Raw genomic sequence first — 125,718 nt, 5'->3', positions numbered from 1 at the left:
TGTCTGCCTCTCCTTCTGCCCCCCTACACCCCTTGACCCCAGGGGGAAGGCACTCGGGCAGCACAAAGGGAGCAGATGCCCAGTCTCCGTAGCAACGGGAGAATGCGCACCATGGCAACCGCCCACTCAGCCTGATTTATCCGTCCCCGTCGCCCTGGCGACCGTGGTGACGTCATCACTTCTGCTGCTCCACACACCCGGAGAAGGAGTGGGGAGGGGGTGGGAACTGGGTATGCTGGGGTGGAGGAGTTGGTGGGGGCTGGGAGGTGGGGGAAGGGCCCCGGAAAGCTCCCTGATTCTGGAGGGAGGTGAGCAGAGCAGGCCTTGCATGGCCCACACTGTCGTTCTCCCTCCTCCCTCCTCCAGAGCAAGTCCTTGGTGTCCAGAGGGGGCCGAGCCCACCGCAAGGAGCAGAGGCCACCCCATGCTCTTCCGCCATCCTCCCTGCAAAGCGCTGCCCTGTCCCGAGCCCTGCCGTGTCTCCCTTTGTTCAGCCTTCAGTGGGAAGGCAGGAGTTCCAAGTTCCACTCTCCATGTGCTTGTCTGGTGAGAGGACTTGGGAATGACTCCCACAGGTTGATTTCTCTAAGCAGGGTGGGCAGCCCTGTGGGCACTGGAGCGGGGGGACGAGGCCTGAGAACTGAGTGTCTGAGCACATTTTGCTGTGAGTATCCAGGATTTTGCCTGCTGGGGCCACATCTGGTCGCCCCACTCATAGGATGATGGGACAGTCCCGGGTCCACAGACCAAAAAAATTCAAATACAGTAAACCGTTCATTCAGAGGGTGGGGCTGGAGGTACTCTAGAGAGAGAGGCCCTGTCTTGGGAGTCGAGAGAGCTGGTTTTGAGGACTGCTCATGAGGGGTGACCTCAGACAAACCACTTCTCTCTGGACCCAACTCATCTCCAAAACGAGGGGGCAGATCAGGCCGCCTGTAGTCAGGTGCTCTTCCACTCCAGTGTTCTAGCGTCTGGACACCTCGCTTAGCACACAGGTGTGAAATAATTGTTGCCCCTGTCCCTGTGTCACTCCTGACCCTTGTCCCAGCTATCAGAGCCTGCCAGTTAGCAGGGATCAAGTCTAAGCCCCACCCCAAAGGATGCTCATCCCCGAGGCCCCGCCCCCACCTCGCGGGCCCTGAGCGCAGCTGGTGGGGGAGGGTCACAGTCACACAAATCCTCTGGCCACTCTGTCCCCTCCCCTCCCCCCAGGACTTTATCTCCCAGCAATCCAGGATTATCCCATCCAAGGTTCAATCTCCTCAGGGATGTGTGTGTGGGTGGAGGCGAGGCACGGGGTCAGCTGCTCGGGTTTGTGCTCCCGCTCTCCCGCACTCTGGCTGGAGCGACCAGGAGATTCCCGCACAGGAAGCCCCACGCCACAAGATCAGAATCAGAACCAGGGTCACAAGGTGGGGGCATCCTCGCGCCTGGCACTAACCCACTCCACGGCCCCCTGGGGTTCTGCAGCGAGAGCGAGAGAGAGAGAGAGAGAGAGAGAGAGAGGATGCTGTTCCCTCCCAGCGCAGAAATAGCCTGTCCCTAAACACGGAGACACGCACAGGTACACAGACTAAGGCAAGGATCACGCTGACGCGGGGGCCCCCCAGCCAGCCCCACGCCCCAGCCTCCTCCCTGGCCCGGTGCTTCCTGTGGGAAGCTCAGCTTTGTTAGCTCTGCTCGGGCACACCTGCCCCCTCCCCTGAGTGCAGCTGTGCCCTGTTTACCTGGCAACCTGCTCAAGGTGGCGCCTCGCCTTCCTAGCTACCACCCACCAGGTGACGGCGCCTCCCCAGGGCTTCCCAGAGAAGCAGGGACTATTTCGAACCCACCAAGCATCGCTGTGCACCCAGCTTTCTCACCAACAGCACAGCCCTCACTTCCAGCAAGAGTTCATCATCCTCACAAAATCTAATTCTCTTATGGGCACAGGCCTGGAGCCCTATCACTCCTGGCTCCAGTGTCCCAGGTCACAGACAGGTCCGCTCCGTGGGCCCAGGAGCCACCTCCCCTGCTGCAAGCTGATGGGGATGGCCCATGTCAGGATTTTTTGTCCTGAGTGGCAGGGCAAAGATAGGCCAGACAGGTGGCCCTCTCGTCACGGCCTCCAGGAGGCCACACCCTGCTCACGGGACAGATCCAGGCATCTGTGGCAGAGCTGCTCCAGGGAGCTCTCAGATGAGGGAAGAGGGAATGAGACTCAACAGCCACAGGCCCAGCCCCTTTTCTCTCTCTCTCATCCCAACATGGTGGCATCTTCCAGATTCTGGGGTGACAGCGCTGGGGAGAAAGGAGAGAGGCGGAACAGCCCTACTAAAACAGACCCTGAAGATTGGACATAAGAAGGACTTCCTGACAGCAGTGTGCGGGAGCTGACACACTACGCGCGCGCACACACATAAACACGCACACACATAAACACACACACACACAGACTAGGGGTGAGGCAGGGGTAACGAGTGCGGGGACACAAGGGATCAGGTGGGACATTTGCTCCCCTCCACTGCCCTGGGTTTGCTCCTCCAGGCCATTACTCTGGGGGTCCCCCTTGAAGGAGGGAACCCCTCGTTTCCTGCTGGAAGCTTCCGGGTGCCTCTGGATTCTGTCCCTTTGGGCAAGGGCAAAATCAAGGGTCAGCGCCATCTGGGAGCCCGGGAGCAGGGCTAGGAAATCATTAACCTGGGCGCCCTTCTCCCTCACCCCAAGCTGCGCACAGGACGGAGCTCTGCCTGAGCCACGCAGGCAGCTGCAAGCTGGACAGTGCAGACGCCCCGGCTGCCGCACACAGACCAGAGCCAGGCCCCTCACTCCAGTCCCCACTCCCGGCTTTCTTTTTCTGCCTCAACCTCTTCCCCCTGACCCCTTCTGGGTTCTGGGGGGGCCTCCCCCCTCCTCAAGATAGGGAGACACAGAAAACCAAACGTTGATTTGGGAGGAGAAGGCAAAGTTGGGACCAGATGGGGACCAGGCTTCCCAGGGAGGTAGTGCCCACACCCCCACACATCTGGCCTGCTGGGTGCTCACATGCGTGCGTGCAGGAGCACACGCCTGCCCTGGATCCCGAGCCTGCTCACACACGTGCACGGGCCATGCTGTTCTTGCCACTGACTGGGATGAGACAGTTGGGGGCGAGGTCTGGCTTTGCTTTCCTAGCCCTACTCCAGGGTTGAGGCCATGGAGGGCGGGGTCCTGGCCCTATGAAGGGATTGAAGCTGGGGGCGCTTTGAAGCGGTTCTCGTTTTCCTTGATGGTCTCCTTTCCCCATCTACGTTGTCTGTTTCTCTCCTGGGAGGAGAGACCCCACAGGCATGCTGCGCCACTTCCCACATACGGGGAGGAGTCGAGGCCTGGAGAGCTGTGTGCCCAGCCCTCAAGCCAGGCTGAGCAAATGTTTGCTGAAGGCAAGGGTAGAGTTGGGTCTCAGGAAGTACCTCCTGGGATGCCAGGTCTGGGAGAAAGCAGATACAGGGAGGGAGGAGGCCAGCCTTCCTGCCCAAGGTCCATGACCAGGGGGCAGTCTGAGAGCCTTGACTCCTGCCCTCGGTCGCCCACCCAGGTTCAGGACAACCGGCAAGGCCAGCTAAGAGCAAGAGACAGGGAGAGCTGTGGTCTCGCAGGCGGGAGGCTGCAGCAGCGTCGCCTCTGCCTCCCTAAAATCACACTGGGCAGGCTCAGGCCTCAAAGTCCACCTTGACATCGGCCACTCCCCGGCCCCGGGTCTTGGTCTGCTCTACTGCCCTGGGGCTCCTCCTGGGCGATCCGAGGGGGAGCTGTCTGAGCTCAGAAACTAGCTCCGAGATGCCAGTCCAGCAGGCACCAGCTGCCTGTTCTCAGGCCGTGGGCACCCCTCCCCCGCCTCCCCGTCACCCAGGCTGCCTCTCCAGAGCCACAAAAGAGTGCCTGGGGGCCTCCTGCTCACCCTGACCCACACCTGGCACCCACAGTCTTCTCCTGACACCTCCATTTCAGTGAAGCCCCCCACCCCGTGTTGCCCCCTAGGCAGGCTGGGTAGTGGGGAAGGCGCTTGCCTGCTCCTGGTGAATGTCACGTTTACTCTGCTGGGTAAGAAATGCATGCATTCAGGGCCAGAACAAGGGATGCAGGACAGACAGAGGGACTTCCTGGTCAGAGGGGGTGGGAAATGTGCTCAGGGTCTTGGGCGGGTGGCGGTCAGCCTGCTGGCCCTGCGGAGGGCGAGACTCACCCCTGGCAGTGTCTTCTGTTCGTGCAGGGCGCTCTGGGCCTTCAGGGCTGAATCGCGGGCACAGTATGTCAGGAAGGCACATCCTGGGGAGGGCCACAGGCAGACAGACAGGGTGCGGGTGAGTCCCCGGTCTCCCCTCCCCCAGGAACCTGAGGACCAGGAAGCTTTTCCCTCTCTGCTGTCTTCCATGTGCTGGGGCCAGCAGGTGTCTGGCCAGGGGTCGACACCTGCCCAGACGTGGGGCAGAGACCAGAGGCCTCCGTGCTCGTGGTGATGGGAGAGGGAGGATGCTCGGGGCCCTCCAGAGATGGGGCTCTATGGGGCGCTGGGGGAGAAGGGAGGAGCATGTGAGTGTGAGGTGTTCTGTCTGCCTCCCTCCATCTTGGTCACCGTCGCCCCTCTCCTCCCTTCAGCGCTCCTCAACTCCACAGGAGGCAGGTGGAGGGTGGAGAGAGGAGCAGTGAGCCGGAAGTGCCTCTTCCCTGGAAGTGCCTCTTCCCTGGGCCCGGTGGAGGGAGGGAGGGCGGGAGGGAGGGGAGGAGGGAATGAGCCCCTGGGATCCCAGTGCTTGGAGCTCTCCCAGTCTGGGCCCTTGGCCGGCTGTGCTGAGCCAGACATGGGACAGGCCCAAGGAGCATCCTTCCTCTCTGAACTTCACCAACCTCTGCCTCCATGCCCTGTTCCTCAGGTCCCTCCCTCCAGCCCTGGCTGTCCTGCCCAGGCATCGCCACTCCTCCAGGTTGAGCACCTGACCCTGTGTCCCAACCCCCATCCCAACATTTATCTGAGGCTTCTTGGAGTCTGGGTCTTACACACACACACACACACACACACACACACACACACACAAACACACATACCTGCCCAGCTCCTTATCTTCCAAACCATCTCTCTCATTTCTCAGTCATTTCTTGAGTTCAACCCGACCCCCCACTCCCTGGGACCCACATCTCTGCAGCCCTCTTGACAAGTCTTCACTCCAAAGAGGCCCTCGGCAGTCCTTGGTCCTGGAGCCCCCTGGTTGGTCACTCTAGCTGAGCTCTCTTCAAGCCAGCCTCTCTAACCCCTGAGCTCGGCTCCTTCCGATGCTCCAGCCACTCTTCCCCCGCCCAGCCCCCCATCCCACCCCCTGAAGCCTCTCCAGCCTGGCTGGACCCCTCACCCTTGTGCAGCCCGGTGTACTTGTCCTTGATGACAGTCAGTTCGAAGATCCGGCCAAACTGCTCGAAGATGGGCTTCAGGTCCTTTTCCTCCAGATGCCTCGGGATCTGCCCCACAAACAGCTTGATGGCATCCGGCTCCTTCATCGGGGCGGCCCAGGAGGAGGGGCCGAGGGGAGCAGGGAGAGGCCCACAGGCCAGGGGGAGCTGCCCAGCAAGGAGGCGAGGGATGGGGGCCGGGGGCCCAGCCGGGGCTGGCTTTCTCAGTGGCCCCTAAACGAGCTGCCAAGCAGAGAGGGTGCTCTTCACACAAAGGAGGCCCCGAAGTTGAGGGCCAGGGTCAGGGGTCTAGGCAGATGGTGTCAAGCCGCCAGGGGGCATAGCCCAAACAAATGATCCCCCTCCCAGAGACCTGGGCAAATGTCCCAGGGAGGGGTCAGTGTGGCCGAGACCTGGAGGGCTAGGGTGGTAGCAGGGGCGCTGGGCTTGGAGTGGGATTGGGGGGTGGGGTGGGGGCTTGAGGGTACAGAGAGGAGTGGGGGTGGGGGAAAGGGCCTGAGGGGCGTGAGGGGGTGGAGACTGAGGGGTTAGGGGCCTGGTGTGGTTGTCAGCAGCGTCAGTGAGGGGCCCACTCCTGATGTGGGGCAGGTGGAGCTCTCGTTGGCTTCCCTGGGGAAGACACCTCCCCTGAGGCTGATCCTTCTGCTGGGTCCGAAGATCCCTGATGCCAGAAGCTTGATCTCTGATGGCGGCAGGGCTCCAGGGGTCCCTCCTGCCCTGCCGCCCCCCTTCAGGTCCTCCCCTCAGCCCCCCTCCCACCCCACCCCTGTCCCAGGTCCCTGGGCCTGGGCTGCTGCCGGCTGCTCCCGCCGCTGGGGCTGCCTGCCTTCCCGGTCACCTGGGTCCCGGAGCTCTGCTCTCCGGCCGCGCTCTCCTCAACAAAAACCTCCCCCCTCCACACCCCCCTCCCCACTCCCACCTCCTTTCCCCTGACATCAGTGATGTCAGTCTCAGGGGTAGAATACAAATTCTCTACCCTGGAGAGGGACGCACAATCCAGGCAAGAGCCACGCCCTCTGCCTATCTCCATCCTCCGTGACTCCCTTCCCGCCCCCAGAAGAGCAGCTGGTCCTGTTGATAATGGCCCTTCCCCCAGCTTACTCCCCAGTCGGGAGCTGGGCAAGGCACTAAGATGGAGAATTTATAGAGGAGCCCTAAGGTGGGGTCCATTGTTCCGGGGGCTGGAGCTGTCCCCGGTGCTGGAAGAGAAGACCCAGGAGCTGGGAGCTGGGGGGTGGGGGTGGGGGTGAGGGAGAGGGGAGCCTGACATCTGGGGAGCCAAGAAAAGAAATCAGGGGAAAGAAAATAGAACAGAGGAGTCGGACAGCTTGAAGAGGAAGGAGGAAGCTACAGACGGGGGAGGGGGCAGCGCGGGGGGGGGGAGGCAGGTTGCAGAGTTGGGGGGGAGGGAAGAGGGATAGAGAGGAAACCAGGAAGGGAGGTGGGGAAGGGGAGGGCAGGGGTGAGGTGAGTGTAGGTAGAACTGTCTATTTTCCAGAAAAGGAACCAAGGGAAACTCTAGCTCCGCGTCGGTTTGCCGGCACCCCCTGCTCCCCCTCTGGGGGGGTTGTGTGTACAAGTGCGTGGGCAGGAGCTCGCGCTCACTTGTAAGCTCCTTGAAGACCGGGGCTGGGCAGAATTCAGCATCTGACTGTTCACAGTGTCTAGCACCGGGCACGGTGGCTGCTTTGACAAACACTTCATTCGAGGAACTCCAGAGGGCCGACGGTTCCTGGTCCTGCGGGAAGAGCCACAGCCATGAAGCTGGGGGCGGAGAACCCCACTGGCTCCTTCACTTGCTTCTGCTTTTGATAGGTTTCTTGAGTGGAACTCTAATGGAGGCAGGCAGCAAAGAGGAGCTGGGGAGGGGGAGCCCATGGGGGCGCCATGATGCCCCTAAACAGCTATCCTGTGGATGACCCCCACAGTCCATAATCTGAAGGGAATCTGACCCCTGCCCGCACTGGGCCCACTCACCTGGCTGCAGGAGGCACCTGCTGGCATGCAGCCTCCTGGGGCCACAGGGAACCACCCTGGCTCTCCCACAGGTGCTTACTGACTGGGGTCCATGCACCCTTCCTCTGTCTTTCCCTTCTTCACCCCAGCATGAGGCTGATGTCTCCATGGTGGTATTGGGGTCTCCAGGATGTGTCCTTGTGGAATCCCTGAGCACTCAAGGCAGGCAGGTCCCTCTTCTAGAGGTGAAATAATAACGCACTTTTATGGCACTTACAGGGTCCCAGGCACTGTCCCAAGTGCTTCAGACTTGCTCCTTCCACTTTCGCCACCACCCTATGATACAGGTTCTGGCCTTATCTCCAACCACAGATGGAGAAACTAAGGTTCAGGGAAATTAAATAACCCGCCTGAGCCCATGCAGCAGAAAGGAGGCAGAGCTGAGGTCGGAGACAGGCAGCCTGGCTCCTGAGTCATGCATTTAATTAGAAATTTTATTTGAGAGGCAGTGGGGGGGCCGCAGGGGTGGGGAGACTCAAGGCAAGCCCCCCCACTGGTTCACTGTCCAAATGCTCACGTCAGCCATTACTCTTGGGTATGGGGCAGTGTCGAGCCTGGTCTTTCCTCCCCTTCAGTCTTTGGGGGAGCTGTTGCTGGTGAGAAATACTCCTTCCTTCTATTCCTGGGGTCCCTCTTGACCACCAGCCATCCTCCTTAGCCTCGGTTTCTGTGGCCTGGAGCTACTTTCTGCTCTGTGCCTGTGTTCGAGTGAACATGTGTGTGCACTTTGTTACACTTCATCCTGCGAATTCTCAGGTCGGCCCGGTAGGGTGCCCTGAGACGGGGTGGGATGGGGGAGGTGGAAGATGTGATGGCGGTGGTGGTGGTGGGGGGCAGGGTGTCAAAAAGTAAGAACACTTCTCCAAGTTAACTTTTCCCTCATCTGCCCCACCCCCACTCTTCCTTCTTGGCTTCTAATCTGATCTCGGTATTTATGGAGATGCTAAACAGATCACGCCCTCTGAGGAAGAAGGGGAAGACCCCACAGCCCCGCTGATCTCATTACTCTGTGTCTTCTCAGCAGATCTGCCGCCTTGCTGCTTGTTCAGGCTTGGGGCTAATCATATTAATTGAACTATTAAACAGTCACAAAAATGAATTACAATGAGTTCCCTTCATTCCTCCCTGTCAGTAATTGGGGAGACAGCAGGGGATAGTGAAGTGCCTCCTTCTCTTGGCCTGAGATCCCAAGAGCGGAGGTGTCGGGGAGCAGAGAGGCAGGGTTGGGGGTAGAAGACCCTCCTCGCTGAGCGACTGTGGACTCATCTCTGAAGCTCTTCTGGGCCATAGGTGATGGGAGCCCGGTCCGGTAGTGATGAGGAAAAGCTCTGTGGCCCAGAGGCCCATCCTGGGCCCTTTCTCTCCAGGAAGAAACTTGAGAAACGAGGGCCTGGAAATGAAGCTGCCAACCCTAGTTCCTGCAAGAGCCTTTCTCTGCCCACCCTCCCCAAGCCCGCCCTCTGTCTTACTTCTCCGCAGTCAGGTTTTATGGAGCTGCCCTCCACACACACAGTGACTGGGAGTGGGTGGGCCACCTGCACCCAAATCAGAGCGCCTAGTTCCAGGCCTGGCTAGTTCCTGCTACAACGCCTGGGACATGGTGGATAACGGCTCGAGTATTTGGGTTCCCGCCACCCGCACAGGAGACCAGGATGGAGTTTCTGGTCTAGCCTTTGTTGTTGTGGGCATTTGGGGAGTGAAACAGCAATGGAACATCTCTCTCTTTCTCTCCTACCGTAACTCTGACTTTCAAATAAATAAATAACTTAAAAATAACAAAAAGCAAGAGAGAGAGAGAGAGAGTACTGGCTCGACAAAGGGAGAGCTGCATTCCTGGTTTCAGATTCCTAGGAAATGAAAAATGTTGGATAATGGGGATATTTGCGAGAAAGGGCAAAATATGGTGGTATAGGTAGGCAGAGTGTTTAGTTACCAAACTCCTGCTCGCTTCACTAAGGGAAGACTTTCATGGCAGACTTAGTGAGGGTGCAGAGACTTGGTTGTGTGACTTTCCTGCTCTCAAGTGGCTTCTACTTCAAGTGGGACGGTGACAACGGCCAGCACGGTATGTACTAGCAAGTACTGAGAGGCCGTCAGGAAGGAACACGGGCCTCTCTAATACATGGGCCTTTGGGCCATCCGGTGTACCCCAGCAACAAATGGATTCTGGAAACACGGAGCATCATACACTAGCCACAGAAGGACACCAGCTGCTTCTACATGGGAGTGGGAACTGAGAGCCGTGAGTGCATGCGAGGGCAGAGGTCAGCCAGTCCAGATTCCTGCACTGATACAATGCAAACCACATACGTAATTTTTGGATTTCTAGTAGCCACATTAAAAAAGTAAACAGAAACAAGTGAAATGGCTTTTAACAATACATTTCCCTCTCTCTTTTTTAAGATTTATTTATTTTGAAAGTCAGAGTTACAGAGAGAGAAGAGACAAAGAGAGATCTTTCATCTGTGAGTTCACTCCCCAGACAGCCAGGGCTGGGCCAGGCTGAAGCCAGGAGCCAGGAATTTCATCCAAATCTTCCACGTGGGTGGCATGGGCCCAAACACTTGGGCCATCTTCTGCTGTTTTTCCTAGGTCATCAGCAGGGAGCTGGATCTGAAGTGGAGCAGCCAGGACATGAACGGGCACCCATATGGGATGCCGGTGTTGCAGGCAGTGGCTCCACAATGTCAGCCTCCAATGATACATTTTATTTAACTTGATATATTCAAAATACTATTTCTTTTCTTTTTTAAAAGATTTATTTATTTGAAGGACAGAGATACACAGAGAGAGAGAGACAAAGAGAGAGAGAAAGAGAGATCAAGATCTTCCATCTGCTGGTTCACTCTCCAAATGGCCGCAACAGCTGGGGCTGGGCCAGGCAGAAGCTAGGAGCCAGGAGCTTCTTCCGGATCTCCCACATGAGTGCAGGCACTTGGGCCATCTTCCACTCCTTTTCCCAGGCACATTAGCAGAGAGCTGGATCAGAAGAGGAGCAGCCAGGAACAAACCAGCTCCCCTATAGGATGCCAGTGCTGCGGGTGGAGGCTTAACCCAAGCCACAGCGCTGGCCCCCAAAACACTGTTTCAACGTGCAATCAATATATAGATGATTGAAACAGTTTACATAATTGTTTTCATACCAGCTCTGCCAAGTCCAGAGTGTGTTTTACATCCCTAGCATATGTAACACTCACAGCCACATTTCAAGTGAAGAGCCACAGGTGGCTTGTGGCCACCCTGCTCTGAGGGTTCCACCACTGTCACCTGGGGCAAGGGCAGGATGTGGCAGGGGAGCAGGAAATGTGTGTCTGGCTAACCTCTGCTCCTGCAGGAAAAACATCACCGGTGACAGATGGCAGCTTATCTCCCTCTCACTCTATTACCTCTCTCTTTTAAAAAAACAACCAACCCAGATGGGGTTGTTGGCAGGAGGCTTGTAGCCCACTCCTTAATTTATCTGTTGGTTCCTCCCTGGCTTGGGAACTGCCTGCATTTTCACTTCTCTTCCGAATGCAGAGTGGGATTCTCAGGCAGTTTTCTTGCTGCCTGGGACAGCTGTTCACACATCTGAGAAGGCAGCCTCCCTTTCGGCTCCATTCCCGCAGCCTCTGGGCAGGGAAGCTGGGCGCTGCCTCTGCGGGGGCACGCAGCACACAGCCCGGCGCCTGAGCGCCCGCAGGCTCCTGCCCTTTCCAGCCGGCTATTTTCAGCTCTCTGGCTTTCTGTTTCGCTGGCCCTTCTTAATTGGACACTAGGAGAACAAATCTTGAAGATCAATTGCCTTTTCCCTCCCCAGTTCAGTCGGGAGTGTGAGAATGTATGAGGTGCCCAGGGTAAGGAGAAAATTAACCCACACCAAAACTCAGTCCACGAGGGCAAACTCTGGGAGATGTCCCCCAGGCCGTGGCCAGCATCCTCAGGGCCAGACAGCTCTTCCTTTGCAGAACTAAGTTCCCGCCGAGTCCTGGCTGGGGACAACCCAAGGGCCGACTTCTGGGCCCGTGGGAAGGCGGAAGCCTTGCTTCCTCCAGCTTCTGCCCAGGTGAGAGTCGGGAACCAGGTTCTGGGAGACCCTGCCTTGGGACCCCCATTCCCTGTTTTGCTCTAGACCTGGGGGGGGCAACTCTTTGGGGTAGGGTGGAGTCCCTCCACACTCGGTGAAGCCCAGCCACCAGCCTTCACACGCGGGGACCGGGCTTTCTCCAGCGCTGCCCCAGGGTCCCTCCTCCCGGGGGGCTCCCCGACGACGCCCCCCACACCCTGCCCAGGACGGCCGGACTGGGGGAGGGGGTGGGGGCGGCGGGGCGGGGGCGGGGCCGCGGCCGGTCGCCCGGACAACCGCGACAAGATGGCGACGCTGCCGAGCGGGCTGCTGGGGCCCGAGCCCGGGCTGCTGAGCCCGGAGCAGCTGGAGAAGTTGCGAGTCTTCAAGGTGGGTACGCCCGCACCCCCGCAAACCTCCGTCAAAGTGCGGCTCCGCTAGGACCGGGGTCCCCCCGGACGGGTAGGAGGGCCCCCGAGAGCAGGCGAGCAGGAGCCTGTGCCTGGGGGCCGGAGGGGGGTGCTAGGGAGGCCCCCGGGACCCTGCACCGCGGGCGGCCATGTGGACGCGCAGGAGGAGCTGAAGCAGGGGTCCGGCCCGAGAAGCGGGTAGGAACTACCGCCGGACACATCAAGTTAGAAACAAGCCAGGACCGTGGGGGTCCGACTCGGCTCAGGCCCCTGACCCCCAAGCAAGAGGCGGCCGGCGGCGCTGAATCCCCTAGACCCCGGCTGTAGCTTCCGAGCATCTGGGCTCAGAGCTGGGCCCCCTTCACACCTCCAGGCTTGGGAACTGGGTGTCTCGGGGAACGGGACCCTTTGCTCTTGTCCCCCCAGATTGAGACTCGGATTGCCAACGAGAAGTACCTGAGGGCCCACAAAGAAGTGGAGTTTCTCATCAGTGGTTTCTTAAGGTGGGTGGTTTTCCAGCCTGGCTTTGGGCATCTTGGGAGAAACTGGACCGGATCTTGTTGGGGTTAGAGGAATATAAATGCCCCCTTCGTGGTTGGTTTGCCCCCAAATGCCTGAAAGGGCTGGGGACTGGGCCAGGAGCCAGGAATGCAATCCGGGGTTGCCCCTTGGGGTGGTAGGAACCCAGTTACTTGAGCCATCACAGCTGCTTTCCTGGGTCTGCATTAGCAGGAAGCTGGATGGGATGGGGAACCTCTCTTGGCGTAACTGCTAGCCTATATATATATATATATATATATATATATATACACGCATATATATATATTTCCTTAAACACTCCCTATTGCTTCCAACTTCCTTAAAGTTGGAAAATATCGTAAGATTGAACTTTTTATTTTAATTATTATTTTTTATTTGAGAAGCAGAGTTATATATAGAGAGAGATCTTCCACCCACCAGTTCACTCCCCAAGTGGCTTCAACAGCCAGAGCTGGGCCAGTCTGTAGCCAGAAGTCAGGAGCTTCGTCCAGGTTTCCCACACAGGTCCAGGGGCCCAAGGACTTGGACCGTCTTCCACTGCTTTCCCAGGCCATTAGCAGGGAGCTGGATTGGAAGAGGAGCAGCCGGGACTCAAACCGGTGCCCATATGGATGCTGGTGTCACAGGCAGTAGCTTTATGCGCTATGCCACAGTGCTGGCCCCTTACCATTTTTCCAAGTGTAGGAGACTCAGAGGGCAGATAGGAGAAGGAAATGGGAAACTAAAAGGTACCCAGTTCTCTGTGAAGGTCAGGTATATTTAGGCCAGGGGTAAGGCCTGGGCGAAAGGCAGGGTGGTCTGTCCGTTTCAGACCTGGGGATGATGCCATCACTTGTTGCAACTTTTCTTCTACAGGAAAATAAAGAATCTTTATATTCCTATCCTGGGGAGTTTGCAGTCCAAGTTAGGAGTGGTTCCAGCGGAGAAATTGAGGATGGACGTTAAAAGCCTGAATTAAATCACCATTTGCATTATTCACAAACACCTGGGGTGGTGAATGAGGAGGGTGTTGTTGCTTTTTCAGGAGGAGACCGGTGTCTGGGCCTGGCTGCTGCTGGACACCCTCTGACCCCTTCCCCTTCCTTCCTTGCCCCCCCCAGGCCAGGCAGGCCTCCATGCTTTCCCTTCTGGAGTCCCTGAAGTACCCCACTTGGAGCCCTCCTGGCCCCTTTGGGCCTTTCTTTTCCGGGGTGGAGCTGGGGAGACAGGTAGCATTTGAAGTTTGAGGGTTTCCCTGTGTGTGTTTGCTGCTGGTGGTGTTTCCTGTGCCTGTTCCAGAATGAGCCAGGGTCAGCCACACATCTGAACCCGATGCTTCACGTGATCCTTCCTGTGAGAAAGGAGGCAGGGGCAAAGAGGACCGAGTCCCAAGCACTGTGCCTGTGCTTTGGTTTTTGATTTTATAAGATTCATTCATTTTTTGAAAAGCAGAATTACAGAGAGAGACAGAGACAGAGAGAGAATCTTGCTTCTACTGGTTCACTCTCCAGATGGCCTCAAGGACCAGGGCTTGAAGCCAGGAGCCTGGAACTCCATTTGGATCTCCTTCAAGGATGACAGGGGCCCAAGCACTTGGGCCATCTTCTACTGCTTTCCCAGTTAGCAGGGAGCTGGATGGGAAGTGGAGCAGCTGGGACTTGAACTGGCGCCCATATGGGATGCTGGCGTTGCAGGCAGGGGCTTAACCTGCTGCACCACGGCGAGAGTGGTTTTCAGTTCTGCAGGGCTCTGCTCATGACTCACACGGAGCCCAGAGACACACTCAGCTTTGCTTCAGGAAGTGAACTTCCCACGTGGGTTTTCTGGATCCTAATGGTTTGTGACCGTTCAGCTATAGCTGTCCAGCCTGTATTCATAAACAATGCACAGAGCTCCTACTACCTTGAATTTTGGACCTGAAGAATGGGAAAAGTCACAATCCATTTTAGGCACCTAGAAACGTTTCGGGGTGCAGATGTGGTAGCTGGGTGTGAGCCTGTGGAAAGACTCGATTAGATGTTTCCGCAGGTTCCCAGGCGCACGAACCTTCCCCAGACCCAGCACCGATCACATGAGTCCTTGGCCAGAGTCTTCGGTGGCTGCACAGCCACCACCTCTCTTGGTTTGTTTTTAGCATCTCTTGAGACATAATGTACAGAAAAGTGACATATCCCAAGCTGGGTGGACTTCCACGCCTGACTTGTGGGTGGTCCCTTCCGGTGGGGCCCCCCAAAACCAACCCTAGGTCTCCTGACTTCTCCACTGCAGGCTCGTCTTGCCTTTTAACGTAACTGGCAGTCTACAGTATGCACTCGTTTGTGCTTGGCTTCCGCTCAGTATCCGGAAGACCTTACTCCTGTACAGTGTCCCACTGTGTGACTGCAGCACATTCACATACGCATTCCTGCCGTCTTTGGAGCTGAGGACAAGCGTCTGTCCCGGCATTCAAGGCCCTGCCTAACACAGCTTCCTTTGCTCCCTGTTCCTTCCTGCACACGCCCTTGACTCCTGCCAGGCTGCACTTGGATCATCCCACCGACCATTCCTTGAGCGCTCTCATGGATGCTGTGGGTACAAGGGTGGCTACAAGCCCGTTCTAACCCTCAAGCAAGGCGCAGTTTGTAGAGCCTGCGTGGCTTCCTTCCTGCGGGGCCCCTCAGCCCTTGTCTTGCCTGTGGAAGCCCCTGTGCCTCTGCGTGCCTTGCTGACGCCAGCCGTGCTCTTCTCCTTGGCTGTACCTTCTTTGAGATCAGCCTATATTTTATCTTAAAAAAAAATCAATCCCTCATATGTAATGCAGTTTCTTTTTTAAAGATTTTATTTATTTGAGAGGCAGAGTTAACAGAGAGAGGGGGAAGCAGAGAAAGAGAGAGGTCTTCCATCCGATGGTTCACTTCCCAAATGGCTGCAACAGCTGGAGCTGAGCCAATCTGAAGCCAGGAGCCAGGAGCTTCTGGGTCTCCCATGTGGATGCAAGGACTCAAGCACTTGGGCTATCCTCTACTGCTTTTCCAAGGCCATAGCAGAGAGCTGGATCGGAAGCGGGGCAGCTGGGACACAAACCAGCACCCATATGGGATGCTGGTACCACAGGTGGAGGCTTAGCCCACTACCCCACAGAGCTGGCCCCATAAATTATTTATACATAACTTGTGCTTGATAATTATCAGCTTGAATCAAAGGAGAAGGGGAGCAAAACTTTTTTTTTTAAGATGTATTTATTTATTTGAAAGAGTTACAGAGAGAAGGAGAGGCAGGAAGAGAGAGAGAGGTCTTCCATCCGCTGCTTCACTCCCCAATTGGCTGCAATGGCCAGATCTGTGCCAATTCGAAGCCAGGGGTCAGGAGCTTCTTCTAGGTCTCCCACACGGCTGCAGGGACCCAAGGACTTGGGCCATCTTCTACTGCTTTCCCAGGCCATAGCCAGGATCTGGATTGGAAGTGGAGCAGCTGGGACTTGAACGGGTGCCTATATGGGATGCCTTACCTGCTATGCCACAGCGCCAGCCCCAGCAAAAGTTTTATTTTAAAAGATTTTATTTGAGAGGCAAAGTTACAGAGAAAGAGAGAGAGACAGGTCTTCCATTTGCTGGTTCACTCCCCAGATGGTTGCAATGGCTAGAGCTGAGCTGATCCGAAGCCAAGAGCCAGGAGCTTCTTCTGGGTCTCCTATGTGGGTGCAGGGGCCCAAGGACTTGGACCATCTTCTACTGCTTTCCCAGGCCGTAGCAGAGAGCTGGATCAGAAATGGAGCAGCTGGGATATGAACCGGCGCCCATATGGGATGCTGGTGCCGCTGGTAGAAGCTTAGCCCACTATGCCACAGTGCTGGACCCAAGCAAAATTCTTAAAGGCTGGGGGTAGGGGCTTCCTGGAGGGTCAGCCTTGGCCAAGAGCACAAGAAAGTGGGGCCGTTGGGGTGGGGCAGCCCATAGCCAAGGGACAGAGAGCAGAGACCGCCGCCTTTGCAGGCCCGAGTTCTGGGCCCGCTCTCTGTTTACTGTCTTTATGAACTTGGGCAAATGATTAACCTTCGAAGGTTAGGTTTCTTCATTTGTGAAATGGGGACATTACCTGGACAGCGTTTATGAACATAGTTTATGAACCATAAAGTTCTATGCGGTATAAGAGCATAGTTCGGTTCCCAGGGCTTTGGGACTGCAGGTGTTACCAAGGTGTCCATCCTCTGTGCCCTTGGAAGCCATCTTTTCTGTCGGCCCAGCCGCCCTCGCGTGGGAATTCCTGCCTGCGCCTCCTCAGGACACCACAGGGTTGTGGGGTCTGTCCCGCTGCGTGTGAGCACCGTGCCCAGGCACGTGCCTCTTCATCTGTGCTTCCCACCCTGGACGTGGTTCTGTGAAAACGCTGCCCCCAGCCTGTTAGTGATGAGGCCAGTGTCCTAGCTTGATTGCCACTTAGGGCGTTTTGCGCCTTGCCTGACATCCCAAGTTGGAGGAACATGGCCGTTGAAAGGGGCTGGGCCATCAGATGTGGGCTGTGTGTTGGCTCCCAAGGTGGCTGTGGCTCGGGCTGATCAGCCACGGGCCTTAACGCCCACTCTCCCTCCCGCCCTGTCCCTGAATGTGTTCCAGGGAAATGTTTTTGAAGAGACCAGACAACATCCGAGAATTTGCGGCAGGTGAGTAAGGTGGCGGCAGTGCCGGGTGGCAGAGAGCTGGCAGTAATATTGGGAATTCAGCCTGGGTGCTGCTTCCCCAGAGGCGTCCCCTGGCGTCTCCTCGGGATGAGACAGGACCTGGGTGGAGCTCCCTCCCGGTGAGGGCTAGGAGTTCAGTGTCTGAGGGAGCGTGCTGGCCGTTCTCGTCCCGCGCACCTCGAAGTGCGTTCTATGCCCTGGTTGTGCACTAGCGGCACCTGGGAGCTTTTTAAAAATGCTGGTGTTCAGGCTCCACCCCCAGAGGTTTCTATTTAATTAGCCTGGGGTGGGACCCAGCATCCACAGTTTTAAAGGCTCCCCAGCTGATTCTAATGGACTCTGGCTGCCCGAGATGGCTTAAGGTCAATGGTATTTAGCAGGAACGGCTGGGCTGGCAGACGTCTTGGGGCCCGCTGTGTCCCCACAGCGCATCCAACTGCATCTCGGTACACGTGTGCTGCCACAGCAGATGCTGCCTCTGATGCACATCCCGCTGGGTGCACAAAGCCCCTCCTGCCAGCATCCTGCGGGAGCCTGGCCCCCTCAGAGAGCGTGTACGCAGAGAAGGCGTGATCGCTCGGAGACGGGAGCTGGCAGGCTGAGGAGACGAGAATAATACTTGGCATTTACTTGGGCCCCAAGAAGGGCTGGAAGCAGAAAGCCCAGAGAATCCCTGAACTGTGTGACGGCTCCCCATGCGTCAAGCAAGCAGACCGGCCAGCGCCCAGGGTGCAGGGTGCAGGGTGCAGCGGGTGGGCAGTGGGCGCCAGCCGATTGAGCTCTTCTGGAAGGCTCAGAACTGCTCGGCTGGGCCAGTGACCACAGGGATTTGCCGTGACTGCTCATGTTCTGTCGTCGGGGGCCACCGGCGACCTTGCTGCTAGGACCAAGCCAGCAGCACTTTTAGCAGAGTAGGCTGCCTTCCTCCCAGTCCCCTCCCCTGAGTGAAGATGATTTCTTCTCTTTGATTTCCATCCCAGATTATTTCACGGATCCAAGACTTCCCAACAAGATTCACAGGCAGCTAATTAAAGACAAGAAAGCAGCTTAATTAGCAGAATCGCGATGCTCAGCTGCTGGGCGAGGCCAGCCAGGACCCAGCCTCTGGGTGGGTGTTAACCTCGCTTACAGCCAGAGGCTGCTTTATCCGTCGTCGGCGTAGGAAAGCAAGCGAGTGGCGCAAGTGCGACGCGCGATTTAGTTTTCTTGACTCTATTTTGGGGGATTGGGAGCTGGAGCGAGGCCCAGGGTTGGTCTCGCAGGAATCCTGATGCAGCGATGTGGTGACGAGAGTGGGAACGGGAGCGGTTCAGGGGTAGAGGGGACCAGGATGGGAAAGGGCCCTTTCTCTGTTGGCCCCGTGGGGGGGGGGGCAATTTCCCCAGTGGCCTCTTGGATTGGGTGCCATCCTACACCCCTCACCATCAACCCAGCCTGGGCCAGGATTTTCGGGCGGGATGACCCCTGGAAGCATTTTGAAGGCTGGGGTGGTTTGTTTATTCTTTCTTTCCTGCGTTCACTTACCCGTGTGAGCGTGAGGGAAAGGCCACACGGGTTCAGTGGAGCCATTTCTGTTTTACAGGGTCTTCGGGGAGCATGAGAGCCTGTTGCCATCCGCGTGGGTTTCCAAGCTGCCTTGGGCTCTGTCTGCTGTCTGGGAGGCTGTTAAAGATCCTCCTTAAAACCGCCCTTCCTGCGCTCTGTTTTATTCACTGGAAGGAGGAGGACATCGGGCGGGCGTGGGCGGGCGGGCGTGGGCGGGCTCTCGCCTCACTCTGGCTCCTTAGATGTTTTGTTGGCCGCCAAGGGCCTCCTGCTGTTCCCACACTGGCCCCTCACTCCCGGGGCCAGCAGGGTGCAAAGAACCAGGGTGGGGCTCGGAGAGGAACAGGAGCCAGGGGACCACTCCCTTTGCCTTCTCCAGGGCTACTGCAGGGTGTGAGGTGCTGATTCACTGTCTTCCTTCCTTCCTTCCTTCCTTCCTTCCTTCCTTCCTTCCTTCCTTCCTTCCTTCCTTTCTTTCTTTTTTAAGATTTATTTATTTATTTGAAAGGCAGAGTTACAGAGAGCAGGGGGTTGGGGGGGGGAGAAAGAGGTTAGTCTTCATCCGCTGGTTCACTCCCCAAATGACCACAATGGCCGGAGCTGCACCAATTCAAAGCCAGGAGCCAAGAGCTTCTTCCGGTCGTCTCCCATGTGGGTGCAAGGGCCCAAGGACTAGGGCCATCTTCTACTGCTTTCCCAGGCCATAGCAGAGAGCTGGATTGGAAGAGGAGCAGCCAGTACTTGAACCGTCACCCACTTGGAATGCTGGCACTGCAGGCGGTGGCTTTTCCTGTTACGCCACCGCGCCGACCCCCACTGTGCTTCCACAGGGGCAGTGATGAGAGACTGGGCTGGAAGGACATCGAAAGATGAGACTTGGAAACCCATTGAGGGTCATGAGTCTGCAAAGCTGAAACGTGACCCGTGCACGACTTGGAGGTGGTAGATTGTGTTCTTGAGGGTGGCAGCCACAAACTGTCCATTTGACTTTTCAGCTGGAAGGCAGGGGCATGGACCAGACCACCCCATGAAGTCCTTCCCAGGCTTGGGAGGCTGAGGGGCGTCGGTGTTTCTGCCCCGGACTCTGGCCTCCACAGTTCACTGGCTCTCCCGAATAAAGCACCTCTCACCTGGGTGTCGGTATCACCATGGCAACAGAAGCACAGAAAAGCAGGGGTTGTATTATTTTTCTTTCCTGTCTGCCTGCCTGGCTCCCAGTAGTGGAGAGGGCAGCAGAACAGGGTATTGGAAGAACTGCTGTACCTACGCCGAATCGGCGAGGGGATAGGGGTGGATGCTTCCGGAATCACTTGCAGCGATGGCACCGACGCCGAGATGCCCGTGTGCAGAAACCAGACAGCGCCTTCAGCAGAAAACACGCATCCTGAGCACCTGGGCTGCGAAGGGTCGGCTGAGGCGCGCGGAGCCTTTCCTGGGAAGAGGCCTGCCACAGTGCAGGGACAGTCATCAGGTACCGCAGAGGACCAGGTGCACTGGCAAGAGCCGGGCTCAGAAGCAGAGCAGGAGGTTTTATTTTTTTAAGATTTATTTATTTGAAAGTTAGAGAGAGGAGGAGACACAGATCTTCCATCCTCTGGTTCACTCTCCACATGGCTGCAACGGCCAGTGCTGGGCCAGGTGGAAGCCAAGAGTCAGGAGCTGCTTCGGGAGCTCCCTTGTGGGTGACCCAGGTGGAGCTCCAGCCTCCTAGCTTTGGCCTGGCCCAGCCAGGGCTGTTGAGGCCTCTGAGGAGTGAATCACTGAATGGAGAATTCTGTGTGTGTCACTCTGCCTTTCTAGGAGATGAAAATAGATACAGTTGGGGTGGGTGCACTCTGTGGTTAAGGTGCCACTCGGGATGCCTGTATCCCACGTGGGAAGGCTGGGGTTCGATGCCTGCTTCTGCTTCCAGTCCAGCTTCCTGCTAGTGCACTTCCTGGGAGGCAGCCAGTGCTCAAATGCGTGAGCCCCTGCCACCCACAGGGAGACCCGATGGAGCCAGACTCCTGGCTTTGGCCTGGCCCAGCCCCAGCCATTGTGGCCATCGAGGGAGTGAACGAGTGGATGGAAGATCTGTCTCTCTGTAGCTCTTTCAAATGTATATATATTTTTTTAAAAATGAAGCCCATTTCAAAGGCTTCCTGAGTGGAGGAGGGGTGGTGCTTGTACTCTGTGCGAGATCCGCCCTAGTGCGGGTGGGCCGGGAGGGCAGGCCTGCCGTGCGGCGGCGTGTGGCCTGGAGAGGTGCGCTCCTTTCCTCCTGTGACCGTGCCTTGCTGAATTTCTCACTAGACTGACAGCTCCATGAAGACAACAGCCAAACAGCAACTTAATTTGTTCACTCTTGAAGCCCTGGCTCCTGATTGTGTCTGGCAAACAGCAAGTGCTCCGTGGGCATTTGTGGGGAGAGCACATGCATGCATAATTGAATGCTGTCATATTCCTGTCCTGGAAGTAGGCGCGTCGGAAGGCAGGGGAAGTGCACCAAGACTGCCTGGCTGTGAGAAGGAAGTGCGTGGGAGCTGCTACGTGATGCTTGAGAGCGGGTTTCCCCGGCAGGCCCGGGGAGGGGCTGGGTGGGCAGAGCCCTCCGCTGGCCAGGATGGTGGGGGCAGGCCTGTGTGCCGCCCCACATCCTCACGACCCCCTTCTTCCTTGCTAGCAGAACTCGACGTTTATTGAGGGCAGCAGTGAGTTCCGCCCCAATTAGTGAATTGCATTTGATCTAGGCCAACTGTTAATAATGACATTCCCTGAATTCCCAGCCTGCCTTGCAGTTAGTGTGGAGGGGGACAGATGGAGTCCACCCTTTTCTGATTTGGAGCTCTATGTGATGTCCGGAGCTGAGCAGCCATCTTAAGATGACGAGGTAATGAGGGTGAGGTGAAAGTGACAGAGGGAAAGATGGGAAGAGCCTGGGCTGAACAGCACAGCAGGTGCTAACCTTCCGACTTCGTGGAAGTTGAGCGTGGTGACTCTCACCTGTCTTGATGTCAAGCCACAGTTTAAAGCCTGCTCCACCACTTACTAGACTTGGCCTTGACCAAGTCGGTGTTGTTGAACATTAGGTTTTCCATCTATAAAACAAGACCTGCCAGTGCTCACCCTCAAGGGTGGTTTGGATCAGAGAGGAACATCGGACAGGACCTGGCACATGGGAGGTGTGAAGAGTGCTGGGGTGGGGCAGTGAGATGAGCAAGCAGGAGAGGAGGTGGGGCACCCACCCAGGGCTTCCACCTCCATGGCGTAGGCCCGGGAGAGCCAGGGAAGACGTGTAGGCCGCGAGGGCTTCATGAAGAGCGAGACGGTGGGGAGGACGAGTCGAGGAGGCAGTCGGGATGTGGCACAGCCTGCGGGGGACGATCACGGTCCAACGGCCACCCCCAGCTGCACTTGTCACTTCTTTTTTAAAGATTTATTTATTTGAAAGACGGAGTTACAGAGAGGCAGAGAGAGAGAGAGAGAGGTCTTCCATCTGTTGGCTCACTCCCCAAATGGCTGTAACAGCCAGAGCTGGGCGGATCTGAAGCCAGGAGCTTCTTCTGGGTCTCCCATGCAGGTGCAGGGGCCCAAGGGCTTGCGTCATCCTCTGCTGCTTTCCCAGGCACATTAGTAGGGAGCTGGGTCAGAGGTGGAACAGCCAGGATTTGAACGAGCACCCACATGAAATGCCGGCACCACGGGCAGCTTTACCTGCTGCGCCAAGCACCTGTTCCACCTGTCACTCCTTAGCCTTTTTGCTGACTCTCCTGTCTGCTCATTAGTTAAGTATGGATTCAGCTACAAGTAACAGAAAACCCAGCTTGTAGCAGCTTCAGCCAGCGGGGTCACCATGCTCGCCTAATTAGAAGCATGGTGGGGGGCCGGTGCTATGGCGCAGCAGGTTAAGGCCTTGGCCTGAAGCACCGGCATCCCATATGGATACCGGTTCTAGTCCTGCCTGCTCCTCTTCAAATCCAGCTCCCTGCTATGGCCTGGGAAGGCAATGGAAGATGGCCCAAGTCCTTGGGCCCCTGCACCCATGTGGGAGACTCAGAAGAAGCTCCTGGCTCCTGGCTTCGGATTGGGGCAACTCTAGCCATTGCGGCCATCTAGGGAGTGAACCAGCAGATGAAGACCTCTCTCTCTGTCTCTGTCTTTCTCCCCTCTGCCTCTCCTTCTCTGTGTAACTCTGACTTTCAAGTAAAATAAAATCTTTTTTTTTTCAGTATTTTTTTTTTGATAGGCAGAGTTAAACAGTGAGAGAGACAGAGAGAAAGGTCTTCCTTTTCTGTTGGTTCACCCCCCAATGGCTGCTGCAGCCAGCACGCTGCGCTGATCCGAAGCCAGGAGCCAGGTGCTTCTCCTGGTCTCCCATGGGGTGCAGGGCCCAAGCACCTGGCCATCCTCCACTGCACTCCCTGGCCACAGCAGAGAGCTGGCCTGGAAGAGGAGCAACCGGGACAGAATCCGGCGCCCCAACCGGGACTAGAACCAGGTGTGCCAGCTCCGCAGGCGGAGGATTAGCCTAGTGAGCCGCAGTGCCAGCCCAAAATAAAATCTTAAAAAAAAAAAAAGGCATGTTGGCCAGTAGGACTGAAAGGCTCCGATGTAGCCAGCACCCATGCCGGGCCTCTTCTGCCTCCCCACGCTGCAGGCCTCCGTGGCTAAGAGGGCTCTGGCGCTCCCAGGGGCATTTCCCTATTCTGCACAGGGACGAGGGCTGAGCGCCACACTAGCTGACTCTTGATCGTTTTTATCTGTAGAGAAAAGCTTTCTTGGAAGGCCAGACCAGGGCCACCTGGCCCATCCCAAGCTCAGCAGAGACCTTGAAGGGAGCAAGGACAGCCGTGGGGCCGGCTCCAGGGCAGCACCTGCAGCACCTGCACTCCCCGATTCTTCCTGACTCACAATGTTTCCAGAAACCTCGATCAGAGATGCCTAAAACCCTTCCACGGTCTCCCAGGGGGTGCAGGTCCTCACAAGAGCCCCCTCCCCATCCACTTTACGCCTTTGAACTGTGCCTGATTTCCTCGTGTCTGCAGGCTGAATGGGCCCGGCGGGCATGGTCTGTGCCCCCGGGAGTGGTCTGACCACACAGGCCTTGCTCTTCTCCTGCAGCAAGTGCAGAGGTGGCGGCCGCAGGCCCTGAACCTGGGCTGGCAGAGGAGAGGCAGGAGGACAGGAAGGGACTGCCGGTGATGCTCAGCTGTCTTCTTAGCGAATGCGACTTCCTAGGACACCTGCCTCCCCAGCATCTCCTCGGGTGGGCGGGGCTGCGCCTCTCTGAGGGAGGCTGGGAACCCGGCATGGAGGCTTCCCACTGCCTTCCCAGCGATCTGGGCTGGTCTTCTCGTGGCCAGTGTTGTGGCACAGTAGGCTAAGCCACTGCCAATGATGCCGGCATCCCATATGACCACTAGTTCTAGTTCAAGTCCCAGCTGCTCCACTTCCAATCCAGCTCCATTAATGCTCCTGGAAAGCAATGGAGGGGCACCTCCACCTAGATGGGAGACCCAGAAGAAATTCCTGGCTCTTGGCTTCAGCCTGACCCAGCTCCAGTCAGAGAGAGAGAGAGGGAGATGAGGGAGATGAGGGAGGAGGGAGAGGGAGAGGGAGGAGGGAGGAGGGAGAGGGAGGAGGGGGGAGGGAGAGGGAGGAGGGAGGAGGGGAGAGGGGAGAGGGGAAAGGGGAGAGGGAATCTTCTATCTGCTGGTTCACTCCCCAAATGGCTGCAACAGCCAGAGCTGGGCCAGGCCAAAGCCAGGAGCCAGGAGCCTCACCCGGGTCTCCCACAGGGGTGCAGGGGCCACACAGCTGGGCCATCTTTTGTTGATTTCCCAAGGGCATTAGCAGGGAGCTGGACCAGAAGCAGCCAGGACTCTCCATGGGCACTCAGGTGCTCTGATGTGGGCTGGCAGGTGGCGGTTTAACCCACTGTGCCACAATGCTGCCCCTGGGACAGAGACAGTGTGTGAATTCAAACCAGAAGATGTCCACTAAATGTGCCACTGGGTCCCAGGTGATAGTAATATGAATCGCTTCTGTAGGCTAGGTGGGCGTGGTGCACACTGCCCATGGACCCGGCTTTCCAGGAGGAGGACTGAAAGGAGGGCGGAGGAAGAGCAGTGGTTGGGAGGAGAATCAGGGCCAGGGTGGGCCCTTGTGATCTGACACCTTCCTCTCTTCTGTTTTATTTTTAGGCTAGAAAACTTGGAAGCCTCTTGGAATTGTTGCCCAGATGGGATCTGACATTCTGAGGGCACAGCCATAGGAATCAGGGGGCCACGAGCAAGCCTAACTCTGCCACCGAGGGGCCCAGAACCACAGCTCTGTGTCCCTGTCCTAGCCCAAACTGAAGCCGGAGTTCTCACCCTAGCAGGACTGCCTAAGCCTGGGGCGGGGAGCCGGGGCGGCGCCTTTGGAAAGCAGGGCGCTTGGTCTGGCCAGGCCGGCCTCTACTGCCCTCTGCTGGGCGTGGCTGCGCAGCACAGGCAGCGCGTGGCTGCTCTGGCCCTGCGTGGGAGGTGTGCAGGTGGGAAGAATGGCCTTCCTGCTAATGCATGTCCAGGGAGGCAGCCAGTGCTCCAATGCTTGGGAGACCCACATGGAATTCAGGCTCCCGGCTTCAGCCTGCTCCAACACCAGCCGTTGTGGCCATTTGGGGAGTGAACCAGCAGATGGAAGATGCCTCTTGGACTCTGCTTTTCAGATACATTTTGGAACACACACACACACACACACACACATTTAAAATCCATTTCTGGATCTGGCTTTCTGGCGTAGCTGGTAACACCACAGCCTGCGACGCTGGCATTCTAGCTGAGTGCTGGTTTGTGTCCCAGCTGTTCCGCTTTGGGTCCAGCTACCTGCTAATGTCCTGAGAAGGTGGCAGAAGATGGTCCAGTGTCTGGGCCTCTGCCACCCACGTGAGAAAACTTCTCAAATTTACAGATGCCTGTACTAGAAAGTTTCTGGGGACAGGACCCCGGTGGGAGGGAGTGCAGCAGTGGGGGACAGTGCCAGCTTTGATAAGGACGACGGAATTGGACGGCAGGCAGTGCCTTGGAGAAAGACAATGAAAGCCTGGGAGAGGTGATCACCAACTCCCGGCTAAGCAGGAAAGCTCAGGGCCCTCCTTAGCGACTTACAGACACTTGATTTCCTGCGTCTAGAGGACCACAAAGCTGGGAGCAAGGGCCAGGACTTGATTACAGCAAAGAGTAGCAGGGTTCCAGAGAAACTATTCGCAACTCTGGCAGGTCTGTTGGGAGGGAGGGCGACCCTGGAACATGGGATAAGACACTAGGGTTGATGCTTTTAAAATGTTTTAAAAGATCTATTTATTTATTTGGAAGAGTTACAGAGAGAGAGAGAGAGAGAGATCTTCCATCCAACAGTGGACTGGGCCAGGCTTCATCAGGGTCTCCCACGTGGGTGTCAGAGGCCCAAGCACTTGGGCTACCCTCTGCTACCCTCCCAGGTGCATTAGCAGGAGCTGGATGGGAAGTGGAGCAGCTGGGACTCGAACTGGTGCCCGTATGGGATGCCAGCATTGCAGGCTTAACCAGCTGCTCCACAATGCTGGCCCTCGTGCTTTAAAATTTTTTTTGAATCCCCTAATTCTCCTTCACTCTGGGCCCTGAGAAAGTGCTTGTGTCTTCCCATTAGACTGTCACCATTTCCTTGCCTGCTTCCTTGGAGACCTGGCCTGCCTCCTCTCCTGACCTCCATGCCAATAACCAGGATTAAGTCCCATCAGAACCTAGCCCACACCCCCAAGGAGGAGCTGAGCACTAGAAGACCCAGCCAGCTTGCACGGGCTAGAGAGGGAGTAGCCAAGCAGGCATGCTAGGAGTATGTTCTAGTGAATCAGAAAACCCAGCAACCACTGTGTTCCATCAGGGAGCCCAAAGGATACCCCATTTACCGCAGCGATCCGGAAGCTGCCCTAAGATGGCTGCCCGCTTCACCGGGCAGCTCAGCGCCGCCCTTCACTGCAGGCCAGGCCTGACACAGAGCATGCTGTCCTAGAACCAGGCCCACAGGTGGAGGGGGCGGGGCAGAGTCACTGCACTGTACACTATCCTGAGAGGCAGCCAGGGTCTCACCGGCAGACAGCTCTGGGATCATCTATATGGAGCATGGCTTCCTTGGGACAGCATAAAGGCATCGGACAAGGACCCTGTTCAATCTGTACACTACAAAGAAACCAGGGATGGCTGACAGCAAGTGTGAGGGCAGCTGCCCTGATCAAAAGTTACAGTTCCTTGCTCTTCCTGCCCCTGAGCCGGGTTTAAAAAGCTATCATGTACCTTCATTGAAACCCACCAACTTGGAATAAATAATCTGGTGAGCTTCCCAGCTGTTTGTCACCACACGATCTGCAACGTTTCCATTCCACTCACAAATGCCCTGTGCCTAGGGGGCCAGCCTACACCACCTGGTAACCTGGTGAGATCCAGCATTAGCCTCTCTCTACTAAGAGCTCAGTGATGTCCCAGTCGCAACTTGAAATCAGCTACAGAGCGGCTGTGTGCACCATGGAAACTGGCAGATGCTGCAGGCCACGCTCCCTCCCTGCCCAGAGCTGCCGCTTAGCTCCCCAGCACATCTCTGCTCATTTTCATTTGCAGTCTCTGACCACAGCGCTGGTCCCTTGCAATCACTGATATTTTGTCTCTATAGTTTTAAGAATATCACATACAGAGGCCGGCGCTGTGGTGTAGCAGGTAAAGCTGCCACCTGCAGTGCTGGTATCCCATATGGGTGCTGGCTCGAATCCCGGCTGCTCCACTTCCAGTCCAGCCCCCACTAACATGCCTGGGAAAGCAGCAGATCATCCAAGTCCTTGGGCCCCTGCACCCATGTGGGAGACCCAGAGGACGCTCTAGGCTCCTGGCTTCAGAATGGCCCAGCTCTAGCCATTGTGGCCATTTGGGGAGTGAACCAGCAGATGGAAGAGACTCACTCTCTCTCTCTGCCTCTGCCTCTCTCTAACTCTGCCTTTCAAATAAATAAATAAATATTCAAAAAAAGAAAAAGAATGTTACATACAGGGGCCAGGGCTGTGGCGTGGCGGATTAAGCAGTCATTTGCAGCACTGGCACCCCATATGAGTGCTGGTTTGAGTCTCAGCTGCTCCACTTCCAATGCAGCTCTCTGCTGATGTGCCTGGGAAAGCAGCAGAGGATGGCCCACCCAATCCTTGGGCCCCTGCACCCATGTGGGAGACCAGGAAGAAGCTCCTGGCTCCTGGCTTCAGCCTGGCCCAGTCCTGGCCATTGTGGCCATTTGGGGAGCGAACTAGCAGATGAAAGATCTGTCTCTCCCTGTTAACTTTTTTTTTTTTTTTTTTTTTTTTTACAGGCAGAGTGGCAGAGTGGACAGTGAGAGAAAGAGACAGACAGAAAGGTCTTCCTTTACCATTGGTTCACCCTCCAATGGCCGCCATGGCTGGCGCGCTGCAGCTGGCGCACCGCGCTGATCCGAAGGCAGGAACCAGGTACTTATCCTGGTCTCCCGTGGGGTGCAGGGCCCAAGCACTTGAGCCATCCTCCACTGCACTCCCTGGCCACAGCAGAGAGCTGGCCTGAAAAAGGGGCAACCGGGACAGAATCCAGTGCTCCGACCGGGACTAGAACCTGGTGTGCCGGAGCCACAAGGCGGAGGATTAGCCTAGTGAGCCACGGCGCCGGCCTCTGTTAACTCTTTCAAATAAAAAAAATATTTTCTGGGGCCGGTGCTGTGGCGTAGTGGGCAAAGCTGCTGCCTGCAGTGCTAGCATCCCATATGGGCACCGGTTCGAGTCCCAGCTGCTCCACTTCCAATCCAGGTCTCTGCTGTGCCCTGGGAAAGCAATGGAGGGTGGTCCAAGTCCTTGGGCCCCTGCACCGGTGTGGGAGACCCAGAAGAAGCTTCTGGCTTCAGATTGGCACAGCTCTGGCCATTGTGGCCAGTTGAGGAGTGAACAGCGGATAGAAGACATCTGTCTCTCTGTCCTCTCTCTGTGTAATTCTTTCAAATGAATAAATCTTTAAAAAGATGTTGTGGGGAGCAACTCGGACTAGACTAAGTTACTGGAATTAAGACTTATTCTGTGCATCTGCTCTCCCACAATATGGCGCTGGGAGAGAAGAAAACAGCTTCTACACAGCTGCCTCCAGTTCAACCAATAAACTGTAGGACTTGCTCCTGATTGGAGGAGAGCAGCGTACTCGGCGTGTGGGCAGCCGAGTTAGGATTGGCAGAGGAGGACTATAAAGGAGGAGAGAGACGGCATGCACCAGGAACATCTAAGGGGAACATCTAAGGGGAACATCTAAGGGAACACCTGTGCAGCCCCCGAGAGAGCCGGCCTGTGGTGTGCCGCTCCCCTGCGGAAGTGGGGAATGTGGCAGGGGGAACCGCCCTTCCACGGAGGTGGAAGGGACAGTAGCCAACCCGGGAAGAACTAGCAGCAAACCCGGGGAGGGCCGAGCAGACGAAAGAACAGCGCAGGGTCCTGTGTCGTTCCTCCACGAAGACGGGGAGCGACAAAATGTGTTTTTTTTTTTTAAATGTTTATTCGAAAGGTACTGTACAGCATTAATGAATGTGGCTCTATAGGTTTTGAAATCTGGTAGGCTTGTGCCTCATACTTTATTCTTTTTCAAAAATGTTCTAGCGTTTCTAGTTCCTTTGCCTTTTCATATAGCTTTTAGAAAAATCTGGGGGGCTGGCACTGTGGCACAGCAGGTTAAAGCCCTGGCCTGCAGTGCCGCCACCCCACATGGGCACCACTTTGAGTCCCAGCTGCTCCACTTCCAATCCAGCTCCTTGCTAATGTGCCTGGAAAAGCAGCAGAGGATGGTCCAAATGCTTGGGCCCCTGCATCCACTTGGGAGACCCGGAAGAAGCTCCTAATCGGCTCAGCTCCAGCTGTTGTGGCCATTTGAGGAATGAACCAGCAGATGGAAGACCTCTCTCACTGTTTCTACCCCTCTCTCTTTTTTTTTTTTTTAATTTTTTGACAGGCAGAGTGGACATTGAGAGAGATCTACCCCTCTCTTAACTGCCTTTCAAAAAAAAGTATATATCTACCAAAACTTTTAAATAACTTTAAAAATATATTTCTAAAAGCACAGTGACAGAAAGGAAGAAAGAGAGAAGATAAATATCTTCTACCTGCTGGTTCACTCCCCAAATGACCAAATGACTCACAGCCAGGCTGGGGCAGCCCAATGCCCACACAGAAATTCCATTCAGGACACAGAAATTCCATTCAGGTCTCCCATGTGCATAGCAGGGACCCAAATACTTGGGTCATCTGTTGCTTCCCAAGTGCAGAAGCAAACAATAGGAGTGGAGTTGCGATTCTGGACTGTTTTTGCAACTATGAATGTTACTGCATTTAAACTTTTGGTGTCCACATGGTATACAGGTGTGTGTGTATGTTTTTCTAGGAGTTTTATGTAGATTCTTGAAATTTTCCACATAATGCAATCATGTGATTTGCAGATAGAGACAGTTCTATTTCTTTTCTTTTCATTGTTTTGAAAATAATTGTCTTAATTATTTGAAAGACAAGAGTTAGTGAGGTAAAGCCAGAGAGAGAGATGTCTTTTATTCCGCTGGTTCACTCCCCAAATGGCCACAATGGCCAAAGCTGAGCTGATCTGAAGCCAGGAGCTTCTTCCAGGTCTCCCACGTGGGTGCAGGGACCCAAGGACTTGGGCCATCTTCTACTGCTTTCTCAGGCCACAGCAGAGAGCTGGATCAGAAGAGGAACAGCCGGGACTCGCACTGGTTCGAGGACAGTTCTATTTCTTACTTTAATGTTAACTGTGGGCTTTTTGTAGATATTGTTAGGAAAATGGCATAGTCTTATCTGTGGTGTGATCTACACCCTGATTTACATCCTATGCCCTGGCTCCTGCAGCCATTGCTGAAAGCCAGGTTGCCACATGGCCCAACCACTGGTGCCAAGCTCCACCCCCAACCTAATGGGATTGGCAATTCCTGCTTCCCTGCCCACCCCCTGGAAAAGGTACATTAGACTCCCTCCCAGACACGCAGCCCTTTTTGCCTTCTTTGCCCCACCTCTCCAGTCTGCTGGGTTTCCCCCAATAAACCCTTTCCATTACTCCAGTGTTTGGTGTGTTTTGTGACAGCATAACAGATATTGTCACGATGAGTCAGTTTCTCTGTATTCCTACTTTTCTCAGAGTTGTTAAAATCAAGAACAGGTGCTGATTTTGTCAACTGATTCTTTTACATTAGTTGATGTCAACTTGTAATTTTTCTTTAGTTATCAATACAGCCGATGGCATTGATTTTTGAATATGGAACCAACCTTGCATCCGTGGAATAAACTGCATTTGGGCATGATGGATAATGCTTTTTAGACATTGCTGAAACTTTGTTAAGGATTTCTGTGTCTATGTTCATGAGATATTGACGTGTAAGTTTTCTGGCTACTGTTTTGTTCTTCAGAGTAATACTGGCTTCATAAAATGAATTGGGACATGTTCTTTCCTGTTCCACTTTCTGGAAGAGATTATGTAGAACTGGTGTTAATCTTTAAATATTTGATAGAATTTGCCAGTGAAACTGTTTGGGCCTGCAGATTTCTTTTGGGTGTGTGGGAAGTTTTAAATTACAGGTTCAATTTCCACAGTAGTTACAGAGCTATTCAAATGACATTTCATATTGGATTAGCTGTGTTTTTTTCTTCTTCAAGGATTCTGTCCACTTGTCTAAATTGTCACTTTATATGTATATGGTTCATAGTATTCCTTTTGATGTTTGCAAGGTCTCTAGTGATATGTTGTTGTGTATTATTTCTGATATTGGGAATTTTTTCCCTCTTTGTCAGTTTTCTAGAGGTTTGTCGATTTTATTGATTTTTTCAAAGAACCAGCTCTTTAATTCACTTTACATACTCTTTTTTTAAAAGATTCATTGATTCTTTTTATTATTTCCTTGCTTGCTTTGAGTTTAGTTTTGCTCTTTTTCTAGATACTTGAGGTCAGAAGTTAGATGACTGATTTCAAAATTCCTTTTTTCTTTTTTTAAAGATTTACTTATTGGCCGGCGCCGCAGCTCACTAGGCTAATCCTCCACCTTGCGGCACTGGCACACCGGGTTCTAGTCCTGGTCAGGGCGCTGGATTCTGTCCTGGTTGCCCCTCTTCCAGGCCAGCTCTCTGCTGTGGCCAGGGAGGGCAGTGGAGGATGGCCCAAGTGCTTGGGCCCTGCACCCCATGGGAGACCAGGAGAAGCACCTGGCTCCTGCCTTCGGATCAGCGCGGTGCGCCAGCCGTGGCGGCCATTGGAGGGTGAACCAATGGCAAAGGAAGACCTTTCTGTCTGTCTCTCTCTCTCACTGTCCACTCTGCCTGTCAAAAATATATATATATATATATATTTATTTATTTGAAAGGCAGAGTTAGAAACAGAGAGAAATCTTCCATCCACTGACTTACTACCCAAATGGCCACAACAGCTGGAGTTTGGCCAGTCCAAAGCCAGGAGCCAGGAACTTCTTGGTTTCTCAAGGGGTGCAGGGGTCCAAGCACTTGGGCTATCTTCTGCTTTAGCAGGGAGCTGTATTGGAAGTGGAACAGCTGGGACTCAAACCAGCACCCATATGGGATATTGGTGCTGCAGGTGGAGGCTTTACCCACTACGCCACAGCACCCGCCCTAAAGTTCCTTTTTTTCTAATGCCTATATTTAATGCTGTAATTTTCCCTCAGTAACTGCTTTAGTCATATGGCAGGAATTCTAATGTTGTACTTTCACTTTTATTCAGTTCAGTGTTTTAAAATTTTTCATTCAGACATCCTTTTTGATTCATGCATTATTTAGAAGTGTGTGCAAGTATTTGGAGACATTCCTATTTTTTCTATTATTAATTTCTGGTTTGAGTCTATGGCTGTTGAACACACTGTTATTTTCTTAAAGACATTTTAAGAGCCATGTGTTAGTTTTGTGGGGCTTTCATATAGCACAGACCAGGTGTCTTTTTTTTTTTTATGTTTATTTATTTATTTGAAAGTCAGTTATAGAGGCAGAGGTAGAGCGAGGTCTTCCATCTACTGGTTCACTCCCCAAAAGGCCACAAAGGTCGGAGCTGGGCTGATCAGAAGCCAGGAACCAGGAGCTTCTTCCAGGCCTCCCACATGGGTGCAGGGGATCAAGGACTTGGGCCATCTTCTACTGCTTTCCCAGGCCATAGTAAAGAACTGGATCAGAATGGAGCAGTGGGGACTCGAACAAGTGCCCATGTGGGATGTCAGCACTATAGGCAGTGGCTTTTTTTTTTTTTCCAAGATTTATTTATTTGAAAGGTAGTTATAGAGGCAGAGACAGAGAGAGATCTTCCATCTGCTGGCTCACTCCCCAGGTGGGCGCAATGGCCAGAGCTGGGCTGATCTGAAGCCAGGATCCAGGAGCTTCTTCCAGGTCCCCCATGTGAATGCAGGGGCCCAAGGACTTGGGCCATCTTCTACTGCTTTCCCAGACTATATCAGAGAGCTGGATTGGAAGTGGAGCAGCTGGGACTTGAACAGGTGCCCATATGAGATGCCAGCACTGCAGGCAGCGGCTTTACCTGCTATGCCACAGCACCAACCCTTACACTGTGTATTATTTAATATTTTTTTAATCTGTTGAGATTTTGTTATTTATTTTATAAGAGATGCTTAGTATTTTATTCTTTTATTTGAGAGGCAGAGACAGATTTTTTTAAAAAATAAAGATTTATTTATTTGAATAGCAAAGTTAAAGAGGAGGGAGGGCAGGAAAAAGATCAATCTTCCATCCACTGTTCACTCCCCAAAGGACAAAAGCCAGCCGTGGGCCATCTGCTGCTGCTTCCACAGATGCAGTAGCAGAGAGCTGGACAAGAACTAGTGCGACTGCAGGTGGTGGCAGGTTAACCCACTGTGCCACAACACAGCCCTATCTGTGCTCTAGCCATTCTTTCAGAGCAGGTCTACTGGTAACACATTCTCTTAGTTCTCTGCTGTCTGAGGAGGTTTGATTTCCCATTCATTCCTGAGGGATATTTTTTCTGGGTATAGAATCCGGAATTGACAGCACTTGAAACATACTACACCACTTTCTTCTGGCCTCTGGTCTCTAATGAGAAACCCACTATCATTTGAATTGTTTTTGCCTCCATATAGGCAAATTGTCACTTTCAATATTTTTAAATTTCAAAAGTTTAATATATAACAATATAATTTTCGTAGGGCTTTCCTTAGCTCCTTACATCACTGTAATTTATGTCTTTTGACAAACTTGGGGAGCTTCAGACATTATTCCTGTGTGCTTTTTCAGCCCTGCCTCCCCTCCCCTCCCCACCCCACCCCACCCCTGATTTTCTGGGATTCCAATAAGAATGTTAGACTTTTGTGAGTTTCACAAGTCCCTGAAATGTCCATTTTTTGGTCTGTTTTCCCCATATTGTTTAGACAGAGTAACTTCTGTTGTTTATCTTCCAAATCACTGACTCTGTCCTCTTCATTCTGCTATGGAGTCCACCCCTGGGGCTTTCAATGTGGTTACTGTAGTTTACGTGCTAAGGTGCTAACGTCAGTCTCTAGTTCTTTACATCTCCTTTCTTTGCAGAGGTTTTACATTTTATGCTTGTTTCAAGTGTGTTCATAATTGCTTGTTGAAGCATTCTTATCATGGCTGCTTTGAAATCTTTATCAGAAAATTTCCATATCTGTGTCATCCTGGGGTTGACATTTATTATCTATTTCTCATGCAGTCTGAGATCTTTCTAGGTGTTTTTTTTTTTTTTTTTTTTTTTTTTTTTTTTTTTTTAGATTTATTTTATTTGAAAGGCAGAGTAAGAGAGAGAGGGGGAGAGAAACAGAGACAGAAAAAGATCTTTCTGGTCCAGTTCCTTGGGCCCCTGCACCTGTGTGGGAGACCCAGACGAGGCTCCTGGATCCTGGCTTCGGATTGGCACAGCTCCGGCCATTGTGGCCAGTTGTGGAATGGACCAGCAGATGGAAGCCCTCTACTCCTCTTTGTGTAACTCTTTCAAATAAAGAAACAAATCTTTTTTTTTTTTTTTTTTTTTTAAGATATCATCCTCTGCTGGCTCACTCCCCAGTGCCTGCAACAGCTGAGGCTAGGTCAGGCTGAAGCCAGGAGCTAAGAATTCAATCCACATCTCTCACATGGGTGGCAGGAACCCAAGTACTCGAGCCACCACTTGCTGCCTCTCAGGATACATTAACAGGATCTGGAATTAGAACTGGAGCTGGGACTGGAACCTACTCTGATATGGAATGTGGATGACCCAAGTGGTTTTAAAAAAATGTGTATAAAAGGTATAGTTACAGAGACAGGGAAAGAGAGATCTTCCCCCAAATGGCCACAACAGTGAGGGCTGGGCCAGGCTAAGTCAGGAGGAACTTCATCCTGGTCTCCCACATGGGTGCAGGGGTCCAAGGACTTGGGTCATCCATCCTCCACTGCTTTCTCAGGTGCATTAATGGAGCTGGATCAGAAGTGGAGCAGCCAGGACTTGAACCAGTGCCCATATGAGACACTGGTGTTTCAGGTGGTGACATAACTGTTATGCCCCCAAGTTCTGTCTTAACCACTGCACCAAATTCCAGGTCCCTATTCTAATATTTAATTGGATGTCAGACATTAGGAATTTGATTTTATTCACTGTAGGATTTTGTTGCTTTTCTTTAATGAGCACTGGACTTGGTTCTAGCATGCTTGGTATAAGCTTGATCCCTCCAAGGCTTGCTCTCAAAAAACTGCAAGGTGAATCCAACCTAGCCTTTATTGTAGTGTCCACAAGTGAGTTCTTTAGTCTCTACCTGATGCCTTATATTGTAAGTTCTACTTATACGGTTGGCAGAACGCACAATCTTGTATGAGCTGAGAATTGATGGGCTTAGCACTTTTCCTATCTCTTTTACCCACAGCTTTGTGGAATTTCACCCCATGCACACGCACGTGCACGTCAGTATTCAGCCAGATATGAGGTCCCCCTACAGACCTACACTGTTCTGTCATTCACTCATCGTAAGTGCTCTGCCTTCTGCTTCCAGCCTGTCCACGCTCCGCCCGCTGTAGTCTCTGTCTGCTCACCCAGTGGAGAAGCGACAGCCGGCTCAGCGCTCCCCTCTCCGCACTGCTCCATAACAGGCCAGGCCAGGGCGGAAATGACCTCCGGGCAGTAAGCGGAGCCAGTCACAGGGCTTTTGCTTCCTTTTTCTCAAAGTTCTACACTACCTGCTCTTCATTATCTATAAACACTCCTTTCATAATTCTGTCTGGTTTATGGTTCATAGTGAGACCCAAATTTCTGTAGTTATGTTCTTCCTGGGTGGAAGTGAAGTGTTTCAGCTGGAAACAATTGTTTCAATACCCTTTGGGAGTAAGGACCCTGAAACACTGTACCATTTAAGGCAACAATTCCCCCAATCACATAAAGATGGACAGCACACAATGGAGAAAGGCTATTTAAACATTTCATTAACTGGCAGATACAGAGGCCTACTTGACATGGTTACTCCAGGATCTGAACAATCACCATGGGCCTGTTAGAACCACAGTGTAAGGGGGCCAGGTCTGGCCCTCAGTGGATCTGCGGGGTCCACAGACCGACCTCGTGCTTCTTTTACTGTTTCTCACTGGATAAGTGGAATGGACATATCTGAGGGTAGAACTAGCACACTGCTTTTTGGTTTGAGAGGCAGGAGCTACGTGTGGAAGGCTGACATGAAGCCCCTAAAACTGCCTCTATCATTCCAGGCCAATAACAACAACAACAACAATAACAAGAGTATTCCTTTTATAGACTTGAATGCAGGGATGTGGTCCCCATCACATGGCTATTTAATTCACCTTTGTCCCCTAGACAATCCTGGAGAATGACAGTGGATTAGTGTTATATCCATCAAAAAAAAAAAAACAAAAAAACAAACAAAAAAAAACAAACAAAAAAAACTGCACTACTGATTAACACGGGCTCAGAAACATGGTATGTATTGATCTGGGCAATGTATGCTTTCCCACCCCTTCAAAAAAGAAGGTAAGCTTTCACCATTGAGATGAGCAATAATATACATTTATGGCTGCCTGGGGGCCATGTAAACTCTCCCGCTGTCATGATGTAGTCTGAGGAGACCTAGACCATCTGGACATTCTGTAGGACATCATATTACTACACTGATGACATCATGGTCATGGGATGAGCAAGAAATGGCAGGTACACTAGAGGCCTCGGCAGGACAAATATTCTCCAAATGGTAGCACACAAATCCTACAGGTATTTAGAATCCTTCCGTATCAGGGAAGTTTTTAGAATGCCAGTGGTCTGGAGCCCTGCCAGGACAGACTGCAAACTAAAGAAATTCTGCATCTCCCATCTCTCACTGCTAGGGAGGGAGCACACTGCCTGATAAACCTTGGTGGGTGTACAGATAGCATATTCCACACTTGCAAATGTCTCTGACCCAACCACCTGGTGGCTTTTCCCAGAGCAGGAAAAGGGTCTGTGGCAGAAGTGACCCTGCTGTTGGGTCCACAAGACACCATATTAGAAGCATCAGTGGTGGGAGAGGACCACACGCCCCAATAGGAAGTCACAAACTACAGTTCTGGAGCAAGGCCAAGCCATCTGAAACAGTATTGCACACTTTTCAAAAGATACTCCAAGTGTGCTACTGAGTCCTGGTTGAGATATGGTGCTTTTCCATGGGTCATCAAGCGATCATGTAGCAAGAAACACCTATTTCAACCTGGGTTCTATCAGACCCAAGTGGTAACACTGAGTACCTTTCATCAGTCAAGATGGAAGTGGCTATATATATAGAATTGGACAGGTTATATACAGCATTGGACACAAACAGAGCTGGAAAGAAAAAGCAAGCCGCGTAAAGTGACCAGACCCTGTCCCCACCCTGTTGCACTTGTGTTTCTCTCTCCATTAACATCTACAGCCACGTGGATCAGGGGGCCTTCGAGACCAGACAGCAGCAGTAAACAGCTGAGGCTGCCTAATGTATGGGTTCTCTCACTAGGTGGAAACAGCTGAAAACAGACTGGCTGTTCTGTGGTACCAACTGAAGATGCCTTGAAAAACAACAGTGAAGGTCAGAGCTTCAGGCAATGCATCTGTCTTCCTGAGCAACAGTGAATGACTTGGTCAGGAATCTGGAAAAATCTCTAAGACTAAAGACAAAGTCTGGGGGAAAAGGTATGTAGGGTACCAGAGGATGAGTACAACGTGTGATGGTCTTTTTGCCTTACGTCAGCGAACATCTACCATAGGAAAGGTACCAAACAACGAAGCTAACTGAGGGGCTGCCGCTGTGGCATAGTGAGGAAAGCTGCTGCCTGCAGTGCTGCCATCCCATATAGGCGCTGGTTCGAGTCTCGGCTGCTCCTGGCTCTTCTTTGATGGGCACTAACACGTAAGGCAAAAAGGCCATCACATTTTATACTTATTCTCAGGTATCCCACGTGCCTTTTCCCCCAGACTTTTTTGTTTTTAGTCTTAGTTTTTTTCCAGGTTCCTGACCAAGTCACTCACTGCTGCCCATGCAGACAGATGTGCTGCCTTGAAGCTCTGACCATTAGGAAGATCCAGCTCTCTGCTGTGGCCTGGGAAAGCAGTGGAAGATGGCCCAAGTCCTTGGGCCCCTGCACCTGCATGGGAGACCTGGAAGAAGCTCCTGGTTTTGAATGGGCTCAGCTCCAGCTGCTGTGGCTATTTGGGGAGTGAACCAGCAGATGGAAGACCTCTCTCTCTGCCTTTCTGTAACTCTTTCAAATAAGTAAATAAATCCTAAAATAAATAAATAAATACATAAATAAAAAGTGGACCGACTGCCTCACCCAATAGCTAGCCTTTGCTGTTGGCACCTAACGCTGTAAAACGAGCACACGAGTGCAGCGGCCATGACAGAGCAAAGGGCACCACCCAGTCACCCGGTAGTGAGATGAATGAATACACTGTATCCGTGCTCACCCTGACTGGGAACTCATGGTTATTATGGGTATGGATTTGCCGTTCCTGCCTGTAGAGCCTCAGGCAGTGCCACCAATGGCTCACCCAATTTTGATCCACTGCAATGAAATCCTGCTTAACACTGTAAGGGCCAAAGAGATCCAGAGGCAATCCTGACCAAATTCAGCCTTTTTCCTCTTCTGTCACCTGATCATGACCCATGTGGCTGTAGATGTAAACTAGGAGAACACCAGAGCCAACAATGCTTACCTGCTCAGAGTAGCAGAATGAGGAGCCAACCTCTGAGCTCCTGGAAGGGCAGGAAAGGAGTCCACGGTTCCATCTCTACCTCTCTAAATTCCAGGACCTCACCCTGAGAGACCTGGCACAATTCACCTGCCAATGGATGTTCTTTTTTCTGCCAATGGACCCTAAACACACACAGAATTATGTCCTTCCCTCAGTTCCCAGACATCCACTCCAGAACGACCTAATGACTTCCCTTATCTTAACCTTGGTCTGGAAATCAAAGTATCTTTTCCAGAATTTCTGGAGTTGATTCAAGAAATGATGCAGTGTCTCCTTCTTAAGCTTTTCCATCCAGCTTCATTGTCCCATCAATTACCCTCAGCCTTTGCTTCGTTCTCTTCAGAGAGGATGAATCCCTGTACTTACTGAAGCTGATGACTGTATCAGCATCTAGTGAGAATAAGTTTAAGAGCAGTGATGTATTAGCTTAGTCACAGTAATTTGCTCATAGCAACTATGGGATGTAGTCTGCTAATGTCTTTTTCCTTTTTAACAGCAAACCTCAGTGGTTCAAGAGGATATCCCTGTAAATCCTGTCCCTCGTCTACTAAAGCCCAGTAATCAACAACTAAAAAGAACACAACTCTTTATTTCTGCCTGAGGTACAAATCCTCATTTGGATGACGATAACTGAGCCAAGTAGCAGTTACAACGGCTAACTCTTCCATTTGTTCCAGTAAGCTCCAAAGGAGGAAGAACAGGATCTGCGCTGCTCCATGCAGCGGACTAACACCCACCTCCAGCAACGGCAAGTACGGAGCACTCACTCTGTGCACGTGGTTGAGTCTGCTGTCTCGTATTTTCCCTTGAATTCCACATCTGGTCAGAGTGAGATCAGGGTGCTCGCCCATTTTTGTTGCACTGCTCCTCAGATTTGGCCTTGTTGCCTTGGAGGAAGAACAGGTTCACATCTGGTTGCTGGTGGGGGCCAGGCTCTTGGCAGCTTGCTGGGCTAACCAGTACTTGTATCTTTTGGTCTTGGGCTTCTCAAAGTTCACCACAGACATAGGCACTCTCACAGTGTCAAGCCCATTTACCTAAACACACACACCAATAGGAATTCTCAGAGATCAGTCAGGCAGTTAAAAGCCAATAGCACCCAAATCCAGTTTTTCAACCTCTTTTTTCTCCTGGTTAGAAAAAAGGAGAAAGTAATGAAATACTCACCGTCACCTCACACCAGTACTCGCCCCACCGTGTGATAGGTTCTTCGGGTAACTTTACTGCATGTGGGGCGACCACAACACCAAGCTATTCAAAACAAAAATGACAAAGAACTCTGTCTTCCAGGCTGCCACTCCAGCGCTCACTCCTGGTCTCTGCCACGCGCCAGGTGCGCAGTGCTGAGGGACACTCACGTTCTTCAGGAAGTGGCGGGCAACTATTTCCGAGTTCAGCTCCCATTTGACGTTGTTCTTCATCCCCACCTCCAGGTGACAGCTCCTCAGGAACTTCACTGTCTGAAAGGAGTTATAAATAGTGGCTGGGTGAGCACTGGAGTCCAAAGAGAGGAAACGCAGGAGCAAGAGTCACAAGACCTGAGTTCAGGCAACAGGCGTAGCTTCTGCTTCACAGATAAGACAGGCAGGAAAAGGAACCGAAGACAGAACAACTCGTATGGCCCCACGCCCAGGAAGAGGGTACTTCACAAAGGTCATGGGAAAATGGAATTAAAAGAGTTCATTTTGGTACAAGAGAATTTTCAAATCCATGCATACTTCTTTGTATTTTTTCATGAATTTTCTGAAGACTCCTCATATACATGGATTTCAGCATATTATCATATTGTAGGAAGACATTTTACCAATACTTTGTAGGGGGATTCCCCTATACATTCCTGTGCCTAAGCTAGGAGAAACAAGCCACATCAACGTCACAATATACCAACAGAGGCCACTAGCACCATCTCAGGATGGAATAGCTTCCACAGACTGCTTTATTTAACGCAATACTTTTTGCCCTTCAATCTCACCTATACCCCATTAATAGTTCTTCCCAGTTTCCACAGTAAAACAGAAATTCACTAGTTAGATTCAAGATGTTTTACAAATCTTGTCCCAATCTCCTTTCCAGCCAAAAGCATCCTAATATACTATACAAAATTCTCTGCTTTAGCGGGACTCCTCCATTTTCTACATTGAAGTATGCTTAAAATTTCTACTTATCCTTTTACTTCCCCAAGGACATGCCTTCTACTCTCCTGGCTTACCCAGAGCCTACTAATCTCAAAGGGTCCAATTCAATTCACCTGCAAACACAATCTCCCCAGTCACCCCCAAACCCATTATGGGTCCATGGCATTTATAATTTACTGCCTTGGGTTTACTGATTACCTTCTCATGGGCCTGTGGTCTCTCCAACTTATCTGTACATATTCCTAAAACAGAACCCTCATCCTATACTTTCCCATAGCTCCCCGATGCCCATACTGGGGTCTCTGCCCGTAAGTTGGGCACTTTACCCAACAGGCAAGGATCTATCAAGGGACTTCCACACCAGTTTTGTGGAGGCAGCTAGAACACCCCCCCACCCCCACCCCACTGCAATCAGAAGAGGCTGCTGTCTCTTGTAAGTGATCAAACTTGTGAGGTTTCTACTTACCGCCTCACCTGCCTTGGTCTGGATCTTCTCTAATTTTCCTTCCTGTCTTAGCTAGAAAAGCAAAAGATGAAAATAAGTAAAAAGGAAACAGACCCATGTTACATAATATCAAACTCTTACCACACTGCATTCCTGCTTCTAGCCCCCACCACTTCACTTTCAGATGAACTTTCAAAGGGAAGGAAGTTGCTAGAGAAAGCCTGCGAGTTTTATGCCTCCAGTTCTGCTGCCCTCCATGTGAGCTCACCAATTTCTCCCCTTCAAACAGTTTCTTGTTTTCAGGAGAGGCATACACAGCCAGTCCCTGAGGGAGGAGTCGGTTGCGGCCCACAGATTTCTTCACGGAGATCAGATCGCCCCGGACTCCAAGGTCTGCCAGTGAGGAGAGAGGCACAGGGTCAGAACTACCTAGGGATCCCTAAAGAAAAGATCAGAGACTCTCACCTCTTATTTCCCAAGAGTGCTTCTCCTTTGCGATGGCGATGTGAATTCATATTCATTAGCAACAACGTTTAAGTCCCTGCTAATTAGCTTCTTCAGGGCCTCAGGTAGACACTGAGTGTTCCCGGTGGTGGTGGGGGAGGCGCTGTCCCCTCACGCAAGCTCTGTTTGTGGAACAAACTCTCCGGCCTCTCTCCCCACACTGTGCACCGTTCTGCTGCAGTAGTGTTGTTAATTCTCCACGCCCGAGGCCAAAGTTACAATCACTGCCCTGCCCCACCCCCCCCGCCCCCGTATTGAGCCGTTTATTTCAACACACACGGCAGGAAAGAGCCGACGCCCACCAGGACGGCGTGGCGAGGAAGAACCTCGGCGCGGGGCCTTACCCTCCACAGACTGCGTGAGGATGAGCTCCAGGTCCTCCTTGGGCCGGTGCTTCGTGTCCTCCACCAGCTTGTAGACACGGTGCCGCCGGTGCAGGCGCGGCTTCCGGCCTTCGCCGGCCAGCGGCACCTTCCACCAGCGCTCCACGATGACCGTGCCCTGGCGGCCGGGGAGGCGAGGGTGAGCGCCGCGGCGCAGAACACGCCCGCCCCTGCCGCCCGCACACTCGGGTGCACAGAATGACCCCCCAGGACGGTCACGACCCCCGGAACCTGGACCCTCACCCGACTGTGAGAAAGGCTGAAGTCGCGCTTCGGGCCGCAAGGGGCCCTCTCAAGCGGCGGCCGGAGCAGCTCCTGCACGCCTCTCCCCAGCAGCCGCTCGCCGCCTGCCCGCAGCAGAGCCCTGCCGGGGCCCGCGACCGTGGCCGCCGCCATGCTCCCCGGCACCGCGGGCGACCTGCGGCAGGACCCCGGCGTCCGGCGGCCAGAAGGACCCTGCCGGGGCTGCCCGCGGCGCGCCTGAGCCCGCGCGGCCTGGGGCCCAGCAGGGCGGAGGGGAGGCGGGGTCGGCTGCACCGCGAGGCCGCCGACCCGGCGGGAGGAGAAAGAGAGCAGTTGCTCACTCCTCTCCGTGGGCAGGGACGCCCGTGATTATTAACAGATAACGGGTGAACTTGAGGTGGACCGACACCGGAAAAGACTTGACTACCCTTTAAATAAAATAAAACAAAATGAGGCTTCCGTTTAGTTCTGGTTGCTGTCTGAGGTCGCTTCTAATTGTGACATGCCGGCGTAACTGGACACTGAGGGAGGAAGGATGCGCCGCCCAGCTTCCCTTCGGGTCTGCCTGACAGGGATGGGGTCCTCTGGAGAACTCCGCCCACCCCAGGAGCGAACGCTTAACCGACACACGGCAGTACTTAGGCCACCGTGGAGAGCCCCCAGTCACAGAGTATACAGCCCACGGCAGGGCCCGGACTCCTGGAGGGTCTCCGTGCTGCAGGGGGTGGGATGGGGTGCGGGCGGGTCTGCTTGCCGGAGGGTACTATGGCCAGACGCTCGGTGCGTCGTCGCTGTGGGCCCTCATCCAGACTGCCCGGCTTCGCTTCCCTCCCTCACCAACCCTCTGCAGTCCGCTGTGCGGATTCCCCTCTCGGCTCCCCAGAGTGCCCCGGAGACTCCGTCTTTGGACCTTAACACTCAGTCTTGAGGATTCCTCTAGTCTCAGAGCTTTCCCTACTGCTTTTATGCCAATGACTTACTTGACAGTTTCTAGCTCTACGCTAGACGTCTAGCAAGCTCCAGACTCGAACATCAGTTGCTGGCCGTCTTCCCCTTGTACTCCTATGTTTAATGGCGATCTCAAGGTTAACAAGTCTCAAGCTAAACTGAGCTCTGGCCCTCGAGACTGCCCCACCTACAACCTTTCCCGGCTCAGTGGGAACTCCGTCCTGTCAGTGCTTCTTTTATATTTTAAAGATTACTTATTTGAAAGGCAGAATTACAGAGGCAAAGACAGAGAGGTCTTCCATCACTGGTTCACTCCCCACCCAGATGGCTGCAACGGACGGAAGCTGTGCTGATCCGAAGCCAGGAGTCAGGAGCTTCCTCTGGGTCTCCCATGCAGGCCCGGGGACCCAAGGACTTGGGCCATTCTCTACTGCCTTCCTAGGCCACAGCAGAGAGCCGGATCGGGACTGAGCCCTGTCAGTTTTTAAACTCAGCTTAACTCCCTTTCTCTCATGCCATGTTGGGAAGTCCTGTGGGTTCTACCGTTCAACTATTTGCAGAATCCAACCACTTACCACTACCTCCAGTGCTCCACTCTGGAATAAGAAATGATCTCTTAGGGCTGGCCTTGTGGCACAGCAGGTTAAGCCAGCAACTGCCATGCCAGCATCCCAGATGGGCACCGGTTCAAGTCCCTGCTGCTCCACTTCCAATCCAGCTCCCTGCTAATGTGCTGGAAAGCAGTGGAAAGTGACCCGAGTATTTGGGCCCTGCTACTTAGGAGACCTGGATGGATGGAGTTATAGGTTCCCTGCTTCAGCCTGGCCCAGCCCTGGTGGTTGTGGCCATTTGGGGAGTGAACCAGCAGATGGAGGATCGATTTCTCTCCCACCCTTTCTCTCTTTTTCTCTCCAACTCTGCTTTTCAAATAAATAAATCTTAAAGAATTGTTTCTTGGATAATTTCAATAGTCTCCCAACAGATCTGTCTCTCTCTCTCTCTCTTTTTTTTTTAAAATGATTTTATTTATTTGAGAGGTAGAGACAGTGGGAAGGAGAGACAGAGAGAAATGTTGTCCTTCTGTTGGTTCACTCCCCAAATGGCCACAACAGCCAGAGCTGTGCTGATCCGAAGCCAGGAGCCAGGTGCTTCTTCCCAGTCTCCCACATGGATGCAGGGGCCCAAGCACTTGGGCCATGCCCTGCTGCTTTCCCAGGCAATAGCAGAGAGCTGGATTGGAAGAGGAGCAGCCGGGACTAAAACTGGCGCCCATATGGGATGCCAGTGCCAGAGGCGGAGGATTAATCTACTGCGCCATGCACCGGCCCCCCAGATCTGTCTTAATTCTCCAGTTCATAGCGATCAGAATGGAAGGAAGGAAGGAAGGAAGGACGGACGGACTGGTGCAGTGGTGCAGTGGCGCAGTGGGTTAATGCCATGGCCTAAAGTGCCGGCATCCCATATGGATGCCAGTTCTAGTCCTGGCTGCTCTTCTTCCCATCCAGCTCTCTGCTATGGCCTGGGAAAGCAGTAGGAGATGGCCCAAGTCCTTGGGCCCCTGCACCCGTGTGGGAGACCTGGAAGAAGCTCCTGGCTCCTAGCTTTGGATCGGCACAGCTCCGGCCATTGCGGCCATCTGGGGAGTGAACCATCACATGGAAGACCTCTCTCTCTCTGCCGCTCCTCTCTCTAACTCTGACTTTCAAATAAATAAATCTTTAAAATAATAATAATGATAAAAAGATTTAATTGATCGGAACGAGAAACAACTAATCAGGTCAGTGTTGGGCAGGGCCCTGGGAGCCTTTGGCAGTCTCAGACACCACCTCTTTAGGGGCTGGATTTTCAAGGGAAGGGGGGGTGCCCCAGGAGGGGCCAGGACAGGTGGACATAAAAACTGTTCAGCCAAGGATCTTTGCCAACTAGTACAGAAGTTTGAAAGTATTTTAGGCACTCATAAGGTGTGAGTTGAGCATGAGCCTTGGTTACAGAGGTAGGGCGGGGCAGGGAAGCAGAAGTGACATAGGGCTGACACGTTGTGTATGTCATAGTGCCCTCCCAGGTCACAAAGGCACCAGGCTGCTTGATCCTCCGACGCCCAGCCCTGAACCTCACTTTGCCGCAGGGAGGCACTGAACAGAGAAACTGCCTTGTAACAGGTGCCGCCCCTCTCTCTACTCCCTCTCTTATATCAAGAGGGGAAGAACACGGAACTACCTCTACCCGATCTGGTCCCCGTACGCCTACTACCTTTACTGTTACAAATACCGGCTCACCCTCCGGGAGAAGATGCTGCCTTGGTGTTATAAAAGGTGCGTGTCCTCATCCCCATTATTCCTCGCTCATAGAAACTTGTAGGGAAAAACGTAAAAAAGGATTTGAAAGAACTTTGCAAGAGGCAAGGAATGACAGTGGAACTTGAGGATTTTTCTATCTCACTGGTGTGGAAACAGGCTGCTCAACAGGAAATACAGAAGATGGCTCCAGAGCGGGGCCTGTGTGTCAGGAAGTGATACATCTCTGTCCCTCTCAGACTCTGAGATTAACTCATCTGGGTCTCTCTTTCCCAACCAGCATCACCTATAAGGAAGAGGAGGACTTGACTCTCCGGCCCCGTTGCTGCCTCCAGTGCTCCTGAGTCCCTCGCAGGTCTCCAGGGGGGCAGACGCACCGAGCAGGGAGAAGATCACGACCAGCTTAAAGAACTGTACTCAGTAAGCAGACTGAGCTGGTGTGTGACAGAGCAGCTTCCTTGCTTCTGGTTATGGCACCTTGCAGAACAGAATAGCTGGAAAACAAATCCCAGGGAGTAAGAGGTAGATAGGAGCTCAGAGCTCACAGCAATTCTCGCCCAGAGAGCTTAAGTCCAGGTCCTCCAGCTGGTATGAAAAGCAGGGTTGGGGAGGGGGCAGTGGTGACAAAGGTGGAACAGACTGTATCAGGACTTCTGGGACACAAAGGTGTTTAGGTCTGAGATGGTGGGTCTAGAACCCAAAACTCTTGTACCTGCCCTGGTGTTACCTATTGTGATAACATCCCTGGTTGTGACCTCTGTATTTTAATGAGAAATGGGAGAATTCAGACAAAGCCCTATGATGGAAAAAGTGGGAGTAATATCAGTGAGAAGGGGAATGCATGATGAAGCTTTGTCTAATCAAGCTGTCCTATGTAAACGTTTGTAAGTTTCTGAATGGCTTAGCGAGGCCCCGGGGTGAGGTTAGCAGGCAGCAACAGGCTTAACTCCAGCTAAGGAGAACTCCCTGACAGGGGTGCTGTCTGTTCCTAGGGCTAAGGGATTGTGTTGCACTTCTAAAACCTTGGCTCCAGTTCTCCCAGGCTGCCACCTTTCTTCTTTCTCAGGCACAGTCAAGTCTGCCTAAGGTCTGACTTGAGGACTAGGTGGGCACGGAAGCCGGAGACTGCTGCTCTCATGTCTGCTCCTTTTCCAGGCTGGGAACCTGACGGTGCTGACGACTGACCCCCTGCTCCACCAGGACCCAGTACAATTAGACTTCCACTTCCGCCTCACCCCCCAGACCTCTGCCCACTGGCACGGCCTTCTTTGTGACCATCGACTCTTCCTGGATATCCCATATCGGGCCTTGGATCAAGGCAACAGAGAGAGGTGGCTGAACATGGCTGGGAGAGTGGGAGAGAAAGAGGTGTGGGATCTCACCCTGCCCTGAGTGAGGCCGATTCAGGAATTGGCACATGGCCAAGCCTGCGAGCGAGGGTCTGGGGTTGAGGGGATGATAGCCTACGGAACGTGGCTGGACTCTCAGGAATGGTTCAATAACAGGAGGTGTTGTCCAGCTGTTTGTCTTAACAGTAGCGCCTTCTCCTTGGACCCACCCCTTCTGTGGCTTGAACCTCACAAGCTGGTGGGGTATAATTCTTGGACTTCAGAAAAACCTGACCAGGAAGATTTCTTCTGCTCTGGCGGGTGTCCTGGAGTCTGAGTTGAGCGAACATTTCATTAACCGTGTCTGTCTCTCTGGCCCCTAGTCTGACGGCAACCCTGGAGTACGTGGAGGAGAAGACCAATGTGGACTCCGTGTTTGTGAACTTCCCCAACAATCGTAACGACAGAGGTGGTCTGCCGGCCTTCCTTGCTCTTTGCGCTTTAGCAGCGGGCAGCTCCCTTCCCTCTGCAGGAATCCCGCTCCCTCCTCCCCTACAGAAAATCAAGGCACCTTGCAGCCTCCTCAGTCAGGTCACCCTGGGACTGGCAGGAAGTCCCCACAGGCAGGATCAGGCCAGAGCGGACCGGGGTGAATGGCACAAAGCCCTTTCAAGGGATGTGGTCAGGGCAGAGAGTGTCAAATCCATCAAGCACCTACAGTGTAGTACAGTGTCAGGCAGGAGGCTAGGAACATGTTAACCCAGATGCTTGGAACATATGTTGTAGAAACTATGGTCTCCTCCCTCAAGTTTACATTTTGCTGGATATAACACATGAGCAAGCCGTTCTTCACAGACACCATCTCAGAACTTACTACACCAACATGGGTTAAATACTTCATAAACATTTCATTTGATCATAAATTATGTGAGGCAGGTTTTGACTCCCACTTGTACAAATGAGAAAACTGAAGTAGAAGTTAACTCAAAGAACATTCTACAGAGGATCAGAGCCCAGGTCTGTTGACTCCAGAGCAAATGCTAATGCCTGTGCTACCCAGCTTCCTGGGGGCCTCTCCCTACTAAAGCAACCAAGCATGGGGGGTGGGGTGGGGGGCTCCACACACAACCCAGAGTCTAACAGTCTGCTTCCTTCTTTCACAGGAGCCCTGTTGCGGGCCTTCAGCTACATGGGCTTTGAGTTGGTCAGACCAGACCACCCCGCCCTCCCTCGCTGGGACAAGGTCATCTTTATGGTGTATCCCCTGGAGAGGGACCTTGGCCACCTGCCCGGCGGGCCTCCCTAACATGCTTACTCCAGCGATATGAGGGGCTGGAGCCCTGCCATGGGAACCAGGGGCCTGGGATGTGATTCTGGACATCCCATCCATCCTAGGAATAAAGACTAGTGCAAGCACAAGTGCTCTGTTTCTTGGGGCTGAACGGGGGTTGTAATCTTGGCTGGAGTGGAACGTGAATCTGACGGAGCTGAACTCACTGTAGGACAGAGTGAAAACAGAGGGATCGGAACCAGAGGGAAGGGCGATTAAGAGGCTCCCTTGACCTTCCCCACCCCCAAACTATTTCCTCATTTCTTCAGACCATTTACCTGAGCACCTGCCAAGGTAAGGACCAATTAGGGAGTTCAAAAAGCCCTGTTTTCATCCATTATGTCAGCCTAAATTGGAAATAAGCACCAATTTCTTTGACCAGAGAAAAAAAAAATCAGATACATGGGATCCCTCCACCCAAGGGGAGTATCAACAGACAAGAGGTAGTACTGGGCGGAGGACAGGAAACTCATGGAACAAGACTGAAAGCCCTTTGCAGTTTCCTCTGCAGTTGCAAATTGCAGGTAGGAAAGAGGCTCCAATTTCCCACAGTTGAGAGTCTGGGGAGACGGGAGGTACTTGAAGGAAAAACTCTCTAAGGAGCCAAGAAAACGGAGGACTGGATGGCCTCAAAGCTGCAGTTATAGCAGCAGCTGTGCCTCAGTGAGCTCTCCGCTGCCAACACTGTCAAACCGAGCGCCTTGGAGTCCTCAGTTACAGCATCTGAGCAGGGTTGGCTACTACAGGAGAGAGCCTGGCCCAGCCGTTTGAGGAGTCAACCAGTGGGTGGAAGATCCATCTCTAACTCTGCCTTAAAGTGACCTGCATGAGTCCTTAGTGGGTATGGTTCAAGTTCCAGCTGTTCCACTTCTGACCCAGCTGAAGTGCCTGGGGGAACAGCCTAAGACGGCTAAGCGCTTCAGTCCTCCCACTAAGAGTTCCAGGTTCCTAACTTCTGCCTGACCGAAGCCACGCTGTTGAGTCTGGTAACCCCCACCCTTCAAATCTTGAATGTGTATGTGGTAGAGATACTTGTTTCAGAGATGGGCACCTCCCTGTGAGGCCGTTGGCATTTTTCACCAGGTCAGGCTAACTCCATCCACATGTCTGCTCCCACCTGGTCATTACCTTTTCAAACACCATTTCTCTTCCCTTACAAGACTGCTTATATAAAGAGCAACATTGACGCCATTTAATTAAGTCAACACTTGTTTCATGTAGGTTTGAGGACTTTATTTAGCAAAGGATTCCCAAAATGATTTAAACAGAAGTAGATAGGTTCTTTCTCTCTGGATATATACAGATATTGCACTAGCAATTTAGAAATTTTCCTGAGTTTCCTCTCTCCTACTCAACTAAAATTTTACAGAGAAATAGCACTATTTCAAAAACCTGTCAGTAATAACATCAGCTGGGGCTGGGAGGCAGTTTTCCCACTTCCTGACGCTATCTTATGGAATCGAGGTGATTGTGGCCTTTACCTCCTGACTCCTGCAGTTGAGTTCCCAGCTTTGAGTCTGCCACTCAAACACTTCCCCTAACCAGAGACACCTGATGGGGTGTCGGACATCTGCAGAATCATACTTGAAACGAGCAAACCCTGGCTGCTTCCCAGCTTGGACGAGGACACAGCCTTGCAGCTAACACACATTACAAGGGGCAGGGGCATGGAAGAGCCCGGAAAGAACGCATCCATGTTCACTGAGGGAGCGGAGTACGGAGTGTGGAGGGGATGTGTCTCCCCTCTGCCCCACTCTTTCTGTTAGTCCAATAGGAGAAAATGAACGTGGTCCACAGCAAGCCAGAACACTTGTGCAATGCAGGAAAGACTGCTGGATCTCTTATCACAAATTCCTCTGCAGACAACCAGATCCTGCCAAAGACACAAAAACAGAGCTCAATGTGAAAGCCAAGTTACACTGCAGCAAAGGCAAGGGCCTTGCTGTTGTTGCTTCTAGAGATGACAGCTCCACTCACAAAGCAAAGCAGACGGTGGTGCCAGCTGAAGTCCAGACTTCAGAGCAAGCAGTCCTCTTCAAGGTTATCCTCAGACATAGAGGCAGCTTCTGTTGGGCAGAAATGAGAAAGTTAGATGTTCCAGCAGGTACTGCTGGTAAGGCCCAAGAGAAAAATGGGTCTCTTGGGGCTCAGTGACCTAAGAACCAAACCTTAACCTTGCTATTGGAGAGTCTGAGCAAGATGCTATAAGGAGCTATTGGAGAATCTGAGCAAGATGCTATAAGGAAGGAAATGTACCTGATAAGCTGAGGCAGGAGAGAGTGTGTGCCACCTCTCCAGGGCTCTTCTGGGTCTCTGTGGGCATGCTCCCGAGAGAGGCGTCTGTCTCCGCGGCCTGAGGCGGTGAAGAGAAGGAAGAATGTATTGGCTGTTGGGGAAGCAGAAGATGGCCCAAGTGCTTGGGCCCCTGCACCCATGTGGGAGACCTGGAAGAAGCTCTGGCTTGGGATCGACCCAGCTCCAGCCGTTGCTGCCATTTGGGGAGTGAACCAGTGGATGGAAGACCTCTCTCTGCCTAACTCTGCCTTTCAAATAAGTAATTTTTAAAAAATGTATTGGCTGGTGGGAGAGATCACTGTCATTGTGCAAAAGCGATGTTGCCCATTTTGACCCATTAATGGAGCAACTCAGTCCTTAGGAAAGCCAACCAAGGTCCTAAGTGGAAGCATTGTCTGTTCAGCCCATGTTTTTTGGAAGATGTGCCCTAAAGGGACCCTACTGGCTGGCTCACCCCATCCTTCAACATGTCTGGGTCATCCTCGTTGTCATCCATGTATTCAGGAACCTCAACTGCATATCCTTTGCGAATCAATTCTAGCCCAACGTCAATTTCCTGAGAAGAGAAACAAAAAGCGAATATTCTCTCTGTAAGGGAAGACGTGAGGAAACAGGGCAGAACTAGAACACTTTAAGACACTTCTTGGGTGGGATAGTGACCAGGATCTTACACAGTAGGAAACAGACACATTTCTGAGAAACAAAGGAGGCAATGAAAGCAGAAGATACAACAGTGAGTAGTGAGTGAATCCTAGTCTTACCTTCCCATCACTAGTGTCATAAAGGTAAATCTCTGGCCAGGTTGACATCCCACTCTGGACATAGCTTGAAATCTTGGCCACCATGGGCTTCCACTCACAGCAGTAGGAGAGTCTGTCAAACTCATCCATAGCCTCCTCCTCCCATTGTTCACCTGGGGAAAGATTGAGGCAGGATCGTCTCAGAATGGGAAGGGGTTATACCCTGGAGGGAACCACCCCCTTTCTGTTCAGGAAGCCAGGCTGCCTTCCAGACAAGTTTCAGCTGCTTTCTAAAGCTGGTAAGGAAAAGCCAGCTGAGCCCACAGAACTAAAATGCGTGAGACTTCCACCTGCTGTATAGACGTCCCATTTGGAGACAGTAGTCAGTGTGACCAACTTACCTACTGGGGCGACCCCTGCCAGACTGCACTCTATTGCTTGGAATGGCAGGCTCAGGAAATCACTCCTAAAGTGGAAGAAACTGAAGTTAGAATGCTATGGGCAAGCTTTGGTGCAGCAGTTAAGCCATTGCCACTTCGGACACCCTCATCCAACTTAAGAAGCAGGGTTCAAGTCCTGGCTCTGGTCTAGATTCCAGCTCTGACTCTAGCTGGGTCCCTGCCACCCATGTGGGAAACCCAGATCCACTACCAGACTCCTGCTTTTTGGTTCAACTTTTTTGGTCCAAAGCATTGAGAATGAAGCAGCAGATATCTGCTGTAAGGTAAGAGCTATCTCTTACCTCAGAAATAGAAGAGAGGGGGAAGGAGTAAGAAAGATATCACAGGGCCAGAAAGGCCTTCCTGTATTTCCTGGTTTTAGACAGAACCAAGTAATCCTGTGTGGGAAGATCTGCTCTATGTAAACAGGTGCCCTTCCAACAGCCCACTACTAGATGCCTAGGGCCGAGTTCAAAGTCTATTCCAGCCAATCACACCCTGGCCCCACACTGACCTGAGAGCTCTGATATCCGTCAGTGAACATTCTCCATTATCTCCATAGTCAACAAAGTAGAGGTCCAAGTTCCCATTCTCCATAATGTCAGCGACTCTGGCTCGAAACCAGTTAGTGGTTTGAGGCAAAGTTGCTGCTACGATGTCTCCCACATTTGCTTTCAAGTCCTCAAGCTATACACAGGAATGAAGAGTATGAGGTGGTAGAGTTATGAAATGGTAGGCTAATATATAAACAGGGAATACCAGGAAGCACATGGTTGCCCCCACAGGAAAATAAAATCACTTGTCACTACGGCAACTTACCGGACTTTTGTCATAATACTGGCTCATCTCTTTGATGAGCTTTTTCAACTGCATGTTTCGGGCGCCAAGGATTTGGATCCAAAAGTGGTTAGGGTGTTCAGAAGCTGTGACATAGACGTCCAGATACTCATCTGGATAGAAACTGAAGTCGGGACTAGGAACTGAACACAGGGATAAGGAGAGCAGCCGCATCAGAACCATCTCTAGTTGGAATGGGGATGCTGCATTGGGCATGACAAAGTACTGGTGGCCCACCATTAGCCATTTTAAAAATGGCTGGAAGGTCAACTGGACAATAAACCAACATTTTACATTCCTATTAATTTACACGCCAGGTATTCCCATTATCTCCACAGGGAGAAAAATCCTCCATTTGCTACCTGCAGCAGTGATCAGTACAGGCACAACCTGTTTCAGATTTCATTCTACCACTGACTTGTGAGCCCAAGTCCCTCAATCTTCCCTGCCAAGCCAGTGCCGCCTCTGTACACATAAGCTATGACCTATTCATTCTTGAATAGTAATGATTTTAATCAAACAGCTGTCCCCAGACCCAATAAAAACTGATATAATTTTACTTCCTTAAAATGTATTTCAAAGTATCATGTAAACTGCTTGATGTATGACTGGTTTCCAGTGTCAGCATATCTCCATCTATTTCCATCACCACTAGCTGGTTTCTATTCAGAAAGTTTTATTCATGCTTAGTATGCATCCAATACTACCTGTGATGGCACCTTAAAGTACAGCATGAAAAAAAGCTAGTTGCTTTCTATTTGGGGTCACGTAAACCAGAATTCCTATTGCTCACATGGCTAAGAAGGGTTCCCTCTTTGTCACTTACTTTGAAACATGGCCATCTCTGGACTGTCCTGGTCCTGGCCATCGACGGGCTTCTCCCAGGAACTCTCTTTTGGCTCAAGACTCATGTCGCCACCTCCTTTGTGGGGAGAAACTTCCAGGGGTGCAGCCTGTCCCATGCTGGAACTGGTGTTTTTCCACACAGCCAACTCTCCACGTCCTCCTGGCTCTGTCACTTCCTCCCTTTTCACACTGATCGGCTGCTTGCGTGGGACTCTGGTTTCTGCAGAATGGGCAATTCTCTTTCGAAGTTCTTCATCTTCCGACACTTTCTCTAGTATCAAATGCTGCGTGAGAAGTAAGGGAAGGATCAATCTATGCAGCCAGAAATTATGACCCAGCATGGAGCATTTGTAGATGCAACTCAAGCCTATCCATCTACTTACCTTGGCTGCTGCCACTTCTTTTTGGGTTCCTGAGATTTTTATAAGTCTTGATAGTAGTAAGGTCCCCTCAGATTCTTTGTCACAGGTAATTTTAGCTCCAGAAGCTTTACAGATGGAACGAATTGTCTCACCACCTCTCCCTACAGGGAACAGTTCATAAACACTTGTCATTGCCTCCTGGTCAGTCATAACTACTAGAGAAAGCATATTTTTGGCATATGATTAGTTTGCACTCCAAACTGAACAGACTGTAGGATTTTCAATGTCTAGGAGGAATTAATGAAACCATTACTATGTGAAGAATATTGAATACTCTGCTTTCCATTTTATTAAGAAATAAAATCTACCCTTTACTAGATTATCTTCATGTAATTTCCACTGTTGACTGTTAAGGGAGGTTCCAGCTCAGCAAAGTTATGATGCATGGTGTGTCAGAACCCTGGGTGTAGGATGGTCCTGCCTCTGCTATCAACTGTATCAGTGTTCAAGAGGAAGGCGGCAGGGCAGGTGGTCCCTAACAACACGCCCTCCGAAGAGCTGGGGTGATGGCACCTCTAGTTTCCCTTGAAAAATTTATGAGGTAAACATGTCTACCAGAACCCTCTGGAACCTTCTTGTAATGTTCAATCAAGCAATGACTTGAGACACTGGTTTCACCATTGGCTCTGTAAAGATGTAAAACTCTGGTCAATATCCCTGGTTTTCATTTCTCCTCAGCAAGAAGAGGGAGCAGGCCAGGAAAATCCCTGGGAAAGTGAAAGGAAGGTAAAGACTAAGTTAAGGGGAACAGACGTAGCCACTCAGGGTACCTATGATTCTGCCCACAGATCTCTGGGGAACGGAGAGCTGCTCGGACACCGGGGTGTTCTCCGTCAGGAGCTGATGGATGGCGGCCTTGGCCTTGCACACTTGAACAGGAAAGCCGCTGATGAGCAGCACCCGCTCATCACCCACATCTTCCGTGTCCACGTCAATCCGAGCGCCAGTCTGTTTCCGCAGCTGCAGAGAGGATAACAACAGGCTCTGAAGAGTTCCCATCTGGGACCAGCTAATGCTAGACAAACCCTGGAGGTTGATGGAATTTGTCAAAGGCCTCAGTTAAATCTGAGGCCTGTGATCAGTCTTCCATTACTTGTACTTATGGAAGGAAAATGGTGACAAATGTAACCTCACACAGCAGCTAAAACATAATCAGTTCTCTGTGTTTAGTACCCTTTGGATTAGAAAATCAAATATATTGTTTTGACATTCCCCTTTTAAAGATAATTAATTTGAGAGAAAGAGTGAGTGCGCCCACACAGAAGCGGTTACTTGTTTCAACCCTGCAGTGTCCCGGAGTCTGCACTAGCATCAAGTCAGGGCCAGGAGCCAGGATTCAAACCCAGGTTCTATAGCATGGGATGCAAATGTCTTAAGTGCTGGGCTAAACATCTGGCCCTTTCTTCCTTGACGTTTCAAGAACAAAGGAAAACCAATATTTACTGTCAGGTCATGCCTATGAGAGTTCATTTATTCCATAAAAGTTCAACCTATACCAAAAGAATCATCCAATCAAACATTCAAGGGTTGGTTGTTATGGTACAGTGAGTTAAAGCTCCATGTTGCAATGCCCATAGTCCCAGCTACTCCACTTCTGATCAGGAAGGAAAATAACAGTTAGCTAAGAAATTCCTGAAGTTTATTAAGATTCATTTGAAAGAGAAAGAAGGACAGCAGATCTCTGTCCGCTGGTTCAGTCCCCAGAGAGTTGGGTGGGGACAGATGGAAGTAGGAGCTTCTTCCGGGTCTCATGGGTAGCAGGGTCCCAAGCACTTGGGACATTTGCTGCTTTTCTCAGGCCAGTAGTAGGCAGCTGGATAAGAAGTGGAGTAGCCAGGACTGGAACCAACGCCTACATAGAACACCAGTGCTTCAAGTGATGGCTTTACCCACTATGATGTAGTGATGGCCCCTGTGGTTTTCTTTCTAAACATGCATACCATGGGTGTTGTGATATGGGTCCAAGGGAAGTTAACAAATAGACTCAATCTCTGGGAAAGCTAATTGGCAGTCACACACACGTACCTGTTTAATATTGGCTCCTTGCCGGCCAATGATCAGCTTCACAGCCTCCTGGGGAACCCGCATCTCTACCTCGATGTCATCTTCCCCAACAAATGTCAGCCGCTCCTCTGCACACATCATAGCTCATTAGATCAGACTTGAATATCCCCCACAGTTAAGAAAAGCCCTCCCCCAAATCTAGCCGACACTCAAGATAAAAGCAGACTCTGCAAAGAAGGGGGGCTGGGTTTTAAACCAACTGCTTCTCCAAGTCATGATTCCTGCAAATAAAGGCCAGCAGTTGTTCAGGTATACACCAGGCTCAGAATTTGACTTATTTGTAAATAAACCATTCTCTAGGTCCTATTCTTATCCAATCTGGGGGGGAAACTACCCAACAACTAATTAGAGAGCAGTAGTATATAAAAAAGACTAAAAGAAAACAGAGCAAGTTATAAAGTCAATCATATTCCAACAAACAATACGTAGTCTGGCAATTTAAGAAAGTATGGACATTCTCACAGGTGCAGCTACGGGTTTACATACCTCGGCTTTCTTTATATCTGCGGTATAGAATATAGACAATCGTTGCACTGGCTGGGAGCCCAAGGCCCAGGGCTACCTTCTGAACTGTGGAAAGGTTTGTCCAGGCAGTCCGTTGGGTCGACATTTTGCTGTACCGATTTATATCCTGAAACAAGTAAGCCATGGGAAAGAAAGGACTTTTACTAACACTTGTAAGGGCAGCAGAAGGTATAGGTTCACGTTGTTGTATTATTGACAAGAATCCTACTGCCTACTTTCCCACTTCCAGGGCTTCAGTAAGCTCAATCCACTCCTCAGGGAATTCCTCCACTCTTCCACCCACAAGAACTATTCACGGATCAGTTTAGACAAAGGAGCAACAAGATTAAATGAATCAAATATTTAAATTATACCTTTAGATTTCATATCAAACCATTTAAAATTCTTTACCTGGGGCCAGCATCGTGGCACAGTGGGTTAAGTTGCCACTGTGACACTGGCATCCCATGTTGGAGTGCGAGCTTGAATCCAGGCTACTCCCCTTCTGACCCAGCTTCCTGCTCATGCACCTGGGAAAGCAGCTGCTGAGCAGCTCCGTCCTTGAGCCCGTCACCCCTGCAGGAGACCCAGTTGCAGTTCCAGGCTCCTGGCCATTACTATCATCTGGGGAGTAAACAAATGGATGGAGATCTCTTTCCCTCCAACTCTGCCTTTCAAATAAAAAGCTATTAAAAATGCTGGCCTCCTCCCAGAAGGCTTGCTAGCTTTTAACATAGGAATAGGCTAGAGATTACCAATCCCTACCTCTCTGATAGATTTTAGCTTTATCAGGAGCAGGCTAGATAGGATCATAATTCCAGCCCTGGGGGGAGGGGGTTTGTCCTTGCCTGATTGGTTGTTAGCTTTTATTCCACTTGAGTATTTAAGACTGGCACTGGCAACTCCTCCAGGAAGCTAGGAAGACTGGCTCCTGGCTGCTGTGGCAGTCAATAAATCTTTGCTCACTGTCCCTGCAGAGCCAAGAGCGCCTCTTGTCTCCTAACACTGGATGCAGACACTGGATAGCAGGCATCCCAGCAGTCACTTACCTGATACCCATCCACCTCCTTAAAGCAAACCCTTTCCTGATTCCAGTTACTCTACTACCTACTCCACTTCTTTCTTATACACAAAAATTTGACAAATATTTTGTCTTCAACTTTTCTTCTTCAATCCATTCTAACTGCTCAACAATGTCAATGACTTCATATCGCTAAATCCAAGATTTCTTTCTTACCTTACCCAACTTTGCCACCCAGTCTTTATTTACATGGTGTTGGGGCAGGTGCCGTGGTGTAGCAGGTTCAACCTTTGTCTGCAGTGGCAGCATTCCATGTGGGACTTGGTCCAAGTCCTGGCTGCTCCACTTCTGATCTAGCTCCCTGGGAAAGCAGAAGGTTCAAGTACTTGGGCCCCTTGTCTAGGTGGGAGACAAGGAAGAAGCTCCTGGTTTGGGATCGGCCCTGCTCTGGCTGTTGGGTCCATTTGAGGAATGAACCAGCAGATGGAAGATCTGTCTCTTCCATTCTAACTCTGCCTTTCAAGCAAACAAAAACACTGTATGGCAAGATCTCCATTTCTGTTTCTCCAATTCTGCCTTTCCAATCAATATGCACATCTTTTGAAAATAATCTAAAGACAATGCCTAGAACAGAACACCATGTGGCTTGATTAAAGTTTGCCTTTTAAAAACTGATCTGCATTATAATTTGCCTCTAGGTATAAAAGATCAACCCAAATAATTTAAAAAAACTGGTTTATTCTGGTGAGGCTAAAATACACTCATTAAATTCCATCTAGTCTCAGAAAGCTTTGGTGAACACAAGAAACTTCGGCAGGAACACCCTGAGCTTTGTCAAATCCTTTTTTGTAGACAATTGCTGTGAATTCAATCCACCCTTCTAGCCTGAAGAAAAATACAAAAGCACCTTATCACTAGGTGGAGACACCTGAGGGAACACTGCTTAGTCCCCCCTCCCCTTTTAGGGTGGAGACAGAAAGGTTTAATGAGGGCTGTTTGTTTTCCTTTTGGAGGTTTTGTTTTATTCTGGATAAAGGATGCAAATACAAGTCTTACCACTCTATGAATGTATAGGTGGTATTCACGTATGCACCTCCCAATAGGTTTGGCTTCAAAGGTGATTTTTATTGCTTAAATTTTAAAAACCTTTTAAAAATATAAAGTTTTCTTGAAATGCAGATAAAGAGGGAGGGACAGAGCACTTCCATTGTTGGATGGTTCACTCCTCAAAAGGCCTCTGGGCCAGGCCAAAGCCAGCAGCCTAGAACCCCATCAGTCTCCCATGTGGGTGGCAGAGGCCCAAGTACTTGGGTCATTTTTCTGCAGCTTTCCCAGGCACACTGTAAGAGAAGTGGAGACTCAAACCCACACCCCTGGGAGATGCCAGCATTGCAGGCAGGATCTTAACCCACTGCACCACAATGCCAGGCCCTTCAAAAAGTGAGGGGCCAGTGTTGTGGCACAGTGGGTTAAGTCGCTGCCTGTGGTGCCCCTATTCCGTGAGCACTGGTTGAGTCCTAGCTGCTTCACTTCCCTGATCCAGTTCCCAGTTACTGGGCAAAAGATGGCCCAAGTACATGGAGTTCCAGAGTTCCAGGCTCCTGGCTTCCGCCTGGCCCAGTCCCAGCTGTTTACAGCCATTTAGGGAGTGAACTAGGAGATAGAAGATAGCGTCAGTTTTTGTTACCAGTTGAGCATGATGGGGACAGGAGAATTCCTGCTATGAGGTTAAGTCACTGTCTAGGACAGAGAATGTAAAGGCAGTGTCAATTTTCAATTGATGCCATAGTTGGAAGAAGCTAGAACCAGATTTCTTAGATGGTGTATAGTTCAAAGCCATCTCATTAAAATACAAGTCATTTACCTCTTGCATTCAAATCAATAAAAAATTGAATACTAGTTGTGTTTGGCCACTGGGACACAACAGTCAAAATGTAACTGCCTTCATGGAGCTTCCTGCTTGTCAGAGGTTTTTGCAGCAGCAGGAGTCTAGGCATTAAACACTCTGGGGAAACAAATAAATTTGGCCCTGTAAGAGCGATAACTTGATCCTTCATGACCTCTCACACAACCTTTCTGGCAACAATTTATCCTGAGGGGACACAGAAATCGGAATTTTAGGGGTAAGCCTCGTGGCAGCGGTTTAAGCTGCTGCCTGTGCTGCTGGCATCCCATTCAAAGGCTGGTACTCGGGTCCCGGGTTTGCCACTTCCAACCCAGCTTTCTGCTAACGTGCCTGGGAAAGCAGGATGGCCCAGGTCCTTGGGCCCCTGCCACCCTTGTGGGACCAGGATGGAGTTCCAGGTTTTTTTTTTTTTTTTTTTTTTTTTTTTTATTATTTTGAAAGGCAGAGAGATGGATCTTTCATTTGCTGGTTCACTCCCCAAATGGCTGCAACAGCCAGAGCTGGGCCGATCTGAGCCGATCTGAGCCAGGAGCTGCCTCCCAGGTGGGTACAGAGGCCCAAGGACTTCGACCACCATCCGCCAATAGCAAGGAGCTGGATCGGGAGTGGAGCAGCCGGGACTTGACCCGGCACCCATATGGGATGCTGGCACTGCAGCCGGCGCTTTAACCCAGGTTCTGGTCTTTGGCCCGGCCCTGTCCCGGTGGCCATTGAGGCATCGAACCAGTGGATTGGAGATGTCTCTCCCTAACTTGTTCAAATAAATCCTTTCACCTCTTTTCATGAGTTTCTCAGTCAAGGCCAAAGGCTATCTAATGCTTCTCTGGCCCCCCAGCCAAACTCCTGCAATCCTAACCTCCACTACTTTGTTCTTCAGTCCTCCGACCTTCCATCGAAACCCAAAGATCCCTTCATAGTACATGCCAAACAGCTGGCTGATCCGAGAGCCACAGTAGGTGCAGGGAGACCAATCAGACCAGTCCAGGTGTCAGTCATGGAAAGAGACAGCTGGATTAGACTTCTAATGAGTATACAAGACCTCACAACTCATTTACAAAGGCGCTGGCTATCAGGCTTCTGGCCGAACACGTGGTATACCGATGCTGGCGTTTGAGATGAGAACATTGATAACTTGGTGATGGAGCACGAGTCTTAGCAATAGGAACGTCCCAGACAAGCAAAAATTCGTTGGACAACTTCTGTTTGAGCCAAAAGCTAGACTTCGCTAAATCCTCTGCAGACACTACGAGTAGGTTCGTGCTAGTTATCAACGGTCATCTCAAACAACAGCGTGAGGAAGGACATGGGAAACCCACCACCCGCACAAGCGGTGTCAATCGCCGTCGCACCGGGCGTAAAGGAAGAAGGCGGCTGGGGCAAGTACAAGGCAAACTAGTCAACTGATGGCGGCTCTCAAAGAGCCAGTCGAGGAGCCCAGTTGGGCAAGCCTTCGAGCACGTGGCTCGCTGCGGCCTAACCCTGGGGCCAGAGCATCTACTCCAAAAGTGGTAACGCTGTGTCCCCGGACAGCGAGTCGCAGCCAGGGCTCTGTCACCGGCGCCGGAGCCCCACTCCCAGTCTTCCCCCCGGGACGACTCCGGGAGCCGGCTCCCTTTCCTCGACTCCGCATTCCCGTCCGCCGAAGCCAGCCTGGCCCCGGACCCAGGCTCGCCCACCCCCAAGCCTCCGCTCCCGATCCCCGGCTTTACCGCTATTCCAGTCAGCTGCAGCACGCCGCCTCGCACCTCAGCGAAGTCGCCTCTGCGTCCGCCTCTTCGCACTGCCACTCGGAGCTCCGACGCCCGCGCTTCACTCTGTGCTTCCCCGCCCCCGCGGCCCGCCTGCACCAATCAACGCCCGGATCTCCGTCGGACCAATCACCTCCCTCCGCCTCAACCAATCGTGCGGCGGCCTGCCCTAAACTGGGAGGTTGCTGCGTGCTGATGCCCAATTACCCGGATGGAACCCAAAGCCGGCCCACACTGCTAGCCAATAAGATTTCGGGAAGGCAGATGTTATTCATTGAGTTTGCACCTGCTGAGAATTCAACAGCCAATTAGAAGCTGCTTGGAGTCCTGTCAGGGCACCGCTAAGCCAATTTCGGATGAGGCTTCCGCCTCCTATGCCCTAGGGGAGGTTTAGCGGTCTCGAGGCGGGGTCCCAGGTGCGTGAGGTGTGAACCACTCAAGCATGTCGCTGTTAACACGAAATTGGACCCTTGTTTGAGTGATGTCATTCCACGACCCCGTGACCATTGGGGGAACAGCGTCATGCGTGGTGCCCCACCCCTTGTCTCTCTTCCCAGTTTTTGCGTGCATCGGTCTCCAATATCCAGACCGGGGCTCTGGAGACATTCAAAACATTCAACAACGGCACAATCATGGAAGTGGCTCTATCATGGGTGGAGATCGGGTCTGTGGGAAGGACCCATGCCTCGGGCGAGACTGGGACACGCGGTGTGGACCAAGGCAGACCCGGGTTCCCAGGGCGTGGTAAGGGAGCTGCGGGTCGCGCGGGCATCGGGGGCCCGCCCTCTCCTGGGGATTGATGGACACCTGTAGCGGCGGCAGGCGCCAGAGCCCGAGCCGGGAGTCTTCTGTGGGGACCAAAAGGCGATGGGTCTCGCAGGCGGCGGTTTGCTTTGGAAGACTGGATTCCAGCCGCCGTCTGGGTTCCCGGACCGTTAAGAACGGTTGGGCCCTGCTCCCGCCTCGGCGGCGGGGAGCTCGCGAGCCTGGCCCCGCGCCCCTCCGCGAACCCCGCACCCGCCCGGCGCGGCGGGCTCAACCCGGGGACCAGGGCTCCGCACGGACAGGTCTGCACTAACCACCTTCACGATGCCCGGTACATGATGAGCGCTCAATAAATGTTGAATGAACGCAAGATTTTATCTTTGGTCAATCAGGGAGATGGCGTTTAAGTTTCATTTATCCCCCTGAATTTTAAAAGTCAGCATTGGTTTCGAATAAACAAGTTCACTGTCTATAAAACTCAAATCAAAAAAAGGTTATTACAATTAATAGGTCTTTCCTTCAGAGACAGCCAATGCTGCCAGTTTGTGAGGTTTTCCACAAGCTATCCTACACCTAATATGCGTGCATACAAGTGTATACTCCCACCTAGATGACATATAGTGCATGCTATTTTTGCAGCTTCCTTTTTGATAATCTGAAACTGCATAGCAGCTCATACTGATCTGCTTCATAGTATGAATGTGAGCTATATTAATAATACTTGTTTAACCAATCCTTTAACATCTAGATATGCAAGCATATTTCATCTTACCCTTGTATGTTTATGTGAGTAATGATTAAAATGCATCTACTAAAGAAGTGTGTGCATTTTTTTAATTGGAAAGATACAATCTTGCAAATTCCCTTCTTCCACAAATTTTACATGGTAATTGAAATTTTATTTTTGTAAATTATCTGTTTATGTACTTTATTTGTTGTTGAATCTTGATTTCTGCTCTTTGTGTAAAGTTAAAAATGTTTTCCCGTTTTCCATTTGTCCTATGTCTTTATTTCGTTTCTGGTGATTTGTTGGGCAGGCAAATGGTTTAAATTTTTTAAAAAACTTTTTTATGTAGTTGAGCTTATCAGCAGTGTCTTTGATAACTTCTGAATTTCATATCAAATTTAGAAAAATCTCCCACTGCTTCATATTACTTTTTAAAATGCTTATGCTTTCCTTAAATGCTGTTGTAGTGTCTTTTTGTGTATATTCATAAATATTTTGTCTGAAATTTATTTGGTATAAAGATGTGAGATGGAGATCCAACCTTACTTTTTAAAAGATGCCTTGTTTATTTGAGAGGCAGAGAGAGAAACAGGGCGCGATAATGAGTTTCTACTTCATTGCCCTCACCCGATGTTTGCAACAGCTGGGTCTGCCTCACAGGTCCATGCCCATGCCCCGAAGCCCTCCACCCAGCAAGGGCCCACATCCATAAACACTCCAGGTGAGGGCCCAATGTCTCTCCTTTCCCCTCTAGGGCTATTGGTGGTGATGGGCTTTCTGGGAGGGGAATTCATGAAATTGCTACCAGGGCTTTGATCAGCAGTGTCCTTGACTCTAATAGCCCCCCTGGCACAGGGTGGGGGTGGAGTTCCTTGAACTGCCCCCAGGGTAACACACACCTAAAAGGTTACTGGACTTGAGAGAGACTTTTGATGTGCAAATGCTTGTTGGCTTCTGAGGCAGGCTTCTCTGCGTCTTCCCTCATTCAACCACAAGAAATCCATTTTTGTTATTCAACCATCTCACACACACAGGCTAGTATCTATCTGCCTTGCTACCTAACAAAAGAACATATGTGGAATTAGGAAATAGAGTGAGGGATATGTTAAGATTTGCTTTGCAGCAAAATGAAGATCCTTGTACAGTGATAAGAGGTTAATAGCAAGAAAGAAGTCCAGCGCTGCGGCTCACTAGGCTAATCCTCCGCCTTGTGGCGCCGGCACACCGGGTTCTAGTCCCGGTCGGGGCGCTGGATTCTGTCCCGGTTGCCCCTCTTCCAGGCCAGCTCTCTGCTGTGGCCAGGGAGTGCAGTGGAGGATGGCCCAAGTGCTTGGGCCCTGCACCCCATGGGAGACCAGGAGAAGCACCTGGCTCCTACCATCGGATCAGCGCGGTGCACCAGCCGCAGGGCGCCGGCCGCGGCGGCCATTGGAGGGTGAACCAACGACAAAGGAAGACCTTTCTCTCTGTCTCTCTCTCTCACTATCCACTCTGCCTGTCAAAAAAAAAAAAAAAAAAAAAAAAGCAAGAAAGAAACTGCATCAGAAAAATGATAAGTGTTAGGGGGAAACATTGCAATGCTATAAATGGGGTCTCATGAGCCTTGGAGTTGGGCTAGGTCCTGCCTTGTTGGACTCCCTAGCATGCAGGTAGTAACTGAAGCTACAGATGTGGATGAAACTGCCCAAAGAGAATTGACTGACATGAGCAGTGGATAGAGGGCACAGTAAAACATGCCAAAACTCAGGATAATATAGGAGAAGGCAAGAGAAAGAGGGCACAGAAATGAAGCAGAGCTCTTGGAGGGAGCCTCTGCCTTGGTGCTAGAGAGTGGAGTGAGATGTGGCTTCGTGCTTGTCTCCTGGGCCGACTGCCTGGGAAGCATGGAGTTTGGTGAGGTGGCAAGCAGGGCAGAAGGGAATAGAAGTAGCCCTGGGTGAGGTGATCCCAATCACCGCGCATTTGGGACTTGCCATCTCGTTCCTCCTGCGAGAGCCCAAATCAGGATTGAAAGATGGAGCTGGGATTGCGTAAATTGCAAATGTCTTCATTCTCCCCAGTTCCTAAGAGTAAATTCTTTTTCCTTGAGGGGTGTTCTGAAGAGGCTCCACAAGGCAGTAGGTGAAACGAATTTACATATGGTCTGGGTTGCCCAGGGCAGTCGGTGGGCAGGTGTGTCCACTCAGTAAACAGAGGCGGGAAAGTGGACTTTACCAAGGGTTCTCACACACAGGCGGCCTGGCCGCAGAGCACGCACCCTGAGCCATTCTAACGATATCCAGCTGTTTCAGTCTTTGGGAAACAGCACACATCTCTCCTGATGCCCACCGCAGAAGTCACCGTTTCCTCTGCATTAATCAAGCCCCTCACAGAAGCCGGCAACTGGGAGCATGAGTGTTGTTGTTGTTGTTTTTTTTTTTTTTTTTTTTTTTTTTGGTCTTGTTTTTAAAGATTTATTTGAAGGGTAGATTTACAAATGGAGAGATGGTCACTGCTAGGGTAGGGCCAGACAAAAGTCAGGAGCTTTTTCTGAGTCTCCCACATGAGTACAGGGGCTATTTTTAGGTGCTTTCTCAGGCACAGATCGGAAGTGGAGCAGTCAGGACTTGAACCTGTGCCCATATAGGATGCAAGCATCTTGGGCAGTGGCTTAACTTGCTATGCCATAGCGCTGGCCCGGGTTGGTGCTGCTATTCAGTCTTAGATGAGACTGATGAATTGGGACAGGTGTCCTAGGAGAGATTCTCTTTATCCTCTTCAGTCACTGTCACCCAGCGCTTCCTTCTTCGTTCCCCTCACAAAGCAGTTTGGAGGAACAGGGTTCAGGGGCTCCTGGTCTCAGGTGCTCGCCAACCTGAGTCATCCTCACACTCACCTCTCAGGGCAGGAGTCCCATCCACAGCCTCCTCCGCCCCCTGGGAGATGGGACTGGTGGTGGTAAGGGAGCTAAGTAAACGCTAGCCTATGTGTCCAACAAGGGGCCCCAGAAAATGAGAATTGTTTGGAAATGGGAATTTTTGTGAGAGGGAGACAAACCAGCATTTACTAGATCAAAAGTCTTGCCACCATTCCGTAATCTTGACGGGCGGGTCCCAGCCCTCTCCCTGGGGGCAGCTTAGGGGAATCTCATCTGCCCTTCACCAAGGATTCTATTATGAAGTCCTGGGAGGGATCTCACACCCAGCAATATCTCAGAGAGGGTGTCCCACACCCACATCCATGAAGACTCCAGTCTGAACACAGACCCACCTGGTATACTCTCTTCATTACTTGCATTCATCAAACCTGACTAGCATGCTTCCGGCTAATCTCTGTCTCCCGTCTGAATTCTCTTTTGCACAGACAAGAACCTCCACAAAGGCAGCTCCACTGGCAGTGGGAGCAGGGGACAGGGCGGGGAAAATGCTGGAGGCGGGAGGGTAGACCCTGCAAGGAAACACGGTTTTGCTTCCAGCATTTTCCCTGCTCTTTTTTTCCAACCTGGGCAGAGCCTTGATTGGATTTGCCTGCAGGATGTGGTATCTTGACACCCCTGCACATGGAATGTGGCCCACCCACTCGTGTCTCTCTGGCACCCAGATAGCAGCCTGTATGGTCAGTCACAGCTGAGCTAAAGGCAGCCTTCCCAGACAGGAAAGATAAGGGACAGCCTTGCTGGTGATTGGACAAGCTGTGGAATTTCTCATCCTAGTAACCTTGGTACAAGAACAGGCTTCACTCCTTAAAATATTATGGAAGAGCCTTGAAAAGAGAATAAGGGGCGGTAGTAGGGAATAAGATTGAATGTGTTCCTTGGGGGATAGTTTGTGCACCAAAGAGCGCTTAGTCTACACCTGGGATCACAGTATGTGATCTGTACTGTCACTGTAGCAGCCTGAGCACCTGCAAATTAATATGAAATTTGAAACAGATGGAAAACTTTCATGCATGTTTGGAGCAAACATAGTTTTTCAAGGTTGAATTTTAGGAAATCTAAGTACAGATAAAATATTTCTGACTAAAATTTAATGACTGAATTGAGATGTGTGAGAAGTATAAAATAAACACTCAATTTCAAAGGCTTGATATGAAAAACAGTGTTAAATATTTCATTAATTATTTTTATATAAGTATATATAAATATCTATTTTAAATACTAATTTTTATATATTTGGTAACTTATTCAAATGGTAATAGTTTGAGTGTGTTGGATTAAATAGAATATAGGAGTAAAATTAATTGTATCCATTTCATTTTGATTTTTAACAATTTTTTTCTTTTTTATTGGAAAGGCAGACAGGGAAAGAAGGAGAGACAGAGAGATCTTCCATTTGCTGGTTCACCCTCCAAATGCCCAGAACAGCTGGGGCTGGGTGAGGCTGAAGTTAGGAGCCCAGAATATCATCAGAGTCTCCCACATGGGTGGCTGCGAGCCAAGCACTTGAGCCATCATCTGCTGCCTTCCCGGGGATACAGAGGCCTGGTATTGATCCCAGGAACTCCAAAATGGGATCCAGGAGTCCCAAGCTGCATCCCAGCCACTAGGTCAAATGCCAGCCCCTCGTTTCCATTCCTCAAGTGTGGCTCCTAGGAAATGTGAATTGCCGATGTTTCTTGAATCCTGTCTCTATTGGGCAGCACTGCTGTGGACACTGAGAGGCTCTGGCTGCCTCTGCCCTTATCTGCAGTGCAGAGAGAGCAGCGAGTAAGAACATTCGGGACCCAAGTCCCAACCAGATATGCTAGTGCAGACGATGGGGAGGAGAGGAGGGCTGTGCCCTGGGAAAACTTTCTGGAACATTATAAACTGTAGAGGGGAAGGTTGCAGGGGTGCTGGGGGTGGGGGAGGTTGGAAACTCAGGGACACAGGCCTGTCGGGAACGCGGGTTTCTCCATTCTCACTCTCCAGACTTTGGGGTTCTCAGATTCACCTCTGGCCCTGGCTCCTGTTTAGAGCTTGTCTGCCCAGGAAGCCGGGCGGTGCTGCCTCAATGGCACCAGCTCCTTCTTGCCTGTCAGGGGCAGGCTGAGCTGGAAGTCTTCTAATGAGTGCAGTCCGCCCAGAGCAAGGACAGCAGCAGCGGGAATCAGCCAGGAGGCTCGGCGGCGTGTGTGCCAGCGGTTTGGCATCGGGGTGGGTGGGGGCTGCAGAGGGTGGAGGGGAACTGAGGACACAGGGCAGATGCTGCTGCGGAGAGAAAGGCTCCCCGGGGCCGCGTGATTCTCCCTTCTCTGTGGCTCCTCCCCTGCTGAGGAGGCTGAGCCTGTGGCCTGTCTCTCTGGTTCCCAGCACCCCCTGTTTGCCCTCTTTTTGAAGCACAGCCCCCCCCCACCTGGGGTGGGGAGTCTGCAGGTCCACGCCTTGCTCTGCTTCCTAGCCTGGGGTCCCCACACAGCTTCCAGATGGAGGGGCTGTGCTGAACGCAGGGCGGGGGTGGGGAGAGCAGCAGGAGGCTGTCCCTGCTGCATCCTCCTCGCTGCTGTCCTGGGTCTCTCTCCTTGGACAGCAGCCGAGTCTCACTTTTCTTAGTCACTTTCTTGGTGTTCCCTCCTGGTTTTCCCCCAAGGGCACTAGGGGTCTGTGACCCAGGACTGGCAGGGAGATCCCGGAGCGGGGAGCTGGGTATCCTAGGTTGGAAATTTTGCCTGGGAATCCCCTGCGTGGGGAGGATCCTGTCTGGCAGTGCCAGCGCCAGAGAGGAGAGCAGGTGGGAGACACCTGAGCGTGCTGACCCGCCCAGGGGCCTCCTTCCCCTGTTTGTCAGGCTGGGTTCCCTAGGGGCAAGGCCATGGGGGTACAGGATCAGTGGGCAGTGGTAGAGGGTAGGAGAGGGAAGAAATAGCCTGAAGTCAAGAAAATTCCAGAGCTCGTGTTTAGTTTTGGCTGCTACTGCTGCGGCCATTTGGCAGCCAGAGGAAGGTGACATAGGCTCATGCAGAGACAGCACTAAGTATCCTCCCACACCCCACGCCCCGCACCCTTGTCTCCTAAACCTCAGGGGCCCTGACTCTAGCTCCTTGCAGCAGGGGCCTGGAGCAGGCCTGGGCGCAGGGAGCAGAAAAGAAGGGTGGATGCCTGGTGGAGGAGCAGAGACTCCAGATGGAACCCCCAGCCCCCTCCAAAGTAAACGCAGCTGTGCCTGGCAAAGCTCGTATTGCTTATTAGAGGATCTAAGTGTGAGTGAGGAGAGCTCAATGGTTAGACCAGCAGACTGGTGCCTTGATTATGCTTCCCATGTAGGGGTGGATGGGGGTGGGGATATCAGAGGGAGGGCTGGTTTGACCGCAGACTCTGGATCTGCAGCTCCTGGGACCCTAGAGGAGCTGCCGCTGTCCTGAGACTGGAAAAGGCAGGGCACAGAGCCCCTCTCACAAGGCAGCACCAGCCGCTGGCGCAGGGCAGGCAGGACGAGGTGGAGGTCTGTGCCACTCGGGACTAGGTTCAGGTTCAAGTGGGCTTCCTTCCCCCTTTCCTCTGGCAGCTGAAGCAGACGTGGCTGGGTCGCTCGGGAGGAAGGAAAGGTCAGAAGAGCTTGGCAGTGACTCGATTGCCCCCAGAGTTCTTATCCCCAGAGGGCCGGGGCGCCACAAACTCAAAGGTCATGTGATGTTTGACGCGGCCCTTGCCCTTGCTCCAGAGGGCAATGAGGCCAAAGCAGAGGGTCACGGAGGTGAGGAAGGGGAGGAAGCCGACGGCCAGCACCATGGCCACGCCTCTGCCATCCAGGAAGAAAGGCCGAGGGACCCCTGGCATGGTGATGTTGGGGTCGGAGAGAGTGCCGTTCGGGGGCTCCACCTGGATCACCTCCAGCCAGGTCCTCAGGGAGTCATTCCCAGCCACGTTGCTGACCACACAGACATAGGCCCCTCGGTCCCGCAGCTGCACTGAACGGATCTCCAGCGTCCCGTCCTCTAGCACCCGGACTCTCCCGCCCCTTCCCAGCCAAGTCCCCTGAGGCCGCATCCAGGAGACCGTGGGGGCGGGGTCACCATCCCCAGAGCAGGAGAACATAGCGTGGCCCCCCTCCTCGGCAATGACCCACCGGGGCCCAGACTTCCGGATCAGGGCTGGTTGGCAGGTGAAGTGCCCTGGAGGCAGGATGTCGGAAAAGTCCCTCAGACTCTTCCCCTGGACATGCCGGGGGCCCGCACAGGCAGGGGGTGATGTGCCGAAGTCCAGGCGGCGGCGCAGCCGGAGCAGCCAGAGCAGGCGGCAGTCACAGGTCAGGGGGTTGCCGGACAGTCTCAGGGTGACCAGCTTGTCGGGGGAAGGGAAGGCCGCTTCTTCGAGCGTCTGGAGGGCGTTGTTTGCAACATCCAGGAGGTGGAAAGCGGTTAAGCCATGGAAGGCGTGGGCGGCGATGGAGGTGAGGCAGGCTCCTGACAGCCGGAGCTCCTGGAGCCGCACCAGGGGGCTGAGCCTTCGAGCTGGGATGGCCGAGATGGGGTTCTGAGACAGGTCCAGGACCCTGAGGAAGGTCAGGTGGTACAGTGCCTGGAAGGGCACTGAGCTCAGGTTGCAGTGGGTGATGGCCAGGCTGCTGAGGTTGAGCCCGGCCAGGCTGCCAGGGTCCAGAGCCTCCAGAGATGGCCAGTGGTGGATCTCCAGCTCCTTTAGCTGCCCCAGCCCCCGGAGGGCCCCCGCCGGCAGCCTCTCGATATCCAGTTCTCGAAGCCTTAGGTCCAGCAGGGACGGGAGACGGGCAAGGGCTAGGCCGGGCACCGTGCTGAGGTTACAGCGCTCCAGGGTGAGGGCGCTCAGCTTGGTCAGCCCTGCAAAGGCCCCCGGAGCCACGAACACCAGGTGATTGTCCCCAACTTCCAGCTGCTGCAGGCTGCCCAGCTCCGCAAAAGCCCCATCTAGGAAGAGGACGATCTGGTTGAGGCGGAGGTCCAGCAGTGTGAGGGCAGACAGGCCTAAGAAGACCCCCGGCCCCACGATTCGCAGACGATTGCCCTGCAGCCTCAGGGTGAGCAGACTTTGTAGGCCCTCGAAGGCCCCAGGTTCCAGGGTGGAGAGCTGGTTGTAGCTGAGGTCCAGTTCCCGGAGCAGGCCCAGGCGGGAGAGCATGCCCCGCTGAAGCCCCCACAGGCGGTTCCCACTCAGGTCCAGGAGCTCAGTGTCCAGTGGGAGGCCCCCCGGGACGGCCTCCAGTCGCCTGTGGCCACAGAGCACTGCCCGGGGTTGGGAGGCACAGTCGCACGGGGCAGGACAGCTGCCCCAGCTCCCCACAGGCAGGAGGAGCAGGAAGAGGAGGCGAGGCCAGGGGGGCCAGGCTCGCTTTGGAGCTGCAGCCGCATCCATGCCCTCTTCAGTCCTGGAACAGACGACGACATGGGCCCTTTTGGAACGGGACGTCAGACGCCGGCGCCCCTGGACTTCCCCTGGCCTTCCTCCGAGGGGGACACACATTGGTCTGTCCGTCTCAGCACTGCCAGCAAGCAGGGCACAGAACCAGGAAGAATTCTGGGGCACCACCTCCCTGGGGCTCTCTGGGGCTTCTCTTTGCGGAATCTCTCTCTTCCTCTCCCTCTCAGCCCTGGATCACTGGCGGAGAGCTTAGCAGCTCGTGGAACCCTGGGAAAGTTTGCCTTGTGTGGGGAAAGTTTTGTAGGAATAGGACAGGGAGCAGCAGGGCAGGAACTCCGAGGCTCAGGGATACCCCCAGGTCCCTCCTCCCAGACATCTGCTCCCCCGCCACCAGCAGCAGCCCTGCCCTGTCCCTCTCGTCCTGCTATGGTTCTACAGAGCTACGTACCTGTGTCTTTGCCTAAGCGTCGGGGAGATTGCATCCCTGGCCTGGAGCCCCCTGTCCCGACAGCAGAGAAGTCCTCACCTTGACTAAGTCACCCAAGGCTGGAAGCCGTGCAGGTCCCAGCTCTGCCCCCAGGCTGGCAGAGCCCGTGTCCCCAGAATGCCTGTGTGGAGGGCAGCCAAACTACGCATTAGCTGTGGCTCAGGATGCACACAGGGCGCAGGGACCACTGGACGTGGAAGCTGTGAATTCCTCCCAAGAGCCGCCGAGGGGCTCCCACAGACCAAGCTGCAGTGGGTGAGGGACCCAAGGGCTGCCTGGGCTCTGAGTTCCGTCGCTGGGTCCTCTTACATCTTTCTTCAGTGGTGCTTTCACACTGGCTCCGTGTGTGAAGCTCAGGGTGCACCCTTGTCCCCTTTGGCCTGGGCTTCCCCAGAATGCATGGGACCAACTGTGAACTGGGGAGGCTAAGATGAGAGAGGAGCAGCGGCATCGGAACAGATGTTGTGGGGTTGGGAGAGAGGAGCCCTGGGCTGGCACAGCAGGTGTCCGGGCACAGGAGTGTGCAGAACCTGCCCACTCACAGGGGGCTCCAGAAACCGGGGGGACCTGGGCAGTGGCAGGAAGGTGGCCATGAGGAGGACATAATAAAGAAGGGATTGAGGTGGCAAGAGTCTCCTGACTCACCCTGTCGAGCACCAGCAGGGACCCCAAAACGGGGAGGAAGTATTGGAATCGGCAAGGCGCAGTAGTCACCTGGGAGGCCACACATCCGGGCTTCTCCCAGGCTGCAGACCCTGACCACCACGGAGCTCTGGGGCTGCAGGCTCTCTCCACCGCGCGCCGTGTTTCCTCCCACGTGGAAATGCGGCGAGGCAGTTAGTCTACGAGCTGCTGTGATGCCTGCCCCTTCCCTCCCGCTCCAGGGCCGCCTGGTGGACACCCTACAGCACCTCAGAAGGTGGCAGCTTTGGGAAACTTAGAGAATGAGGCCGGACGCGCAGAGGGATGCGGGAAACCAGCTGAGGCTCCAGGCTGAGAAAGGACGGCTGGGGGTCCAGGCTGCTGCACACACCTCACAGGTACCCATGGCGCGGCAGGGCTAGCCAGGAGCTCTCCGGGGACAGAACTGCCCCAGCCTCCCTCCTCCTCCCCGTGCCTCTTCTGGGAAGTCCACCTGACAGCCGGCTCTCCATCACTGCCGCTGCGGTTCCTGCTCATCCCTGTTGCTCCGCACTCAGCACAAGTGCAGTGAGGCGTGTAACTCAGCCTCCTTCCTCCCTGCCCTGTGAATTTCCCCCTTGGCCCTCCAGCCTGCTAGGCCAGGGGCTGGGGACCGCGGGCCGACTGCTTTTATTGTAATAAGGTGGTTCCCTTTAGTCACAAACTTCCCTTGCCAATCCCTGTGGCCACAGGACTGGCTCCGGCCACTTTGCAGTTAGAGATAGGTGTCGGAACTACTGTCAGTGGGGTGGGGTCTAGGGCATCGCCCCGACAAAGACGGGGAGCTTTTTTTGTTGCCGGATGTGGCGGTCCAGAGACCCCGGTGAATAAGGATGTCCTCTTTAAAGCACAGCATATCAAGGCCCAAGGACCTGCATGGGAGGGAGGGGCGTCCCGGGGGAAAGATTTCTGGAACTTCCACCGTGACTGTGGGGAAAAACCCTTCCCTGGAGTAGGGGAGCCAGAGGGGAGGTCTCTTTGCCACACGTCTACCCGTGCACCTGGGACATTTCCTTCTCCCATTGAAGTCCTAGGGGGCCAGGATGAATGGCTGGCGGGTGCGGCGTGGGGGTAGGCGTGCAAAGCCTCCAGCCTTGGCAGGCACACAGGTCGCCAAGCCTGCTACGGGAAAGGGCAGCTGCGGCCACGGGACAGAGAGGAGGGGCACTTACCAGAGAAGCTGGAGGGTGGCATCAAGTTGGGCACCGCATCTGTCCAGGGCTGGGGCCCCCGGCCCATTCGAGCTGCACCTCAGGCCCCTGCACCTCCCCGGGTGCCTGGCTCCTGGCTCCCTGCTCCCCGCCTGCCTGCCTGCCTGCCTGCCTGCTTGCGGGCCGCTGCTGCTCCTGCTGCTGCTGCCACTGCCACTCACTGCCACTGCTGCTGCCAAGACCGAGGAGGAGAAAAGAGCCAGAAAGCATTTCTCTCTCCTCCTCTCTCTCCCTCTCTCCCTCTCCCTCTCTCTCTTTAAACCAGGCGAGAATGAGTCTGCAGCAACCCTGTTGGTGCAAAATAAATAAATAAAGCAACCAGAGAGGGCTGCAGCAAGCGCCACACAGGCTGGCGAAGGAGGGGGAGGAAGGAGAGAGGGAGGCTCTGGTGCTGGGAGGGGTCTGCAACAGAGGCAGCAGGGAGACTCAACAGGGTCTCAGGTCTCCCGCCCCCTCCCCGCCTAGCCCGGGCAAGTCACTTTCCGGAGGGCTGTCTTTAGGTGTCCCGGCTGCTGGGCGATTCTGTGCCACCTCTAAATCCGCGAGTCCCCTGTGGGTGTCATTTACGGCAAAGTTCTGGGTCATAGCCTCCCCTGCGGAGCTTCATTTGCGGCTCCTTCGGCGGGGGCTCCTAAGGATGCACCCGCCGCTGGGGAGGCTGCTCAGTCTGGGCAGAGGCTGGGGAGGGGGCCAGAATCCTTATGACCCTGCCCGATGGCTGAGCCTGAAGCCTGGATCTCAGTGCAGGAATGAGATGGGAGAGCAGGGTAGGGGGTAACAGTATTCAGGGTTGTTCCCCCCACCCCCTTAATCCACGCTCTCATACGCACACACAGCTCTTGCCTTCAGAATCACTTTATAAAGAACGGCACAAGTTGGGGTTTGTGTTTACCCAGTTAAAACCCTCCCCCGAGAGGAAGACCCCCACCCCCACCCCCATCGGCTGCAGCTTATCCCTTAGAGAAGGGTTCACGGCCATCAAGAAAGCCAAGAGAAGTTCTGGGGCAACATGGCAGCTGCAGAACTGGTCTCGGCCCTGTTCCCAGGGCTCTTTTGCCCTCCTGGGGGTCAGTGGGACCCGGTCACAGAGTGGTGGCGTCCCCTTTGTTGCCTTTCGCCACAACCAGAGCAAAGGCTGGAGGCCAGGGCCAAGAAAATCGTCCTTGGCCTTCCAACTGACCGGGTCAGCCATCTCTGCTTCTCCTGCTAGGAGCAGCTGGAGCTGGGGTGGACTCTGGTGTCCACCCCAGCTCTCAGACTGGCGGGCTGGAGCACCATGGGAATGTTCTGGGGTCCCTCAGGAATGGGACTTCCCCAGGGCCACGAGGCTCCCTGTGAGCCGTGACCTCCAGGATGAGAGACTGTTAAGGACTGTTAAGGACTACAGGAACGTCTGTGTGTGTTTCGCCTGTCTGTGGATGTACCTCTCTGATCAGATTGGTGCTAACCCTGAAGTCTATTTTTAAAGTGCAACTTAAGAGGTCTGAATTCTAACTCTATGTCTGTCTGTGATGCTCTTGGCCTTCATTGTACCCTACCCCGCCCCCCAAATCCCATAAAGCAATTATCCTGCCTTTCCCCTTCCCCTCATCCTCACCCTCCACGTATCCAGTTTTGTTTAGACCCAGGGTGCCCAACCACTTTCTTGCTGAGCTGGGAGGCAGGAGGAAGGCAGGTGTCTAAGGATCCAGATTCATATAGGTACTTCTGGGCCCCAGGTGCCCGTCTCTGAGCTTGATCCTTCTCCCCCAGCTGAAGCCCACGGGGAAACGCAATGAGGTATTTCAAAGGCCTATTCATAGCTTCTAAGCCCAGAGTTGAGTTCTGTTCATCCAGGGTGCCCTGGGTCCCCCATTCTCTTGAGGGCACCTTGGTCCTCCTAGAGGTCCTTGTACCCCCCCTCACTCCAGCCCACACCTCCCAGAAGCTGGGGGTGAAGGGTACGCAAAGTGAGAGACTAGATTGAGGCTGGAGACGGCGTTCCCCCCTCCTCACCCTCTGCTACTGTCCTGCTGCCAGGCCAGCGTCTGGGCTGCAAACCAGTCTCAGCGTTCGCTCACTCCCAAAAAAGAGGCAGGGAGCACACCTCCAGAGGAGACGGGACAGGAGGGGGCTGAGGGTAGAACGGGGTTCAGGGAGGCAGGCCGGCAGGCCGGCAGGCCACAGGCAGAGGAAGGGAGTCCCCACCCCCTGGGCGGGTCACTTGGACAGCCCCTCTGGGGGCTCGATCTCAGTGCTGAACAGTTCCTTGTAGAGTGGGGGGAAAGCAGCTTGGACCACGATGGGGTGGAGGTGCTGGAAGATTTGCAGCTTTTCCACGTGCTGGCTGCACAGGCTCCGGAGCCTCCCCTTGGGCGGCAGCTGCGGGTGAGTCAAGGAGGAAGGAGGGTCAGTCCTTGGCTTTCTCCAGAGAGCAGACAAGTCCTCCCACCCGTCAGAGAGCAGGCAAGTCCTCCCACCCGTCAGAGAGCAGACAAGTCCTCCCACCCGCTGAAGGCCGGGATGCCCCTTTGTGCTTGTTCCCCATGCACCTGTGTCACAGAACCCACTGGTGGAAGCAGGAATGTGTTTAGGAAACTAGAAGTGAGTGGGAGCTAACCCTGGGGTGGGCAAGCGTCTTCTGGGGGGGAAGCTGCATATCACCTGGCCGCCACTCCTGGGTGAACCTCGTTAAAGACCCTGGCTCGCACTCACACCCCTGAGACTGCCCAGCTTACAGGTGCACCTCTTCTTTCACTCACCTTCAAATGTCACCTCCTTCCTGAATACCTCCCTAACTATCCACTGCCTGGATTAAGGTTCCTCTCTCTGTGCGGCTTTTCCCACACTGTAGGGAAATGACCCAATTTACCCTCTGAAGCCTAGACTTAGGCTCCTTAAGTTAAGGCCCCGTCCCCCAACCCTCCTCTGAACCTGTCATAGTGCTTGGCACACAGCAAATGCTCAGTAACTGTGTGAACTAAACAGACTTTTCAAGCCGGCACCCAACACTGCAAGGCTTCAACCCACACTGACTGCGGGCACTCAGCCAAGGGACATGAAAACGGCACAGAAACCCGTGAGGAGTCAGAGGCAGGGAGACTGTGCTGGAGTAAGTTTAAAAATACCTCTCACTAGCTATGGCCTCCCTCCCCCTGGCTTAGTCTCCTAGGAATGCGACAGTCAGGGAAGAGCAGCCAGCATGGTGAGCCCTTCATGTCTCCTGAGTTCACCATCTTTTCATCTCAGCAGCTTTACTCTGAGTGCGTCTGGGCTGTTGCAATAGTTTCACTCATTTATTCATTCAGTAAGTCTTTGCCGGGAACGTACATGAATCTGGGCCAGGCGATACGACCCTCACTGCGGGAGATGACACCTTTACCTGTACTGAATTTACATCCTGGTGACGGAGCCAGAAAATAAACACAGACAACTGTGGGCCCCCTGATGACGACGCAGGAAAGAGACCGCGTATACTCCGGGGGGCTTCTAAGATTGCATCTCCTAGAGACGTCCTGGCCTTGGCCGAGGCCTCTGTGGCACTCCACGTGGGGGAGTTGTATGAGTCACTCTGTGACGTTTGCACAGAAGTCAGACCACCTAAGGATGTGTTTCTCAGCACACATCCCTGTTGCTAAGTGATGTATGACAGTATATAATATGTTGGATAATAAACTTCTTAAAAGAATTTATTTCAAAGGCAGAGAGACTGAGACAGAGACAGACACTCCCTAGACATCTGTGACAGTCAGGGCTGGGTCAGGCCAAAGCCAGCAGTCCAGAACTCCACCCAAATCTTCCCTGTGGGTGGCAGGGACCCAGCTACTTGAACTATCACTCACTGCCTCCCAGGTTGTGCATTAGCAGGAAGCCAAAATTGGGAGTAGAACCAAGACTTGAATCCCGTACTTTGATATAGGATGTGGGCGTTCCCAGTGGTGGCTTAACAGCTGCACCAACTAAAGCAGGGTATGGGGTGGAGAACCTTCTGTAGCTGGTTAGGAAAACCCTCTCCAAGATGAAGGGAGGGGGCAAGGCGTTTGGAAAAGGGGGTGGGGGTGGGGAGGGGTCCGACTCTCTAGGTAAGTGCAGCCGCAGCTACATAAGCCCTGAGACACCATGGAGCTTCCTGTGTTTCAGAAGATCAAGGAGGCCAGTGTGGTTGGAATGGGTGACTGACAGGGGCCGTGGAAGGTCGGGGGTTGGCTGTGACCCAGATTCTACATTTGACTCTGAGCACGAGGGGAAGGTATAGGAGGTTTGGGAACAAGAGCGGAACATAATACGATCACCATCGTGGGTGCTATAGGCAGGACAAGAGTGGACAGGGGTCAGATGATGAGGCCTCCGAACCTGCCGCAAGTGAGAGCTGACAGTGGGGGCGACACTGGGCAAGGGGATACGTTTTGAAAGTGGATCTACTATGGGCCGGCGCCGCAGCTCACTAGGCTAATCCTCCACCTTGCGGCTCCAGCACTCTAGGTTCTAGTCCTGGACAGGGCGCCGGATTCTGTCCTGGTTGCTCCTCTTCCAGTCCAGCTCTCTGCTGTGGCCCAGGAAGGCAGTGGAGGATGGCCCAAGTGCTTGGGCCCTGCACCCGCATGGGAGACCAGGAGAAGCACCTGGCTCCTGGCTTCGGATTGGCGCAGTGCGCCGGCCACAGCGCGCCAGCTGGCCGTAGTGGCCATTTGGGGGGTGAACCAATGGAAAAAGAAGACCTTTCTCTCTGTCTCTCTCTCACTGTCTAACTCTGCCTGTCAAAAAAAAAAAAAAAAAAAAAAGTGGATCCACTAGATGGGCTTTCCAAGTGCTCTCTCAGGTCCCATCTCTCCTCGTCCTAATCCACCCTGTAGTGAAGTTCAAGATCTTTAGGGCAGAAACAGGGTCACTTCTGTGTTCTCGGTACCTAGTGCTGTGCCCAGCATGTAGCAAAGGCCTGGATGAGTGACGGTACAACTGTGGCTTCATGGCTTCACACTGGTCCCACAGTCAATTGTCTGAACAAGAGCTCTGTGTCACGCCTCTAGACTTTGGGGTGTCCCACTGCCCAGGAATACAGCCTTAACCCTTGAACGTGGCATGGAATGTTGATTTGCCCTTCACTTAATTTTCAGACTTATCTTCTGTTACTCTTCTCTCCCATTAATCTGTCCCAACTCCTGGCCTTACACTTTGGTAAAAATGTACCACAACTATTCTCTATGTATGCACTATTTTGCTGCCTATTTTTTTATCACATCGTCTCCATAAGCCAGGAATGCCCACCTCGCCCCAGCAAATCCTGGTTGAAAGAGGTTTTATGGCCTGATGCCTGGTTTAAATGATGCCTTCTCTAACAAGCATGTATGACCCGCTCCTTTTACCCCGAGATTATTTTGTTTTGTTTTATTTTTTTGTTTTTGTTTTTGTTTTTTGACAGGCAGAGTTAGACAGTGAGAGAGAGAGAGAAAAGTCTTCCTTTCCGTTGGTTTACCCCCGAAATGGCCGCTACGGCTGGTGCGCTGCGGCCGGTGTGCTGCGCCGATCTAAAGCCAGGAGCCAGGTGCTTCTTCCTGGTTTCCCATGAGGGTGCAGGGCCCAAGGACTTGGACCACCCTCCACTGCCCTCCTGGACCACAGCAGAGAGCTGGACTGGAAGAGGAGCAGAATCCGGGACAGAACCGGTGCTCCAACTGGGACTAGAACCCGGGGTGCTGGCAATGCAGGTGCAGGATTAGCCAAGTGAGCCTCGGCACCAGCCCCGAGATTTGTTTTAATCCCTGTTCTATTCTCTCTCACACACCATCTTCCTAGCATGTCTTATGGTAACATAGGGAGGGGCAGAGGGACAGCAGGAAAGAGTACCAGGATCACATCTTGCATTTGTCACTTAATGAATTATATGAACAAGTCACTGAAGTCTCCTCATGACTACAGGGAGATTTTAACCCTTAACCTAAGGGCAGAGCTGCTATGAAGAAGACCCAGCCCGGCGCTGAAAGTGCCAATTGGATGTTACTATATTACACAGCACATCTCTATCAGAGTTGCTGGTACCAGCCTCTTCTTCATTCCCGGTTAGAATCTCTTGGTGAGGCCAGGACTGGATCTCTGTATCTTTCCACAGTGCCTGTGCAAGCAGGTGCTGGGTAAGCGTTGGCTATATTAAACTGAATTGTTCCCTGGAGAGCCCTTGCCGTTCCAGGCTCTCTAACGTTCTGTCTTGAGGCACATGGAAGTAGCTGCTCATTTCCTCCGTTCCCAGCGCTGTTGCAAGCTGTGGGCCTCCGCACTCCCTCCCCTGCACCGCAGACCCTGGCCCTCGCAAGCCCTGACGTCACCGAGCCTCTGGCACCGGGCCTGCCCCTACCTTTGCCAGGATGCCTTGACGATGAGTCTTGCAGAGATGGTGGTGAAAGGCCAGCTCTAGATTGCTCTGCAGCTGTTCCACTTTCCTTCTCTCTTGGAGCCCCGGCCGGCCTGGAGAAGGGCATGGGACCAAAGTGAGAACAGAAAAGGGCATGGAGGTGAACTTCCAGCTACAGGGTGTACCTCTGTGGACATCTGTGCAGGATGGAGGCCCTCCCAGCTGCAGTGTGTGTGTGTCTCAGGTTGATAATGGTCAACTCCAGGACCTTGAGTTTGGTTTGTTTGTCTACCCGGGGAAAACCGGAGAGAGGTGAAAAGGATGGGGACTCCGACCTCCTATCTCCCAGCTGCCTGACATTTCACGCAGCCCCTTCAGGGCTGAGTGATGGGATTCTGCCGTGGTGCCGGGGAGAGGCTGGAAGAAAGCCCCCTTCACCCCTACCAGGAATGGCTCCAGTTAGGAGGCGGCCTTCCTGAAGCCACCCAGGCCAGCGGCAGGGCCTCTGCAGCCGTCTCGTGGCCAACTCCAACACACAAACCACCTTCTGCCCTGGTTCCTTACAGTACCCAGAAGTGTTCATTTCCAACCCGAGGGGCGTGTTCAGGTCTCCGCTCACTGGCGGGGCTAGAGAACTGCTACTCCTGGTGGGCAGCCCCGCCCACTTCCCTGGGGGGTGGCTGAATACTTGACCTTGGGCCGCTGGGACCAGTCCAGCCCAGCCCACTCTGTTAACACCAGTGCACACAGAGAAGTGATTCCCAATCTTGGTGGCCTGGAGGTGGCTGTTCAAAGTCCAGGTGAATCCCAGGATCGGTGACATGGGAATGCAGGCAGCTCCCCAGGTGACCCCAGGGTGTGCCACAAGGGACTCTGGCGTAGGCCAGGAGTCAGACAATTCCTACCAGGGAAGTAGCTCATTTCCTGTCGGCCTCACTTCTCACCCCTTCTACCACCCTGTTTGTGCCGCTCTTGTTTTATTGTGCAGCAGTATGGGGGAGGGGGCTCCTTCTGGCTACCAATGAGTGTGGTGTCTGCCCTTCCCCGAGCCCAGCCACTCACTGGCGTTGATGAGAACAAGCGCCGTGTAGAGGGCAATCTCATCCTCGGAAAATCGCAAGGCGCTGAGCGAGCGGGAGAAGTCAAAGATGGAGCTGATGAGCTCGCTGCAGCCTGCGGGAGCGGGGAGGGGAGGGTGAGCAGGGAGCCAGCACCGCGGTAGCCGAGGACGCCGCCCTCCCGGTGCGCGGGAGCCCGGGGGCTGGCTGGGCCCTGCCCAGGGCGGCGTCCTGGCCCCAAGCTTGGAGCGGGCCTCGGAATCTTCTCTCGGGTTCCCCCCTGCCTCCTCACCCAAGGCTCGGAACAGTTCCATGCCACCGTATTTGCCTTCGAAAAAGACTGTGTGGTTGTCGGCGTTGTAGGCCCTGCACATTCTGACCAGCACCACTTCCATAGCTCCTGGGAGATGGAGGCAAGACGTAGGGGTGGGGTAAAGCAAAGCCCTGGACGCCACCGCCGCCCCTCCACTGGGCCCCGCCCTGCCCTGTGCCCTCAGCGCCCAGCAGCCCCGGCCGCAGGCCCCGCCCACGCCCCCCCCCACCCCCACCTCCAGGCACCTGCTTTGAGGAGCACGATCTGGTCGTTCTGGCAGAGCTCCATGAAGCCCGAGAGCCTCTTGGCGAACTCCACCACGTACTGGATGGCCTCAGTGAGGTGGTGGGCGCAGCGTTCCCACATCTCCCACACGGACTGGGGGGAGGGGAGGGGAGCTCGCCAGTGCTCTCTGGTAGGACTCTGGGAGCCCCAGCTAAGGACCTGCAGGGGGTGGGTCCTAAACTGCACATTCCCAGTACAGAGGCACGGAGGGGTCACTTCCTGTCAGTCAGCCCCCTGCTCCCGCTGCTGACACCAGTTAGCTGTTTAGCCTGAGATGCAGCTTTGCCTTTCAACTATTTGCATCTTGTTAAGGTGGAAAGGATACACTTCCTCCCTTCCCTCCCTCCCCAAGAGGACATACCCAAGGTGTTAATAACCTAAAGAAACACATGTGAAATGCCACAGGAGTGCTTTCAGAGCAGGTGGCATTGTCACTTTGGAGCCCATTGGAGCTGAATTTAACCTTGGCTCAACCACACTGTGACCTTGAGTAGGACTTAACCCCTGTGAGCCCGATTTCCCAGTCCTATTAAAAATAGGACTAACAACCACCCTCATAGGTTGATTACCGTAAGGGTTGTGGATAATTTATATAGAGCATTTGGCTGGCAGATAAAGGGTGTTTAACAAATGGTAACCGGGGTTCTTTTTGTGGTTATCATGGATGCAGGCAGGAGGAGGAAGGAGAGAACACCAAGGCCCCCCTCCCACCCCTCATGGCTGGTGTGGGGGTTGGAGGGATGGGTGGGGCGTGGAGAAGGTAGGTCGAAGGTTGGGTAAAATTTCAGCAGGCAAGGGCTAAGAAAAAGCTCTCACCCATCTGCTAGGGTGCAGACAGACACGCCCAGCCCGGACCAGATGCCTGCTGGCCAGCCTGTGTCTCTATGACGCCCTGCCCCGCCCCCACCACATGTGCACTGGTAGCCATTTCTGGGGTCTCCCAGTGGTGAGGAGATGTCCTCCCGGGCCTCACCTGCCTCTGGTAGCCGGTCACCTCCTCCCGGGAGAAGACGTTGGAACGCTGCCGGAGCAGGTCCTCCAGCCGCAGCTGACAAGTCTCTCTGTAGGACTTACAAACGTTCTGCACCAGGTGCTCTGGGCCAGACAAGAAAGGCACAGCTGGGCCTGAGCCAGCTCCTGTCCCTACCTGGACAAGGGCACTTCTCCACCTGGCCTCCCCTGTCTACCTCCTCCCTCTGCCCCTCGTCCAGCGGCCCTCCCCTCCCCGGGGGCTCAGGGTCTGGGTGGGTGGATTGATTGATTTGGGCTGCTGGCAGAAGCCCCTCCCTCCTCTCCAGCTCACCTATCTCCGTCAGGGAAGCATAAGGCGCCTCTGGGGTGCTGCAGAAACCGGGGCTGCTGTAGCTCTCTGAGCCCTGGCCTGGCTCCCCGAGCCCAGGATGCCTGGGTTGCTCAAAGTGAAGTCCACATCTGTCAGGGGTCAGCTGGCTGCCTGTGCCAAAGAAGCCCTCTCTGCCCTCAGCCTTGCCCCGCTCAGGGCTGTATTCAAGGTGGTATGAAGCCCCGTCGAGCTCGGGCTTGGCCAAGTTGCTGGAATGCGAGGGCCCAGAGCCCGAGGCTCTCAGGAGGCCTGGGGGACAGGCAGAGGCCTCGGGCAGGTCAGGCGAGGCACCCAGGGGCAGCTGCCCATCCGGGAGCCCCAGGGTATAGGTGAGGGCGTCCGCTCCTTGGCCTCCCTCTGGAGGGGTCTTGGCTGCTTGTTCCTGCTGCTGCTGTAGCTGTTTCTGCACTTCTGCGTGCAGGCTGTCCCTCTGCTTCTTGGACATGCGGCCGAATTTGACAGCTGAAGGAGTCCAGGGGTCAGGAGTGGAGGAGGCAAGAGGACCCGGTAAGGGGCAGGGGCCAGGGGCACTTGGGTGGTGACAGGAGTCACCTCCCGCTCCCTGCTGTCCCAAGACTCTCCCCACAGCCCAGGTTGCCCTCTGCCCCGTGGCGGTGGCAGGGCGGGGGGCATCTGTCCAGCCCGCCCTTTCCACCTCCAGGGCAAGTTCTGAATCCTAAACCAGTGGCTAACAGTGCCAGGACACAAGCCACCGAGCCCAGCCCGGGATCCCGGCCACCACAGATCAGGGCTGGGGAATGGTTGGGTAGGGGGGGACATTGGGCTGTATTGGGGTCACCTTGCCTTCTGGGAGGGTCGGAGGAAGAGGAGAGCTGAGCACACAGGTCTCCCTGTGGTCAGGCCTCCTGCTGCCTGGTGACCTACATACTCACCACAGCCCAACCCGGCCTCCGCGGCTTCTTTCTGAACATCCTCTTCTGCTCTCTCTTTCCTGCCTTTTCACTCCCCCGGCCACCCCTCCCAGTGTTGGGGCACAGCCCCTCGCCCCGCCTGCCCCCGTGCACCCCTGCGTGTTTCCTTTCGCTTTGTTATTTCGGGCACTGAAAAGTGCTGACAGCCTCCTTCTGGCTCCTCATCACCCCGTGCCTCCCCCAGCCCCGCCCTGGGCTTCTTCTGCAGCGGCTTTGGGGGGGGGGGCGTGTGGGGAGGGATGCTGGTCAGAGGTGGGGGGAGAGAGGGCGGGCAGATCAGGAGCAGAGCGAGGAACGCGGGCCGCCCCGCCCCCACGCCTGCGGTTGCTCTCTGGCTGGCTCCCGTTCTGTCCTGTGTCCTCAGATGAGAACTGGGCAGGGGTGGGGGGTGGACAGGAAGGGAGAGGGTGCTGGAACCAGAGCAATGAGGCAGGAGGGGAATTCGAGGAAACTGGATGGGAGCTGGGCCTTAGGAAGAAGAGCTGGAGGGGTCTGGGGCCTTGGAATAAAGAGGTTTGTTCTAGAGGAAGCTGAAACTGGGGACCGGGAAGAGCTCCCGGGGAGCTGACTGGCCCGTCCCCACGGTGGAAGAGGCTGTCGGAGGAGGAGGAGTGGAGAGCAGTCGTGTCTGCAGGTTAAGCCCCACCTGACACGACAGGCCAGGCTGCCCCTCTGAGGACGGCAGGGAAACCCCACGGGGGCTGCCCACTCGGCCTCACCGTCTCGGGACATGCCCAGGGCCAGGCATTTCTGCAGGCGGCAATGCTGGCACCGGTTGCGGCTGGTGCGGTCGATGGGGCAGTTCTGCTGACGGGTGCAGGAGTAGGCCACGTGACACTGCTGGCTCCGGCGGAAGAAGCCCTGTAGGGGACAGGTGGATGCCGGGGCTGCCGCGTCCCGAGGGCATCCAGCCCACAGGCATGGGCCCCTGCTCTTCTTTTTAAATCTGCTTTTTTTTTTTTTTTTTTTTTTTTTTTTTTTTTTTTTTTTACAGGCAGAGTGGACAGTGAGAGAGAGAGACAGAGAGAAAGGTCTTCCTTTGTCGTTGGTTCACACTCCAATGGCCGCCGCGGCCGGCGTGCTGCGGCTGGCGCACCGCACTGATCCGATGGTAGGAGCCAGGTACTTATCCTGGTCTTCCATGGGGTGCAGGGCCCAAGCACTTGGGCCATCCTCCACTGCACTCCCGGGCCACAGCAGAGAGCTGGCCTGGAAGAGGGGCAACCAGGACAGAATCCGGCGCCCCGACCGGGACTAGAACCCAGTGTGCCAGTGCCGCAAGGCGGAGGATTAGCCTAGTGAGCCGCGGCACCGGCCTAAATCTGCTCTTAATTGACACCTAATAATTGCATCTATTGTGGAATAATTTGACTTGTGCATCTAATGTGTAATGATTAAATCAGGGTGTTTGGCATTTCCCACTTCTTAAACACTTCCCACTTGATGCTTAGAGCCTACGAACTCTTGTCTTTATAAAATACTTAAACTGTCCCAAAACAGTCACCCCATTGAGCTGGGTGAACTTACTCCTCGGATCGCAGGGTATGGCGGTACCCGCTCTCTGACCTTCCTCCACGTCCCCTCTCCTCACCCTGCCTCCACTATTCTGTTCTGTCTCCTACCAGATCAACGTCTTCAGCTTCCATGCATGAGCCTATGGCGCTTTCTGTGCCCTGGCCCCATTTTTCTACATCTTGTGCACTGTGGGATTTTTTTCCTCCTTCATTTCTTTTTTTAAATTTTTTTTTCCAGGCAGAGTGGACAGTGAGAGAGAGAGAGACAGAGAGAGAGAGAGAGAGAGAGAGAGAGAGAAAGGTCTTCTTTTGCCGTTGGTTTACCCTCCAATGGCTGCTGCGGCCAGCGTACCACGCTGATCCAATGGCAGGAGCCAGGTGCTTCTCCTGGTCTCCCATGGGGTGCAGGGCCCAAGCACTTGGGCCATCCTCCACTGCACTCCCTGGCCACAGCAGAGAGCTGGCCTGGAAGAGGGGCAACCGGGACAGAATCCGGCGCCCCGACTGGGACTAGAACCCGGTGTGCTGGCGCCGCAACGCAGAGGATTAGCCTAGTGAGCCGTGGCGCTGGCCCTCCTTCATTTCTTTGCAGTTTGTCCTGCAAGCACTTCCCCGGCTCAAGAAAGGACCCTTCCTGTGCCCCAGGCCCTCCAGGGGGGCCCCATGCAGGCGGCTCCCTATTGGCTCCATGGAATGGTCATCTCTGGAATGAGAATAATGACCATTGAGAGCCCAGGTCTGTCTCAGATGAGATGTGTCTGCGCATGCGTGCGTGTGCATATGTGCTGCTGATATATGCAACTCACCTTGCACCCCTCGCAGGTGATAACCCCGTAGTGGATCCCAGACGACTTGTCCCCACAGATTTTGCAGGGGATCACTTCAATTTGCGCTGGAAGAAAGAGGAGTAGCTCAGCCCAGGAGCCATTTTTGCCTTCCACCTCTGTGGACCTGGGCTGCAGACACACACAGGTGCCTGGAGCCTCTCTCACTCCTCACCCCCCAACCCCCAGCCCCAGCTTGCTGTCTCCTCCCACAAAGTGGAGGGGAAGTGAAGTGCCCAGTGCTTCTCAGCAGGGGTCTGGGGAGGCAGCTTTCTGTCCCTTGGAGGAGGGGTTGCAGGGGGACAGCGGGAGCTGTGTCAGCCCCGCGGAGGCAGAGAAGGCAGCTGCAGCCAGGCCACCTGCTCAGCCCTTCAAGTTGAAACGCTCGGGTTGCCTCCCTCCCGCCCTGGGACCTGGGAGTCTTCACCGCCTCACAACACCTGCTTCCCGCCCAAAGGGGCTTCCTTTGTGCCTCCCTCCCCCACTGGGGCTGGGGCTCCTGCCAGGGCCAGAATGGGGGCATGGCAGGATGATGGGGTACTCTGGGCAGGAGGCAACCGGAGGCCAGAAAAAGATTTCAGCCATTCCCAGCCAGACAGGGAAGGCTCAGAGACCAGGATCAGGGGAGCAGGGTTCCCCAAGTCGGGTGCAGAGAGGGTGGGAAGAAGCTGGAGACGGAGCCCCGAGAGTGGGGCTCAACAACCCGGCTCTGTTGGGTGCCTGTGAGCCCAGGGTGAGACTCCCATAGGGCTCTGGGCGCTTGGCCCACAGTGCAGAGCAGGTGGCTTTGGATGTGGCAGTGAACAGGAAGGCGCCTGTGTCAACTGTGTGGACACATGCATAGGCGTGGGCTAAAGCCACCTCTTTTGACCTCTTCACCCTACAGATGAGGGACTGAGCCAGCTGGACAGGGCGCTGGCCGGGTTCACCCAGCAAGTACGCCCGAGAGCCACTCTGCATCCCACCTCTCCTGAGCTTTCTGCTGTGCTGTTCCATGGACTTTGCTCTGGGGATACATGTCAGTGGACATGTTTGAAGGTGTCTGTGTGTGTGTGTGTGTGTGTGTGTGTACACACGATTTGTGAGTGCATGGCATGTGTGTTTACTAGCCTTGGCTCAGTGGGCACTGGGACCCCCTGTTTCTCTCTCCCACTGAGCTCACAGTCACTGTGCCTGCTCCGTGCCCCGCTGTCTGCTGCTGGCCCTTGCTCATCTCTGCTTTGCCCTGTACCTGTCAGTGCTCTCGGCTCGCCCCACTGAGTGTCAAGGGACAAGCAGGAGGCCCTCTCCCAACCCATCCTTGGAAGGCACCTGCGCAGGACTTGGGGTCCCTGGCTGCTCTCTCTGCTTCTAAGGCCACTTGAGGCTCTCTTACACCAACTCTGACCGGCTGGCTCCCCTCTGAGCTGAGAGGCCTGGGGCGGAGTCCTGTGAACTGTGTCCCACTCAACAGACAGAGGGACGTGCAGCCCCTGCTGGACACAAACCCACCTCCCTATATATATGCTCACCTCCAGCCCCAGGCCTGCCCTGGCCACATATGGGATGCCTGATGAGAGGTGAGGAGGGAGAGCATGGCTTGCCCAGCACTCTCCCAGATACTGTCTCCATCATCCTTAAACAGTCATCTCCTCAGGCTGGCCCTGTGCTGCGTCAGAGCCAGTGGTGGCCTCCTCACGGGGACAGGGAGCATGGGCTTCGGAGGCCCCTCCTGTGGAGCTCCGTTCCTTCCCCTCCCCCAAGCCATGCTTGCTTGCCTGACACCCCCGCAGTAAGCTGTGGTCACCCCAAGACCAGAGAGCGAGTGAGCCTCTCAGATTCTTTCCAGGAAGCTTAGCAACGGATTGTATGCCCGGAGGGGAGGAGCGAACCAGAGGGGATTGGGTGCCTGAAAGAGAAGTGGAAAATGTGGGGGCACCGGCACTTCGAGTCACTTCGATGCTCTCCCTCTGAGCCTCAGTCAGGCCCTCTGCCAGTAAGACAACGGCAAAAGCAACACTGCCCATTGATGGAGGGATTGTGGGAAGAACAGAGTAGTTAGCGCACGGTTTCGTCAGCAGAGAGTACTGTGTGTGCCGGTCACTGCTACGGATGGGGATGGACAGAGAGAAGGCAAGAAACCCTGGCCGAGTCCGCCAGGGCTTGCTCTTGCCCGGCACCCTGCCCCCAACCCCCTAGCCCTGTGGTATCTCTCTCCTCCGTGGCTCTAAGACCAGAGTGTGTGTGGGGGGGAAACCAACATGGGTCACCCAAAAAAGTAAGCGGGAGGGAGATTAGGCCAAGCCACAGTGGGAACTCAGGCTCCGGCCCAGCAGCCAACCACAGGCCTCCCTGCCTCTTCCCTTCTCCAAGAGCCACATCCGTGTGCGTGTGTGCGCTCACCACACAGGTGACCCCAGACACATCTCCCTGACCCACGCCTGACCCACCGCTTGTTCTGGCCCTAGGAACCGTACAGCTGTGTCGCCCAGGCCCTGCCCTTCTAGAGGGAAGACGAAGCCAGCCAAGGACCCCCTCCACAGAGACCCTTGTTTGGAGGACGCCAGCCACCAGGAAAGCCCCTCCTCCTCCATCCTCTCAACCACAGGCCAAGACAGAAGTGTACAGTAAGACAGGCACCAGACCCTCTAGCCTCTCTGAGCTAGAGAAAACAGAGACCTAGAGTTGGACAGAAAGCCGCCGAAACGCGGAAAAACCCATACTCGCGTCCTGGCCCTGTGCCCAGCCGGCAGCTCCCTCAGCCCCAGCAGCCCTCCTGTCCTCTTCTCTCCTCCCTCCTCCCCTCCCTGCCACCTGTACACCCTTCAGTGCCATCTACCCCAAACCTCAAAGACAAACTTCCTAGTGCACGTGTGTGTGTGTGTGTGTGTGTGATTGGGAGGGGAGGGGAGAGGGGCTGGGGCAGGGCCGGGGCTGGGGGAGGGTGGCCGGAGGTGAGAGTCGCTGAAAAACACCTCTGGAAACTCACCTTCAAGACCCAGCCCTGTGAGCCACGCTCCTGCAGGTGGTGGGAACCCAGACTGGGGAGAGGGAGCTGAGTAATCGCAGGATTACTCAAACTGTTGCCCGGGAGCCTGGCCTGCCAGGAACTTACCATCTCAGGGCCTGATGGTGCCAGGAACTAGAACCAGGCAAAGGTCAGGAAGCTCCGAACCAGCCCCTGCCTCATGGGCTCCCACAGCAGCCTGATTCCTGCCTGCTGTCTTGGCAACAGCTTTGTGTCTAACCTGCCGCTCTCCCCTGAGGCTTAGCAAAAGAAAACCCTCCAATTCCACTTGCTCCCAGAAGGACAGAAAAATGTCCCTCCCCACACATTGGCTGCTTACGTCACCTACCAGGGCTGGCACTGGGCTGCAGCAGGTTAAACCCCCACCTACAACGTCAGTATCCCATACTGGCGCATCGGTTCCGGTCCCTGCTACTCTGCTTCTGATCCAGCTCCCTGCTTATGTGCCTGGGAAAGCAGCGGAAGATGGCCCAGGTGCTTGGGCCCCTACTTTCCACATGGGAGACCCGGATGGAGCTACCGGCTCCTTGGCTTTGGCCTGGCCCAGCCCTTGTGACCATTGGGGTGTGAACCGCAGGTGGAAGAATTCTTTTTCCCTCTGTCTCTCCTCTTTCTCTGTCACTCTGTCTTTCAAATAAATGAAGAACAAGTCTTTAAAAAAAAAAAAAGGAAGAAAAATGTCAAATACTACTTTAAAACACATCATCTGCAGCTGAACCACTCTAGCCTTTGCCTCTCACACAAGCTCACTTGGTGATCTTGTTCAGTAGTAAGGCCTCATTCAGGGGATCTGAGATGATGTTTAAGATTCTGCATTTTAGGTGCTGGCCTGGCACTGTGGCATAGCTGGTAAAGCTGCTGCCTGCAATGCCAGCATCCCACATGGGTACCAGTTCAAGTCCTGGCTGCTCCATTTCCAATCCAGCTCCCTGCTAATGGCCTGGGAAAAGCAGTGGAAGATGGCCCATGTGTCTGGGCCCCTGCACTCATGTAGAAGACCCGGTTGAAGATCTTGGCCTTAGCATGGCCCCGTGCTGGCCATTTCGGCCATCTGGGGAGCCATGGATAGTCCCTGTCTCTCCTTCTCTGTAACTCTATTAAAGTGAATAAATAATCTTTTAAGAATTTTGCATTTTAATAAGCCCCTGGCCAGTGCCCCGGTGTGATGGTCTCCACTCCAAATTTTCAGGAGCAAGAATTGAGTCCTTCTTTTTGCTTTTGTGCCAGGCTGCTCCTCTTGGAGTTGGGGTGGGAGTGGTGATCTCTCCCAGATCTCCTTCTCATATCTGCTCTGACTTTGTGTTTTTTTTTTTTTTAATTTTTTTAAAAACATTTGCTTATTTATTTGGAAGGCAGAGTTACAGAGAGGAGGAAAGACAGAAAGAGCAAGCTTCCATTTTCTGGTTCACTCCATAGAAGGCCTCAATGGCTAGGATTGGGCCAGGTTGGAGCCAAGGACCAGGAATTCCATCCGGGTCTCCCATGTGGGTACAGGGGTCCAAACACCAGGGCCATCTCCTGCTGCTTTTCCAGGTACATTAGCAAGGAGCTGGACTGGCAGTGGAGCAGCAGAGACTCAAACCAGCGGCCCTACGGGCCGTGGTGGCTTAACTTGCTGGGCTGCACTGCCAGGCCTCAGTGTGATGATGTCTAAAATTTTGTTCTGATATAGTACTAGGAAAAGTAATTGCATCCCCCCGGATGGCTCTGGATGGAAGCGCTCCCGGGGGCATCCTCGCGGAGCCTCTTAGGAGAAGTACGGTAGAGGTAGAGGCGCAGTCACCCTCTCTGCCCCCAGCCTCCTCTAATCTCACCCTTCTCACAGCTGCGAGATTCATTGATAGCGCTCTTTGAGTGCATCCAGAGCCTGGCCCTGTGCCATAGTAGGAAGCCAACCCTGGGCCCTGTCCAGGTGCCCTGTGCCACAGAGAGGAAGTGGTAGGGGCAGAGGAGGGGTGCAGCCGGGGGATCTCTCCCCTCAAACCCCAGTCCCTCCCCTCCCCCCTCCCCGCGGTGATGCAGGATGCATTCACACAGGGGAGCCCTGGAGCCTTGAGCGCAGAGCTGGACCCTTTCTCCTCCTCCCTCCTGTGTCGCCAGCAACTGCTGCTGAAGGGGAGGAATGGCGGCAGACAGGCACGCTAGCATCCAGCAGCGGCAGGGTTCTCACTCTGTGTCAGCCTGGCATCCGTGTTTACCTAGTGCTCACAATGACTCCGTGAGGTCCATGCTACTAGTCACTCGCGTCCTCATTTACAGATGAGAAAACTGATGTCTGGAAAGACCAAGAGGCAGAGCTGGCATTGGAGCCCAGGTCTCTGTAACTCTGGAGCCGGTGGGCTCTATACCCTAGGAGCATGAGCCAGCCGGTGCACCAAGGAGTGTGGGGGATAGGAGCAGGTGACTGGCTGCAGGGGGGAGGGGTAGAGTGTGAGGTGCAGGGGGTGGGCCAGGCAGCCATCTGGGGAGGACGCCTGCAGAAGCAAGCCAGGGCTCTTGTCCAGGACACAGATCTAGAAGGGGGTTCCCTCCGTGTCAACTCTTCCAGGCTGGTCCCAGCCTCCACCTGTCTTCCCCACTTCTCTAAGGCTAAGGTGGGACCACCTGTCCACCCCAACAGACCTCCCCACTCAGGCCGGCTCCAGAAGACACAGCGTGCTGGCGTGCAGGCTGCGTGTCCACTTCTCGCTGGGCCTCTCTTGCAGAAATGAGTGAATGAATGAATGAGAAAGGGGAACACATTTCTTTTCTTAGCTCGGGTCCCTCCTCTCCCCACAGCCGAAACTCTCAGCCCCTCTCCCCACTGAAACCACAGCTTTGGCCAAGGGTCCCCTGTGTACCTCAACCCATCCCCTGGCTCCCTCTTTCTCAGCTCTCAGTTCCCTCAGCTTCTGCAAAGCTGGAAACCAAGGTGGTGAGTGCCCCCACAGGGGCGCAGGAGAGGGAGGGCCTGGGGGGGGAAGCGGTTCCACCTGGCGGGCACCACCCCCCAGCCCAGGCCAGGGCCCCCCCACTGGCCCCTGGTGAGAATTTTCTGCTGATACACCCAGATCCTAGAGCTGAGAAAACAGTGAAGCTAAAACTCAGGTGGGCGAGGGAGAGTCTGGGGTTCTGAAAAGCCATGAAAGAGCCAGCCACCCGAAACCCCCTCCCGCCACCCCCGCCACCCCCGCAGTCTGGGACAGGAGAAAGGAGGGGAAACAAAACAACCGGCGAAGGGGGGGGGATGAATCACCAGGAGGAAGCTCTGGGGAGGGGGAGTCCAGACGTCACAGTCACCGGCAGCCTTCCTGGACTCCTGGGCCGAAGCTCCTCCTCTCTAGAGCCAGGCAGCGGCGGGCCCAGAGAGGTGGGGGGGACCCTAGCTGTGGTCCCCAGGCGCTGCCCTGTTGTTCGCTCTCCGCCCAGATGACATCTCCATCCTCTCTGAGCCTCCCAGCCCCAGGGAAGGTGCTGTGCTGCAACAGCAGCAGCAGGAGGAGTGCAGGTTAGACTTCAGGAAGGACTGGGAGTGAGGCCCCAAGGCTGCCTTCCCTGGAGAGCCCTAGCTTGGGAAAGCCCCTGCTCCCAGTTAGCTTGCGTCAGTGGCTGAGGCAGGGGACGGGGAGAGTGGCAGGGTAGCTACTATGCCAGTGCACAACTTTTCACCGTGATGGGATAGGCCAGGACTCTCCAAATTCTAGCGCCTTGGGCTGGCGGTATCGGGGTTTTCTGTTAGGAAGGTGAAGAAAGTTAGCTGTGAAGCTCCTTGGGGGTCAGAGTTCTTCCTGGCCCACTGCTCCCCATGATCAGGCCCAGACTTAAGAAACAAAGATCGGGGTGCAGCAGAGTGCATGGACACCCCCGCCCTCCGCCTCCTCTTCCAGGCCCAATGCCAGGCCACAATACCTGCTGGCTGCACACTGGCCAGGCCCCTGAGGGTGACATGACCAGGCCACACTCCCTCTGGCCGGCTGGGAGTCTCTTTGGATAATGAACACTTCCTCTCCCCGTGACAGCAGCAGGTCACCCCAGAAGTGGGCCTGCACTGCCCTGCTCAGCACCCCCCTCCTTGCCAGCCCCTGCTTGCTTAGACCCAGTCCACATGGAGCCTGCTGCCCGTCCTGCCAGTTCTTCCTCTCGGCCTCTCCCTGTGTCTGAGTGCCTTGGGTGCACTGCTGGGCCCTGGTGCCGACTCCGGGCCATGCGTGTCCTTGCTGCGGGCACTCCTGGTATCTGTCCACCCATGTCTCTGTCCAGATCTCACCCTCACCCTGCAGGCTTCACAACTCTGTCCTTTGAGGCTGACTGCCACAGCCCTCCATTTTTTTGTCCCGCCTCTGTCCCTGGCTCTTGGGGTGTGTCACAGTCCCACCCAATGTCTCTGCTCCCCTAGCAGTGGTTGGATGGGCTGGTGGTGCCAACACTCATCGGGCGAGTGGTCTGATGTCTTGGGGCCATGAGACAGACGTCAGTGACCAAGGACCAGGAGCACTGACCCCCATGCTAGAGGAGACCCGTCTCTTGTCTACCAGCCGGGGCAGAACCAACGTAGAGCTGCCCAAGTGCCTTCCTGGCCACTGCCGGGCCCCAACCCCTGCCGTGCTTCAAGCACACCCAGTCACTGCATCCCAGGGGTGATTTGCAGATGTGGGGCCATTTCTGGGAAGACCAGTCCTTGCTGCTAATGGGGAGAAGCTCAAAGGAAAACTGGCCCCCCCCCCGGCCCTTCCCTTGTGTTTGGAAGCGTTCACTCTCCTCCCTCTTCCTGCTCACCCACCCAGCTCACACCCCTGCGTGGCGGTCTTGTGCCCCGGCTGCCTGAAGTGGAGCCTCTCTCCTCCTTGGCCTCCTTCCCTTTCTACCCTGGGTGAGAACTGGGTCTCCTTCCTCCCTGTGGGAGTGCCTCACTTAGGGCCCCCGGGGCCTCTCTTGGCTCTTGGGCCCTTGGAACGGGAAGTCTGCCGAGCTGGGTCTTGCTGTTCTGTCTTGTGTTTAAATTCAGCTGCCTCGCTTAACAGCGTGGAGGCCAGGGCCCAGGAACTCGTCTGGGGCTCCACGGCTAGCCGGGACCAGAGGGGTCTTTCCAGAACTCAGCACAGCAGCCTTTTGGTAGCGTGTGTGGGAAGACTCCAGGGTGAAGCTGCGGCTGGCTCCGTCCTCAGGCCACAGGGCATGGATCGTCCCTTTTGCTCCTTCACCCCCTGTACTGAGAGCTCCTCTTACGTGAGCCTGGGTGGATGGATCGATTTGCCCACCTCTGCCCTGCTGCATGGCTCAGGGACCCCAGCCAGGAAGGGAGGGCCCAAGGGCCTTCTGCTGCCATATCCACTGCCTTGGTCCCCCATCAAAAGGGTGAGAGCCCGTCTCCCTCTGTCTCTGTCTCTGTCTCTCTCTCTCTCTGCTCTCTCTCTCTCTCTCTCACACACACACACACACACACACACACACCCCCCATACGCTGGCTGAATTCTACCCAGTCCTCACGTTCCTGGCCAGGCAGAAAGTGTGGTGGCTCCGAGGCCTGGATGCTAGGATCTGAGCCTGGCTGCCGGCTGCCCTCAGTTGCTTTGGGGCACAGCGACTTGGCTGGCCCCTCACAAGCAGGGTGGAGGCCGGGAGTGACGGGCCGCCAGGGGGCCGGGAGCTGCCAGTGTGGAGCCCCGGGCAGAGCGCTCCCCCTGCCTGCCTGCCTGTCTCTGTCAGCTCTCAGAAATTCTCCCCAGGACACAGGACCTGGGAGCCCCTCCATGGTCCTTCCTCCCTCCCCCTGCGTCTGTAGGGGAGCTGCCTGGGGGCTGAGACTTCCCCCACTGCTCCACTCATCTCCCAACCAGCCGGAGACCTTGACCGGGACACACCCTGCCCGGGGAGGCGCTGGGCCTTCTCACACTGCGTCCAGGACACCCGCCCTTTCCCGCGGGCTCAGGGATGGCGAGGGCTCCAGGTTGGCCTGCTCCCAGGTGGCCCGTTCACTTACTTCTCATGACTGAGCCTGGGCTCCCGGTCCTTCTCAGCGGGGGTGCTCCAGGGACGGGGCACAGCTGGCAGCGCAGGTAGGGGTGAGGCCCTCTCCACAGCGCCTCAGCCCGCAGCTCTGCACCCAGCTCTCCCCCTGTGCTTCTGGGCGAGGGGTTTATGTTCCGCACCACACAGGTGGCCAAGTGACAACCCCCCTCCCCGCGCGCCCCCCCCAGGGGTGCAGTGGGTAAGATGACAGGCGCCCCGTGTGGCCAATCTGGGCCTGGGGCAGAGTGTGAGGGGCGGGGCAGCCAATCATAGGGGGCGTTGGAAAATTCCAAAACCACATGTGACAGCCACACGCGGTAAAAGCTGTTTCCACCCACCAGGGTAGCTCTGGCCGGGGAGCTGGAATGGAGCTCACACGAGCCTGGGGCCGAGCTCCTACTCCCCTCGCCCTAGGGACCCTCGAGCCTGATCCTGTCTCCCGGTGACTCCAGGGACAGGGATGTTCCAGAGGTAAGTTGCAGGACATCTGCCTAGGGTGGTGGCACCTGCCACCCGAGACCCTGCAGACCGATGGGCCAACAGCCGTGCCCAGTGTGGTGTGGTGTGGTCCGGGAGGCTGTCCCCTCCACTCCCCGAGCCCACGCTCCTCCCGACAGATGTGATGTGTGTGCTGGGATAGGGGAGCCACGAAAATAACAGTGGTAGCAAGAGCTGCCAGGCAAGCGCCCACAACACGCCGGAAGGCGGGGGTCCCACAAGGAGTGCCCCAGGACAGGTAATCACAGTCATCATCATGCCTTCCTCTGTACCGGGGACGGATCTGAGTGCTTCACGTGTGTAAGTTAAGCCTCACAAAATACTTGGCTACCATTATCCCCACGGCAAAGACGAGGAAAGGGAGGGCCAGCGCTGTGGGCAGCGTAAAGGCTTAAATCACACGGGCGCCTGTTCAAGTCCCGGATGCTCCACTTCCGATCCAGCTCCCTGCTAATGCTATTGGGAAAAGCATTAGGTGGTCCAAATGCTTGGGCCCCCGCTACCCATGTGGGAGATTCCGATGGAGTTCTGGGCTCCTGGCTTTGGCCTGGCTATTTGTGGCCATATGGGGAGTGAATGAGTGGATGGAAGATCTCTCTGTCTCTCTCCCTCCTCCTCTCCCTCTGCTTTTAAAATAAATAAATAAATTGGTCAAAAAAAAAAAAAAAAGGATGAGGAACATGAGGCACAGAGAGGTTCGGTAACTTGCCCAACGCCACACAGCTATGAAATGTCGGCGTCAGGATTCAAGCCCAGAAAGGTCCCGCTTGAGGGATGGCAAGGTTTCTCTGGTTCAAGTGCTTCTGAGAACATCAGCTTGGGATGCCTCCTTGCCTGTGACTCCCTACAGAGTTTCTTGGCCTGGGGTCATTCTGAGGGAGCCAAACGATTTCAGAGGCCCCTGCAGCTTTATATCTGCTTACATCAGGCCCCCTCTTAGTCGGGGGGGGGGGTTCTCTCTGGCTTCCTTGTCTTGGACTCTTGGACCCCATCTTGGAGTTGTCTCAACTTGGGGGCCATTTTTCAGTCTCGGCCTGGGAGCAGGCTTAGACTCTCCTGGTTCTCCTAAGACATCTCTGGTTTTGCCAGGGTTCTAGCAGCCCCTCAGTCGAGTCCAGCCTTTCCCTGCTGGCCTGCCTGCAGAAAGGAAGGAGGGGGGGCAGTCAGCTTGGCTCCTCATGGGGACACTCGTGGCATGGGGGTAGGCAGGTGGCGGAGGACCCAGAGGCTGGGAAGGGGATGAGGAGGTATGGACCTGGCCAAGGTTCCTGCGGTACAGGGTTAAGGGTGGGGATGGGCTTTGGCCTCTCCTAGTTCCCACTGTTCCAAAAGTCCCCCTTCTCCCCCCACCCACATACCCACATATGGTCCCTGACGGCCTCCCCCAGCTCACGCGCGTCACTCCCTGACCCGCTTTCCTTCCAGGGCACTGCTCAGCATTTCCGTGGGGCCCTGTGGCTGGGGCAGGCGAGGCACGGTCAGCATTGTGCTGAGCAAAGCAATCCCCCCACCCAGGAAGGTGCAGCATGCTAGGCGGGCCCCCTGCCCCTGCGTGCCCGGCTCGGGCAGGAGGGCGAAGCTCGCTGTCTGAGCTGCCTGTGCTCCGGACAGGGAGGCTCCGGGTGACCCTGGACGCGGCAGGGATGGCGCTGAGCATGCGGGAGGGACTGGCGGGCCCTCCCTTGATTGAGGGCCACAGAGCATGGAGGCGGCCTCGCCTACTCCAGAGAGGTATTCCTTAGTTCTTGCACCGGCAGCCAGAGGCTGGCACATGGCCCCAGAGGGGTGTCGGTTTTGGGCTGAGTGGGCGCGTTTTCTGGGGGATTCGCCTCTCCTGCCAACTCGGAGAGTCAGTGTCATGTGCTGAATGGTCCCTAGAGAGGATGCTGGCTTTAGTGTCCACGGGAAGTCCTCCCTGAGCTCTAGCCCCCTTCTCATATGCCACAGTCTCCATCACACAGGGCTCCAGGGCACAGAATTTCCTACAAAAGACCGAGGCTCTCCTGTTCTCCGGTCCCGCACAGCCTGGCTCCTGGCTTGTTCACACATCAGGACGTGTTAACCACACCAAACCTAGTGCTGCTGCCACAAAGCCTGGTGCACGTTCCTGGGCCTGCCAGCACCACACGCGCCATCTCCTTGGCTTCCGCCCCGGCCCCTCCCGGCTGCCGTGCCTCTGTCCAGCACCTCTGTTCCCCGTTCTGGGTTCCTTTTTCTTCTGTTCCCTCCCTGTTTCCTTACAGTGTCGCCTCCATGCGCCAGGCCCCTTCCTTACCGGCTACTGCGTCTTCACCTGTCCTCTTCCATCTCTGTTGCTCCCCTGTTCCCCCCACCCCAGGAGAGGCCTCTCGCGGGCCCCTGCCTCTCTGCCTGCCTCCCCCACCTTTTGCAACCGCTGTGCCTTTCTTTCATGCAAACCTCCCAGTCTCTGCTGAACGCTTCTCCATCTCACCACCCTGCGGCCCCATACTCACAGGTGTGGGTCCTCTTTGCAGCCAGCAGCTCTGTGAAGAGAAGACAGACGGTGAGGGTGGGGGTCAGACACTGAGGACCTTGGGGGCTGAGATGCTTCCCCCCTCCCAGGGTCCCCTCCCACCGCAGTCCCCCCCAGCAGTGCCAGGCTGGCATCTGAGGAGGTGGCCACGCTCTGGGCCCTTCACCCATGCTGGCCCTCTTCCAGGTCCTCGGAGCCTCTGGGACTTCCCCAAGCCACTCTGCCACACCCCTTCATGAGGCAACTTCTCTTTGCTCAGGTCTTCCCTCTTCCTTGGAGACGCTGTCCGTGCCCCATCCCCAGCCTCATGCTTGCACGCCCAGCACCTTGCACTTGATTTCCTGGCCCTTGTGACGTCACCAAACCACCACAACTGTCTTGTCATCTATGAAGTGGGGCTTTCCTGCTGGACGCACACCCGTGGGAGCAGGGCCCGTGTCTGCCTGGTGCACCTTGTCACTCGCAGAGCCCTCCAGGGCCCGGCACATCACAGGTGCACGGCGAACACCCTGCAGTCAGGGTTACATTGCTGTGGAGGGAAACCTCTTGATCACTTACACCTGCCTGAAAGCACTGGGGTGTTCCGGGGGCGTGGGGCTGGGAGCAGGGCAGAGGTGCAGGGGGGCTGCATGCACAGGCCCCTCTCTGGCTTCCATGGGCCAGCGTCACTGGCCCACGAGGTCAGAGGGAGGAATCCCTCTGGCAGGGGCAGTTGGCAAGGTGGCCAGTTTACCTGGGACTGCAGAGAGAGCAATGCTGAGGGCGGAGCTGTACCTAGAGCACACTTAGGGGTGGGGCATCGTCCATTCACGGTTAGGGTAGGAAGCCCCTGGGAAGTGGGAGGCTTCCCCTGCCAGACTTTGGTCCCACTCCGACACCCACATAACAGCTCCTCTGGAGCACAGGGCCGGGCTAGCCTCTCTAGCCTCTGACTCTGTCCTGTCCAAACCTGACACACACCACCATCCCAACACCACGCTGCCTGCCACATGCCCAATCCCTCTGCCCAGGAGGCGCTGGGGTGGAGGAGGGGAAGGGCTGCCCGGAGGAGGCGTGTCTCCACTCAGACCCACCCCTCTCCCCCGCTGATTCCGCCCAGCCCCAGCCGGCTTCCTCCCTGACGTGGCAGGCCTGGGCCCTGCACCTCCACCTCTGCGCAGCGCTGGGTTGGGAGTGCCCTCTCGCTGGCCGGGGCAGCTGAGCTCTTCCTCCACTAGGTGGCCCTGGCACTCACACCTGAGCCCGCGCATGGCCCTGAAAACCCGCTCTGAGGGATTCCTAAGTTAGACCGTCAGGGAGGCCAAGGATTACCTGACCCTCTGTCCCTCCCTGCCTATGGCCCAGTGCCCCACAATCTCTGTGGAAATGAAAGCCCACACCTTGGGCCAGCAGGCAGAAAGGTGCCAGCCCAGCGGGCATGGGCCCTGGCAAGGTGTTCATCCCCCTCCCCCCAAGCCCGTCACTCCCTAATGGCAGGACAGGTTCCTCCACTGGTGGATGAATGGTGGGGCGAGGGGGCAGGCCCCCAGCCACTGCTGCCCAGGGTCGTGGCCAGCCCAGGTCCGTGGAGCAGTGCCCCCGCCATCTCCCAGGGGCTGGCTCACTTCTGTAGGGGGCGGGGGTGGCTGGTGCCCTGCGGCCTCCCTCACTCTGCACTTCTTCCCTCCTCCTGCCTTAAGACCACCTTGTCTCTTCCTTCTTCACTTCTCTTTCTTCCTTCTTGATGCATTTCCTGTTTCTCCCATCTTCCTACCCGCTCAGTCAGTCCCCCAGTCCCTCCTCCTGTCTCTCTGTTTCCATCCAGATAGTCGTCTCTCTCCCACTCCCCCTTGCCCATCCATCCCTCCCTCCTCCCAGAGCTCCGGTCCCTCCCGCCTCACTTCTTGTCCCGTCTCTTCCCATCTCTCCTCTCCTCTCCTCTGAGTCTCCGGGCCGTCCTGTCCACCTGCCTGCAGGGCCTTGGGGCTCCTTACCCCTCGAGGCTCGGTGGTGTCTCTGTGGGGCTCTGTCCATGGGGCAGCTCCCTTGGTGCTGTCCTTGCTGCCCTGGCTGCCCAGGAGGGCAGGGAGCAGGGCCCAGGGGAGGGAGGAGGGGCAGGGAGGGAGCACCTGGCCCGTCAGCAGGCAGGGGAGAGGAGTGGCTGGCAGAGCGTCCTGGCACCAGGAAGGGACATGGGGAGAGACCATGGTAAGAAGTTTGGAGTCTGCAGGAGAAGCAAGGTTGTGCAAAGGAGGCATTTACTCATCACCTCCTGTGCGCCCAGCCCCGTGCGTAAACCCACGGCTTTGCTTTGCACAAACCCTCATGGTACACACCATGCGCAAGCGTCGTTATTCCAGATTTACCAGTGAGTCCAGTGATGCTCCGAGAGACATGTCCGTGCCTTGCCCAGGGCCTCGCACCAGGACAAAAAGCGGTCACGCTATGATTTGAACCCAGGTCTCCGTGGCTTCAAAGCCCTTTGGTTCCTACTGGACTGGGACAGGTTGCAGGGCCAGGGCAAGTGGGAAGGAACACATGCTTGGGGGTTTCTGCCTCTTCTCTGGGATGGGGTCAGACTCATCCCAGGAGTTCCTCAGTGTCTGTTTGACCCCTGTCCCTGGCCGTCCCTCCCGGGGACGCCCCGATGCTCCCACACGCTCCTGCTCTGCTGGGGGCCAAGGGTAGGCTTGGAGGGGGGTGTGCAGGCAGAGGAGCGATGGGAGGGGAAGGTGGGGAGAGAGACACAGGAGAGCGCCCAGGCCAAGCAGGCTGGTGCCCAGGCCTGCACTGAAGGGCTCTGAGGGGGCCCAGGGGGGCCAGGCTGCAGCAGATTCTGGGTGCCACTATTCTCCCGCAGGGCCTCAGCCCAGAGTTTGATTAGCTGGGCCTGGCTCTCCTGGTTACCCAACAGGAGGCCTGCTGGCCGGGGGCCAGGCTGCAGCGGGAGGCTCCCTGGCACCTCCTCCGGCTGGTAAACAGCAGAGCAGGAGCCGGCCACGCCACGGCCTCGTGACTTGCCCACTCCCCCCCACGTGGTGCACGTGGCACCAGGCGTGGAGAGGGCGGGCAGCCGTCCCTTCTCTCTTCTGCCTTCCGATCTCAGCAGGCTCGGATCCCGCCCACCCTGGAAGCCTCACTCTGCTACCGTCAGCACCTCTGCTCCTGGGCAGCTCCCAGAGTCCCGGTGGCTACAGCTTGGAGGACAAAGGTTGGAAGTGGAGAAGTACCTCCCAGCCCCTAGGCTAGGGTGATAAGGGGCTGAGGATCGAGGAAGAGGGAGGGGAAGCTCTGGGGCACCTTCTTGTCCTGGGGAGTCTGAACGTGTGTCTGCGTGTGTCTGCGCCTGGATGGCTCCGACTAGGCCTGCGGGGCACCCAGGAGCACTTCACTGCACAGAAGTGGGGGGGGGGTGTCTGTTTGGGGGCTCTGCCCCTCAGGCAGATTTGGGTGAGAGGAGCAGCTCTCCTTGACCCTGGACCACGTAGAGCCAGCCAGTGGCAGCAGGGGTGCGGGGTAGTACCCCGCTCTTTTTTTTTAGTTTTTAAATATTTATTTATTTATTTTTATTTTTTGACAGGCTGAGTGGACAGTGAGAGAAAGAGACAGAGAGAAAGATCTTCCTTTGCCATTGGTTCACCCACCAATGGCCGCCGCACCGCACTGATCTGATGGCAGGAGCCAGGTGCTTCTGGTCTCCCATGGGGTACAGGGCCCAAGCACTTGGGCCATCCTCCACTGCACTCCCTGGCCACAGCAGAGAGCTGGCCTGGAAGAGGGGCAACCGGGACAGAATCCGGAGCCCTGACCGGGACTAGAACCCGGTGTGCCGGCGCCGCAAGGCGGAGGATTAGCCTAGTGAGCCGCGGCGCCGGCCAACGACTCTTGTTTTCCATGCCTGTCCAGCTCTGCTCTCTCTGGCCCTTCTTCTGCAACGCTGGATCCCCCAGGCTCCTCCTGGCTCGCCCCACTTGCAGACAGAGCGGAGCTGATGCAGAACACTCGCATCCCCAGATGGGTGGGGTGGGGAGGAAGTGCTGGGGGCGGGGCTGGTACGATAGGGTCTGGCCTCCAGGACCACATCTCCTTCAGCATTCTCAACTGTCCACCACTTCCCTGCCCTAAGCATGGATGGCTTAGGTTCCTTCTCTCCAGGGCAGGAAGGCTCCCGGGTTATCCTTTTGGGAAGTCCCCCTCTTGCCTAACCTCTGTCCCTCTCGCTGCAGTCACAGCCTCCTCTCTGGAGGAATCGGCCCTTTCAGCAGGGCAGTGGTGAGTTCCTCCTCCAATACACTTGCACTCCTGTGCAAGCAGGCGCTGATAGGGATCGGAGTCATCCCCCACCCCTCCACGTGCCCAGTCCCCTTATCAGGCAGCGGAATCTCAAAGCAGGGGGGCAAACAGCCTGGAGGGGGTGGGAGGAGGCGGTGGTGGCTTGGACCTGGGGAGCAGTTACCAACTTCTCTTTCCCTTCCTCCCCACCCCTAAACCACAGAAACCACTTAAAGCTCAGCACAAGCCTGCCCTTCCAGGGGGGGCGTGGGGGGCAGAGGGGAGACTACACGGGGCCTGGCCGCCTGAGGAGCCACACCTGGCCCCAGCCCCGTCCTTAGGGTGGACATCTCATGTGCAAGCCTCACCCTGGGTCCTAGGGGGCTCCCTGCCTGGGGAGACCCAGGAGTCCCTGGAGTGACTCAGGGAGGGGGCTGTGCTGCCATCGTTAACAAAAAAAAAAAAAAAAAAAAAAAAAAAAAAAAAAGAGGACAACCCCAGCCCTGCAGATGGCCTGGCCTCCAACCCCCCTTCCTGTGTCAAAGGCCACCATGGGTGGAGGGGACTGTGGGAGTTTGACCCTGGCTCCTGGCCTTCAACTTTCCCTGTGAGCCTGCTTGCACTTGTCATCTATCAATTAACATTTATGGCCACAAGGGCTTGGAGGTCATCAGGAGGGTCAGAAAGCGGCCAGAAAGACTTTGTAAGCCTTTGCCAGCCGTGGGCCCCCAAGCAGCTCCCGGCCCTCAGCCAGCACATCGGTAGGAAACATTCGGGCTCTCGTGTGTTCCAGCGCCTGGGGCCGGGCAGCCTGCACACAGAGGTGGGTGCTGGGACTTCTTCCCCCCAGCCCAGTCCTCCCAAGCATCTGGGGCTTTGGCCAGGGGCACCCTCTAGGAACTTAGTGGGCCCCCATTGGAAGGCCCAGAGGGCTGCGAGCACTGAGCGAAACTGTTCCCGCCAGGCCTCTGGGGGGAGGGTGCAGGCGACTGGGTGGAGACAGCAGAGCAGCCAGGGCTGATCCCCAGGTGAATTTGCTCAACCTCCCTTGTCCTAGTTCCTTCTTTGTAGGACAGGATTAACACCCACCTCGGCCAGCGCAGCTGTGATGATTAACATTGATAGCACAAGTAAAGTACAAGGCCTGGTGCAAAGTTCTGTGGCTAAAAAAAGCCGCGTGTGCCTCTCTCTCTTTCCATGCCTGGCATCTTCTTCGCTTTCTTTGATCATTCCCTTCCCTTCCCCGCTTGCTTTCTCTATAACACAGCCCATGCAACATTCTTTACAACTCACTTGCTCATTCTCTATCTTGTCTCATCCCCTGGTCTGCTTCAGCCACTCACTGCTGTGCCCAAAGCCTCGTGCTGCATGGATCCTCCCTGTGGGTTTGTTGCGGGTTCTGCCACCGAGAAGTTTCTTTCCTGCGGGCCTCTGAAGTAGAAACATAGCACAGGACTAAGGCAGAACATAGGATTATGGGTGGGCTTCCCAGAATTCACAGGCGTGAACTGCAACCTGCAGGGTGTGAAATGAATGGCGTTAGGCCACTGTCATTCTAGGATGGCCGGGCCCCCTTCAGAGTGACCCCCCGGGGCAGGGGTGGGGGGGTCAGCTGGGGATATTGTCTTGAGGTTACTGCCCTCTTAGGGCCAAAGGTCACACTGGCTAGCAATAGTATGTGCCCCTTTATGGGAGTTACTAGGAGGAATAGTGGTTTGAGGAGCAGTTGGAACAGTTCGTGGGAACAGACACAACGTGTGGCAGGTGGCCCTTAGGATTGTTTAGTCAATGCTGCCACCTGGTGGACATCTGGGGTAAGGTTCCCTGGAGCCTAGGGCCGATAGTGGCGACCTATTCAGGGGAGGAAGGCGCGTGGGGAGCCTTGTGAATGGAAGGGTGTTGTGTATGCGGTGTTAGAGGCCCACGTGCTACCGGACTGCGGTTCTGTTGGCACCCGGAAGGCTTTGCCTTAGAGCAGGCACAGCCGGCACCCCAGGACATGAGAAAGGCGCGGAGGGCGAGGAGAAAGCAGCTGGACTGGCCCAGTGCCTGCCTCCCCTCCCCCTCCCTCCCGAGCCAAGAGCTCCAGGGAAGGTGGAGGGAGAGAGAAGGTCACTGCTGACGTCAGCGACGTGCAGGTAGCAGGCAAACATAAGCTGACCTACATTTTTTCCTCCTCTACCAGCTCCTCCTCCTGGCTGGGGTGGCCTTTTCTGGCTTGGCTGAGCGCAGCTCTCACAGTCCGCAATACCCCTCCTCCCCCGGACCTCACCCACTTCCCAGCTCCCAAAGTGCTGCTCCAGCCTCGCCCCCGCCCAGGACAGCACTGGAGTGCAAGGGACAGGCAACAGGGAGGCAAGGAGGCCAAAGGGCACCGTGTGCCCGTGTGACCGCCCCTGACTCACGCCCAAGACCCAGGAATGTCTTCTCTCTTCAGGACAGGTGGGAGATGGGAGGGGACTGCGCAGGCCCCGGAGCTCCCTGGGTGTTGGCGTTACGACAGAGCTTCTGCTAGGGTGACTCAGTGACGGCCAGGCTCCGTGCGGGGGCAGCAACCTTGTGGCCCAGGGACCCCACTAGGGCCCCGACTGCTGTAGTGGCATCTCTTGGGGATGGAGCCCAGGACTGTGCAGGTTTCACTCGCTCTGCTGGATTCCCTGTGTGTTCTGATGGCTTTCAAGTGTGAGAGGCACCCACCAGGGGAGAGATCCGGCTAGCGACAAATTGGCATTTTATTAGCAAAAATAAATACACGCCGGCAGGTGGAGTGGAATGAGGGCCACGGACGCGGTGCGGATCCCTGGAGGACGCGGTGGCGATCCCTGGAGGAAGGCTCCCCGTCCCACCTCTCCTCCCCGTCTACAGGCTGAGATGGGTTGGCGCCAGTGAGGACCCTGGACCTAGCCCCCCACCCAAGGGGGGCAGCAGGACGATAAGGGGCGTCTCGCACTCCCCCAGCAGCACGTCCCTGCGGAGCCCCGCGCCCCTGTCCAGCACCTTGGCCCTCAGGGTGCGGGCGGCCAGGTCTGGCGGACCCAGCCCGTCGAAGAAGAAGTCCTCGTTGAAGATGGGGTTGACGCTGCACTTGACCACGCGGCTCCGCTGGGCCCGCGGCCGGACGCGGGGCCGCAGCCGCAGCACCACGCAGCAGCCGCCGCCGCCGCTGCCGGGGCCGGGCCGCGGCCGGGGCAGGCCCTCGGCGCTGACCAGGCGCAGGCGCAGCCGCGCGGGCCCGGCCTGGTACTCGGCGGAGAGGCGCAGCTGGCCGCCGCGCGGCTCCAGGCGCAGCACGCTCTCCTTGGTGGGCCGCAGCTGGCAGCACAGGAAGTCCAGGTGGAAGAGCGGCGGCGTGGGCGGCCCCGCGCGGCGCGGCGCGTACGGGCTGGTGTCCGCTGAGCTGGCCCCGGGGGACAGCGAGGGCTGCCGGTGCCGGCCGGGGCCGGGCCTCGGGGAGCCGAAGGGCGATGAGTCGGGCGACGAGGCCGTGTCGCTGTCTGGGGCCCGGCAGAGGCGCAGGTCCGGGGCGGACACGTGCAGCCGGGCCAGAGCCGGGGACAGCCCCGTAGCTGGCGCGGGCCCCGGCGAGTGGAACAGCGACTCGCGCCGTCGCGTGTGCGGGCTCTCGGGCAGGAAGGCCAGGCCTTCGCGGCCCGCCAGGTGCGGCAGCGAGCAGGCGGCGGGGAGGCCGCGGACGCACACGTCGCGCCCGGCATGGGGCTCGGCGCCGCCTGGGTCCGGAAGCCGAGGCGGGATGCAGAACTGCGGGATGCGATCCGGCGTGAGGACGTTGGGGCAGGCGCGCATCGCGGGCGCTGGGCTGCGGCGCTTAGGGAACAGGCTGGAGGGCGCCCAGCGGGCCCGCGGCTCTGCGGTGCCCACTCTGTAGCCCGCCTTCTCCAAGAGCCACATGCCGGGGGTGGGGCCGCAGAGGGCGCTGAGGTGGGTAACGAGCCTCCGCGGCGCCCGGAGGGTCCGAATCCGGCGAGTCGGCCGCGAGGGCGGCGCGGAGCTGCGCTGGGCAAGGAGAGGAAAGAGGCCGCCGGTGGGCGATGCTGCGGGCACACCCAGGCTTTTGTCCGCACACCCCCGCGGGCTGTGCGGCCCAGGAAAAAGAAAGGGCGGCGAAGTCCAGGGGACGGGGGTGAGGGGAGTGACGGGGACCCACGACCGGTCAGTCACTCGCGTTCACAGACGCCCCCACTGGCACCCCCAGGGCCAGAGGGGCGGGCACACCCACTAAAGCCCTCGGGCACGGCTCGTAGAGTCAAGAACCAGAGTTCTGTGGTCACCACCGCGGTTGCTGACCCCGCGGGCACACACGCTCCCCTCGAAGGGACACAGCCCCGGGCGGGCTCAGCGCCCCTCCCCCGCCCACACTGCGGACGCGGGCTCCTCTCCTGACCACTCCCTCCGCTGCCCGGCTTCTGTGGGCGGCCTCGCTCCACCTGCCACCTCTGGCTCCTCCCTCCGGCCACAAGGGGACTCAGATCTGCCCCTGGCCGGCAGAGCACACACCTGGCTGCTGACCGGAGGACACCCAGGGCCAGTTCAAGGGGACGCACCCTTCGGGGACACGGATCCCACCCCTCAAGGCCCTCTGTAGCGGTGAGCGTCCCGCCGCCCAGCCTCCTAGCTCTGCCGCATCCCGCGTCTGTAGGGCGGAGCCGGGCCGCCCCTCCCACCGTCCACTTCTTTTTTCCCCTAGGAAACCACCGGGCACAAAGGCGGCATTGATTCCCTGCCACCCCAGAGCCCGCTGCGGAAGGCTCCGCCGCGCCGTGCTCACCGCCCCCCTGCGCCGGGCCACCAGGAGTGCGACTGTTCCGTTGATCTGGCTGGGTGCTCCGGCCCACGCCCGGCCCAGTCCTGTGCCCGGAGTGCAGGCCTTACCTGTGGGCGGCTGCTGGGGCCTGGCCTCTGGCCCGGAGGCGCTCGGAGCCCTAGGGGAGCAGCTTCCTCTCCAGCTTGCTCCCCCAGCCCTGTCCTGGGAGGAGCTGGCAGGGGCCTCTGCTGCCTACGTCTGACTTCTTTTCCTGGATAAACACAGCTCTGTCTCTCCAACCATCAGTCTGGCCTTCTAGACTCTTCCTCCAGTCAGAGCCAGATTGCTAGCTGCAAGCCTGCTAGAACTGGACCTGGCCTGCTTGCGGGTTGAGGAGGGCTACTGGGAAGAGGCAGTGGCCACCATCCCTCTGAGCTGCCTGGGGGCCACCCAGCCCCGCCAGGTGAAGCCCATAGCTGTGGCCGCACTGAGCTCATCTCTTACAGAAGTCCCCGTTTTGGGCTCCTGCCCCTGTCGCCCTGCTCTGGAACCATCCCAGTAGCTCCCAGGCAGAGCGACTTGCAGTGACCAGCTCTCTGAATGATACTGGTCCAGGGAAAAAGTGGCCAGGCTCAGGATTTCTGGACATGGAGACGCCCACAGCAGAGCCAGTTCCAGCACGCTCAGGCTGGCCGGCCTGTGCTCTCCATCCCTGGCAGATCCTGGGAAAGCTCTGGCCACCACTGACAAGAAGAGGCCAGCAGCTGCACCCCGGGCTCACCCACCATCCTGCAGTCTCTCCGAAGACTGCAGCAAGCTCATTCCCTCCTTAAGACTGTGGCGAGGGGTGGCGCTGTGGCGCAGTGGGTTAACGCCCTGGCCTGAAGTGCCAGCATCCCATAGGGGCGCCGGTTCTAGTCCCGGCTGCTCCTCTTCCGATCCAGCTCTCTGCTGTGGCCTGGGAAAGCAGGAGAAGATGGCCCAAGTTCTTGGGCCCCTGCACCCGTGTGGGAAACCCGGAAGAAGCTCCTGGCTCCTGGCTTCAGATTGGCACAGCTCCGGCCATGCGGCCAATTGGGGAGTGAACCATCGGATGAAAGACCTCTCTCTCTCTCTCTGCCTCTCCTCTCTCTGTGTAACTCAGACTTTCAAATAAATAAATAAATAAATCTTAAAAAAAAAAAAAAAGACTGTGGCGAAGGCTGCTTCCTGTCCTTGTCCACTTTGCAGGCTCTTCCCCGTCCTGCTCCAGGAAGCCCTCCCATGTGAACTGGGGGCTGCACACCTCAGCACCCCGCACTTCCCCTTGCAGCCTTGGTCACAGGTTTTTTCCCCTCTCCATGTGGTTATTTAGCTTCTGCCTCCCTCACTAGGGGATCGTGAGGACAGTGCTTAGCATTCAGCCGGGATCTGGTGAGTGTATTAATGACGCCAAGGAAGATTCTACCTGAGTTGGCTTGTTCACCCATTCATTGTCTGCCTAACGTGCATCGGGTCCTGTGCTAGGTGTTGCGGTTCATTGACTGGGGAGCTGTCCAAGGCTAGAAACAGACAATAAACGTTGCCGTAGTTTGGATATTAATTGTGGTGTCCCACACAAAGCCATGTGTTAAGGGCTGGGCCCTGAGGTGGTACTGATAGGAGAGGGCGGAGCTTCAGTTTGATTATTTAGGAGATGACTCCCCCGTGGGAGGTCCTTAGGTCACCGGGGTGTGTCCTGGGGATGGGGCTCTCCTCAGAGTGGGCCCAGCTGCTTGCTCTCCTTGGCTTGCTATGTGATCCTTCCTCTGTCCGTGCTGCGCCCCATCCTCCACCCTCACCAGCCTTGGCACCGGTGGTGCCAGCCTACTCTTGGGCTGTGAGCCTCCAAAACCGTGAGCCGAAGTAAATCTGCCTTCCCAAGTAGCTCCTCTCGGCTGTTTAGTTATAGTGGCAAAAACTGAGTAATACAAACATGAACGTGACAACTACCAGAAGACATCGCCCTGAACACCACCCCCACCAGTTCCCCACACCAGAAACTTGGGAACTACTGCAGTATCCTGTCCTGCCCGGCCCGCCATGCACCACCAGTGGCAAAGTCCTGTACTTCTGTGATTTGCCCTTCCTACGTCTCTCACCTTTACGGCTCTGACCCATGCTCCTGCCTTCAGTCTTGCTGATCCCTTCCTGTCGCCCGAGTCATCTTTTTTAAAAGCAAAACTTTGTGTCACTCGCCAGCCCAAACTCTTTAAAAATTCCCAGTGACCTACAAGATCAAGTTGGAGTCTGCGCTGTGGTGTAGTGGGTAAAGCAGCCGCCTGCAGTGCCAGCATCCTGTTTTGGTACTGGTTCGAGTCCCGGCTGGCCCACCTTTAATCCAGCTCTCTGCTATGGCCTGGTAAAGCAGTAGAGGATGGCCCAAGTCCTTGGGCCACTGCACCAGTGTGGGAGACCCAGAAGAAGCTCCAGCCTGGCCCAGCTCCGGCCATTGAGGCCATTTGGGGAGTGAACCAGCAGATGGAAGACCTTTCTTTCTGTCTATCTCTCTCTGCTTCTACTTCTTGGTAACTCTACCTTTCAACTAAATAGAATCTTAAAAAACAAACAAACAAACAAAAAACCAGATCAAGTTCAAGCTCCATCCACAGCAGGGTTTATGAAGCCCCCTAAGACCTGCACCCCTCCCCCCCCCAATCACATTGCTCCTTCACACCTGTGTGCCTTTGTTGCTACCTTTCCTTCTGCCTGGTCCGGCCTCCCCACCCTGCCTACCTGGGGAGCACCACTTAGCCTTTGGGGCTTAGTTCAAGTGCAGTGTCGCCTAGAAAGCCCTCTGTGATTGCTTTCAGGGAATGAGAGGACCCACACCGTGCTGGTGGTGGGAGCGGGCGGGGGTGCTCGCTGTGAACTCAGGCATTCCCGCTAAGGCCGGGAGCTCTGTTTCCATCGCTGCATGCCTGGCGCCTCACCCCGTGCCTGGTGCCGGGCAGGTGCTCAGCAAATGTCTTCTGTTGCGGCTGAATGGGAGGCCCAGGAAGGATTTTGACTTCCAGCTCCAGAGTGGGGCTTTGAGGATTTATTTGCTCAGAGGAAGGTGCCTCCCCCTCCCCCTGCCCCGGCTACCAGCTGCTTCTTAGACCCTGTCCATGCGCCGTGGTGGGGCATGGGCGGAGGCTCTGCTGGTGGCACAGTGACTGTTACTGGAGTGACTCTTCTTCCAGCTGCAGCTGCAGGAAAACACCTGCAAGAGAGGCTGAGCTGAGCGGCAGGAGCCAGGGCCACGGAGGCAGGAGCTGATGAGGTGCTCTAAGCATTTTGCTCCAAATTTCCCATCACCTGGGCCCAGGTAGTGTAGGTCGGGTAACTCATATAGAAAAAAAAGTCCTAGTTGAGGTCTTCATCTGTGTCTCCAGCAGGTGCACGACCCCACCCTTGGAAAGGCCACGCCCAGCTGGGGACTGGCTCCTTAGCATCCGCTCTCCCTTGAGTTGTTGGGGAGTGGGTGGTGGCCGGGCATGGCTGGGGGGAGGGCTGAGGCCTCTTTACCTGAGGACTTGGCGTAGACTATCTGCTGGTCTCTGCTCTGGGTGACACAGGACATGTACAGCTTCTGGTCCTCGATCTTCTCCACTTCAACGTTCAGGACCGCCAGAGAGCCCAGGGGGATCAAGCTAGGGGAGGAGGCAGCTCGGCCCGGCCCTCGTGTGAACCATCCAGCCAGGTGCCCTCTCTCCTCTTCATCCCACCCGGCCTCAGGGACTCCTGGATGGCCCTGGGCTCAAGGCCTGCTTGTCGGATCCCAAAGGTGGGTGGCAGAGGTTGCCTTCTGCCCAGGGACTGGAGGAGTTGCCTGGGGAGGAGGGTGCAGAGCAGGACAGGGGCAGGCAGGGTTCCTGCGCCCCAACTGCCGGACCCCCAGGGCTGGAAAGGGCAGTGAGGACAGCCCGGGCCCCGAGCTTACTTACTTCTTGAACCTGATGCTGAGGCTTAGTGTGAACAGCCCCTCTCCAGCCAAGTAGGCTGTCTTGGAAAAGGTCTCGTCCATGATGGCTGCCAGGGACCCTCCGTGTGCGAACCTGAGGTTGGGGGTGCGGAACAAGGCCAGGGCTGGAGGCGCTGGGCAGACCCGCCTCACTGGGCCTTCCCTCTGCCCTCTGAAGCCACTCCCACCCCTTCAAACACAGATCTTCAGCCTCAGGCTGAAGGAGGAAAGGAGACAGCCGTATCCCCCTGGGACCAAGCCAGTCACGATCAGCTGCGCATGCCCTGCTTTGCTTCAGCACGTGTCTGTAGCCAACGACACCAGCAGTCTCACGTCCCTGGAAGACGTGCTACTGCTTCGTCACCTGCTTGGTGGCAGTTGCCATCACTTGGAAAAGTGCACGCATGTGGGGAATGGAAGGGCTCTGAAGCTTGCCCTGCGGTCAGCCCTCACTCCACCTGGCACCTGCTGGGCCTATGTTTTCAAGACAGGCAAACGTGAAACACAGCTTTCAGGACCTTTGAGAACCTTGGCCCGATGGGCTTCTGGGCACTGCTGCCCGCGCGGGAGGCCAAGAGCCGCTTCAGCAGGGTGCTGCCCGCACTCGCCTTGTCCGAAGTGCGCAGCAGTCTGGTTCTCACCCAGGCCAGCTGCCCTTCATGCCGCAGCCACGTCGTTGTTGCGTAGGTTGGGGCAGGTAGAAAGGCACTGAGCTTTAGACCACAGACAGTTCCTGGTTTTCACAAGTGTGGTCCCCAGCCGCTCCAGGGACCAGATCAGCTGTCCCCGCTGTTCCACCGTGGGCTACCCTCCTGCACCTGCCGCCAGTGGGGTTCCCAGCCCCCTGCCTCCCTTTGCATCTGGTGGCGAGAGCTGCTGATCTGTCCCCTGGAGCGCCCTCGGCTCACCGCTGCCCTCAGTGCTGGGCTGTCCTCTTCTGTCTCGTCAGCTTCCTCTCCGTGAGCAGCCCTCGGCTTCATCCCTGCTGCCATGGGGTTTGCTCTTCAGAAGGGAGGGTGTAATTGGCCCTTGTGGGGCACAAGCCCGTGGCTCCAGTGTCTGCACGCACTAGTAGGGAGAGCAGTGCCCCCACAGAGGCCTCTCTGAGACGGAGGGCTGTGGCTTGTGGGTGGTGCTGACGTCAGTTCTGGATTCTGTTAACCCTGACTGAGCCCCTCTCAGGCCTGGACTCTGAAGCCACGTCAGTCCTTTGTGTCTCTTTGACCCTTGCAGGAACTCCAGCTCCGCCAACAGCCTGCAGTGGCTGGAGCAGGGTTAGGGACGGAGGGGACACACAACCACGGATTTGGTGGCTCAGTGGCCTTAGGCAAGAGACCCAGGTCCAGGCTGACTTCCCTGAGCGAATTCTTCCCTTGGTCTATTTCAAGTTCACGGGCGGCAAAGTGCAGTGGAGGGCTTGGCATTCCTGCTGCTGGATGAGAGTCCCCGATTGCCTGTGCTACCTTGGGCAAGTTACTCTACCTCTGTGTGTGTCTTTCCCCACGCGTTGACATGGGGTTTGAGTAGATGGTTATATGGTGCTGTGTGGTTTCTAAACACACACATGTGGGCCCTAACAGCGAATCGCTCAGTCACCCTGGCAGGTCGATTTTACTGCTCCTGGTTTCAACTAAGAAATTAAAAAACCAAAAGTCAGGGGCTGGTGTTGTGGCACGGTGGGTTAAGCTGCTGCCTCTGAGGCCAGCATCCCATTGGAGCACTGCTTCCAGTCACGGCTGCTCCGCATCTGATCCAGCTCCCTGCTAATGTGCCCTGGAAGACAGCAGAAGATGGCCCACGCACTTGGGCCTCTGCCACCCATGTGGGTGACTTGGATGGAGTTCTGGCTCTCGGCCTCTGCCTGGCCCAGTCTTAGCCTCAGCTGTTGTGGCTATCTAGGGAGTGAACCAATAAGTGGAATCTCTCTTCTCTCTGCCTTTTAGATAAGCAAAATAAATCTTTTAAAAATCGAGCAGAGGTCAAAGTGGTTGCTTGCAGTGGTGGCACAGGGCCGGAAGGCAGGCTCTCCATTCCAGATCTTGCCCCCTTCCAAGTGTACCGTATCCTTCCCCAAGTGACCTCTCAGCTCTCTTCTTGCTAGAAATTCTGTGACCTCCTTATCTGCACAATGGGAACTGAGCAGATGACCCAGTGTGTCCCTGCAGGTCTGGCATTGCAAGGCCGAAGCCCAGTGCCTCCCAGTCCCACCCTGGCTCCTTAGAGAGGCGCCAAGTCCAGGAGGCTGCCTCGGATGTCCACCCCCACCCTGCCTGTGGCCTTACCCGGGGGCCCCCTCTAGGTAGGGGCCTGGCTGGAAAAGACAGACAGACTTCTTCTCGGATGGGTGGAAGAAGATGACATACTCGTAACCTTGCCCTTCCGCTGGGATGCACCTGGTGAAGATGCGCCAGTCACCTTTGTCTGGGGAGAGATGGACAATGTTGCAGCTGGAGCAGGAAGCGTGGGAGTGTGGGACCCAGTGGGGATGCAACGCCAGGAGTACAAGGTCAAGGAGAGAGAACCAGAGGACACGAGTCTTCAGCCTGGGAGCAGAGACACAGCGGCTGTTCTCAGAGGGCCTCAAGGGAGAAACACAAAAGTCCCCCGGCTGAGGGTGGATGGGCTGGAGCAGGGCCAGGTCAGGACTTGGGGAGAATGTTGGCACTGGAAATTCACAGCATCCTTTCTCGTGTAATTCATACAGAAATCAAAACAGTTCTACACAATAAGAAACGCACACAGAAGTCTGATTTGTTTTTTCTCCCAGGATAGCTGTAACAACTACATCCCCTTTTGGAAAGATCAAATTCTTAAAAATAAAATTGGTTTGGAGCCCCTGCTTTGATTGTGCCATAACTCAAGCGTAGGCTGCAGGGGCCCGAGCTGTGGTATAGCTGGTTAAGCTGCCACCTGCAGTGCTGGCGTCCCATGTGGGTGCCGGTTCGACTCCCGGCTGCTCCACTTCCAATCCAGCTCCCAGCTAATGCACCTGGGAAAGCAGTAGAAGATGGCCCAAGTGCTTGGGGCCCTGCAAGGCCTGGAAGAAGCCCCTGGCTTTGGCTTGACTCAGCTCAGGCTGTTGTGGCCATTTGGGGAATGAGCCAGCAAATGGATGATCTCTCTCTAACTCTGCCTTTCAGATAAACAAAAACAAAAACAAAGAAAAAGAAAGAAAAAGAAAAAAAGAGAAGAGTGGTCTGCTCACCGTACCACTTGTTCCCCACTGGACAGGAACCACATATGTGAATGACAGAGACAGGAAAACACAGGCAGGCCAATGGACGGACAGACATACACACATTTAAGGAAAATGAAGGAGGCAGCTCTATCAGTGGGATCCAGCAGGGGTCTCTGGGCCTGGCAGAGCAGGCAGGCTGTGCTAAAGCATGCCATGGACCGGGGGGCCCCCAGGGTTTTTGTGGGGTTGGGGAGGGGCACTTGGGATGGGAGGGCTTGACAGCAAGGGGAGAGGTGCAGGCAAGTCAGAGGCGGGTGCTGAGCACTGGTTCTGCAGCAGGGACGCACTTGGCTGGGGGCGAGGGTGTGCTCTCCTGGGATGGACGCCTGCTCTTCCCACCCACCTGCCTGGAGCTGTGGCATGGGGGGTGCGGCGAGACAGCGAGGAGAACCCCTGGGCGGAGGCCCGGGAGGGAACTTGCGAAATTCCTTCCCAAGGTCCCTGAACACAGCAAAGGGGAGCTGGATGAACCAACCCCCGTGTGCCCTGTGGGGGCTGGGGCGTGGTGCTCCTGGGCCCTCTGGGGCCCGGCCTTACCCGAGGTGACCGCCAACCCCGAGGGGAGCTTCAGCCCCTGGATGTGGTCTCTGTTGGACTTGAAGGAAGGCAGCTTGATCCAGCCGCCAGACTTGGTCTTCTCCAGAAACTCTTGGTACAGGCTCAGCATGTCGGGACACCAGCTGGCATTAGGAAGGGCATAGTCCTTCAGGTCCGTCTTCTGTAGACAGAATCTCGAGATCTGGGCAGGAAAAGTCAGGGGGAGTTGAAAGCACGCTGGAGGGCGGGGGTTGCTGTGTGGGTTGTGGGAGCTGCAGGGCGTCTGTGCCCGGGCTCATGTGCTCTCCAGGAATTTTTGAGAAAGGGCCTGCAGGTGTCTGAGCAAGGGACACTAAAGACAAAAGGGAGGGAGGGAGAGGAATGGGGGCTGACTGGCAGGGTCTGCTGCTCCGTGGCGCTGCTGTCTGTTTTCAGACCGGTGAACAGCTCTATGAGGCTGAGCACAGCTGGTATTAGCCCAGTGTACAGTTGGGGAAACTGAGGAAACACGGGTAAGGTTGCCAGGCTTGTAAATGTGAGAGCTGGTGGGAGGATGGGCCAGTGACTGCCTGGGGGTGGTGGTGAGAGCACCGTCGGTGGGGGCTGCCTTCACAGCCCCTCACCTAGGGAGCTGCTCCAGCTCTGCTCGCAGCCGTCGGCCTGTCTGGGCAGGGTGGGCCCTCGGAAACTTGTCTGGGCCCGACGCTGGAGCAGGCACAGTGTGTCCTCTGCAGCATCAGCTGCTCACACACTCATCCCGGCTGTGGCCAGTGAATGAGCTGCCTGCGAGGACCACAGCCCCAGCTTCGTGGAACAGCCTGGGTCTCGAGGCAGGACAGGGGTTCGCTGCTCAACCTTGTGGCCACACAAGATTCAGACCAGGATGCAGATGTCCTGGAAGTTTGGGTTTTGGGTCTGGGCTACTTTCCTTTGCCAATCAAATGCCCTGCCCCCCAACCCCACCTACCTGCCCCACCATGAGATTTGGGCTCCTTAAGGCCCAGGCTCGCGGGGAAAGGCTGTCCATGTGGCTGAGGTGGGAACTCACTCACCAGGTTGTCCGTGGAGGAGGCAAACGCCGAGGCAAGGTCAAGTCTGGGCAGGACACAGGAGGCCCCGGGGAGGGCTCCGGGGTGGCCGAGCCTTGCTATCGCCTGGACGCCTCTCCTTATCATGGCCAAGCGCCAGGATCCTGAGCCTGCTTGGATCACAGGTGCAGACAGCGAGTGAGCGCTGCTCGGCTGCACCGCAGGGCTGTGTGTGTGCTGTCGCCTTCTCCAAGCCTCTCTACGCTGAGCTTTCTGATCTCCCACTGGGTAGAGCCACGCAGGGTGGATTCAACACCCACAGATGCTCCCGGCCTTCAGCTGGTCCCAGAGCCCTGCCCAGTGCAGGGGAGGGGCTTACGCTGGTTGGATCGAACGAGGTGCTAGGAGCCTGTGAGAGCTGCCTTGGGACTTCTGTGGGGGTGTGGTGGGGTGGGATAACCGGAGAACATTTTGTCCCTGGATCGGAGGATGCTGGAATGTTGGTGGCAAAACTTCTGAAGGCTTGAATATGGCTTGGGGCTCAGAAAATCCCCTGTAGACACGCTGTTCCCTCCCCCCCTTTTAAAAAATATCTATTTTATTTATTTGAAAGGCAGAGTTACAGAGAGGGGTAGAGACACAGAGAGTGAGAGGTCTTCCATCCACTGGTTCACTCCCCAAATGGCCGCAATGGCCATAGCTGAGCGGATCCGAAGCCAGGAGCTTCATGAGTCCCCTATGTGGGTGCAGAAACCCAAGGACTTGGGCCATCTTCTGCTGCTTTCTCAGGCACATTAGCAGGGAGCTGGATCTAATGGAACAGCCGGGACTCAAACCAGCAACCATATGGGATGCTGGTGTCACAGACTGTGGCTGTACTCTCTACACCACAGCACCAACCCCAGACACTCCCTTCTTGTATCCTATACAAGGGTTAGCACAGGGAGGCCTCTGCCGCCTGGCCCTTGGCCGTGGGTGGGAATTGAAGGCAGGGGAGGGCTTGTGTCTGGGAGGAAGCAGCTCGGAAGGGAAGCTTCAGGCTTTAGGAGCCCAGGGAGGAGCAGACAGTGCTAGGAGCAAGGGAGGCAGGCAGGCAGGGGAGGCCAGGAAGCTCGGGTGGGCCTGCAGGGAGCGCTCAGCCCACCTCCGTGAGGTTGTGGACTTTCTTTTGGCGGCGGTGTTGTATCTTCTGTTGAACTAGAATGGCTGGTTTTGGGGCTGGCATTGTGGAGCAGTGAGCTGAGTGGGGGCCTGAAACGCTGGTGTCCTATCTTGGAGCAGCAGTTTGAGTCTTATTTGCTCCTCTTCCAAGCAGTGGGGGACTCACATGGGGACCCACAAGAAGCTCGTGGTTCCTCACTTCAGCCTGGCCCAGCCCCGGCTGTTGCAGCCATTTGGGGAGTGAACCAGCAGATGGAAGACCTCTCTCTCTCTCTGCCTCTACCTGTCTGTAACTCTGCCTTTCAAATAAATAAATAATTTTTTTAAGGTCAGTTTTCTGGGGAAGGTCTCAGCTTTTAATTTACTAAAATCGAGCCTGCTGTGAAGAGCAGAGCTGTGCAAACAGCATGCTGAGGGAGGTGGTGGGGAGGTTTTGACCGATGGAAAGTTGAAGCGTTTGTCTCACCCAGTGAATCTGATTGCTCTAGGGAATTAGAACATTTCCCCCCAGCTACGACGGTTTGAATGCCCCCGGGACCAGGGGAACCAGTTTTTTGTTTGATTTAGTCCTGTTCTGGCCAGATTTTTGAATTGGTTGCCAACTTTTATGAAGTCATATCTGAGGCTCTCCAGGTATGTGAAAATCTGGTGGCAGTGTGTGCATCCCTGTGCGAGCCGGTCACTGGGGCTGGCGCCCTGAGCCCGTGGCCCGCCCAAGCCTTGGTGCAGGGCCTGCCTTCATCCCTGTCACCACCCTATCTGCAGGACCTGGGCTTGGAAGCTAGGACTTGAGGAAAAGACAGGAGGGGAAAGGAAAGAAGCATCCTACAGAGGCAGGCGGCTCCTCAGGTGGCCCTGGAGGCTGGTACGGACCCCAGCACTGTGGCCCCCTCCGCCAAGAGTAGGGGAGCCTGAGCAACACTGGGAAGCCCTGAAGACTGCACCCCCCTGGGGACAACACCCTCCCACTTTAAAAGAAAAGATTTATCTATTTATTTAGAAAGAGTTACAGTTCCATCCGCTCGTTCACTCCCCAGATGGCTGTAATTGCCAGTGCTGGGCCAGGCAGAAGCCAGGAGCCGGGAGCTTCTTCCAGGTTTCCCACATGAGTGCAGGGACCCAAACACTTGGGCCCACTTCCGGTGCTTTCCCAGGCTACTAGCAGGGAGCTGGATTGGAAGCAGAGCAGCTGGGAGTTGAACAAACACCCTTATGGGATCCCAGCGTCGCAGGCGGCAGCTTTACCTGCCGTGCCAAAACACCAGTCCCCTTCCAACTTATTTTGTTTCATCGTTTTTTGTTAAGTCAACTCTCAGAAATTTGCATAGTTATTGAAGATGTGACTCCTGTTTCAGCCTTGAGACACTCAGTTACATTTCTGTCTTGGATAACTTTTAGCTGTCCTTGAGCTGGTATTTACCAAGGTGCAGCAGGACAATGTGGTCTAGGGAAGTGGGAGGGTCCCACCAAGGGCTCAACCTCCACTTTCCAGCTTCAGGAGACAGAAAAGGAGAGAAATGAGGATGTGGCAATGCCTGGGATATTGATGAATGGGAACTGGCTGACAGGTTGCAAATACTTATCCAGCTATCTGAAGGGAACATCTACAGGCAAAACAAGCCATGGGTGTTGTCTGAATTGGTGTGAGCGGTGACAATGAGAGAGGTTGTCTCAGGCTGTCTGGGAAGAGAAAGTTTAGGATTATGGGGAAAGTGCCCTACCCCCACTTTGGACTTTTCCCCACCACCCGCCCAACGCATCAGTTCTTTCTGGGGCCTCCCTGGGTGTGCAGCAGGAGGTCAGTTATCCAGGGAGGTGGAAGCACACTCAGCTGGTGCCTCGACTGGCCTTTGAGACAGCATGGGCTTTGGCCCTGACCCTTCTCCTGGATAAAGGGGCATCTCCCAGGTCTGGACTCTCTGGAGGAGCAATTAGGAAAAAGGAAGAAGGGAGTGGAAAAACACCTCTTAGAGTCCTAGGGAGAGAGAGAGAAAGAGGGAAAAAGAGACTGATCATCTGCTGGTTTATGCCCCCAAATGCCAGTAACAGCTGGGACTAGGCAGAAGCCAGGGCCTGGCACTCAATCCAGGTCCCCACGTGGTAGCAGCAACGATACTTGGGCCACTGCCTGCTGCTTCCCAGGGCATGCATTAGTAGGAGGTTAGAATTGGAAGTGGAGCCGGGACTTAAGCCTAGGCCTTCTGATCTGGTGTGCGAGCATCCCAAGTGGGCATTTGACTGCTGTGCCAAGTGCCCACCCCTCCCCTTGGATGCTGGCTGAGGTTGGTGGCAACTGCTTCATTTCCAGTTGGAACTCACGGGTGATGGTTAAGTTTGGGGGCTTTCCTTACTGAGATATGGGCCTGACTTGGCTGTGGTGAGGCAGGTGGGGTGGCAGTGTGTGGGGGGAGACAGGCTGGGGGAGCTCTGATTCGCCACATTTGCTATTTCTGTAGGGTAAGTATCCCCGCCCCCCCGTGCCTGACTTCAGGCGGCGGATAGGAGCTGGAAATTGCATAGTCAGCTCTCGCAAGCCCGCACACGCTGCACCAGGAAGTTCACTGGTTTCTTCTTAAAGGAGTATCAAGGCCTAGGCGGGCTCGGAAGATCAGTTCTTAGCTCCAGATCTAAACTCACTCCCACTTCTCCCTGAAGACTGACCATGGAGCAGGGCTTGGTCTGCCTAGCCTAGCTTCTTTGCTGCTCCCCAAATTCACAGGACAATTTTTGTTCAAAGGTATTTACTGTTAATCACCAAGAGGAAATGGGAAGTATTAACATTTCCAGAAATCTCGGTGGCCCTGGAAGCCCCTCGCGGCTTATCCTGAGCCGCTGGGGGGTGGGGGGGCTGCCGTGCTGAGGATTCCCGGCAGGTGGAGTGGCTCTGCCAGGCGGACCCCATCTGGCCTCTCTGGATGAGGAAGGGACGTCCCCAGGTGCAGTGGTGAACACCTGGCTCTCCTGAAGACGGCCCTGCGGGCTTGTCCTGGGCAGTTTCCAGAGGGCGCCCAGATGGCTCGTGTCCCTCTCAGTCTATGGCTGCGGGGAGACTTGACTTCTTGTCCCACTTTTGAACTGGGGTCAGAGCCCAGCTGGACAGGAGCAGTGGGAGAAACCGAGGATGCTGAGCGGGGTGGCCCTGGTGCTGCCTCATGCAGGAGGAAGCCGCTGCGATGGAGTGCAGGCTCACCGGCCAGTTCCTCTGGTCTTGCAAGCAAAACTAGCTGTGATGCAGACTTGTATGTGCACCCTGGTAGCCTTTGGATGTTCCAAATGATTGCTAAAGTACTGCAGGGGCCAAGCCAACGTCTCTGGTTGGATCTCGCCCTGTGGGCTGCTGCTCATGTCACCTGGTTCTAGGCTCGTTCCCATGGCCTTTCTCCTCACAATACCTGCTGCCTGCCTGCTTGCATCTCGTCTCTCTGACTGCTGCTCCCGGATGAGAGCCGTCTTCCCTCTGTGGCCCCGGGAGAGAACTCCCCCAGATTCCTCTCCCACCCCCCACCCACCGTGGACCCTTTGTCGAGAACTCAGCCCCCACCAGCTGGAAACTGCTTGGCGGTGGGCTCTGTGCTGCCTCGGGGGCTTGGCTTGATCCTGTTTTTGGTTCTTCCATGGGTGGCCGCTCAGCTTCGGGCGGTCCAGGACTGGCCAAGGACCAGGGAAAAAGACTTGCTTCACAAAATTTTGGGCTCACGGTGTGGAAGCTGGACAGAGCTGTGGTGCAAGGGCCTCGGGCACTCGGGCTGAGTGAAGACTCCCCCAGGGCTGTGCCCAGGGAGGGCAGCAAGGGCAGCGGGGCAGCCGAGGAGCCACTGTGGGCGCTGGCAGCAGCTGCTGAGTGGGCACATGGCTGGGAGGTGGGAGTGGAGAGGACTGACCTCAGCAGAGACCACAGGCCAGGCCCAGGCACCTGAGGCCGTTCCTCAGGTCATAACTCCAACCAGTGCTCAGCTGGGATGACTTTCTGCTTGTGAAACCTAAGAGGCTGAGGGGCAGGTGTTCTGAGCTTGGAGAGCCGCAGTGACAGGTCCTGAAGGGGCGTGTGTGTGCGTGCATGTGCGTGTGCACACTCGGGGTGGGGCTCCCAGGCCCCGGTCAGCTCCACACTTGAAGGCAGCCCTTCCTGGAATTCACACAGGAACTTGAGAGGGGCACCTTCAAGCCAGTGGGATAGCCACACAGTGTCCTTGGCACATCTGCAGCTTGGGGGCAAAACATAAGGCCATGTTCTTTTTTTTTTTAAAGATATATTTATTTGATAGGCAGAGATAGAGAGAGACAATGAGACGCAGAGAGATATCTTCCATCTGCTGATTCACTCCCCAAAATGTTCAAAATGGCCAGGACTATGCAAGGGTGAAGCCGGGAGCCAGGAGCTTCTTCCAGGTCTCCTGTGTGGGTGCAGGGGTCCAAGCACTTGAGCCATCTTCTTCTGCTTTCCCAGGCACATTAGCAGGGAGCTGGATTGGAAGTAGAGCAGTTGGGACTTGAATGGGATGCTGGCGCTGCAGCTTAACCTGCTGTGCCACAATGCCAGCCCCAAGCCACGTTCATTTTAAAATGCATGTGAGGGGCCAGTGCTGTGGCATAGCGGGTTAACGCCCTGGCCTGAAGCGCTGGCATCCCATATGGGCACCATTTCGAGACCTGGCTGCTCCACTTCTGATCCAGCTCTTTGCTGTGGCCTGGGAAAGCAGTAGAAGATGGCCCAAGTCCTCGGGCCCCTGCACCTGCGTGGGAGACCTGGAAGAAGCTCCTGGCTCCTGGCCTTGGATTGGTGCAGCTTCGGCCGTTGTGGCCAATTGGGGAGTGAACCACTGGATGGAAGACTCTCTCTCTCTCTCTCTAACTCTGACTTTCAAATAAATAAATAAATCTTTAAAAAAATGCATGTGAAATGACAGACACCCTGTAGCCCAGGATATCCCAAGCTCCTGTCACTAATCATGGGACCAGCTCGGGGACCAAGCTCCGGAAACCTTCAAGTATAGGTGATGAGGACCCAGCCCCTCCCCTTGGGGTCTGGGCACCCTCGGGACAGAGTATGTCACTGCAGGAGAGCAGGCTGGTAAAGGGAGCCGTGTGCCTCGGCCCTGACCTTGGCCCCAGTAGCAGTTTAGGGTGGGGTGAGGCCCATGCGGGCACGTCCTCCTCTTCAGGCCCCAAGCGGTGGTCAGCTCCAGGGTTTTCCGCCGGCTCCCCACACAAGGGGGCCTCTTCCTTTTGGGGTAACTTGCATTTTGTTCTTTTCTTCTCTCCAGTTCATCCACGGGACTCCTGTATTCAAGGTGAGGAGACCTCCCTTCTTAGGATTCTTCTCATCTTTCACAAGAGTTCCCAGAGCCCGTAGAATCCAGCTCTCAAGAGCAGGCCTTTGGTGCCGTGGGTAAGTCGCCACCTGCACCACGCACCAGCGTGCCTGGTTCGAGTCTCGGCTCCTCTGCTTCCAACTCAGCGTCCTGCTGATAAGCACCCTGGGAGGCAGCAGATGACGGCTCAATATCTGGGTCCCTGTCACCCATGTGGGAGACCTGGATTAAGTTCTGGGCTCCTGGCTATTGCAGACAGCTGGGGGAATGAATCAGTGGATGGAAGATCTGTCTCCATCTGACTTTCAGATAAAAAGGAAAATAAATCGCCGGAGACCAGCTCCAGCCAGTCCAGGGGCCCCAAGGTGTGAGAGGTGTCGGCGCTAGAAGAAATGAGAGGCACTCACAGCAAGGCTGATGGCAGGGCTCTGGCTCTCGAGTACCAGGCTTTATTTTTATATCATAAGCCACACAATGATTCTTTCTTCTTACAATGAAAGGCCTGTTGTCCATTTTTTTCTAATTATAATTTCTTTGATTTTCAAGGGCATATTTAGAGCATGGGTTACAATCACAGACAGGTGCAAGATAACAGGCTGCCCACACAAGCCAAGGCCTCGAGTACTGCTGAACTATGCAGAAATTGGCTACACAAGCTAGAATAGTACATTCCTAATCTAATCTTTACTAGAAGCCCCAAGTTCAAAGTAGACCCTTTTTAAAATGTATCCCCTCTTTGCAGTTCTTTCTGTAATTCTTTAATTTCTTTATTGCACTTATTTAAAGGTTCACTTAGCTCTGTTCTACAGTTTTGACATCCTAACCATTGTAGTATTTGTAGCATATAGTGAATTAAAGCTTCATTAACATCTATCTTTATTCTAGTGGGAAGTATATACCAGAGAGCCTGTTACCTTTTAATTCTTTTCCACAAATAGCTCAACCTTGCAAAAAGCATTAACCCTTCCTCCTACACTAACATTCCGCTTGATTAAAATTCTACAAAGCAATGGATATTTTGGAGGTTATGAGACTAAGTGCTCTTCCGTAAAATTAGAAATACAGCAGTCATTAGCAGGACCACCAGGAAGCTCCAGCTTGCTTATGCAGAGTGTAGTTCCCAACAAACCTAAAACCACCAAGCGGACTGCAGCTGTCCTCACGCCTTGTTGAGACAGACCTTCTGCTGTGACCTTGTCAGCCAGCAGAAGTTGCCTTGGCCTCGTCAATAAATAAATAAAAGTTAAAAAAAAAAAAAAAAAAAAAAGCCCAGGCCAGAACGATTAGCTTCTAAAATGACAACTCCCTTCCCCTGGGGCCTGCCTGGGCTCTGCAGGCATCCCATTGAGTGCCCTCCAAGGCTGATGTGCACTGAAACAGCCAGGCTGTGGGTTTCCCTTGAAGCTGGGCGTCCGGGAGTGTGTGGCTCTGGGGCTCCGTCCTGCGTCCAGCTCCCTCTCTTCGGACTTCTTTGTAGATGAAGCCTCCAGAGCTCTCAGGTGCCTCTCTGCAAGTTCAAGCCCCTCAGTGTACAGAGGCGGACATTCAAGTTCAGTGAGGTTAAGCAACTCCTGCGTCCATACAGCAGGCCTCAGTCTGCCCAGTTCCTCACCTATCTCCTGTCGGGTTCTGCCCTTCCTCCGCGGGTCAGTGTTTGTGGTCCAGGGTGGAGAACTATGACTGAGGGCGCTCAGTGCCTGTCCCGGGGCAGCGGTTTGATTGGCAGCTCTTTCCCTGCACTAGAAGGAAAGGACGAGGAAAGAAAGGAAGAAATGCCTGCGTGTACTGGAACTGCTGCGAATGCTGTTTTGTAAAACTGTTTTACACCTTTGTCAAACCGATGGTTAGGAATGTCATACTGCTATAGCCTTAGTGATCTGCGACTACTTTAAAACGTACTGTGTATGGGTGAAATGGTCATTTTTCCTTTCAATTATTGTTTGTAGCCATTGCCTATATTCCCTCTAAACTAGAGCCTTTTTGCTTTTTTAACTTCCTCTTTTTTTAAGGATTCATTTATTTATTCAAGAGGCAGAGTTACAGTGAGAGGGAGAGACAGAGAGGTCTTCCATCTGCTGGTTCACTCCCCAGATAGCCAAGAGCTGGAGCTGATCCCAACCGAAGCCAAGAGCCAGGAGCTTCTTCCAGGTCTCCTATATGGGTGCAGGGGCCCGAGGACTTGGGCCATCTTCTACTGCTTTCCCAGGCCATTGGCAGGAAGCTGTGTCAGAAGTGGAGCAGCTGGGACTCGAACCGGCGCCCATATGGGATACTGGTGCTACTGGGAGATGCTTAACCTACTATGCCACAGTGCTGGCCCCCTTGTTAAACTTCTTATTTGGTGAAGTATTAAGCCTTTTTACTGTGATGTAAATGTAAAATATATTATTTCAAAAACTAAAAAAAAAAAAAAAAAAAAAAGGAAGGTGTGTGCAAGGGCTGGGGGGGGGGGAGGAATATCATTCTGTTCTTAGAATTGTATCTATAAATTGACTCTGAAAAATTAACTAAAGATTCAAATAAAAAAAGTAAAAAAGGAATGAAAGGATGGCTGGGAGGGCTTTGCCCATGCCGTCGGCAGGTTCTGTTCTCAAGAAGAGACACCCATATCTGTTTCAGAACGGCAGAAACAAAGAAGCCAGTGGGGAAGGGGAGGGGTGGGAGGCGGCTGTCCCCAGGGGGAAGATTAGGCCTTGGGGGAGAAGGGAGGCAGGGCAGGCCGAGCCAGAGAGCAGAGGACTGCAAGCTTCCTTATCCGCTGAAGCTTATCGGAGCGCTGCGGCACGGGGCGCTTGCAGCCCGGGCTGTGGGAGCTGAGGGTGGGAACACCCCTCACTCTGTAGGTTGGGGTGAGGCGGGTATTGCTCCTGCCTCTAGTCCCCGGGATGGTTTCCTTTGTCACTTTCTTTTCTTTTCTTTTTTTTTTTTAAAGGTTTATTTATTTATTTGAAAGAGTTACACAGAGAGAAGGAGAGGCAGAGAGAGAGAGAGAGAGAGAGAGAGAGAGAAAGGTCTTCCATCTGCTGGTTCACTCCCCAATTGGCCACAATGGTCGGAGCTGCACCAATTGAAGCCAGGAGCCAGGAGCTTCTCCCAGGTCTCCCACGCAGGTGCAGGGGCCCAAGCACTTGGGCCATCTTCTACTGCTTTCCCAGGCCATAGCAGAGAGCTGGATCGGAAGAGGAGCAGCTGGGACCCAAACCGGCCCATATGGGATGCGGCTTTACCCGCTGCACCCCAGCGCCGGCCCCTCCTTTGTCACTTTCATCTTCACCTGGAGTAATGGAATCATTCTTTTCTGAAGGCGAATAGGGCACTTCAGAGGGACTCAACCACTCTAGCGCTGTCTCTGCACACAGGAAATTTATTTCATTTGTATCCATGACTTGGCAAACATTCAGTTAGGAGAGG

General features: G+C 55.0%; 9 protein-coding genes and 2 long non-coding RNA genes across 22 annotated transcripts in view; 4 read left to right on the top strand and 7 right to left on the bottom strand.

Moving 5' to 3' along the window:
• The window catches only part of CELF3 (CUGBP Elav-like family member 3), a 14,703-nt gene extending 8,395 nt beyond the window's left edge, over positions 1-6,308 (bottom strand). For 3 of the 5 annotated variants that reach the window (XM_008264045.5, XM_017345517.4, XM_017345516.4), the window contains exons 1-2: positions 5,367-6,188; positions 4,205-4,287 (exon numbers count right to left, since the gene is read on the bottom strand). In XM_008264045.5, coding sequence (XP_008262267.1) covers positions 4,205-4,287; positions 5,367-5,511 — 228 coding nt within the window. In that variant the 5' untranslated portion in view covers positions 5,512-6,188. 5 annotated transcript variants of the gene reach the window in all.
• A 5,412-nt stretch (positions 6,309-11,720) lies between these two features.
• RIIAD1 (regulatory subunit of type II PKA R-subunit domain containing 1) lies at positions 11,721-26,959 on the top strand. Of its 3 annotated transcripts, XM_089299937.1 has the most exons (7): positions 11,722-11,875; positions 12,322-12,398; positions 17,007-17,053; positions 18,052-18,179; positions 18,654-18,689; positions 20,909-21,485; positions 24,799-26,959. In XM_089299937.1, the coding sequence occupies exons 1-4, from the start codon at positions 11,792-11,794 to the stop codon at positions 18,120-18,122; spliced, it is 279 nt and encodes a 92-aa protein (XP_089156063.1). In that variant the 5' UTR covers positions 11,722-11,791; the 3' UTR covers positions 18,123-18,179; positions 18,654-18,689; positions 20,909-21,485; positions 24,799-26,959. The 3 variants fall into 3 exon arrangements, with proteins under 3 accessions (XP_089156064.1, XP_089156063.1, XP_002715594.1); XM_002715548.6 differs by lacking the exons at positions 20,909-21,485; positions 24,799-26,959 and having other exon boundaries at positions 18,654-18,760; XM_089299938.1 differs by lacking the exons at positions 17,007-17,053; positions 18,052-18,179; positions 18,654-18,689; positions 20,909-21,485; positions 24,799-26,959 and adding an exon at positions 13,291-15,213 and having other exon boundaries at positions 11,721-11,875.
• Positions 26,960-39,449: 12,490 nt separating this feature from the next.
• On the bottom strand, positions 39,450-42,769 carry MRPL9 (mitochondrial ribosomal protein L9). 2 transcript variants are annotated; one of them, XM_002715546.6, is made up of 7 exons: positions 42,591-42,769; positions 42,309-42,465; positions 41,729-41,853; positions 41,482-41,532; positions 40,239-40,340; positions 40,048-40,131; positions 39,450-39,917 (listed from the first exon to the last, which is right to left on the bottom strand). In XM_002715546.6, the coding sequence occupies exons 1-7, from the start codon at positions 42,741-42,743 to the stop codon at positions 39,786-39,788; spliced, it is 804 nt and encodes a 267-aa protein (XP_002715592.1). In that variant the 5' UTR covers positions 42,744-42,769; the 3' UTR covers positions 39,450-39,785. The 2 variants fall into 2 exon arrangements, with proteins under 2 accessions (XP_002715592.1, XP_089156062.1); XM_089299936.1 differs by lacking the exons at positions 42,309-42,465; positions 42,591-42,769 and adding an exon at positions 41,926-42,190 and having other exon boundaries at positions 41,729-41,885.
• Positions 42,770-45,622: 2,853 nt separating this feature from the next.
• Positions 45,623-48,576, top strand: OAZ3 (ornithine decarboxylase antizyme 3). The gene is given in 5 exon segments (NM_001291987.1): positions 45,623-45,850; positions 46,113-46,252; positions 46,988-47,163; positions 47,544-47,629; positions 48,324-48,576. Coding segments are annotated over 5 exon segments (711 nt in total). The 5' UTR covers positions 45,623-45,683; the 3' UTR covers positions 48,467-48,576.
• Positions 48,577-49,708: 1,132 nt separating this feature from the next.
• TDRKH (tudor and KH domain containing) lies at positions 49,709-61,407 on the bottom strand. Of its 2 annotated transcripts, XM_002715544.6 has the most exons (15): positions 61,275-61,404; positions 57,876-58,020; positions 56,621-56,765; positions 56,096-56,202; positions 54,841-55,030; positions 54,032-54,171; positions 53,629-53,932; positions 52,785-52,945; positions 52,480-52,652; positions 51,927-51,991; positions 51,547-51,698; positions 51,240-51,341; positions 50,747-50,843; positions 50,468-50,556; positions 49,709-50,363 (listed from the first exon to the last, which is right to left on the bottom strand). In XM_002715544.6, exons 2-14 carry the CDS (start codon positions 57,966-57,968, stop codon positions 50,507-50,509), a joined length of 1,779 nt encoding a protein of 592 aa, XP_002715590.2. In that variant the 5' UTR covers positions 57,969-58,020; positions 61,275-61,404; the 3' UTR covers positions 49,709-50,363; positions 50,468-50,506. The 2 variants fall into 2 exon arrangements, with proteins under 2 accessions (XP_002715590.2, XP_069933812.1); XM_070077711.2 differs by lacking the exon at positions 57,876-58,020 and having other exon boundaries at positions 61,275-61,407.
• Positions 61,408-68,318: 6,911 nt separating this feature from the next.
• LINGO4 (leucine rich repeat and Ig domain containing 4) lies at positions 68,319-73,573 on the bottom strand. 3 transcript variants are annotated; one of them, XM_089299934.1, is made up of 2 exons: positions 71,544-73,573; positions 68,319-71,362 (listed from the first exon to the last, which is right to left on the bottom strand). In XM_089299934.1, exon 2 carries the CDS (start codon positions 71,195-71,197, stop codon positions 69,308-69,310), a length of 1,890 nt encoding a protein of 629 aa, XP_089156060.1. In that variant the 5' UTR covers positions 71,198-71,362; positions 71,544-73,573; the 3' UTR covers positions 68,319-69,307. The 3 variants fall into 3 exon arrangements, with proteins under 3 accessions (XP_089156060.1, XP_051713260.2, XP_069933811.1); XM_051857300.3 differs by having other exon boundaries at positions 68,319-71,102; XM_070077710.1 differs by having other exon boundaries at positions 68,319-71,102; positions 73,436-73,570.
• On the top strand, positions 72,495-88,999 carry LOC127493561 (uncharacterized). The gene is made up of 2 exons (XR_007923843.3): positions 72,495-72,622; positions 88,515-88,999. It is a non-coding gene; the product is annotated as an uncharacterized LOC127493561 (long non-coding RNA).
• RORC (RAR related orphan receptor C) lies at positions 74,314-100,156 on the bottom strand. Of its 2 annotated transcripts, none has more exons than XM_070077713.2 (11): positions 100,028-100,156; positions 98,035-98,064; positions 86,050-86,135; positions 84,449-84,590; positions 82,759-83,259; positions 82,429-82,550; positions 81,416-81,548; positions 81,150-81,257; positions 80,862-80,972; positions 79,803-79,912; positions 74,314-75,835 (listed from the first exon to the last, which is right to left on the bottom strand). In XM_070077713.2, the coding sequence occupies exons 1-11, from the start codon at positions 100,065-100,067 to the stop codon at positions 75,674-75,676; spliced, it is 1,545 nt and encodes a 514-aa protein (XP_069933814.1). In that variant the 5' UTR covers positions 100,068-100,156; the 3' UTR covers positions 74,314-75,673. The 2 variants fall into 2 exon arrangements, with proteins under 2 accessions (XP_069933814.1, XP_051713261.1); XM_051857301.3 differs by lacking the exon at positions 100,028-100,156 and adding an exon at positions 99,935-100,022.
• LOC149125519 (uncharacterized) lies at positions 95,038-104,867 on the top strand. The gene is made up of 3 exons (XR_016210613.1): positions 95,038-95,533; positions 101,140-101,244; positions 101,614-104,867. It is a non-coding gene; the product is annotated as an uncharacterized LOC149125519 (long non-coding RNA).
• A 152-nt stretch (positions 104,868-105,019) lies between these two features.
• On the bottom strand, positions 105,020-109,478 carry C2CD4D (C2 calcium dependent domain containing 4D). Its single transcript, XM_070077709.2, has 2 exons — positions 107,196-109,478; positions 105,020-106,319 (listed from the first exon to the last, which is right to left on the bottom strand). Exon 2 carries the CDS (start codon positions 106,212-106,214, stop codon positions 105,165-105,167), a length of 1,050 nt encoding a protein of 349 aa, XP_069933810.1. The 5' UTR covers positions 106,215-106,319; positions 107,196-109,478; the 3' UTR covers positions 105,020-105,164.
• Positions 109,479-110,110: 632 nt separating this feature from the next.
• On the bottom strand, positions 110,111-116,156 carry THEM5 (thioesterase superfamily member 5). Its single transcript, XM_002715353.6, has 6 exons — positions 115,859-116,156; positions 114,807-115,008; positions 113,314-113,452; positions 111,015-111,125; positions 110,596-110,720; positions 110,111-110,290 (listed from the first exon to the last, which is right to left on the bottom strand). The coding sequence occupies exons 1-6, from the start codon at positions 115,979-115,981 to the stop codon at positions 110,247-110,249; spliced, it is 744 nt and encodes a 247-aa protein (XP_002715399.1). The 5' UTR covers positions 115,982-116,156; the 3' UTR covers positions 110,111-110,246.
• Positions 116,157-125,718: the final 9,562 nt, after the last annotated feature.

Source organism: Oryctolagus cuniculus, chromosome 7 (assembly GCF_051225735.1).
Source record: "Oryctolagus cuniculus isolate XC-2025 breed Fujian yellow rabbit chromosome 7, ASM5122573v1, whole genome shotgun sequence".
In the NCBI taxonomy this organism is placed as follows: Eukaryota; Metazoa; Chordata; class Mammalia; order Lagomorpha; family Leporidae; genus Oryctolagus; species Oryctolagus cuniculus.
The sequence above is the reverse complement of the archived record's forward strand: the minus strand, read 5'-3'. Positions and strand labels throughout refer to the sequence as shown.

Coding starts and splice junctions, on each gene's coding strand:
- RIIAD1 (XM_089299937.1), top strand. CDS start 11,792: ATGGCGACGCTGCCGAGCGGGCTGCTGGGGCCCGAGCCCGGGCTGCTG. Junction 11,876..12,321: donor AGAAGTTGCGAGTCTTCAAG/GTGGGTACGCCC, acceptor TTGTCCCCCCAG/ATTGAGACTCGGATTGCCAA. Junction 12,399..17,006: donor CTCATCAGTGGTTTCTTAAG/GTGGGTGGTTTT, acceptor AATGTGTTCCAG/GGAAATGTTTTTGAAGAGAC.
- MRPL9 (XM_002715546.6), bottom strand. CDS start 42,743: ATGGCGGCGGCCACGGTCGCGGGCCCCGGCAGGGCTCTGCTGCGGGCA. Junction 40,341..41,481: donor AGACCAAGGCAGGTGAGGCG/GTAAGTAGAAAC, acceptor AACTCCTTTCAG/ACAGTGAAGTTCCTGAGGAG. Junction 40,132..40,238: donor CCCGCCACTTCCTGAAGAAC/GTGAGTGTCCCT, acceptor TGTTTTGAATAG/CTTGGTGTTGTGGTCGCCCC.
- TDRKH (XM_002715544.6), bottom strand. CDS start 57,968: ATGCTGCCACTGCAGACAAAGGTTGAACCTGCTACACCACGGCACCTG. Junction 54,172..54,840: donor ATCTGTGGGCAGAATCATAG/GTACCCTGAGTG, acceptor TGTTCCCTGTAG/GGAGAGGTGGTGAGACAATT. Junction 51,342..51,546: donor ATGACACTAGTGATGGGAAG/GTAAGACTAGGA, acceptor TTCTCTTCTCAG/GAAATTGACGTTGGGCTAGA.
- LINGO4 (XM_089299934.1), bottom strand. CDS start 71,197: ATGTGTGTCCCCCTCGGAGGAAGGCCAGGGGAAGTCCAGGGGCGCCGG.
- RORC (XM_070077713.2), bottom strand. CDS start 100,067: ATGGACAGAGCCCCACAGAGACACCACCGAGCCTCGAGGG. Junction 98,065..100,027: donor ACACCACCGAGCCTCGAGGG/GTAAGGAGCCCC, acceptor TTCTCTTCACAG/AGCTGCTGGCTGCAAAGAGG. Junction 86,136..98,034: donor TGCAAAGAGGACCCACACCT/GTGAGTATGGGG, acceptor TCTTTCTTCCAG/CGCAAATTGAAGTGATCCCC.
- C2CD4D (XM_070077709.2), bottom strand. CDS start 106,214: ATGTGGCTCTTGGAGAAGGCGGGCTACAGAGTGGGCACCGCAGAGCCG.
- THEM5 (XM_002715353.6), bottom strand. CDS start 115,981: ATGATAAGGAGAGGCGTCCAGGCGATAGCAAGGCTCGGCCACCCCGGA. Junction 110,721..111,014: donor CTCAGCATCAGGTTCAAGAA/GTAAGTAAGCTC, acceptor CTCCTCCCCTAG/CTTGATCCCCCTGGGCTCTC. Junction 110,291..110,595: donor AGTCTACGCCAAGTCCTCAG/GTAAAGAGGCCT, acceptor CCTCTCTTGCAG/GTGTTTTCCTGCAGCTGCAG.